Raw genomic sequence first — 122,617 nt, 5'->3', positions numbered from 1 at the left:
AATAAATGCAAAAATTGAAAATATAATTTGTAATGGCTTTTTTAAATGATTGCCATATGGTGTGATACTATATATTGCAGTGAATTAATACATTTTAAGTGGCCCTTAAGTGTCTAAATTCTAAGAGAAATGTTTCACAGTAGTTTTACATATACTGAGAATTTTATATCATTTTTACCCACAGAAATGCACAAACATTGCTACCTGATCTAACATGAAGCCATTTTGTCACCTCTTCACTGTAGCATGAGAGTATCATGGGGGAGCTGATGTACCTTTTGGTGGAGTGACAAAGGAAGTGCACTAAGGCAAACACATTTGAATTGCAAACTGTCCTAATGAGGGCGTTGAGGTGCTGTTGTGACGTCTGAGTCCCCTAAAAAGCCACTGGAGTTGTTGCTGTTTTCACCTCCAGATTAACTTTAGAGGAAAGACGATAAAGACAAACTCCTTTTGATATACAATGGGTGGAGCGTCTTTGACAGGAAACTGTTACAGAAGCTCTAGTTTGAGTTTTTGCAGGACACGTTCAGTTCTATGATTAAGAGTTTTTTTTATTGTTAAAGTTGGTTAAGGCATTGGTCTCTTGCTATGTTGTTACATATTACACTCATTTGATAAATGTTATTTCAGTGGTCAGCTGGCCTCTATATAGAGGTGTTTGCCAGACATGTGGCTGGTGATGAAGACATGGACTTTCCTTACAATGCCTCTGTTGTGTGAGTTATTGTGTAGTTCTGGGGTACGAATGTCCCCTCCTTATAAAGCTGAACTCCCAACCCCCTGCAAGACCCTCTGAGACAAAGAACCCACTCCAAACACATGCTTTTACTTTTAATGATGCGTGTCCCACATACCACTGCATTATGATGGCTTGGAGAACTTTCAGACAGATGGAGCCAGCAAATAATAAAATAAAAAAGTAAAAATAATTATATATATATATATACACACACACACACACACACACACACACACACACACACACACATATATATACATATATATATATATATATATATATATATATATATATATACACATACATATAGTATATATACATATATATATATACTGTATATACACACACACACACATATATACAGTGAGGAAAATAAGTATTTGAACACCCTGCTATTTTGCAAGTTCTCACACTTGGAAATCATGGAGGGGTCTGAAATTGTCATCGTAGGTGCATGTCCACTGTGAGAGACATAATCTAAAAAAAAAAAATCCAGAAATCACAATATATGATTTTTTAACTATTTATTTGTATGATACAGCTGCAAATAAGTATTTGAACACCTGTCTATCAGCTAGAATTCTGACCCTCAAAGACCTGTTAGTCTGCCTTTAAAATGTCCACCTCCACTCCATTTATTATCCTAAATTAGATGCACCTGTTTGAGGTCGTTAGCTGCATAAAGACACCTGTCCACCCCATACAATCAGTAAGAATCCAACTACTAACATGGCCAAGACCAAAGAGCTGTCCAAAGACACTAGAGACAAAATTGTACACCTCCACAAGGCTGGAAAGGGCTACGGGGAAATTGCCAAGCAGCTTGGTGAAAAAAGGTCCACTGTTGGAGCAATCGTTAGAAAATGGAAGAAGCTAAACATGACTGTCAATCTCCCTCGTGGGGTCTCAATGATCCTAAGAAAGGTGAGAAATCAGCCCAGAACTACACGGGAGGAGCTGGTCAATGACCTGATAAGAGCTGGGACCACCGTTTCCAAGGTTACTGTTGGTAATACACTAAGACGTCATGGTTTGAAATCATGCATGGCACGGAAGGTTCCCCTGCTTAAACCAGCATGTCAAGGCCCGTCTTAAGTTTTCCAATGACCATTTGGATGATCCAGAGGAGTCATGGGAGGAAGTCATGTGGTCAGATGAGACCAAAATAGAACTTTTTGGTCATAATTCCACTAAACGTGTTTGGAGGAAGAAGAATGATGAGTACCATCCCAAGAACATCATCCCTACTGTGAAGCATGGGGGTGGTAGCATCATGCTTTGGGGGTGTTTTTCTGCACATGGGACAGGGCGACTGCACTGTATTAAGGAGAGGATGACCGGGGCCATGTATTGCGAGATTTTGGGGAACAACCTCCTTCCCTCAGTTAGAGCATTGAAGATGGGTCGAGGCTGGGTCTTCCAACATGACAATGACCCGAAGCACACAGCCAGGATAACCAAGGAGTGGCTCTGTAAGAAGCATATCAAGGTTCTGGCGTGGCCTAGCCAGTCTCCAGACCTAAACCCAATAGAGAATCTTTGGAGGGAGCTCAAACTCCGTGTTTCTCAGCGACAGCCCAGAAACCTGACTGATCTAGAGAAGATCTGTGTGGAGGAGTGGGCCAAAATCCCTCCTGCAGTGTGTGCAAACCTGGTGAAAAACTACAGGAAACGTTTGACCTCTGTAATTGCAAACAAAGGCTACTGTACCAAATATTAACATTGATTTTCTCAGGTGTTCAAATACTTATTTGCAGCTGTATCATACAAATAAATAGTTAAAAAATCATACATTGTGATTTCTGGATTTTTTTTTTTTAGATTATGTCTCTCACAGTGGACATGCACCTACGATGACAATTTCAGACCCCTCCATGATTTCTAAGTGGAAGAACTTGCAAAATAGCAGGGTGTTCAAATACTTATTTTCCTCACTGTATATATATATATATATATATATATATATATATATATACAAGAAGAATTTTATGAAGATGGTGACTCAAAGTCACCTTTAAAAAAATATATATAAACTCAGCAAAAAAAGAAACATCCCTTTTTTCGCCAAATAAGCTTTACAGATACTGGAAAGGGTTTAAACGATGTTTTTCATACTAGTTCACTGAATCATAAACAATTATTGCATTGCAGCTATAATGGACCAGATCTTAAGAAGACACTACAGTACAGGCAATAGACACAGAAGGTCACAGATCCAAAAACTCAGGACATTAAAGAGACCTTTCCACTGACTCTGAAAAACACGAGATGAAAGATGCCCAGGATCCCGGATCACCTGTGTGAACATGCCATAGTCCTGCAGGACTGCAGATGGGACCAGAGCAATGAACACCTGAGACAGTGCTACAGGGAGAACAGCTGATCATCCTTGCAGTGCCAAACCATGTGTATATGTCCACCCAGACGTGTCCAAGAACGCGCAAGTGCCTTAGTGGAAGAGTGGAGAGACATCTTACAGAAGAGCTGCAAATCTGCTGCAGTCCACCAGGAGGAGATGCACTAAAGCAACTGCTGGCCACACCTGCTACTTTTGATATTCAGTTTGTGTCTCAGTTGTTAAATCTTTTTATGTTCATACAAATATTTACACTTGTTAAGAAATTTGCAAAAAGCAGTTTAAAGTGAGAGGACGCTTTTTTGCCTCATGACACCCAGTATAGTGACTGCCAGATATGCGGTTGGTCTTGCATTCTTCAAGACCCCTGAAAGTGTCCTGTGGGATCTGGCACCAAAACATTAGCAGCAGATCCTTCATGTTCACGGTGGAGCAGACCCAGGGTTTCCCTGGACTCATCGGACCAGACAACCTTCTTCCACTGCTCAAAGGTCCAGTTCAGACGCCCATGTGCCCATGTAGGTGCTTTTACCAGTGGACGGGTCATCATGGGCACTATGATTGGTCTGTGTCTACGCAGTCCAATGTGCAGCAGTGGTCTGACACATTCCTCCCATAACCATCATTCAAATTTTGTGTGACTTGTGCCACAGTAGACCTACTGTTGCCTCGGACCAGACGGGACACCTTTGTTGCCCTTGTGCAGCAATGAGCCTTGTCACTGGTGTGTGGTTTGTCCCTCTTTAGGATCACTGTTGGTAAATTCTCAGCACTGCTGATCGGGAGTAACACACAAGCCTTGTCGTTTCAGAGATATTTTGACCCAGTCGCCTTGCCATAACAGTTAGGCCTTTGTCTAAGTTGCTCAGGTGTTTACTCCTGCCCATTTTTCATGCAACATGTTTTCTACAAAAAAATGATTGTTCGCTTACCATCTAATCTACCCAGATCTTGACATGTGAAATTGTTAGGAGATAATCAATGAAATTTGCTTCAGCTATTGAGAGGCCATAATGTTTAGGCTCAAATATTCGTGACAAAGTGGGGAAATTATATTATTGTGCCACAGGGAGGAAAACTGTCAAGGAACATAGGTGAGAACAGGCAGAAATGAATAGAGATTACAAGGCAACTGCAAATAATAAAGTAAAACCAATCAGCCTGTTATTACTGTAAGTCACCACAGGGTGGCAGTACAACAACACAAGAATATCACTGACATTGAGGCGTGAAATGTTGGATGGGGAAACTACAAGAGAAAATAACCACTCTCTCACAGTGTCTCAAGGAAAACATTTCATTTATTAAAATTCATATACAAAAAGGAAAAAGTTAAGTCCCTAGAAAAAGTATTTCTGTATGTACAATATTTACATGGTACAATGAGCAGCACTGGTCTGTGATGGGCTGAAAGGAACTATAAGCCATTGTGGCAATGACCTCATGCTCTTGTTAGATGGTTTACAGGAGGCATGAAGCGACGTTGCCTTGGCCACTGCCCTTTTATTGTAAAGGATCATGTGTGAGATTCAACTCAATTTATGTCTCTGTATAGGTTTTGCTGAGCATTTATTATAGGGCTAACCTAACTGATAAACCAATCTTATGGCTCATTGTTCTTACAAAATGCAGCCTGCACATTTTAGCAGACTAATATTTGTGTTTTCACAACAACAAAAATAGAACTATACGGATCCTTTGTAAGTATATTGCAATTGAAAATATTTATAAGCTTTTAGTGATTGTATCTGCGCTGCGTCTGGCCACATTTGAACTATTAAAACAGACTTTGACACAGTGGAGTCTCGACTCGGCTACTCAGTACACGATACATTCATCTGGTGTTATGACACAGACGATAGTGTCGCCACGTTTCAGCACACCAGCATCAGAAATGATTGGCATCACACACTACGTCTCTCATATGAAAAAGACAAAGACAGATCAAACCTACACAATGAATATTCATGGCAGAAAGCAGATTTATACCGCCACTGACCGAAAGTAATGTAACTTATGCACTCTGCGCGTGAGTGGATTTGTGATTCATTGGCACATCAGTCACATATGAAGTCTTTCTGTGTCTTCATGACCCTCTTTTGGCAAATTTATGTTTCAGAGTTAAAATTCAGAAGTGGGCGTCCATCAAAAGTGCAGCTGTGTCCATTAAAACAAGAGTGTTTTGGTCAAGTGCAGATTTTTGAACCGTAACCGTAACCCTGATCAGTAAAACTGCTGGGAATAATGCTGCGCTCCATTCAAAGGCGGATGTGGGATATATTTGGTTTCTATGACTTCTGACCAAATTTCTCTTTCTATTACTTTTCTAGTACTTCATGATAACTTTATTTTTAATTACAGTTAATTATAACCTTTTACTTATTATTCTAACTTTTTATTTTATTTTCCAGACATGAAAATGTTTAAAATTCTCCAGTACCATGAACTCTGTTCAAGTGAAGGTTTTGGGTCAGTAAGATTTTTTTTTTTTGAAAGAAATTAATACTTTTATTCAGCGAGAATGCATTAAATTGATTAAAAATGAACAGTACAGACTTTTCTAAAAAATATATAAAAAATGAACTTTCTTTTCATTAAAAAATCATGAAAACTAATCTTTGCCATCACAGGAATAAATCACATATTAAAATACGTTAAAATGTTAAAACAGTTATTTTAAATTGTAATAAAATTTCACAGTATTACTGTATTTTTAATCGAAAAAATGCAACCTTGGTGAGACTTCATTCAAAACCATTAAAAAATCTTACCGACCCTTAACTTTGAGCGGTGGTGTGTATTCACATTTTGGCGAAATCAAAGTTCTTCACAACCTTCTAAAGATGGAAATCTGAACGCAGAAATGGAACGCAGCATTAGTCACGTGTGTTCGCTACAATTCATCTTAGTTGTGACACGCTGGATGTGACCGTATATCATGTTCATCATGGTGAAGTCCTGATGATTCACTGGCTTTGTTCCCTATCAGAGCAAAAAATAAATACGGTACATTTAATATTTCACTCAATAAATAAAACAAATCAGTCCTCCAACCTCAGATGCTCCTCACCCTTAAAGCTGTGTGACTGCATCACAAATGAACAGAAACCATTTCTTAGGACTAGGTTTTTGTAGCGTTCAAACTGGAACCATATAAAGGCTATAAAACACTAACACAGAAACAAACGCTGGGCTTGAAGTGTTCGGGTCGTCCGATTACTGTCACTGTTCCTGGCTTTGGCTTTGCACCGTGTCCATGTATGGGACGGCCAGCTCGGGTCTGCGATAAAGCTCGCTCAGGCCTTGGAACTTGGAGCCCCAGTGCTGCAGGGAGTCGTAGCTGAAGCCCTCCTCTGAGATGGCGGACCCCAGAGAGCTGAGGCTGCCCACGCAAGAGCCCGTTCCCTCGATGCAGTACACGTGGTAGGTGTCCATGGGGAACGCCAGGCTGTCATTGTCGGCCTCCCAGATGATGCGCGACACGTAGCTCTTGAAGTCCATGGCGCAGTGACCGCCGCAGCTGGCGTTGTGGTGGTAGGGAAGGGTGGATCCGTTGGTGATGTTTCCACACGGGTGGACCTCCTCCTGAGAGCCCTGGGACGACTTGATGAGGGGGGCGGTGGTGCAGGAGGAGGACTGGGACAAGCTGGAACACAGCGGCCTCTTCAGCTCGGTGATGTCATAGGCATTCTGTTGGGCACATAGGCGACAGTTTTAATTCTGGAAAAACGCAATAGAATGACATTTGGCCAAAATCGAAACATAAGATGGTAAGATGTTACCATAACATGGTAAGATGTTATGTTTTTGCTCAATCAAAAAATTGTGAAATATTATTAGAATTTCAAATAACCGTTTTCTATTTTAATATATTTTATAATGTAATTAATTCCTGTGATGGAAAAGCATCATATCTCCAGTCTTCAGTGTCACATGATCCTTCAGAAATCATTCTAATATGATGATTTGCTGCTCAAGAAATATTTCTCATTATAATCAATGTTGAAAATGGTTGTGCTGTGTAAGATTCCTTGATGAATAGAAAGTTAAAAAGAACAGCATTTATTTGAAATACAATTTTTTTTTAACAATGTAAAAACCTTTACAAAGGCTTTTGATCAATTGAATGTGTCCTTGCTAAATAAAAGTATTATTATTTTTTTTTTTAAAGGGACTATGTGTAGCTTTTTAGGTATTTTATTATCTAAAATCAATATTTTTATTAATAAATATGCCCTCAATGGTGTACAAATACCTATGCCAATGATCAGACTAATCCTCGTAAACGAAGAATTTATTATCTTTATATACATGGGACGGGTAGGTCCACGGAGGCTTCCATGTAGTTCCGCCATCTTGAAAAACTATAATAGCAGAGAGGGACAAAAAGTACTAGGCCAACGCGTTTTCGTTCAGAACCAGCGTCACGTGACTGAAGCCAGCAGAAGCGGAGGAGCAGAGCAGTGAGAGGCGTTTGTCACTGGCTGCCCCGGCAAGTTTAAAAGGCTGCACTGTAGGGTTATTTATACACCGTTCATTCATACATATGCTGAGTCACAGGATAAGGGGCCCTATTTTAACGATCTGAAACGCAAGTGTCAAAGCGCAAAGCGCAAGTAACTTTGTGGGCGGGTCTTGGCGCTGTTGCTATTTTCCCAGCGGGATAAATGACTCTTGCGCCAGGCGCAAATCTAAAATGGGTTGGTCTGAAGTAGCTTCATTATTCATAGGTGTGGTTTGGGCGTAACGTGAAATAAACCAATCAGAGCGTCATCTCACATTCCCTTTAAGAGCAGACGCGCTTTGTTCTAAAGCGGATTCCTATTATAACGGCGGATTTGCCAGACGCGCGCCAGGAGCGGTTCACAGCCAAGGAGAGCAACGTTCTCGTCAGGGACGTTGGGGATGGAGAAACCCACCCAAATTAACTTCGATTAAAAAGGCGTATGATAATTTGGGTAAATGTGTAAGCTAGATGTATGCTTTTATAATAAATTATCTATCTATTATCTAATCTATCTATTATCTAATTATCTATTATCTATCATAATAATGTATGATTTGCAAAAATGAAAACTGCTGCTTCTGTGTAGATGAGAGAATCAAAGTGTATGCGCGTTGTGCACACGCTACATTGATTATGGCCAAGCATGCGCCCTTAAAATAGCATATGAATAACATGCGCAACGCGCCACTGACTTTAAACTATTTTTTCCTGGTTAGTGGCGCAATTGTTTTCTAAACCTGCAAAATAGCATGAAGGAACGTTTGTGCCGGAACACGCCTCCTTTTTTGCGCTGAACCGCCCAGGGAGCGCAAGTTCATTCCCTAGTTTAGCGACGTGCTTCTGTGGAGGGAAAAGCGCGCTTTGCGCGGGTGCAAAATAGGAATGATACATGCGTCGGTGTACAAAGTCAATTGCGCTGGGTGCAAGATAGGGCCCAAGGAGTCCTCGTCGTCGAAAAAGTCCAAAATAGACCGTAAAAGGAAACGTCACCGGAGATTACAAAAACAAGGGCTAATGTCGGGATAGCTAATGCAGGAGAAAGCTTTCAGAAGAGACGCTGAAGTTGCCTGCTTTCTTCTCGACAGGTAAGTCAGTGTTACGGTCTTAATTACAAGCTTTTTTTTTTCATTGCTTGGTTGTGTACTTTATTATATAGACAGTAGAACATTTATAGTTAAAAGTTAAACAGGCTCTTTGATGAATAGCAGCTATTGAGTAAAGTAACGTTAGAGAAGGCGCTGCCGCTGATGATGATGATATCAAACAATGTACGTACTTCAAAAAATATAACGAGTAAAGAAGGCATGTCCAAGAGCAGAATGTGTCTAAATATTATACAGAAAACATAGAGAAGAATGTATATGTTTAGTATAGAGCTTAAAAATATGGCTTGTTGGAAAATGTATAAAAATTTAAATAATACATTTATAAACATGTAAATGAATTAAATAAATAAATAAAATTCGGGAGAAAATTCATTAATAAGAAATAAAAAAGTTATAAATATTAAAAAGAAAAATAATACATTATACAAATAACATTGTTAATACTACTAATTACCATGTTTTTCACAGTCAGTAATTCATACTGTAGCATTCTTTTTTTCGTTGTTTCAAGTTTCAGTTTGTTTTAAATAACAAACCTGTTCACCCGAAGAAAAACTCAAAGTGCTATTATAAGACATCCTGTCATAGCTTTTTGGTACATAATGGCTACCGTAGATGCAACGCGCATTTGAAAAAGTGAGGCGCTGGAGAGCATAGATATCATATATAAACGCTAGATGTCTTATGGCGCAGTCACTTCCGGCATCACCGTTCGGCCATCTTGTCACAGTGAAGCTGTGAATTAAGGTGAATGATCAGCATGCACACAAATCCTCTTATCTCGCTGAAATCTTGACGGATTTACAAACGGTTTGGTTTCTTACAAACGTTATTAACGTGGGTGTAATTCCGAATGCTTGAACATGTATGTTATAATTATTCATATGTATGCAGTGTATGTATGCAGTGTCATAACTACATCTCTGACGTTTATAACAAACCAAACCGTTTGAAAATCGGTAGAAAATTGAGCAAGTTATGGTTATTTTAAAGTACATGCACCATTAAACGAGTGAGCGAGAACACTGTGGCAAGATGGCCGCCACGTGCGGACGTTGACCTCTATTGGCCAGCAGCGCGCACGAGACATCTAGCCTTTATATATGATATCTATGCTGGAGAGCATTATTCGTTTGAATGCAAAATACAAGTTCACCACTAGATGGGAGAAATTCCTACACACAGTCCCTTTAAGTCTTACTGACCCAAAAATTTTAACGGTAGTGTATATAAACAGGTACCTTTTCTCATGCATCTCATTGTTCATTTCTAGAGCCACAACGCTCAATGTCATTTAAACAAGCAAGATAACATTTTATTGTAGAATACACACACACACATATATACATATATATATATATATATATATATATATATATATATATATATATATATAAATAAATAACAGTATGCAGTATGTATACTGTGTGAATTTTCTGTATGTAACAACATTTAACATCTCATTATTTAAATGGACTGTCAGTTAAGACTTGAAATGCAAAATAAGGGTATTTTATTTGGCAGATGGAACTGGATGCCACTCCCTAACTAAACCATTTTAAAGGATGCCATTGCAGTGTTGATGCTGATAGAGGTCATTCCCCTGACCTGAGTTTAACTGAAAGTAAATCAATACCTCCCCCCGGCTGGCCTGTGTTAATGGAATACCTGGTCCTGCTCTCCTCCTCCCTCCTCGTTGTAGTTGAGGATGTTCTCCCGGATGTCCTCCCAGCTCTCGTGCTCCGCTGGGATGTGGTACACACCTCGCTTGCGGAACTTATTCCGACTGCCCTTCTGATTCCATACGGTCACTGCCACGAGCACGGCTGCAGAGGGAAGAGAGAGAGATTAAAACAAGAATGATGTATACAGTTATTATATATTAAATATATATTATATATGATATTATTTAAAATACAGAATAACAGATATAACAGAAAACAGTATTTTTTCTGTTTTATATTGTAATATTATTTCATAATATAACTGTTTTACTGTACTTTTGATCAAATAAACACAGACATGGTGAGCAAAAGAGATGTCTTTCAAAAGCATTAAAAAAAGTACCGAACCCAAACTTTGGAATGATAGTGTAATTTAATATGAAACATTTCAAATCAATAAATTATATTTCAATGATGTCATTCACAGATTTAAATTAGAGGCAGAGCACGTTATCACATTTTGACGAAAGATTGTTTTCTTTTGAAAAATGTGCACCTAATTTAAATCAATCTCAATAAGACTAAAAATGTTTATTGAACTAAACAGGGTTAGTTTTGATTTCATGTTGACTTCTAAGTGCAAAAGTTTGACTGCAGGCTTCAGCTCTCACCAGCTCATGCCATCTAGCCAGTTCACGGAAGGTAAGACTCCTCTTTTCAATTAAAGGCAGATCAATCTGAAAATAACCCACCATTTTCTGCCAAATTTCTTTTAAGCCCAACCAATCCCATCACATTTTTGCCTCAGTTGATGAGTGATTTCTTCCTGCCTGCATGCGGTAATGCTTTAAAAAAAAAAAGGATTTGTGTGTGTGCTTGCGATTTGTCTGATGGGGTGTCAGAGCTGGCAGAGAGGCCTGGAGGGCACTGCCAGCCTGTCACGTCATTGTTGTACCTGTCTGAGGCGCACACACACACACACACACACACATGCCTGGCCTGCCTCATAATTTTTACCCCTGTTTGTTTGCTCTCTATTGTCAGCATTCTTAATATGCTGACACAAACTGAGTGGGTCGCATCATGGTTCCACAATGATAACGGACACTTCACCGCAACACATTATGACAATATATGGGTGTGTGTGAAGATATCCTGACAGTTACCGAAAAAGACGAGCAGACACATGCTGATGGCTAGGATGGAGCTCGGACTGAGCGGGGCAAGACGAAGGGCTTTGATTTGGCCGATCTCACACCACTGGCCCCTGAAGCCCTCTGGACAGCGGCACTGGTAGCTGTTGGTGGAGTGAGCCAGGCAGGAGCCACCGTTACGACATGTGGTGGGGCCGCAGGGGGAGGGGGCGCAATGCAAAAGACCTGTGACCTCATCCACCACTGCAACCTGATTGGCTGGACACCTGGAGAGAGAGAGTGGACGATGAAATAAAGAAAGAGGAGTTTGACAGTTTAAAGCGCGTGAGAGAGTGTTCACCTGCACTCGTGTTTCCTCCACAGGTCTGTGCAGAACAGTGGACTCAGGCAGGGTTTGGCACTGCAGGCGTCAGAGTGGCAGCCGGGCACGACTCCATGCCGCTCCAGTACAGTACTGAACTCTGTGCCCTGACCATCCAGTGGCAGAGAGTGACCGTTCAGCCTTACATCACGCATACAGCCTGTACGGTAAAAAACAAGGCGTAACTTAGTCACTGTAACTTGTTTTAACACAGCTACATTTTATATTTGTTACTATTAATTTTAAGTATTTATATATATAGGTGCACTTTTTTTTTTTAATAGGCAATATAACGGTTCTCTTGGACTATATAATGACTGTAATTTTGAATTGGGGTCCTGTTTGCCTTTAGATTGCAATTATGATTGCATGACTGAATTATCTCACTCATTACACAGTTACTGACCAAATAAATAGTTTAGACTACCTTTCGAAAGTGTGGGGTCAGTAAAATTTCTTTTATGAGTTTTAAGACTGACCAATCAGAATCAAGCATTCCAGAAAGTAGTCAAGTATAAAGCTTTAATTATAAAAAGCATGAATGATAAAAACATCTGAAGAAGGAAACAAGTTCATTCTCATCAGAGATAAACAAAGCAATATAGAGAAATGCATTGGTTTGAATTACAGCAATGAGGAAGAAAGGGAAGAGAAAACCCACCCTGAAAGTCTCCCTGTGTGTTTGGAGTGGCGCTGTTTCCCAGAAACACACTGGAGGGGTGAACTACTATTTCCTTCTTCTGACCCAGGACCCCCGTGACCTCTCGTGAACCCCCGCCCTGCTCCAGTCGCAGGGTAAATATGTTGTCATGGCGATGAAGGCTGACCAAGACCCACTGGCCGTGGTTCACACGCTGGCCTGTTAGTTTGAGATGGTGAGTGCCATCCCCAAGGTTAGCGCGAACAGTGAGGTACCCATCTACTATCTGAGAGACAAAAAGATGACACAGCGTAACAGTTTTAAGACACTCACCCCAAAAAGTATTCGGACACTTAAGGGATGCTTTTATTGCATTAGATGTTACTGCATTGGTGTGTATCACTCACCTCCAGGATAATGAACTCATTGGTGTCCCGTGAAGACATGCTGAGCAGACTGCCCATGGAGGAGCGTGTTCTCAGCAGGAGGTGAGCTTGGGTCCTGCGTGGACTTCCTAACCCTCTCATCTGGTACCTCAACACACTGTCCTTCTCAAATGACCACTCAGGAAGTGCTATAACGTACACAAACCATAGTAGAAATCAGAAAGATATTTGATGTTTAATATGGAGCTAATTTTGGGGTCAGTAAGATTTTTTTTATTCAACAAGGATTAATTAAAATGACATTAAAGACATTTATAATGTTACAAAATATTTATTTTTCAAATAAATTTCCAGTATCCTGGAAACAAAATGTATCATGGTTTCTACAAAAATATTAAGCAGCACAACTGTTTTTAACATTGATGATAATAATAATAAATGTTTCTTGAGAAGCAAATCAACATATTAAAATGATTTCTGAAGGATCATGTGACACTGAAGACTGGTGTAATGATGTTGAAAATTCAGCTTTGACATCACAGGAATAAATTAAATTTAAAATATATTAAAATAGAAAAGAGTTATTTTAAATTGTAATAATGTTTCACAATATTACTGTTTTTACTGTATTTTTGATCAAATAAATGCAGCCTTGGTGATTAATGGTGAGCACTAGGGACTTCTTTCAAAAACATAAAAAAACATAAAAGGATTTTAGGCCAATGAAATGTCTTGCTGCACATTACTTTATATGAGTGTGGTATTATTGTATTATTATTGTGGTATATGATAACAGTCACTGTCATCAAATATAGCCCATGAAGTGATACATATTGTGTTGGCTTGCCTTTGTCACACTTGTGCCCGCTGTATCCAGGCTGGCAATCACAGCTGAAGGAGCCCCATTCCCCCAAGCATTTCCCATGAACCCCACAGGAGGGTCCTCCAGCAGTCAGACACACACCATCCGTTAGGGCACATCCTGGTGCACTGTTCTCACTCTCTGCTGGACTGCTGAGGTCGTACACCTGAAAGAAATAAGACGCGCAAACACAGAAAGGCCTGAGTCAGCACAATGCTGAACCTCATTGATCCGTATCGACTCGCTGTCAGAAAGTGGCTCAGGTGAACGTCTGTTCCGACCAGACAAAAGATTGTGGATTGGAACCCGAAACACATTCTGTCAGAATTTCAGCCAAAATTTTTTTAACACTGACAGAATACAAATATACTCATGTTTTGTGAATGAAGCTTTATGTTTTAATGAGTATAATGAATTTCTGTGCTAATTTACATACAGTGGTGCATATGTGACAAAAAGTGCATTTTACAAATGATTTGCAGCAGAATTCATATTGTTTGTTTTATGAATGAAGGCCAACTGTCAATAATAGAGAAAACATTCCGGAATCATTTTTAAAATAGAAATATCTACACTGTTCTAATTTACAAATTATCCATCCAAATAGTATTGGTGCTAATAATATGCTGAAAATAGAAAGCCAAGCATGCCCAAATGTTTTTTTTGGAGTGTGCATTTCTGCGTGAGTTTTTGGGTAGTATTTCCCACAGTCACTTGATTAATGAAAGAAAAGGAGTTTGTAATAATTCATTTTTAACTTTTTCACTTGAGGAAAAATGCAGATGAATGTGAGGATGACCCTTCCACAGTAGTTAAGAAGGCAACTCATTTTAAATATGAATGTATTTTAAGGTAATGATTTTTCTTACAATGGCAATTGCAAACACTGCATAACTATGTACTTTCCCATTTCCAGTGAAGTACAAACATTTATTTAAAACATTTGCATAGTGCAAGTATGCAAACTAGGATGCAATCTTTTTTTTAGTTGTTTTGTTAATATTATATTAATGTTTTGTTATATTTTGCTTCAGCCAAGACTCCAGAAAGCTAAGCTATACATACTATACTGTACTATAAGCAAAGCGGCATCTAGAAAAATAATCACATTTACAGTAGTTTTACCTGACTGTCCACCACAAGGTTCCTCATACATCCCACAAATCCTTTGTAATTGGGGTGTAATTTACGGGGTGAGTGTGTCTCTTTAACCCCACCCAACTGGAGAGGCTGGTAGATGTCCAAAAGCCTGAAGAGAAAATGTGCATTTAGTTTACATCAAAACCAGGAACCATGATTTGGACCTTGCTATCGCTAGACAGAGGCAGCTGGTATTCTAGAGAGCATTTTATTTGACAAATATTTGTATATTCCTGAGTGAAAGATAAGTTAACATTATTTTTGGTCTGTTGTCCTGGAAAAGACACAAGCATGTAGACAAAGTTTAAAATATGAGGCCATGACACTCTGATCAAAAATTCACAAAACTTTAGTTCCTTTTCGAATGGAATTTGACTCTGCGTCAAGATGTGGATGCCATGGGATCGGTTCTGCGTGACCGGTGTCTGAAGCACGTGTGAAAACATGAAACTGACGTGAGATCAGGTGATGTAGCGTAGCAATTCCATAAAAGGGCACCTACATCCCAGAATCCCTTAGATTCTAATTGTCCAAAGGAAGCCACACAGGCATGCCAAAAGTGTGGCAACGTGACTCAATGTATCGTTCCCTTCTCAGGGAACTGGGTTACATACGTAACCTGTGACGTTTTTATTTCATGGGTTCTTTAATAAACTTGGCTTTTAACAAATTTAGCAATTATGAACCAGCATGCAAATAGTCTAAGTTGATCTTTTCACCAGGGTTTTTCCTTGAACTAATCAATATATTAAGATCAAATGTATTTATAGCAGCATGTTTTTACCTTTCACTGCCTGGTGTCTCTCCGGAGGCCTTGCACACCGACTGATCAGTCTCAGACATCTCTACTCCCAGGCCTTCCACCTCATTCACCATGGCACCAGAGCAGTAGTCCAGAATCATCTGTACAGTCTACACAAAAACACACACACATCCACACTCGAATGATTTTACTACAAGACAAAGTGTTACACAACATCTGAGTGCAAGAGAGGTCACGTTTTGTAATGGAATATTTTAGACCCAGATCCCAGATGGCGATAAAGCTCACAATATGCTTAACCCAATGAGAACCTCAGAGCTACGTGATGATCTGGACTCTCTGACAGCTTCACGTCTCAATGAAATTGAGGTGAGATTGAGAACATTATGAAGTTAAACAAAAATTCCTCTGGGAATGGCAACTGCCCAGTGTCTCATTCTGGTCATGTGCATTTTCAATCTATGCTTATACCTTGCCATCGCTGATGATGTCAAGGTGATGCCAGCGGCGGTCCATGACAGTTGCTCTAGCGGGCAGCTGGAGTGTCAGAGTCCCAGAGCCGTGATTCACACTCAGCATAGGAACTCCATTTTTCAGCTCTATTGAATGTAACAGAATAATGGAATTTCATTAGAAGACACACGGAATATTGACATGAGTATTACAGGGATGTAATGATTTTTATTCTCTCCAAATCTCTTGTGCTCACCAAGGCTGAATTTATTTAATCAAAAGGCAGTAAAAACAGCAATATTGTGAAATATTATTACAATTTGAAATAACTATTTTTCATTTTGATATATTTTAAAAAGTCATTTATCTCTGTGACGGCAAAGCTTACATTTTCAGCAGCCATTGCTTCGGTCTCCCGTGATCCTTAAGAAATCATTCTAATGTTGTAAAATACCTAATATTTTTTATGGAAACCATTGACACATTTATTTCAGAATTCATTGTTGAAAATAAAAGTTCAAAGATAGCATTTATCTGAAATAGATTTTTTTTTTGTAACAATGTAGAAATCTTTATTCTCACTTTTGATAAATTTAAGGCATCGTTGCTAAATAAAAGACTATAAAAGACAACAAAAAAAATCTTTACTGACCCCAAACTTTTGCTCAGTAGTGTATAATTACAGTAGATCACTGAAGAAGCATTTCCACTGACAGGGAAATCTGGAACCACACATTTACACCACAAAAGTGCAGTTCTGGGCCAGAAAACTTGGGTAACTCGTCTTTTTTGAGCAACGGACATGAATGACACCTCAAAAATGCAGCTTGTTACTTTTATAAGCATGATTTTTGGCCCATAAAATGGGCAGAACGATCCCATAGTTTTGACCCCAGGCTATTTAGTGCCACTAGTTGTGTAAAAATTACAAACTTTACCTTTAACAAGTTTTCAATCTCATCACAGGGAAGCATATAATGCACAGCACATGTCACAGCAAACGCATGTGACATGAAAATCTAATGCGGTTTTATGCCCCCTCAGATTAGTTTTGACCCCCAGCAGTAAAAAATGCTTATTCGTAATCAATTTGTGGTTAGTTTGAAATTGCTGTCACTGCAGTGGAGGGTTTTGGCCCCAGTTCAATAAAAACATGTACCAAACTGATGATGTAAGCTTATGCAAGGCCACGGGAGGGTCGTTTCCTGAAATCATACGACCAGTTGCATAATACAGTATTGGACAGGTGGCACAGAATCTGAATATGTGACCTTCACTGGTGACCTGGTGTCAAGATCAATGCTGACCCAAACCCCACTCTCACCACTGCTGACCACACACATTTACAAACATCTATCATCAATGGCTCACTTCAGATTGTGCTTGTTGCCATTAATCGATTTTAGTCACACAATTAATTGGTAGACGAAATTAATCTCAAGCAGTGGTAACAAGGGAATCTTAAATAATATTGGTACTATGAAGGCTGTTTTTCCATTATTGAGATTATTTTTGAATGCTTTGTTCAGTTTAAAAAAACAAAAAACATGAGATCTCATGTTTACATATGTGGTTTTAGTCTGAACAGATTTCGAGTAATTTTTTCAGTCATTCAGGTACATGATGTGTATGTTATTGTTAATGAATAAATTGTTAAAATAAATGATTTTAGTCTAGGAATTGAAATAAAGCTGAAATAAAATAAAATATAAATATTAGATGATAAAAAATGTTGGAGAAATGTTGCTCTGACAACTAAATTACTTAAAAACTGAAATAAAAATAAATTAAAGCTATCCAGAGATAATAAAAAAAACTCTTAAAATTCTAATAAAAGATCATTCAAAATAATAATAAATACTACAATAGTACATAAATAAATAACACTTTATATTCTAAACTAACACCTGTACAACAAACAGTGAAGCGTGACAATTTGCCTTACATACCCAGAGCAATAAAGTCCTCTTTTTCTCCGGACTGAGGTGTTCCTATTGGGCCATTGTAGAACAGCAGGCCATTGGCTGCCTCTGTAATGAACTCTAGAGAGATGTGGCTCTGGAAGCAAGGCCTTATGGGAGGGAACCAAGCATAGCCATTGCCGAGGAAACTGTGTTTGGTTTGCTGACATTCTGGCCCATCAAACATAGGGGGACATTTACACCTGTAACAGAGCAGTAGACCAAAATGTGAAACTGCCATGGGATTATATGATTAAACAATGTTTATTCTATCATAGTTATTAACAAGACTTGAGTGTTAGAATGCTAGACTGTTTTACCTGTAGCCTAGTTCACTATCCACACAGGTGCCTCCGTTCAGGCAAGGGTTTTGTGAGTACGAGGAGCAGTGCAGGTGAACGGCTTCTCGAGCGATGCAGCCACACTGAGCGCTCGCTTTGGCTGAGACAGACACCAAAGAGACGTTCCCATTGTTCAGTGTTTTAGGGGTGTCACTGAATGTCACCCTGCTAGAGCAGCCACCTGTCTGACCGCAGGCTGCATAGGCGCACTCGTCCACCCCCACCTGTAGAATGGACACACCCAGGGCGGACTCCAACTGAAAGAGAAGTACAAATCTTACTTGAATTCAATTACCCAATACCTAACTTTTATCTTTTGTTTCTCTTTATTCATTTTAGTTGTTTGAAAAAAAAAGAGCTTAGTCATTCTACTAAAAAAATTTTTTATAATAATAAATGTTCATCTTTGGTGACAAGTGATTTACCACAATTATTTTTTTCTTTTGTGGTTGTGCGCATTTGTTAGCATGAGTGTGTTTGTTCTGGAATGACGGGGGTCGGTCTCAAGGGCAGTCCATCACATCCCTCAGCAGCGGCTTTAAAAATGTCAGAGCAGCTTCCTGTGTAGTGCATCAACATCATCTCGGTGAGAGCATTAGCACCATGCTGGGGTGTGAAGAGTGGCCACTCTACACCTGATTTATAGACTGGTGGATGCTGCACAGAGAGCAACATGTTCTGTCTATCCCTCCATCCCTCCCTCCCAGCATCCTCGCTCGCCTCCCAGTCCCAAAGCGACAGTCCACCATCTCATACCTTACATGGAAATTAAATATTCATTGCCCCATTGCAAAGTGTGTCTCTGAGTGCAGGTGTTACACGTGTGTTAATGTGAACGGCTTCATAGACTCCATGTCTGTGCCTATGTGAAAAACACAGGAGACGTGGATTGGTGTGAAAGTGTGAGTTTTTGTGCGCTCGTCTTTGTCACCTTAGCTTTGTGCATGGACACGTAGCCGTGGAGCTTCTCCGGCTTGTAGTATGGGGAGCCATGGGCGGCAAACCACACGCTTAGGTGATGCTGAGCTGGCTGGCTGCCACTAGCCAGGCTGAAGACATCAACATTCTCCATATCAGTCTGGAAGAGCTCGGACAAGAGGCGGCGGAAACGCATGTATCGGCTCTCCTCATTGGTTGATGCTCGGAAAAACTCATTTGCAGTCAGGTCTGTGCATAACAAACACACACATACAAAGAACTTACCAACAATGTAAAACCCAAATACATTTATTAACGTGGGTTTAATATTTAGTTTTTTTTCCAAATTAAAATGTTTCCTGGAGCAAAAAATTTAGTTGCTTTGCTTAATTCGTGATTTAATTTTGCACGGACGTTTTCCACAATTTCTCTCACCCTATTTTGTAGGACTTTTTTTACCGTCCCTTTAAGATTTCGATGCAAAGGGCCTCTTTACATGTGAAATGAGTAAGAGCACTTACTCACAGGCTGCATATTGCATTATTCTCATTCATCAATATCAGCCTGCTTCACATTGTGACAGGTCTACAAAATCTTTAAAAAAAACAGCCACTTTTTCTAATGGGATACAGGGATTCAAAAGCATTTTATTGACGTATATTGATGTAACAATTGAAGAACATGCACTTTTTTTCTGCTTAGTTTATTTTACACTTGAGAAGTTACTGTAGAACTTTCAGTATGTTTACATAGCTGGTCTATATTAAGATTTCAGTTTCCTTGAAAGGAAGTGTCACTCACTGGCCAGTCTGATGGACCCAGCATTCCTCAGCGCCTCGTCCTCCAGCTCCATCACCGTGACCTCGGCCGATGAGGTGACGTCGGGCCAGCTCTTATCTGCCACCCTCACCTGCAGGCTGTAGAATCCAGCTGCTGTGCCCTCCCGGATGCTCAGCTGACCGCTGTTCTGGTTCAGGCTGAACTGCCTGTGTGGGGAAAAGGACAAGAATTAATGCATGGCTCAAGATTCAACTAGTGTGTTGATCATTTTGATTTACTACCTTTAAATATTTATTTAAAATTAAGATGTTTAGGAGAATTTCTGGTCTGTTCTTAACACAAAGCTATCTTTATGACTTTATAGGAGTTGAAATATAGTGCACAGGACATATTGACCACTGTTATGATACTTTGAGGATTTGGTGCATTTTTGTCATTTTAGAGCTTGGCAGCATTTGTCCTCCTTCACTTTATCTTAAGGAAAAGAGCAGCATTTGGGTTTGGAACAACATGAGGGTGAGAAAATGGTGTCATAATTTCCATTTTTTGGGTGAACTATCCCTTTAAGGCTTGACAAACCAGAATGAAAGTTACTGTACAGTAACTGGATATTTATTCCAAGGTTCATTTCTGGATCATCACACATGAGAGAGCAGCACCAAATGTTGTAAAGTGACTCAAGCTGTTTTATTAATGGCAGTGTGTATATCAGTGAAAGCACTTATGTCAACTCCTGTCTCCGTCTCCAGATGTGATGACCATGACAGGGACACTTCTGCTGCTCTGGATAAGAGATTCCAGGAACAGCTGGGCAGCACCAATCTCTCTTTCTTAGTATGGATATGCTTTTTCTCTGTCTAGGTCACAGTTGTGTTATCCCTGCTCTGCATTCTGAAGTGTTGTCCTGTGCATTTTTTCCCTGTTTTTTAAGCATAAACCATCACTAAATTGTGTTAGATTTATGCTTAAAAATATAATCAGCACCAAATCAGCATATTAGGATGATTTCTGGAAGACACTGAAGACTGGAGTAATGATGCTGAAAAATCAGCTTTGCATCCCAGGAATAAATTACATTTTAAAATACATTAAAATAGAAAACAGCTATTTTAAATTATAATAATATTTCACAATATTACTGTTTTACTGCATTTTGATACATGAACATGAACAGTTTTTTTTATGAACTTCTTTCAAAAACAAGCACAACCCCAAATGGTATTATAAAAGAAAAATCTTCTTAAAGCTTCTCAAATAAATGTATTTATTTTTTATTGAAAAACAAGACAAAAATACAGATTAAGAAAATATTTTTTTGCATTGCTGTCTTATGTTATCATGTTGCTGAAATTATATGTAAACTATTCAATTATAAAATCAAATGTCTTCGTGACCATATCTACTAACCCAAATTAGCATTTTCTTACAAAAACTTAACGCACAGAGCAATTTGTTTCAGGGAAACATTGAGGAAGGATTTGTGGTGCTTTTTGGTACTGTTTTGCTGAAATATATGGGAAATATATATTTTGATGATTGCAGACTTGCAATTCCATTGTCTGCTGCTCACTGCTATCTCATGGAACCAGATTTCAAACAAATGTTACATTTATTGTTGCATTTGCATCTACAGGCTTGTGTGAGTGATGAGCTTGTCTTGTAGTGTGCACTAGGAGGAAAAAGACACAAAATGAAAGTGACACATCTATTAAACAACACTGGTTTATGGCTCTTAATATGCTGTTTGCAGTGAAGCTCTGCTTGGTCTTGTAACTTCAGACATTGTGAAGCAAGGTCGCTAAACTCACAGTAGTCACTACTCAAATTAAATTCAATCATGTTCATATAACAGGAATAGAGTTCCACCTCGATGGTAACCTTCAGCTCCGGTGCCAAATTAGGTACTTAACTGTCAAGTAAGCACATGAAAAACTGCTTGGATTGAAGCTACGCTCTCGGTGCCAAGAGATGTGTCACACTAGCAAGCATCAAACTGCTAATGTATTAATGTGTTAATTATCCAAATTAATGAGAGCAGATCCGCCACAACACACCGTCAGGCACAGCTCTGGATGGAACTTGAAATAGACTGTGATTGAACTCAAGACTAAACTGATTGAGTTGGCATTGGTTGCTGGAGTGTTAGCATAATCACTTTGCTTGAAGGTGCCATTGCTGGCATGAGCCACAGAGTCTGGTTTGGACAAAGACCATCATATAGATGCAGATAATTAGAGAGAACCTCTAGCCAACGTAATCTTTCTTATCAGTTACTAGGAGAGAATCTGTGTATCACTTCGGAGTGAATTTTGAAATTAAAAAGGCGAGTGACAGGCGAGATGTCAGTAAGCTAATATGCCGTGCTCTGCGCGCTATCATCCTTTATCTTCCCTTACTTTTGTTCTTTTTTTCTTCTCCTGTAAGTGTCACTTGACACAGTAGAGTTTGAATCAAACTTCAATAGAAGATCAAAGCACCTGGGGGGTTTGCCTTCGAACTTGTAAACCTTCTCGCTCCAATCATCAAGGTCAGGGGATTGAACCTGTCCAAGTACCGTCGTGGGGAGTGTACCTGGGGAAAATACATAATGAGGTTAGAGACAAGCTACCTCCATCTAGGCTGTGTGATACCTGGGGCGATGTGCGCGTGTGTGGGTGGGTGGAGAACACATATCTTTAAAGAGATAAGCAAAAAGCAGAGCATCTCATTGGCACATATGGACCCACTTAAACAGCACAGTGGGGGGGATGCAATGCTATTAGCATGCAACATTGCCATTTCTCCAAAAGGCAAAACGAAATGCTGTAATCCTGTTAGTCATGAAATCAACATCCTTTAAAATGGCTTGTGTGTATGTGCCTCTTAAACCTGGGATTTAAGTAAATTGTTAGCATCATGCCATGTTTGAGCTACATGACAAATTCTTATTAGAAGGCCAATGCATTTCCATCAGAGAAAAATGCTAAAAATATATCAAGTAATACATTTAATATGGAATATTCTGAAGTACCCTGGAGTACCATGTAAATATCATGCTAAATTAACATTGTAACACTTACAAAACTTAAATGGCATTACCATGGTATTTTGGACTTGACCATGGTTCTACCATGGTATTTTAAACTTGTACTATGGTACTACCATGGTATTTTGGGCATGTAGCATGGCAATACAACACATTTACAATGCAGTACTATGGTATTTTTTGAAGTACCATGAAGTACCAAGTAAATATCATGCTGAATGAGTATGGTAACACTTACAAAAGTACCATGACACTACCATAGTATTTTTGGACATATTTAGCATGGTAGTATTAGCATTGTAGTATTTATTCTTTGGAACATACCCTGTAAGTTGTACACTATGAACTCGCTGTGTCCAGGTGCATGGGGATGGTCATTTTTATCTCCGATTATGACGGTAAGTGTACTGGTGGAGCTCATTGGTGGAGAGCCACTGTCAATCATCAGAATGGGGAGAAGATATCGCTTTTGCTGTTCCCGGTCAAAGCTGCGGAGAGCGGTTATCATGGCACTGCCATTCCGCAGATCAGTCAAGTTGAAATTAGTAACATCAGAGGTCAACATCAAAAGGCGGATGGAAAAAGGCCCTCCGTTGGATGACGTGTCTCTGTCAATAGCATGCAACAGAACAGATGTGTCATTCATGTGAACAACTTGTGGAGCAACAGTGTTCTCCCACACAATGGGCCGATAGGGAGCCTCAAACTCTGGTCCGTTGTCATTGACATCCTGTACGGTCACTAACACAATGGCAGAGCCGGTCAGAGCAGGGCTGCCCATGTCTGTGGCCAGGATTATAAGCCTATGTTGGGACACCTTTTCCCTGTCTAGAGAGTCAGCAACTACAACCCAACCACTCTTATCCACCAGGAATTGTTGAAAGGGGTCGGATTCTGGGGCGATGCTGTATGTAAACCTCCCATTTTGACCAGAGTCCAGATCCACGGCCGTCACCTGTGCCACGATGGTGCCCACTGGGACGTCTTCAAACATGGATCCTGCCTCATAGAACTGTGGGAAGAAGACTGGTGCGTGGTCATTGGAGTCTTCCACCTGAATGATGCAGTAAGCCAGGCTAAAGAAGTCAGCATCCTCCACTTTGACCGTCAGGTTGAATGTGCGCTCATGTGGCTTCTCAAAGTCAATCTTCTTCTTCAGTCTCACAATGCCACGGCGGTTTACCTTGTCTGTCTCGATGAAGAATTTACGGTCTTCATCTCCACCAATGATGCTGAACGTCATGACTGAATTTTCACCTTCATCCCCATCGGTGGCAGCCACTACCACTACCTCGCTGTTGATGTCCAAGTTTTCTGGCATAGAGGCCATGTAGACCCTCTGAGTGAACATTGGAGGATGGTCATTGACGTCGGAAACTATGATGGTGGCTGTTCCTGTTCCTGAAAGTCCTCCTCCATCACGAGCTTCCACCACAACGAGATATCGATCCATCACTTCCCTGTCCAAAGAGCGCAGAACAGTATAGATGGTGCCCGTGGCTGGGTTGATGGAGAAAAGGTTGAGATTGATTTCATTGCGCACATTCTGCACAATTCTATAGGTAAGGATAGCGTTCTTGCCAGCTTTTGGATCATCTAGGTCAGTGGCCCGCATCTCCATGATGGAAGTGTCTGCTGGGGAATTCTCAGGCACGTGCCCCAAAAAGCAGTTGTCCGTTGCACATAGGAAAACAGGTGCATTGTCATTGATATCCTGCACGTCGACTAGAACATCAGCAAACCCGGTAAGACCTGCCCCATTCTCATCAGTGGCAAGTACAAGGAATTGCCAGGCCGAGCGAACCTCACGATCTAAACGGCGTTGCACGAAGATCCTACCATTCATCTCATCTATGGTGAATTCGCTACCAGCTCCCTGCCCGTGTAGAGAATAGCGGACTGCACGCTGGTCTGCCTCTTGATCTGGATCTGTGGCTGAGACCTGTGAGTAGAGCAGATGGGAAAAAAGCAGGCATGCATTTAAGAATTCAACACACTAGTCACAGAACATACGAGGCAATTAAAAGTTAATAGTCACAGCAAAGGAATGCTGATAGTTCTCTCCGCCTCTTTTCCAGTATGTTTATGCAGAGTCTTTGAAGTCTATTTTTTACACTGACAGCACAGTAGACATCAATATTGAGACATGCTAGCAGAGAATGACAACCTTGGCAGGGTGTGTCAAAATATTCATTTCAAATAGGCCAACTTTTTCTTCCAAAGAACTACATGAGGACATTAATACCCATTACATATAATTTCAAAGAAACCGTAACAAAACTGAAACCAATTTGTAGCAAGACATTCACAAAATTATTTCATATTTCTGCAAAAGGCTGATTTTCCTCTCTACAACATTGCCATTTTCTTGCTACTACATGTGTCTTTGAGTGTTTTAACCCCTCACCTCTAGTACAAGGACAGGAAGCTCTGTAAGTTCCTCCATGACACTGCCGTGGAACTCACTCTGAGTGAAAAGGGGTGCCTCATCATTCTGGTTGATGACATTAATGACAACCATTGTCTGGTTTTCCCATTTTCCGTCCGACGCAACCAGCCGTAACTCGTAGCGCTGCACCTGCTCATAGTCTAGCCGCTGGGCAATGAAGATTGTGCCAACCTCTGGCTCCACATCGAACGTGCCCATGGTGTTCCCGGAGGTAATCTGGTACCGCAGTTTGGCATTGGCACCTGTTTGGGGGTGTTTGGGAAGCGTTAGCATTCTAGGAAGTGTTAAGCTTGGCTGAGCTGGATAAAAAGAGAATGTCAGCATTAATCTGTGCTCATTTGATGAGGATTACATAAAGGACAAGAAAGCTCTAATGCACACAGGCATGATATGATTGTGCTTAAATACTGAAATCAACATGCATACACATACAAAATGTCACAGACAAACTGTTTTGTACATATTTTTTACATAACATACAGACAATCATCTTTACTCAATATGTCATTAAACAAATCTCGTTAGATAATAATAATAATAATAATATATTTTTTAGAAACTCACCAAGTGCACAAAAATGACACACTTCATCTTTAAACGGCCCCTAAATTAACTTCTTTCTTTTTTTTTACAACGGCAAATGAATCAACGCTGAACTTACTTAAACTGGACATTGACTTTCTTCTAGAGTTGCTGTACAGCCAAAACTATCTTTGCTGCATTCATTTCCTGTTATCACTGTAAAGCTGATTTAAAACAATCTGGACTTAACGATGTAGATCAGTGGTTAAAAATGTATCTCAAATTAATTGATTTAAACAATCACCACAGTCTAGATTTAAGACTGAATAACGGTTGTCATGTGCTCTATGAAAACCAAATAATAATACTTATTATTAAAAATAATACAAAAATGATGCCCTTCCTTTTATATGTGTTTGAAAATGTATCTTATTTAAAACTATCACCATAGTTTATCTTTCCTACTTTCTGTTGCTCCGCAGCTTGACCCCAAACTGGCTTTATCCACCCATGGTACACTGCGGGGGGAAAAAGCTCTAGTTTCGCGCCAGCTCTATTTACCAGTCCGGATCAGATTCTATGAGACAAACACCATCTGGGCGTGATGTGTGAGGATTTCATTAGAACATGTCATGCTTATCCTGGCTACGGCCATCAAGGATGTGAAGTGTGATGTGCTGTGACGCTTGCTGAGGGGAGCTCAAGTGATTTTGCCAAAAGCAAGCTTCCTTAATGACCAGGCGGGCCATATGGCGGCCCCCCCCCACAGCACCACCACAGGCCAACCAGGTTAAACCTAACTACTGTGATCTATACGATGGTCACTGGCGATGAAAGACAGCTGAAAGTCTAGGAGACCTTGTGCTCATTCAGCTGTTGAAGAAAGTTGTGCGTGTTTTACATATTCCATCATTGAAATCAGTCTGGAGTTTAATGAACAGCTCAAAGAGGGCACTGCTAATCAGCTTTAGGAAACACTTAACAGGACCATAAAATTCCTCCTCTCCTGCAAATCAGCTCCTAATTATTCCTATTCCCCATTTTCATCCCCAGCGTAATAAGAAATATTGCATTTTAATGGCGATCTCGTTCATTGTGCCTTCCAAAGCAGGAAGGGGACAGAGGGACATCAAGGTTCGATTTGCATTTCCGTTCATGACAGTAGTGAGATATTAGCTTACGCTCTGCTCAGGACTGTCCATCCAGCCATGGCAGGTCATGTCACCCTTCACACCTCCACAGCAGCGTAGGAGTCTGATCATTAATGAGCTATCAGACACCTGCACGTCTCCATCCCGCTGCCCGTCTCCTTCACTCCAGCCTGCTTGTTGACACGGCTCCACGCCACACGTAATTTGTCATGCATATGTAACGGGTGAAGCCGTGTCGCCGTGAGAGACATTGCACTCCCGCCTGTTTGTTTATTTGACAGATGAGCTGAAGTCACTATGCCCTGATGGAAATCAGAGCGAGATCAGGTGGAAGAATCGTGCCACCGAGATGTGTGGAGGTGACAGCCTGGAATATTCTACAGGCAGAGGATGAGAAATGAGGGGGTTGGGCAGACAGGCAGGCTGCCGCGCTACGTTGGACAGATAGGTGATTTGTCCAAGCCTGTCGCGCTCAGATTAACAGGAGCAACTCTATGGCTGTCGGAGGAAACAAGCGATGGACCGAATGTTCCAACAGGAGTAACAAAATCAACAGTAGAAGTCGCTCAGTAAACCGGAATATGCAAATTTGACCGACCACTGAGAGTTTGCTAGACTAATTCATAGCTGCTCATGCATTTACGTGGTTTCAGCTGCTAAGGTGATGTTTTCAGGCAGTGCTGAGATTGTCTGAAGGATAGGCAGCTCTCTAAAGACATAAATAAAACATTTATTAAACAGCCAAGTTTCATTTCAGAGGTCAAACAATGCATAGCATTAAGGTAAAGTACGCTGTCAGCAATGCTCGTACACATGCTAATTTTGGCATCTTACATTACAGGAACAAAAAAATAAATAAAAAAATACAGACCATTTTCTGTAAAATGGTTTAATGGTGATAGTTACATCATTGCAAAGTGTGTGTGCTACTGAAATAAACATGAACTCCCTGCAGTTTCAGCTTGCCCTTGAGGGGTTCAGCATACTTTGGTAACAATACTAAAGGATGCTGCTGTGCGGAGCGGTTAGGACAACAAAAGTGCATGGTGTTCCTTTCTCTGCCTCTCTGTGTTATCTTAAAGAGATAGTTTGTCAAAAAATTGGAAATTCTGTCAGTATTTACTCATCTTCATGTTGTTGTGAACCAGGGTTATTATAGTTAACTAAAACTAAAACTATTTAAAAAATTGTTGCTTGAAGAAAAAAGTTAACTGAAATAAAATCTTTTTTTTTTCAGCTAGTTGCCAAGGAAATTTTTTCTCATTTTCATTTAGTTTAACTTGATTTATTAAAATAATTAAAACTGAAATAAAAAATAATAAAAACTATATAGAGCTTAAAAAAAACCAAATGACTAAAAGGTAAAATGGAAAATACAAAAATAAAAACTAATTAAAAACTATAATAGAATCTCAATGACACTAAAATAACAGTGTTGTGAACCTGTATCAAACAGTGCATCAATTTAAATTAAGCAAATAACATTTTTTTTTTTTTTACTTTTCCTCACACAAACTTTAAAAGTCAACTTTAAAAGTTATGGAATAAAATGGACCAGTATTATGGCACTATCATCTTCTGTGTTACACACAATAAAAAAAGAAAGTTATACAAATGACATGTACAAATGTAGTTTGACTAACAGATAATCAATGAATGAATCTGTGCAGCTTGTTTAATACACTTGTTTTTTCCCCACATTTAATCTCTGGTTAAGCCACCTAGTAAAGCCTCTCGGGAATTTTGTCAAAAATGTACCATTACACACTCCTTTTTTCATTTTAGCATATTTCATATATTAGGCAGAGCTGCCTATTTCGTTCCATTTAAAATCTCAATGGTTATTTGCCAGGGCCCTCAGATGTCACACAGCTCATGTAAATTTCGACGCAAAATCTTTCACACGAGAGTTTACTTCTATCATTAAAGAAGGCCTGCTACTTATTTATTTCTTTTTCTTGTAGACAACAAAGAAAAACAAATCAAAGAGACAAACATCAAATGGGCTGCTGAAATTGTTACTCCCACATTCACCACAGAGATTTGCTAACAAGCTCAGCACAAAAAGAACGAATTTTCCACCTAGATTTATTTCGCTCAATTTCTTTTTGCAACCCCTCCTCTTCCATCTCTGTCAAAAATATCAGTGGGCTGTCAGAAAGAAGTCAATGCACAAACAAACAAAACTAAAACAACAAAAACCACAAACTAAAGACAAGTGACAGGACCACCTGAATAAGATATTTGACATGCCTACATACAACAAAAAAATTACCTTCATCTTCATCGTTAGCTGTAACGGTAATGACCACGAACCCCACTTCCTTGTCTTCCTCCACGCTGATCTCATATACAGGCTGAGAGAAAGCTGGAGCATTGTCATTTACATCTGTGACAAAAACCCTCACGTAGGCTGTGTCTACAGGGTAAAAGAGGTGTGTATTACTTTCAGATCACGTCAATACATCAAATATCTCAAGACAAAAGCTCTTCTTTAATTAATTAATAATTCATTTATAAATCAAACAAGATGGGCCAACAGAAAAAACAACAAAGTCATTGGCATAAATTGTATAATGAAATTTAATTATTAAAATTCAAGTGAATGTGAATATGTGTATATATTATACATTTACATGACCGTTCAAAAGTTGCGGTTAGTATGATTTTTTTATGTTCACCAAGGCTGCATTTATTTGATCAAAACTACTAAACAGTAATATTGTAAAATGTTTGTATAATTTAAAATAGCTGTTTTAAAATGTAATTTATTCCTGTGATTTTTTGTGAATTTTCAGCATCCAGAAATCATTGTAATGTGCTATTTCTTATTATTATCAATGTTGAACATTTTTGTGCCGCTTAATGTTGTTGTGGAAACAGGAAGCAATTTTTTTCAGGATTCTTTGAAGAGTAGAAATTTCAAAAGAACAGCATTTATTTGATTATATATCTTTTTATGTAACAATGTAAAAGCATTTACTGTCCCTTTTGATCAGTTTAATGCATTCTTGCTATTTCTTAAATACATTTTTTATTTGTATTTATTATAATATTTGCAAGAACACAGACTCTATAGAAAGTGTTAATAAAAAATATTGAAAAATATAAAAAATATTAAAAACTTGTAGTAATGATTTATTCTATAAATTGTATTAAACATCCTAATCACTGTTTAATATTAAAACTGAGGTCTAATTATATTATACGTGGCCTAAATTACACACAAATCCCTGGGTTGGCATTAGTTCTTCATTAGGCGTGACTCATTGAAGTCTTAATGAATGGAGTTCATTCTGGAGGCTGGTGAAGGGGGAAACAGAGTGACCGAGGGGTTAAGAAGACATGGTTGATGGATCACACCTGTGTTGGGTTGGCCCTGCTGACCGGGTCGGGCCGACTCGGAGCTGTCCTGAGACTGGACCTCGATCAAGTAGGAGCCTTTCTGCTCACGGTCAAAGGTGGCCCGGGTGTGGATGATGCCTGTGTAGGAATTAATGCTGAAGAACTGCGAGTCGCCACTTTGATCCTTCAGAATGATGTAGTTAATCTAGGTAGGAAAGAGTGTCAAACGAGATTAAAAGAGAACTATGCATCAAATAATTTAAGAATCACATACAGTATTAGACAAATATTAAGTCATGTGATCTGTTAGTTCTAGAGTTTTAGAAAGAACCAAGAAGGATCATACTCAGAAGATTCTCACCATGCCATGAAGACCAGAGTCCAAGTCAGAGGCTGAGACCTGAGCCACTGACGTGCCAATCTCTGCACCCTCTGGAACCGTTGCCTCATACGTGGATGACATGAAGAAGGGAACGTTGTCGTTCACATCTAGAAGAAAAAACAATGAGAGCAATCAGTTACAAATGAAACACTACTGAAACAAATCTTCCAATGGATTCATATGGACATGATAGATTAGAGGTAAACATTAATAAATACAGTGGCTCCAAAAAGTATTTAATGTGAGGTTTTAATGTGTGGATTCAAATAATGCAGGTTTATTGTCTGGATTCTTTGCTCTTAGTGGATTACAGCTCCTCTGAACTAGTTGTTCCGTGGGCTTTTTGTCTCCTTTTCCCTCTGTTTCAATCTCCATTTGCCTCTTAATTAATGCTGATGTGGTCTCAAGTGTTGTGCTTTGATGCCAAAGCTCTTCACTGTTCCTATTACACACACACACACACACACCGTCACTCTGCGCCCCCCACCCGCCGCCTGTCATGCACTCATCAGCACACTAGATTTCCACATACACTCAATGACAGAAGAGAACACTTTTTGTGTACAAATGCACAGCACAGGCTAAATGAGCTATGAAGAAAGGGAAGAAAAAAAACATTAGCGTCAGCGCCTCAAACACAATCAGTGGATCAGATCAGACACTGCTGTGCTTCTGAGAAACCGCGCTGGCATGAAATGCTGATTGCTAAACTACCGCAAATGTGTTTACCTCTCCGAGGGCACACAGGCAGCGTGGAACCAGTTGTCGAGGCGTATTTGTAGCGTGCTAGTGAGAGGTGTCAACATGGACTATTATCATTGTGTCAGATTTTTACATTTTTGTTCTCCTTTCTTTTTGTCTTGCACAAAGGAAGAAGTACCATGGTGTTACCATGATTTTTAGACATGGAACCATGGTGATACATTTATAATGTTACAAAAGATTTATAATTCAGATAAATGCGGTGCTTTTGAACTTTCTATTCATCAAAGAATCAAACAAAATGCATTGCAGTTTCCATAAAAATATTAGGCAAATTTTTTAACATTGATAATAATAATAAGAAATGTTTTTGAGCACCAAATCAGCATATTCGAATGATTTCTGAAGGATCATGAGTAAAGATACTGAAAATTCAGCTTTGCCATAATAAATTACATTTATTTCATGATAAATATATCAAAATAGAAAACAGTTCAAGTTGTAATGAAATTTCATAATATTACTATTTTTTACTGTATTTTTTATTAAATAAATGCAGTCTTGGTGAGTATAAGAGACAAAAACTAAAAAATAATTTGCATGGCAATGTATATACATTCTGAAAAGCATCCATAAATCAGTTTAAAATAATCTAAAATAATAATAAAATAAACAAATAAATACATAATTAAAATGTATAAAAAATAAAAAAAAAACACTGACCCCAAATTTGCAGCACTTATATTCATGCTTAAATATAATGCAGCTGTAATTTCCAGAAGATCAGGGTATCGCTCACCTGTGATGTTGACATAGACAGTGGTGAAGGAAGCTAGCGGTACGGCCGCCACGTTCTGCACACGCACTCGGAGCGTAAAGAAACGCGTGGTCTCATAGTCCAGATTCTCTGCCACCAAGATAGAAGCAGAACCGTCCCTCCGGTTAGGCTTGATGTAGAAGCGCACAGGCATGTTGGTTTCGGGAACCTGACCTTCCTCCAGGTTATAAGTCACCCTGGGGTCACCAAGAGGGGACGTTGCCTTGATGGTCTGTTGGGAGGGGAAAATGAGCTTGAGGTGGGTGATATAAAATTAAACATGGCCTGCATGGTGAAATATTATGTTATGAAAAGGGCATTGGAAAATGTGTCTGTTACATCTGAAACTTTTGATGTGCATTACCAATATGGGTTTGTGTGTGCTTGGATGTGCTATAATACTTTAAACACATATTCATGTAAGATGTAAACACCTATTCCTAAAGCTCAAACAAGATAATTAGCATAATTTGTGAGAAGGCATTTGAAATCAGCAGAATTGTCGGGCAAGCACCCATTGACTGAAGTGTGTGAATACATTAGACACGCTTCATCTATAATCCATTCAATTGCTTATTGAACTAATATTGACAGTTTTGGAGTAAATTTCTGCAGTAGTAGTTTCCAAAAGTCCTCCTCACAGAGCTATGTGTATATCATATTTAATTACAAAACCAATGATTACACATATCCTCTTAAGAAAGAATACACTTTAGTGAGTGGAAATAAACAGAAGAATATTCAGCCATCACATAAACACCAATCAATGACAACATAAACAGAAATGCTAAACTGTAGCATTCTTAGCTAAGCTACTCATGATTTATAGTTAGGAGGATTCATAGTTAGTACATAGTATTTCTCTGGCTCAAAAACAATGAGGTATTTAAATCTCGATGAAGGTGACAGCAATAAACATGACAAAGAGATTAATTTACTTTCAGATACTAATATACTTAATAAACTACAAAATAACAGTGATGAAAAACTTTTCATATTTTCATAGTTTTACTATAAAAAGTACTGTAGATTGTTACTGTAGATTGTAGTTATTGTCACTGCTGAAAAATGCAGTTGAATAAGGAGTATTGCTACTTTTACTTGGCTGTTAAACTGTAGACATGGATACTTTTTATTGTTCTCATGGCATGTGCTGTGCAACAATCCTAGAAATGTAATGCCACAACATGAAAGTCAAAGCCATTGTTTAATTAGTGTTCAGACACTTGGATGACACTTGACATTAGTGTTCAGTACTTGGATACAAGACATATAGCCGGTTTTGGCTTGGAAAATCCAATATTACAGCTGGAACTTGTCTGCGAGGGGAGCTCAAAGTCTTTTAGATGACTAAAACACATTTAACCCAAAACACCATCAACCAAATGACACCGTAAAGCAAACAAAACATTCCGATGACAATACGGCCAATGGCACAGCAAAGCCAACAGTCAAAACTCAAAGAGAAAGACCGAAACCATTTATGGTCATCCAGAGTGAGGAACACTTGGCATCTAGCGCAGGTTATAAAACTTAGTCGACAGAGGAAAAAGGGCGAAAAGGTAGAGCAAAATAAAAGTGGATGGAGAGAGAGAGAGATGTTATAGAGGGAGAACTCTGTGTGTCAGAGAACATGGGTCCAGTCAGCCATTAAATCAACCCTGGCCATGATTTTGAGAGCATCCGCCCACTGCAACACAGAAAACAAGTACCTTAAAAGCTCTGTGGCTTTTGCTTTCTGCTTTTAAGTGTTGGCTTTGCCATTCGGTACGCGTCTCCCAACAGAAATGACCTATTCAGTGAACTTATTTGCAGTCACTTTGACAGAGCTCTACTAACTTCTCTGACCAATACTTCTCTCACAGTTCCAGTGCATCTCAATACTGATGCAGATCTCAGAATGTGTGTGTTTAAGTAGTAACTGTTTTTGAGAAAATTTCATTAAGATTTGTCATGGTCTATTCTATCCGTCCAACAATATAATACAACTGTAAAGGCAAAACAAATATTTATTGTGGTAACACTTTTAAGGTGACGTAGTTATATGTTACTACATGTAATTACTATAGTAATAACAGTAAATTATGCATAATTACAAGTAACTAACCCTAAACCAAACCCTAACCCTAACTCTATAGTAAGTACATGTAGTTAATTAATATTACTTAGTACTCATCTGAGGAAGTACAATGTAACTATGTCACCTAAAAATTAAGAGTAACCTTTATTGTTATTCAAATGAATTACATTAATAAGAATTTGGGAGGAACCATTTCAAAATTACCATGAACATATTTGTTTTATTATGCCATTACTTTCATGACTATTTTCCACCCAAACAATGATGATTATTTTTGATTAACAGTTTGCTATTGGAAATTAAGAGAAGGGTTCATGCATGAAAATATCACAATGTAAAACAAAACCTTAAAATAGGCCGCATTTTCTTAATGTTTCACTGTGAAATATTATTTTATATAGTATTTATTTTGATTTACACAACAAATTTAATAATTTAATTGTAAAATGAACATGATAAAATAGTGTAAAATGGCATTTGTACATAAAGAACTTGTGGGGCCTGAAACATTAAAGTGGTTACTCGCACACTCTTAGCACACCTCAAAAAAGCCCTCAGAAGTTACCTAGACAGGTGCTCCTGTCCAATGGGACATCTTGCATTTACTTCAAAGCTTCAGGTTCAACTAATTCATCATGTAGTTGACATTCTTATCCAAAGTGACTTACAGTGCGGTTTCTACAGGGACAATACACCAGGAGTAATCCAAGGTTAAGTGTTTTGATCAAGAGTACAATGGTGATATTTCACAGATCAACTGTTGTGGGATTTAAACCTACAGCCTTTCATTTACCAGCCCACCAGCCCATTCTTTTGGTTAACCACTCGTGGGATTAAACTATTCATGCTACCAAAAGTTCCTCTATTGAACTAAACAGAAATTTGGTCAACTTTCAAATCCCAACCTGTCTAATCTTCCCTCCAAGTGTTTATTAGCGGACGTCTCTCAGGCTTGATGAGAACGGCATTCTCATTATCCATACACACGAACAAGGCCCTTTAAATTACATCCTCAAGGTTGCAATTACTGCTTTTGAAAATGTGTTAATTAGCATTCCTTGAGATAATACCACAATGAGCTGACTGATATTTAAATTTTTAATTAGTTAGACAGAGAGACAGATAGACAGATGAAGGAGAAAAGCGAGGGGGGAGGAAGCGAGAGCGAGAAATGAATAGGAGCACTCGACGCACAACAAGGCTACTCAGTGTTGCTAATGAATGCATTATACTGTTTAACAAGCATAATTTGTATTTAGAGTTCTGAGGATGAATTAGCATGAAGGCTCCCAATGCACAGAACAGATTTGAACAGCCAGTTGCTACAGTTATTCTACATCAGGGAGTTCATGCTGTATTCAGAGGGTTGAAGAGAAAGAGAGCTCGACTGTAATTGTGGTAAAGCACTTTGTTTTTCAAGTCATATTACGGGTAACACCTCGGTGTTAGAGTTCGGGTGCGGTGTGGGCGTTAAAGGGAGGGAAATAGAGACACGAAAATTAGGTTATTTGTCCAATTGCCAAGGTGCGTTCCATTAACAAAGTCAGTGATTGGATCTGAATACTTGTGCAACCTGTGTTTTGAAACCCCTCGACTGCAATTATAATCAAAAGAAGTTTGGAGGGGTGATGAAGTAGTTTGAAAATAGAGTGGTAGAATATGATATTGAAACTCAACGGAGAGCAGGAAGGTAGGTGATAAAAAGCTCTAAGTAACAACACTTATCTGGTTTTCTGACTGAAGAGACACTGAAGGTGACCTCCAGGTACATCCTCCATTAGCAGAGCTATGTGAGTGGGCAGGGATGCACAGATCTGCTCTGACACACACTGCCCCAAGGACCATCACCTTCATGTACACACGGTGGCGAGCTTAGTGCTAACACACACACACACACATATCCAGACATGAAGAAATGCAACTTCAAACACTAAAGCTGAGACTACAGATAAAAGAAATACAGATTATATGATTCATGCCCTTCTGAATTTCCACACTAGTCAAGGCTGATTAGGCTAGATAGTGCTGGTTTGGGACTGGTTTAGCTTGTTGATCAGCCATGCAAAATGACATATACATTTATTAATTTAGCAGATGCTTTTATACAAAAACACAGTTGATGGGACCCATTGACTTCCATAGTATTTTATATTATATTTTGTTCGCTTCTGTCATACTCATTTTGCGATCTAGCTAGTTTTCAGTCAGCTGATGAAATGGTGAGGTTGCATGACGTCTTTCTATGAAAGAGTGTGTAGGGCGGGTTTTAGGGTAGCATTGCGGGGCTACTGGAAGTGGAAACACAACTTAATTTTGGGCTCGGTGCTTGAGGTCCGAGGTTATTTGCCCCACCCGGCATGTTGTTAGCCCTGGCTTGCACTGGCCCGACAGTGGAAAATCAGCTAATGTTGCCTATCAACTGTTTGGTTACCAATATTCTTCAGAATATCTTCTTATGTGTTCAGCAGAAGAAAGAAATTCATACAGGTTTGGAACAACTTGAGGGTGAGTAAATTATGACAGAAAAACTTCATTTTTGGGTGAACCATCCCATCTTAAAGAGGCAACAATGCAAGAAAGTGGTATCAGTATAAAGTTTCCAACATTGTCTAGAATAGTACAAGCTAGAACACATTGGGATTTAGAAGTAGTGAAAGCATAAGAAATTTTTTCTTTTTATAAATGAAAGAGAAGATGAATTCTATAAATGAAGAGTCAGCAGGATGTAGTTATGTGCTCACGGAAGAGATGAGTTTTCAGCTGTTTTTTGAATATGGATTCGGCTGTATGTATAGACTAATGAAGAATCCTCCACCAGCAAGGAACAGTGAATGAGAAGGTTCTGTAAAGTGATTTTGTGCCAATCTGTGATGGAACCATGAGGCACTATTCGCTCACCAATTGCAGGCTTCTGGGTGGAAAATGTAGCTAGTCAGAGGTTTAGCTAGTAATTTAGCATAGTTAAACTTGTTGAGCAAAGAAATCTTCCTGGTTATATTAGTTAAAGGAATAGTGCACTCAAGAATAAACTCAGGCCATTTTTATCTGTTACCATTTGTTATCTTGTCCGTGTTACAGTGTAATAATAATTAATTACATGTACTTACTATAGGGTTATGGTTAGGATTAGGGTGTGGTTTAGGGTTAGTAGCATGTAATTATGCACAATTTATAGTAATTACTATAGTAACTACATAGTTAACTTGCAACAAGGACACTAAATTAAAGTGTTACCTCTATGCACAAATGCAACGATTAAATCTGACGGTTAAACTATTTCTTTTGAACACCAGAATAAAACATCCAAAACATATTCTAGTGACCATGCTAGGTTTTTTTTAATCAGGGTAGCCCTTTACACCAACACTAAATACTTATATAAAAGACCAAAACTAAAACTGAGAAACTCTTGGCCCTGAATTTGCAGCAGGTACAAACAAAGCCATAAATGGAAAGATGGCAGAACAAAAGATAATCTGAGAGCTGTGGTCTCATGTCCTGTATTAAACAAAGCAAAACTAGAAATAACAGCAAAAAAGGACTGAAAGAGACAAAGAGTAGCTGGTGAGATCCAGTGCAAAGGGCTGTTCAAAAAAACGTATCTGGATGATAAGATGGGTAATGGCACTGCCAACAAAATGAGAACAGCCTGAGGTGCCATGAAATTAGCAATAATTAGAAATCATCTCATTATACAGCTATGGCATCAGAAAGAAAAAGCTGATCAGAGATGCCTTACAGTGGCTCTTATTCGGTGCCCATTAAAAAGTACACTTCAATGCGGTCACATTATATTGTGTCCTAGAAAGTGACAGTTTTACTTAAAACAAGCCCTACTACATATAATCTAATCATTTATACTACAGTATATAGAGGTCAGAGTTGCAAATATTTAGAGCCAAGCCATGAAAGTAGTACCGGTTAGAATGCCATTAGTATAAGTGAGGAGAGTTCCATAGGAGATGATTAGAGAGGTAAAGAAACATCTGTACTAAAATATGTAACATGCAGCGTGTGGAAGACCGATATTAATTTTCTTAGACAGTGATGTTAACAGAAGCCCTCAGAGGAGAGCGGGCTGTCATGAGATTAATGCAGTTAACTGAGCTTCACGCTGCTAGTAAAGTCCCGGCCAATTAGAAACTACTTTGCAACATGACGTTTAAGCTCTATCTATCTATCTATCTATCTATCTATCTATCTATCTATCTATCTATCTATCTATCTATCCATATATCTCTCTGTCTGTCCGTCGGGCTGTCTATCAACAATATTTCTCTTGACTTGGCTGGCCATCTTGGAGTACATTCTGGGATTGCCTTATCCACAAATAATACATGAATTATTTCCCTAGAATTTGGACAAGTTATCTTATAACGCAACATATTTTTGCAGCTTTATGTGGAAGTGCTGTTTAAAATGCTGTCTAGGTAGCCAACTCAGTAGGTTTTGGAACATAACTTCTATGAGTGTGTCTATGTATTTCCCCTTCAGTGCAAGCCCTGTAGCTCTTAACAAACAGGTTAACAAAAATGACTAGCGAAGCAGTCCGCTCACTAAAACCCATGCCGATGCAACCACCCTTTGCAAGCCAGCGGGGATAAAAGGTATTTTAAGATCAAACATCCCACCTAAGCCTATTTTACATCCTGTGGCAACGTGAAGAGGAGAACATCCCCGTCACAGTTTGAGCCACTGAGGACTGCTAAGACAGATGCGGAGGTTCATACAGATTGCAGAATAGCTGGCAGCAGCCAGAGGAAGCCGCTGATGTCAGGGAAACAGTGACTCCAGCAGAACTCCTCCTGGCGCTCTTCACTGATAAATCTGCTGTATGTGAGGAAAACAGACTCAGTGGACTGGCCTTTTTGCCCCTTTTGAATGAATTAGAATGGAATGTCAAGACAAGCAGTCTGCTTGAGTTTGCTGGACAGATGAGGTTGTTTGTGGATGCTGATCTCTCTGTGGGTACAAGCTCCCAGACGAATGTAAAATGTGACAGCGAATGAAACGGGCTGAAATAGCAAACAAGATGAAGGCTGGATAAGATGTGACAAGCCTCAGCGGTAAGAAAGTTACAACACTCTACCTCTGCTTATCAACAGCACAACCAAAGCAAAAAGCAATGTGAGTGAAAACCACTCTTCTGTTAAAAACAACAACAGTGAATGTGAAAACCTAGTGAACTGCATTTGAAGACATCATAGAAGTGGACCTGACGCAAAGGCTGTTACAAAAAGTAGGTATCTTAATTATGATGGCTTCTTAAATATCTAATTTTCTTTTTGTGGAGAAGACAATCCCAGAATGCACTATGACAAGCTCAGTGAAAATGAATGCAACATGGCAGATGAAGTGAGAGATTTTAATTATAATTCATTCAATACTCAGAAGTATTGATAAACATATAAATAGAATATAAAAAGAACAGACCCAAAATTGTCCATTTATGCTTATTGTGTCAATTCTCTAGCTTCGTCTGTAATAAAATAAATTAGGTTGTGCGCAGAGTGCACTGTATGCATGACACACATGAGTTGCTGCTACTGTATGTAGAGCATTCCAAGTGGTTACGTCAACAGGGCAAAGAAAAAACAATAAATATATCCAGAAAAAAATTATATCATGGTTTCCAGAAAAATATTAAGCAGAAGAACTGTTTTCAGCATTGATAATAATAAGAAATGTTTCTTGAGCACCAAATCAGGATATTTGAATGATTTCTGAAGGATCATGTGACACTGAAGACTGGAGTAATAATGCAGAAAATTCAGCTTTACCATCACAGGAATAAATTATATATAATAAATTAAATCAGTTATTTTAAAATGTAATCATATTTTTACAGTATTAATATTTTAACTGTATTTTTGAATATCTTACCGACCCCAAACATTTAAATAGTAGTGTATACAGTTATACTCTATATTAATTTATACAATGGTCTGTCTGAATAATTGATTCTGATTGGCTGGAAGGTGTGCAATAAAACCATTTAATTCACAGGTAGTTTCCAGGTCAGTTTAATCACCGTTCTAGATTAATGCGCTGCTTTCATTGAAGACATCATTCGAACACAGAGATCGGAGATTGCGATGCGCACACACAGAGGATTCAGGAGCACAGAAACCTGTTGCCAGCAATGCCCTATGACTTTGATCGATAAAATAGCTTCACTCCTGAATTGCTACATTTGATTTATCAGCAACAATAATGCTGTTTTTGAAGTTTATAAAACCCGTGGCTTCACTATTAGTAGACACTGCACAGACACAGGTAATTCACACACGCATCTTTCATCTCTCTCTCTATAATTCAAATAAAAGTAATCTTACCGCAGTACTTTATCTCTGTGTCTGATTTCAAAGAGGCAGAATGCTAGATCTAATGAGCCATAACTGAAGAAAAAAAACATAATTTTAACTCTTCCGGTCAATTTTTACACTGCAAACATCCATAACATCTTTAACCTGTCAATTTTGGCAAATGACCATGGTATAAGTGTGATAATCCACTGCTAGCTGTGCATCAAACGATTTGAATGCACCTACGCTTTGCGTCGGGTGGTTCTTTGCCTCCACGTTGTGCATTAAAATCGATTATTGCACAGCTAGCTGTGGATTCCCCCTTACTTAACAGTTAGGTCCAGCCGCACAATTTGATTAGCTGAAAAGTTTTAATTATGCAATTTAGTAGTTGTACTTTGTGTTTGCCATATTTGATGATGTTTTATTAACAAAGTTTAGGAGGAGCACGTTCAGATAATCAACCCAATGAGCACGAGAGGATATACTGTATATATAGCCAACTTACCTTTGTCCCAGAACAGAACAACACCTCCACCACCCCAACTCCTTACTCTCAATTATTTCCATCCCAGCCAGGGATGGGGGGAGTACTCCGAATTCGGGCAAAATTCCGAGCTCAGAGCCCTCCCCTCGGACAGCACGCCAAATATGCATACTCTTTACTATATCTGATTATATGTAAGTGCGGACTCATGAAACACTCTTTTAAAAAGCAGAGAGGAACTTGTGGTTGAGTATATGAATGTCTCACCACTATTTTGCTGTCGCGTGGAGTGTTCTCCGGGATTGTGACCCAATATTCCGCCTGTTCCCACTGTGGGGGCTGGTTGTGTACATTGGTGATGATAACAGTGAGGTCGACCGAGCTGCTCCGACTCCCTCCGTCTGTAGCGATGATCTGCTGGCTGATCCGTGATGTCTGTCAGGATGAGAGACAGCTGATATAATACAGCCTAGGGGCTTTCAACATACACAGAAATAATACAGGTAAATACACTGAGACCGTAAAGACAGGTGATGTTTTTTGTCAACGGGAATTCAGAGATGAGAAATCCCTGATACTTCCACCTGAAGAATTGGTCACCATTATCCATTGGATGTTTCACATCCAGAAAATCAACTACAGCTGCTAAGACTCTAGATATTTGTTTTTTTAATTTGACTTTCAAGACCGAGGGCTGGTGAAATAAAATGTGTTTCATTCAAATGACTCCTAATAATCGAAAAGCACTTCAAAGATTGAGTCAGCAGTAAACTTTGCTTAACTGGCTCCAAAATTTAGCATTTTTCAGGTCAGTAAAAAGGAAAGGAAGAGACAGACGGAGAATGCGAGGAGGCAAGAATAACAGCAGGAGGGCAGTTTAAGTTGTCAATTTGAAGACAGATGAGTTTAGTGTGGGTGACATCGTCTGCCGTTCTAAAACGGATCCACTCGGACATAAGTGATGCAAGGCAGTCAGCCAGGCTAATGAAAAACATGGACCAGACTTACATTATACAGTCTTAATGACCTGCTCTGAAGAAATTGCATCCACATTAATTTCTGTTAAGAGCAACGACATGTTAAAAGTAGTGTTGTTCTGGACGTAAACTGTGCATTAAGTCCTTGAATGCTTTACCAGAAGACTGCCATCACTTATGACGCTATAAACAGGATGCAAGATGTCACCGAAGTACGACCTGTCTTTCTGGCCGCACTTCTTTATGTGCATACAGCATTTTTTATGTCTAATTAACTTCCAACGTCTCAGAGCTTCTATATCCAGTATAGAAATGACACACACAGCCATTTGTGGGCAGAAAAGTGAAGACTTTTTTATACTCTCACTAGATTAATCTAATAATATCTATGGGGTAAAATTGTTGGTCATGCTGGAAAGGACACCATAACATTCTCTTTGTTTCACTCTTTGTTTAGATCACCATAAGGTTTACATGTAAATTTTTAGATTGCTTATTTATGATTATGACTGGGGTCTCAGACAAGAGTTACACAGGCATTAAGGAATGATAATAAGTTTCCATATAACGAAAAGGATAAAAAAGGTTGACAACATTTGTTAGTTTAATACAAATCAATTTCTGGGTCATAAAAGTGCCCAAAGACATTTGAAGAAACACCCAAAAATGATGCACAAAGTATAAATGCCATTATGCAAGATGAAAAAAAAAGAAGATGTTTAATGACGATAAAAAAGTAGGCAAGGTTCGTTTTTTTAAATTAACTACACTCTCTGAATAAAGGAAACCATACATGTGTTTATGCTTATGATAACAGAATGCTATCCCTCCAGACAAGGTTTGTACGGATATATATAGGATCCAGTGGCGGCTGCTGGTCTTTCAAAGAGGGGAAGCTCATTTTCGGCCTACATCATAAAAATTGTCCATTTATTTATACGTAAATTCTGCCCAACGTTCCTTTTCAAGAAAATGCTCTGTGACCCTATATCGTTCCAACTAGGCGTTCTTTCCAGTGACTTGACCAGTGTCTTCTCAATGGCCAGCAGAGTTAGGTATAATTGTATAAATGTAATAATATAATAAAGGTATAAATAATAATATAATAAAGTATAATGATAATACTACTAATAATATATAGGCTATTTTTAATTATTTTAATAATTATTGTTTTAATTATTACTAATAATATTATAAAAAATATAATAGGATAAGTAATAATATAATAAAGGTATAAATGTATAATTGTGTGAAATGTATTATGAAAAATGGCTAGCAATTTCGACAAGGAAATACCAAGAAAGGTTGCAGCAGTTTGTCTTTTGACTATCACTTGAAAAATCCGCGATGGGACTGAGCTCCAATAGCTTCAGCGGCAGCGACTTTTTACTGTATGAAATCGCTGTCAATCAAAAGGAGATGCAGCCCCTCCAATCATCACGCGGAAGCCCGGAGTCCGGGCCAGCCCACTCCTCATTCACCCCCAGAGACGCTGAGCGTCCGTGGGCGGGACATAATCGCAGCATTTATCCAATGATCGTCTAGTTTCGAAGCGCTGAAAAAAACTGTTCAGAGCAGCCCCATTGAAGTCAATAGACGCTGGGCTTCAACAGGGAAATGCACTGTCTGTGACGCTACGGGAATGTATGAGAAGGAAATCGAGTCAGCCGACCTGCTGTATGTAGCTGATTCTGAACGAACTAACGTTTTCTAACGCATTTTTAGTCAATAAAATGTTAACACAATAGTACATATTTGACCATTAATTTTTTAGACATTATAGGGGAAGCCGAGCTTCCCTTGCAGTCTTAAAGAAATCCCCACTGATAGGATCTTTCTTGATCCCAACCAAGTTTAATATGCAAAACTCTGAGGATCTGAACAAAGAATAAAATAAGATCTGGAGGCATGATGAGTGAGAATATGTGTTCTATTCCAGCATTTAAAACACACACATGCAAGTACCTGTACTACACTAAGTAAGTTTTCTCAGTGTGTGTTTATGTGCACATGTACTTGTATCTTTAAACACAAGTTTGTTCATACATTTGTTCATTCATTATTTATATTGTTTATTTGTAACAATAGAAGTCTATGGCATGTCCCCATTTTGAAAGCTAGTTAAAGGTGTGTGTATGTGAGTAATGTGCACCTGTGAGATAGGCTGGTTGACGTAGATCCATCCTGTGCTCGGGTTGATGTGAAAGTAAGCTGGGCTCTGCTGGGACAGAGAGTAGGTGATGGCCGCATTGGTGCCCTGATCGTCATCATGAGCCGCTGCCCTCAGGAAGCTAGTCCCAACCGGTGTGTCCTCTCGCAGGAAGTCTGGCATGGGAAGGGTTAACACAGGCATCAACAAAAACAAATAACAACAGTCTTCAAACAAGAAATGCATGCTGCTATTAAAATCCATGTGCAGCGAAAAGGGGGGAAAAAAGAATGCGCGTCCCAGAAACATTTCAATCTTTCCCTTTAACTGTTAATGAGCTTTCTCACTAACGCTTTTAATGTGATGAAAAGGAATTCTGACATCAAACTTACTGAACTTATATTTGCAATTATAAGCAAAATCCTTCAGAAGAGCCAAACAGATTTCTCACACTTTGAGCAAGCTTTCCAGGATTGCATTCGATTTCATCTAAAATGATTAGTGATGTGTTTATACTGTTTTCAGCGCATTAAAACTCACCTTGCTCAGACTGTTATGCATCTTTAATATTGAGGTTAATGTGTATTGACTACACTCTGGAATCCTGGACTTGAGAATTTGTTAAGCTTGCAAAATCCTTACTGCCCTTAAGTGCAATGTTAAAGGTCCGTTTATAAATGTTTAAAGAGTCTACAGCTAAAACTTGAGTTGCGACTGCCATGAATGCCTTCTTGCTCTCCTTTCACTCCTTTATATAATGCAAATGAGCAGAGGAACAGATCTTAAGTACTGGTAAAAGATCCTATCACTGCAGACCGTTTGGAAGATTTCATACCATAGTATGATTATGTAACAAATATAAAAAAGTGACACTGTAAAAAACTTTTACTTATTGCATACTCTCTTGCACACTGTAGATAACATCAGCATCAATTTGACCTGGTCTTCAATAAGAGTGATGAACATTTTTCAGTGGTTCTTACATTGGTAGCGGCTGTTCTCGAACTTGGGGTCGTTGTCGTTCTGGTCAGCAATGAGGACAGTGATCTGACAGATGCCGATGAGGGGCTCCTGTGCTTGGTCCGTAGCCGTGACTGACAGCGAATACTCTCGCTGCCTCTCTCGGTCAAAACTTACCGCTGTACTGATCACACCTATGCAACACATGCAATGCACATAGTGGCATCTCACTGGTGAATTGCTATTTTATTGATGTGACAACAAGTTTAATGCTAATAAACAGCATGAATTTGTAAACCAACAGCTCTTCGGTTCAACTGTGTGTAATCAATGATCTGGTAAAGGAGGAAGTATGCACCTGTGTCAGGGTTTATAGTGAAGCCTGGTGAGGCTCCGTCCCTCTGCATTATCCCATACTTGACCTCCCCGTTGACCCCTGTGTCGGCATCGTGGGCGCGCACGCTCAGGACGGAAGTGCCTGGGGGTTGATTCTCCAGGACCAGTGCATTCACGCTGTAGTTGTGGCACTTTGAAGAAACAAAACCAGTTTCAGACATGGATACTGCAGAATATGTACAGGTTCTTAGCAAATGCCTTGGCAATGACCAATACCAAGGTCTCAAACAAAAACTAAATAGTACTAGATTGATGCTGGACATTTGGTTCCTCATAACAACAGAGAAAGAGCAAGGAAAAAGCAAGAATGGGAGAGCAAGCCATGACGACAGAGAGAATACGAGTTGTACTTAGGATAAAGTGTTTCTAAATTCCTCTTGTGAAGTCCTGTCACTCCATAATAGGAGTAAACACTTATAATGAGCCCTCAACCTCCCTCTTCCTCATCCTCCTCTTGCTTTCTCATCATGCTCCCATTACAGAACGGGCATCTGGCAGGGCCTCCTGGTGAGCGGTGCCCACGAGGGAGCGGCATGTCAACTTAAGGCGATTAATCAAGTGACTAGATCGATACTGGGGCTAAAAGCTGGAATTAGCTTCCCTCCCATCCTCTGAAGAGAATTCTCACTGCGCTTTGCACTTCACACCTCTCTCATTGTCTTTCGACACACACTCACCCTTCTGAGAGGGCTTAGGGAGGATTTCTCAGTTTAGCAAGGGAAAAGACTCAAACAGATAGTCTATTGCCGTAATCTGCTGTGCTATAAGGAGCGCCGGCAACCAGCGACTACAAAGCAGGGTGAAGGTTTGAATTCGTCTGAATGTCGAAAAGCGCGTGGAGCCAAAATGAGGGAGTGCTATTGGCTGAACCTCAAAAAGCTTTTCAAGAACATGATTGGGTCATATTGCACTTTAAAATCAAAAGAAAATGAAGAAATTATTTGTTGCACAATGGGACCATTCATTTTTTTTTTTGTATTTTGACATGTTTCATAACATTTCTATCTCTGAATTGTAATTACTGCAATGAGAAATAAATCTTATTATCATGCTGTTTTGCAAAAAACATCATAGTAATATTTGTTGTATCGCTTTTAACTAATGCTAATTTTAATAAAACACTAGATTTGCAAACAGATGTAAGAGTTCAATGTAAATATAATGTTGATGATATTGCATCAAATTACATTTTGAATGCTGAACTTTATATTGACTTGTATAACAGTATATATCATTGAGTCAATGAGAATTAAAATTTTGTCTTAAAAAATGGCAATATGAAAATGTGGGGAAAGGGATCTCATTTGTCATGAAAATAATCAATCACAATACAAAAAAAGTACAAAATTGGCTTCATTTTCTTTGTACATAATATTCTAATTTATTTTATTTTGGAGTGTCGCAAATGCGTTTTGTGCAATTAATTATTAGCTATGCAGAGCATATAACCATCTAAATTCAAGAGACATTTAAAAACCAAACAATGAAGACTGCTGAGGTGTTCTCATGTTAATACTAAAAAAGTACCTCTAACAAATACATAGGTTAAATAACTATCAATGTTTGAATTTAAGCACGTTTTTGAACAATAAAGAAGTTTGGTATTGTGTTGAGCCACTGCTTGATGTAAAATCAGAGTCATTGAAGCCAGTTGAGAACCAGTGAAAGAGAAGGAAAAGACTATGGTCAGCAGGGCAGGCACAGAGAGAAAGAGAGAGACAGTGAGAAGAAGGAACAGGGCCAGATGTTGCCCCTGGGGCTCACTTAGTGCTTCTATTTCATATGCATCCCCTGTGCCGGTGAGTAATTCCCCCTTGAAATATTCATGGGCAGCAGCAGAGGAGGTGGCGGCGGCGGCGGCAGCAGAAATAGGGCCTGTGGGGCTCACGGAGAGTGTACAGGGACACAGCTCTGCCTCCTACGCACTCACACACAGCCCTCCTGCACCACCGGCCTGCGCTGAGAAGCTCTCCCACCGGAGACCTCCAAGAGCCTTTAGATCTCCTACTGCCAGCTGTCTGCTCTTCCCACAGCTCTGCTTTCACCTGTCTCTTTCTCGCTGTGTTTCCTTTTCCACATGCTCTTTAATATTTGCTCTCTTTTACTTGCTCATTTTGGGGCGAATTCACAAAATAGCTTTTTTTTAGCCAGATGAGCAACGTATTCAGGAAGAGCATTTTGAAAAGCCAATTCAGGTATCTGGTTTGTACTCTGAGTAAAGTATGTCAGATCATGTCAGTCTGCTACATCCTCAAGTCAAATCAAGTCAATACACCTTTAATTATATAGCACTTTATATAATACAGATCGATTCAAAGCAGGAATATAACACAAAAGCAGCTCTAAAAAAATCAATAGTGTCCTCATTCAGCTAAAGTCAGTTCAGAGTTTGGTTCAGTTCAATAACTATGTAAAGTTGATCAATTATGAAATAAGTTCAATTAAGCTATAAGCAGCTGTTGATTCAATTCAGTTGCCTCACACAATTCAGTGCCTTCACAATCTAGCATTCATAAACAACTGAAAATTAAGAATAGCTGGATGAAAATTGCATTCAGATATGATTTTGTGGGTGTGCTTGTGCAGTTAGTTGATTTCCATAGTGTCTTTAGTGATTGGGTGATAAAACGAGCCTGAGCATGTCATCAGTAGGCGTATTTCATTGTTTATCCTTTATCTTACAGCCTGTCTTCCGCTCTATCATTTCTGTATATCAACTCCTATCCATCATTCTTTACTTCTTGTCCCCGTTGACTTAATCTCTGTCTCTAAACACTGCTATTAGTGAAGTGTTCACAGTGTCACTGGTATTAAAAGCCTAAGGCACTTGATGCGAGGCAGATTTAATGATGAATATATTTGAATTCTTTACTCATATCAACACCGGTTAAGTCAGACTCTTCTCCTGCACACACTTTTGTGGTCTTTCAACTTATATATCTCTCCTCTTGTTAAAATTAGATTTTGACAAAGTTTTAAAAACATTTTTTCACCTCACCTCATCAAATACTGGCTTGTTGTTGTTGATGTCATTGATGCCAACGATGACTTGGGCGGAGCTGCTGAGGAGGAGTGGCCCGCCTGCTGCGTTGTCATCGGTCGCCGTGACGCTGAGGACATACTGAGGCCCGCGCAGTTTAGGAGGAGGACTACGGCGCAGTTTGATGATGCCTGTAAATAATTCAATAAAACACTTTAGCTCATCTCACTGCCCCTGTGAAAAATATGTGCTCAACCGATTGTGTTAAATGTGCACTTGTAGTGTACTTCAAATTTGAAAAGTATATATTTAAAAAAAACTGTACTTGTAAATATTAATGAAATAAAAAGGACACTTAAGTGTACTTAAAGAGAGTACACTTCCATAAGTACGTTCCTTAACACACTAAAGTACACTTAAAAACTGCACTTTGTAATGAAAAATTAACGGTTTTACTTTAAAGTACATTTTAAATCATTAAACTTTTGTCAAAGTATACCTATTTATTTTGTGTTGACTAACATACTAAAGCCCATGTAAAAAACTTGATTATAATTTTAACCATAGTGTCTTCAATATTAAATTTAAAGTAAATATATTTTAAATGTACTAAATAGCAACTTCATTACAAATGAGTAATTACAAATATCAATAGAAATTACATAAAAATATATTTTAGTTTATAATGAAGGCTTGTCGGTGCATTCAGCAGTACACTTTAACTATATTTCATAAGACAATAGAAGTAATTGTGAAATTATAAGATGTAATTAAGTCCTATTTTAGTGGCTCAAAAAGCACTTTAAAATTCAGCTAATTGCATTTAATATGAATTTAAACAATAATGCATTTTAATCTAAAACAATTAAATAATTAATTACAGTTAATAAAAGTTGACAAAAAGTGCCAAAAAACATTACATTCAGTTCACACTGAAGTATAGTATTTTAAAGTGTATTATTTCCAAAATATAGAAATCAAGCGTAGCGTTAGTTCTGGCAGGTCACGTTAGTCAAGCTCGCATCAGCTGACCCTCAGCTGATCCACATCTACCTATAGGAATACGACACCTATCACCGTATACATATATAAGCTCCTTCAGTATTATCAGCAGTTTCGGAGCTAATTACCCTCCTCCATCCCCAGCTCCTCCTCTCGCCCAGTCAGGATTTGACATTCTGATTCCCCTTGAATCAGAATAATTATCGAATAATGTTGTACTTTAAAATCTTGAATTAAATATATTTGCAAATTTTCATGTTGGTTCTGTTCTGTTTACCCCAAGGGGGATTATTGCTGCTCTCCCTGCTCTTATCCATGCTAGGCTGAGTTCTCGCCCAGAACGGAACCATACCGCCAATCCAAACTGTATGCTAATTGTCAATCATATTTGACGGTAGTGGTCCTGACAGAACTCTTTTTAAAAGTATGTGCACTTGTTTTACACAAGGGTGTACAACCAAATAAGTCATTGTTAGGCCCGTTTATGAATACAGGCACGTATCACACAAGGTGACAACCTCTCGAATCGAAAACATTAATATCTGAAAAGAATGAAAGATAACTGCTTTTGTGAATCATGCTTTACAATATTGCAAAACTGACCCGTAATGGCTGCACATTCACAAAACTGAAAAGCAGGGGGTTGTGTGCAAAAAAACTTTGAAGTGACAACTCCACGCAGCTTTCTGAGTGCTAAAGCCACGGGCCATCTCTCTGCTCTGGCCTGTAATGGGTTGGGTGGTGGAACAGCCGTGCCGAGAGGCTGATAAGACAGGAGAGAGCTTTAGCATACTCCTGTTTTTCAGCTCTCAGGCATAAAATGTGCTGGTAAACAAATGAAAAGAAAACACTGCAGACAAATGTAACCTTGAAACTGAAAGCACACAGGCAGGCAGGCAGGCAGGCAGGCAGGCTTGAAAACAGACAAACATTACATTCACACACAAGTGCACACACACACACAAAACAAAAGCTGTAGACCAAAAACAACACAAGGGGTGTTTGTTTTTTCCCACAAATACCACAAACGTGAGCTGAATGATGGATGAAAAGAGAGTGTTGAGCAGACAGGAAGAGGAAATACATTTTTTGATGGCTTTGGATGTCCTTGTTAAAGACACCATCCCCAAGGCCACAGCAACTAGTTTTGAGTTTGCATCCCACTTGACTGTACTCACCCTTCTGGTTGTCCAGCTCAAAATTGCTGTCTTCGTTACCCCCGGTGATGGCATACGTTACGCCATCACCGTCTGGGTCTTTGGCATGCACAATGGCTACTAACGTCTCAGGGCCGGCATCTTCAGAAAGGAAGGTTTTATATCTGCAGAAAGAGGGAGACAGAGAGAGAAAGACAGACAGATCAGGCTAAGAACATCACAGACCCACCATCTGCTTCCCCAACACGGCCTCTGAAGTGTATCCCAGGGCGCACACAAACAACCATGCGGTCCCTGCACTGAGAAGAACCAGAGCAAATCCTAACATAAACACACACACACACACACACACACACACACACACACACACACACACACACACACACACACACACACACACACACACACACACACACACACACACACACAAACACACAAACTGCAGCTCTAATGATGATACACCACCACCAGCTCCTTTATGTGTCTCCCAAACTCTTACCAAGGGAGACGATGTACTGAAATAGAGCCTGTGTGTGTGTGTGTGTGTGTGTGTGTGTGTGTGTGTATGGACGGCTCGCTTGCTACACTGTGATTGTTGTCTTTCTGCTTAATCGGACCAAATGTCTACCTCTCCTTCTGGCTACATTCAAAAAATGCCAGAGCCGTATAGCATGACGCCCAGCTTTCATGGGACCCTCTGCTAGCTTCTGCTCTAATGAAATCCCATTGTGGAGGAGAAACAGTGTAAAACTCATATCTGTATATTCTTAGACAATCCAGGACAGTTGGAAGAGATACAGGGGAAAAAACAAGGGAGAGAAATAAATAGAAAAGTAAAACTAAAATAGAACAGAGAGAAGTAGTGAAATATGTCAATATTTAATGTCCAATTATTCATTTATTTTATATATATTATATTTTATATCTAATTATTTGTAAAGTAGATGTGAAAAAAGTGGGATAATGTACAGTCATCCGGTCATTGCAACAAAAAAAAAGTTAGTTTGAGTTTAAATGAACTTACTATGTGAAAATAAAGAGGCTGTTGAGTGAATTGAGAGGTCAACGGTCAATTATATAAGATATATAGAATAAAGCATTCCAGAAAGCTTTGCAATAATGAGGTAGCAAACAAAAAGAAAAGGAAAACAGAAAGAGGAAAAGATTCATACATAGTTTGTGAAAAGACAGGGGCTTCATCGTTGACATTGGCCATGCGGATCCGGATGGAGGCTGTGCCTGTGCGAGGGGGCGTTCCCTTGTCCACGGCCACCACCGTGCACTCGTACATGTGGTTGGGTCTCTCATAGTCCAGCCTCTGACTGGGGCTCACCACTCCCTGAGATGAGATGTCAAAGTCCACGCTCTGTATGAAGTAGGAAAGTTCTGCATTCAGGCCCGTATCACAGTCCCGTGCCAGAACTAGAGAGAGAGGGATGAAAGAGCCATGTTATACATCAGGTCACGTTGACTAAAAGCAACAGCTAGCAATAACACAGCAGTAAATTGTGGTGAAGGCAACCTTGGCGGGGATCTGTTCTGGGTCAGGCACTGAAAACAAATGTCAGTTCTCAATCATCTCTATGCTTTTCTCAGACAGTTGTGTTCTCATTAGGCCTGGAATGTTCCGGTATGGGGCTATTCACAATCAATTACAAGGTTTAATGTCACTATGACCAATGCTTGTGTGGTTTTTTGGAAGATTTTGTGTGTCCTAAACATGCAATTAAAAGCAACAAAATCAGCCAGTTGGAAAATACTTTTTAATTAAATCTATTAAAACCTATCTATCTATCTATCTTGGAGGGTTTCGTGAGATTTACCTAGTTAGGACACAGTATAACCCTGAAAATCATCTTGTTTGAAGTTGTTGGACTTCTTGTGCTAAGTGCTTTTTAAATTACGTACGGTGTCATATTAATAGAGCCAATATTAATTAAAACTATGTAGCGGAGGCCAATTCTATATTTGATCAATTTAAGTGCCCATCTGTCAGTGGCACGGTGAAAAGCTGCTGTTGACCGAAGCAGATCAAAAGTAAAAGTGGAGGAAGGCTTTGCTGTCATTAGGCCCACAGCCAAAGTCAGACGTCCTGTATCATTATACTGCAGGCAAGCTGTCATCACACCCAGCCAGCCAGCACACTCATTTACTACAGCCACATGACGGACTTCTAATCTCCAAGGCAAATAGCTAGCACCCACAAATGTAGCAACGTACAGCAGAAAAAAGCCGAGGACTTGTTGCGGCGGTAGGAAGCAGGTGGGTAAGGGTGGGTGTCAGCGCCTCGCACGCGTAAAAACAAGAGTCGGAGCAGTCGAGCAAGCATATAAAGTCAAAGTCATACAGCCAGGATTCAAACAGAAGCTTCATTAAAAATACAAGCCCTAATACACTGTCTCTTAGGGCTACCTATTACCATATTTAATGCATGCGAACGAGAGACCAGGGCTAAATTAAACATACCAGTTAGGTGGCTTGGGAAAGAGAGAGAGCGAAAGAGAGAGGAAGGCTGGAAGGAAGGTGGGCTAAGGTTGGGCAAGTTTTAAGTGCGTTGCTTCGCCGTGCGCTAAATCCTCTCCGAGAAGTTTTCCATGCGATAATTGGAGCGCGTTCTGCACTTCTCTTCCTGCTAGGCCCTATTAAAAGCCGGCACCCAATTTACAGTCTAATCCCATTTTAAGGTAAACAACAATAATAATCTTCTCTCCCTTCTGCCAGGCTTTGCACAGTCGACGATTGCTCCGTGTTTTCCTTTTTTTCCCCGCTCACAACAGAACACATTTGATAAGCAAATAACAGCCCCAGCTGGTGTTTGTGTGAACCTGCTGCTTTTACATGTTGAGAGCGAGAGAAAGAGAGCGAGGGAGACGAAACAAGAAGAGAAAGAAGACAGAGACAGAAAAAGAAAGTTGTTTTGCGTTACCACCCTAAAACAGAAGAGCCAACTGGAATCAGAGGCAGGAATCATTCTGTTTGCATACGGCAGAAAGCGAACAGTGCATGTTTTCACTCGGCGCAGCGATATGTAAACATAATTGAATTGCATAAATGCAGTTGGCATTCTAGATTTGTGCATCTGCCTCACAAAGCTTGCTGTCTGCCAGATCTGACTCACTTCGGTTCCTTGTTGCTTTGCTTTTCTCTCTTTTCTGCTTCTTTTCATCAGAGTCGCAGGATTGTGGACAACAAAGTCTAAATTTAGGGTCGTTAATCACTGAAGATTCTGCGGAGAAGGTGAGGAGCTCTTTGAAATGGGGGCATCTCTGGGCTTCAGATCTCAGATGAGCACTGTCTGGGTGAGAAGAATCTCCCAGCCTCTGAGCACAAAGCTCATTAGCTTCTGTTCAATACTAAGATAACCAGTAGATTGGAGATGGTTAATACAACTGGATCAGAGATGAAAAGGACACATGCATGTATTCACACATATAGTCCAACATGTACAGATCATGTTTAGTTTTACTTTTTGTACTGTGTGATAATTTGGCTTGTTTAAAAAAAAAAATCACATATTTTTAATGTTGTTAACTGCTTTTGCTTGTAAGTGTTTTTTAACATGTTGCTATGTGGTTGCTAAGGTGCCCATGTCAAATAAGCTCACCCAGAGGTCTCTCTGATTTTCTGGTCTCTAGATATGGCTCGAGTCCATCCTTTTACTGGAGACACTCAATGTTGCCCATATTGTTGTATCCAAATTGGTCCAATAGCCAAAGTTTTTTTTTTATTATTAGCATCAGTCAATACTGGATATACCTGTATATAGTATTGGATATTTAACAAATGTTAAGACTATCTATGTCATCATATAATGCTTTAAGTGTAAAGTTAATCTTTAGAAAAAAAAATTAACACTTCAATATAATCTTCAGCAAATCTCAAAATTAATATTCATTTATCATACTGAATATTAAAATATTTCCTGCCTAAATTCACTTGTAGCATTTCAAATAAATGATTTTTGTTTTATTTTAAATTTACTTATACAAAACAGTACAGAATTTTGGCTAACATGAAAATAATTATGGCATAATTGGGCAGATTTATAACCCAATTGATGCATCCCTAATTTTTCTGCACGTATTATAAAACCTAGTTGCTCAGAAAAGTAGCACACCTCTCTTTAAGAAAATTTGAGCTATCATTTAACCTGTTAAGCTGCAACCCCACTTTTGAAAAATCCCAAGAAATGACATACCCAAACTGAAACAGATACAGTTCATGAACCCTTTGTACTAAAAGCACAAGTATGATCTCATTTGAAAGCTGACACCTGGCAGTTTATTGTAAATGTAGAATTAATTATTGTCATAATGACAAAAATTGTTTTAAATAGCTTCAAAGTTTTGTAAAGTTATTAGAAATTATTTTTTATGAAACATCCTCATGAAAAAAAAATTGAAGTTGGCACTGGAGCAATCTAGAAATGCACTACAGCTAATGCCACATGTCTAAACATTTTATGTTTAAAATCTTAAGATAATAAGTCCAAAACTCTGTATTTAGTGAAATGTTTTTCAAGACCATGTCATGTGACTTTATTTTGATTTGACGCTAAAATGCTACTGATGTTTATTGTCATCTTCTAACCATCTATCCAGTATATTGTCTTTATTGTTTTGTGGTGCAAACGAGCCCCATTCAGTCTCAATCTCCCCCTGCACACATTCACACCTCTCCAGCCCGGTTATGGCTCTAAATATGCATTTCTTTTGTCTGCATTATAGTTACTAACGACTGGCTATTCACAGGCTATTCATATGGTTTCAGTCACTAATTTATTTTCTTAAAGTTCACCCTTACATTTTAAACTGTATCAAATGCATTTCTTGAATAAAGAAACATTTCAGTAAGCATTCAAAAAAATAATAAAAATATAACTTCTAGGTGGCAGGTGCACCTAGGGCTAGCTAGCATGTTAGCTTAGCACACCATCAATACACGACAATTTATGAGATTAAAACCATGTTTGTGCTTATAAACTTACTTTATAAAGCAAATCGAGTATTTTAAATAATTTTTTTGTGATCTAATTTGGCTTCAGATAAAAAATCAGACAGAAAATATACTATTGGATAGTGTTCTGCACAACGATTCTATATAGATTAGCATTACATTATAAATATAATCTATTATTATGGAAATACCTGGCATGGATTGAAAAACACAGGTAACTCAAATATCATAGCAAACATGTTTATTGTCTTCAAAACTGCATGTTACAGCCATAGTTACAGCGCGATCTCGTTAGCTTTGTGTGTGTTCGAGGCTTCCTGGAATGTCACATGATCATGGCTCTTCTTCATGTTCTATATATGGACTAATACTGTGCACAGGGCGGCGAGGGCGCCCTCAGGCTATTGGTATGAATTGAAAACACAGTATCAGAGTTATGCAAACGCTCATAGTGATTACATCGACGCATTTGGGTATAAATTCAATAAATATTATTCCTGTCTATAGAAATCTGATGTAAACCTATGAGAATATATCAATATTTCTCCAAATCTGCACATTTTTTCATCTTCAGTGCGTCCGCGCTCTGGCAACGGTTAACAGGTTAAGCGTGTAGCAAAAATAGTGTTTAAAATGTTTAAATCCCAAACGTTAAATATAAGCAATAGTACTAGTAATGTCTGCCTTAACATTGGCAATTAGGGCTACTGAACATTTATTCAAACTAATGCACTTAAGCCTCTTTCTGAAACACAACACCACGACTCATTCATGTTTTTTAAGCCACTAAAACACCTTCAATTACAGCGATATGATCGCAGATAGGGCTGGCACAGAGAGATAAACAGGTCCCATCTTATTAATAATTGTGTTTTAGAGGAGGAGGTCATGAATGCCTCTTCTTCAGAGCTGCCTGTCTCTATCAGAAATGATTATCTGGAGAATATGGAGGGGGTCGTACCCCCCCACCTCATCGTACCCACCCACCTCACCTATTGCTGGGTCACAGTCTCTGACCTGTGGTTATAGAGCCAACAACGTCAGCAAAGCACAAAATGGAGGATTGATGGCCTGACTAGATTGACAGAGGTAGTCAGGATGATGAGAGATTGAAGAGGAGAGGAAGACGGGGGCAGAAAAGCTCCTCTGCCTGGGAGCCACCAAGCTGGCTTTGATTACAATCCATTTACCACCCAGAAAGTGCTGCCATAATGAATTATTTCATAATTACAGGACTGAGCTGAAGAGACAGTTGCCCCCGCAGAGCAATCGGCAACAGCACCTGCCTCAAGAGCAGGACCGCCGGGGGAAAAACATGGACAGAGAGACAGAAAGTGAGACGGTAACAGAGATGGGAAGAGAGACAAATCGAGAAACAGACACTCACCCTGCAGTAATGATGTACCAGTTGGGGTGGTCTCAGGGACGTTGTCTCGACTGTAAATGGAGTGCATAAACTCTGGTGTGCAGTCATTCTCATCTGTGATGTGAACCACCACCTGCATAAGTAAGAAAATGAGACAGAGAGAGAGAGAGAGAGACGTTATTTATGTGGACAAGTATGGAAACATGAATGGTTAGCCCCCCGCCAAAAAAAAGCCTCCTTCCAAACATTCAAATAGCTTCCTCAAGTTATATTAGTCAGTATTTTAGTCAGGGTTTTAAAGCATCAAAATGACTTGAATAGAGTTATTGATGGGTGAGTGCAGAGGCATTAACCATCAATTGTATGTCTTTTACCAAATTCTAAGAACATTAATGGGTGATTTAAAATGCTTTACATTAAGTTGACATAGAAATCTGTTATCTGTTCTATTGCATTATATGCCTCAAGACTAAAATAGCTCTTGCCACAGAATCTTGTGATGACGCGTTAAAAATACCAAACATTACAATACTTTACTGACAGATTAAAACAGAACAAGACAGAACATTAGCAAACCAGCTCATCCACAATGGTAGATAATGATTATAACACAACCTCTGCAAACATACTCAAGAGTCCTTACTGACCTTCCATGCAAAATTCATACTGTATGGCTATACAAAATGATTAAAAACATGCCAATATTTGCATTATTATGAGAGTAAGTGAGCTACAAATTATCACTTGATGGATTGGGTTGTACATTTTCTTTCTATTTTTATCCATCAGTAAAATATTTTCTTGTCATTGTAACCAAATGCATTTTTTAAATACAATTTTTCATTACAATTCAGTATATGACAGACAATTTAACTTCCAGAAATATGGCTGAGCTTAATATCTGTATAGGAGGCTATCTTTTCTACAGGGACTAAAACCCTGCATGAGTATAGACTCATTTAATGTCCTGAGCCACTTGTCTTTCTGAAGGCTTTCGGTTAAGAACAGCATTAAACACGGGATAACATTAAAAGAAGAGACAGAGGCAGAACAGAACAGCTGTGGCAGAAGCCACTGAATGCAAATGGTTCAACCACCCCACAAACACACACATAAACCGCAGTCAAACTCAGTGTGTAGACTTTAATGTAGCAGATCTCAACTGAAGCTCAGATAATAGCTTATGGAGGCCCTGTATCTACATTCAGGCTTCTCTCTGTGCAGCGATTTTGTGAGCATTCAAACTGAATACTGGCACAGGATTTGACTTTGACCGAACAGAGGCAGAGGGAAAGCGAGGTACGTGTTCTCAGTGGGAGCGTTAGTCATGGTGAGGGAGAGTCCCGCGAAACTGCTTATCTCAGAGGAGCAGAACTGCCAAGAGGGAAAAGTTCCTTACACATAACACACACAGCACCATAGCTGACCATACAGCTCTGAAGCCGTCAGGACAGCATCTTAAAGCCCATGTAGCGCTGCATTACAGGTTCCTTTTTCACTGGTGTCGTCCCTCGGGAATCTGCCCAACAGAGGGGAACGTTCTGTTTGTTTCATGGCTGCTAGAGGTTGAATATGGCAGTAATGAATCTGATGTCTGCTGCTGGAGGAGCATTACTGCTAATAACAACAACAACAGGGGTCTAAAAGGAATGAAGAGTCTTAGAGCAGAGCTTCATCATTATTTATGAAATTATTTTTCACATGCTAAGAGGACAGACGCTCACTCTTCTCTTCATTTCTTTTCTTGTCTCATCTAATCTCCTCCCCTCTCATCTCATTTTCTCTTCTCCTCTTGCGTCATCTCACCTTTGTCTTTAGTCTCTTCTGTTGTCGTCAACTCATTTGGTCTTTTTATCTCCATCTCTCTGGTCTCATTTCATTTGTTTGTGTTGTGTCTTCTTTTCTAATCTTGCCTCGTCTCTTTTCTTCTCACCTTGTCTTGTTTTACCTCTTCTCTGTTGTCTAATCATTGAGACACTCTTTTCTTCTCACCGTAGTCATCTCCGTTCTCTCTTTTTTTCTGATATTGTTTTGTCTATTATCTTTTCTGCTCTCTTCTCCTCTCCTCTTCACTCATTTTGTTTCATCTCATTTCAGTTCTAGCTTGTCCTACTCATGGAGTCGTCTTCACAGATGGTGTAATGATTTGGCAGGGGGCAGTGACTCTGACAATTATCTAAAATGTGTTTGTGTGTGTGTGTGTGTGACTGGCGCTGGCACAGACGCAGTTACACATCACTGTGTCTCAGCCAAGTCCACCAAGAGGACTCAATTATTCTGGAGGAACTTCTGCCAAACAAAGAAGATCAACATGGAACAACAACAGTGTGAACAACACGCACACACGGATGGATACATTTGCGCCTCTAATAACGGCAACAACAACATGATGGGTAAAATAGATCAAACATCTGTTATATTTCTTTGCCTCTGTCACATCACTTTATCTTACATATAAAGACACATGCACCACCAAGTCTCATAAGTGGCCACAGCTGTGGCGTGTTTGATGGCCTCAGTGCCACACAATCTCTCATTACTGCTTTTCTGCTGATATGTGTATGTTTGTTCCTGTTTGTGCTTATGTGTACCTTTATGCACGTGTGTTATTGTGTTTATCAAAGCATATGTAACTTTCTCTTCTGAAAGAACCAGATGTGTCATGAAATTGTACAAGGCCTTGATGTGAATGACTGACAGCCACACATACAGAATCATAATGTCAAGCCTAAAGGCCCTTTCACACCAAGAACGATAACTATAAAGATAACTATATTAGCATACACACCAGCGGATGATATCATTCAGTTTATTCTAAGTGCGTGCTCGTCTGCCGCTTCGAGCTTGTTACAGCAGGATGGATTCTGATTGACTGTCAATGTTTTCAGCTGGATAAAATCAGTCTGAAAGTGATTCCAATGATATAGTTTCTCTGTGCCATTATCGTTATAGCTGTGTTGTGAACTCTGCTATTTAATGTTGAGAACAATTTTTAGAACTGTATCTTTATCGTTATCTTTATAGTTATCATCCTTGGTGTGAACAGGCCTTAAGACGTTTAATCTAATTAGGTGTGTTGTTAAATACAATTTATAAGTTGGAAAAAAAAAGCAACAAAAGAACTAGTTGTGTACTTCTGACCTAAATGTACATTTGGAGATACATTTTTTTGAAAAATGCTTTTAAATCTGAAGAAATTATAATTAGTTTAAGAGCAATAAATATCAAAGGAAAAACCATGTTTAGATAGCTAGGTAAAGGTGTGCTAACCTCTGCCATGTTGCTCAGTCCTGTATCTGGTTCAGAAGCTCTGACTTGCAGGTGATGGAGATGTTGTCCACTCTCATAGTCCACAGTACGTGTCAGGCTGAGCGCGCCACTCTCCTGGTTTATGCTGAACAGGTTGCCTGGGTTTACTAGAAGCATATAGGACAGACTCTTCCTTTGGAAAGAGATAGCCTGGACCACCGCCACCCTACAGACACATACAGGAAACAGATTTAGTGTACAGGCCAGCATTTAATTCATGTACATGTACTATGAATTGTGAGGAATTTCTCCTCTGAGAAGATAGAATTTCCAACTCTGTTCCAAACACATTGTGAGCTACCAAGCAAGACAGTATTTATTTTTATAATGATATATTTATGTATTTTATCAAAATACAAAAAAGTACTACATATTACTATATTACAATTTATAATAATGTTACATAAATATATAAATTACATTTTTTATATTTTAATATATTTTAAAATGTAATTTATTTCTGTGATAGTAAAGCTGAATTTTCTGCAGCCATTACTCCAGTCTTCAGTGTCACATGATCCTTCAGAGATAATATGCTGATTTGGTGCTCAAGAAACATTTCTTATTATTTCATTTCTTATTATTATGTTACAAAAAGTTGCTAAATATTTTTAAATAAACCATGATATTTCTTGGATTATTTGATGTATAGAAAATTTTAAAGAACATCATTTATTTGAGACAGAAATCTTTTGTAACATTATAAATGTCATTACCGTCACTTTTGGTCAATTTAATGCATCCTTACTGAATAAAAGATAAAAAAACATAAAAAATGTGAAACTATCAACATGAAACTATTGGATTTAATTCAAGTTGCATGTGCTTCACATGAGAAGTTCTTTTTGTGTGACACACAGAGATGTTGCCTTGATGTAAAACATTCCCTATTTTTAAGAAATAGCCGTTTAAGTTCAAATGCTCCCTGAAGCCCCATTCACATTTTAGCCTGCACAATGTTCATTTTAAGCAGCAAGAAAACATACAAATTATTTTCAAAAGCTATGGCCATTTGCCAGTATGGCACCAAAAAAAAATTGCCCATTAGCGGCCAAAATATATATAATAAAATATATAATAATATATAATAAAAACACTGTCTGTGTGAACGGGGCTTTAGAATGCAGCTGCTTTTGTAGGCAGCAGACGGCAAGGCAACTCACAAGATTTTGGAAAATGGGAAATAATGCAAGTCTGAGATATGGTGATACATTTTATTGGCTCTCTTCCCATGTCATCTCCCCTCCACACTCTTTAATACGTCTCTCTTTTCCTCTCTTTTTAATATGTTTCTCTTTCCACGATTAGTTGTCCTCTCCTCCTCCACACAGATCATTATGCTCTGGTCTGTGCCAGTGCCCGAAGGGGGAAATTCAGACACTGCTCTTCATGTTTATCCAGAAGTTTCTTTTAATAAATATTTGAATTTGAACACGCTTTCAAATTCAGAGCCTGGGGACAAAATGATGCATCTGTGTTCCTCCTCTCCGCCACAACCCCTCCATTCACTCTGTCCCCCCTCTCTCAACCTCCGCTATCCCTCCAGGCGAATTGTTTCATGCAACAGATGACACATAAAGCTTCAGAGTTGGTCACGTTCACACAATCCTTCTCTTACCCTCTAATGAGCAGCAAATTTTGAATCTTCTTACTTGCAGATGCACACAAACACACCCACTAACACATAATTTCCTGTACTCACGCTTGGCCCACCCCAGTGCTCTCTGGGATGTAGATGGTGTAGGTGGTGTTGGTGAACTGAGGGGGCCGGAAGCCGGCCAGTATGAACACAGAGGCGAGCGGGCCCCTCCTGCCCTGCGGGTCCACGGCCTGGACGGTCAGTGTGTACTCCTTACTGGGGGTCAGAGGTCGCCCTGTGGTCTTCACTCCTCCTGTTGTTCGGTCCACTTCAAATGAATCTTCCCCACCTGTCACAACAAAACACACCCATTTAATGGGTCTATTTAAATATCTATTTAAATAAAATAAAATAAAACACAATTGTAAGTTAAGTCTAAGGGCAAAATATTTTAATAATATACTATACAGTATAAAAAAAAAAAAAAAAAAATATTAGATGAAAAAAACTTAAACATAAAAAGCTAAGAAACTACTAAAGTACTAAAATTACTAAAAATAATAATAATAATAATAATAATAAATATTATTATCATTATAAAATAAAAGGTAATTCAAAATATTAATATATACTATAGTAGTAAATAAATCATAATAAAATAACACTGATTGTGGTCAACAGAAAATATATTTTAGATATATTTTATATATATTAATTTAATTTACCAGTATATTAAGTATATTACGACATATAGGCCTATTATCGGGACATGAAAATGTATTGCATAGTAGGAACAACCTGCCTAATTTTAAAATCATGACTTGTGAGCATGTAGAAAAAAATCTGCATAAATCGCCTAAAAAACTGTGATATGGCACTTGTTTATAATCACATATTAAAAAGAGCAACTCTTGTAAAGTTCAGCTCAAAGTGCAAGAGGATTACAAAGTCATAAAAGCCTTGAAGTCTTTTTACACACATTAGGAGTAAGGGACCCTTCTGCCAGCTGTGGTTCAGTGCATCTGTGTGTGTATGTGTGTGAGGAGCATTATGCTCCCCTCTGTTCCTCCTTCAGGACAATAGCAAGACAAGAGCTCATTTTAACCGCTGTCCCCTTGAGCGTGTCATTATTTGGGATTGGAGGAAGAGGAAGTGGATGAAGAACACAGCTGCTGAGGCGGAGCAGATCTCCCAGCTGTTCCCGCTCTGCCTTGCCCTTCTTGCAGCTGCTTGAAGACTCATCTGCAAAGGTTCTGATTCAGAATCATGCTTGATTCTGTCTTTACAAGCTCTCTTCGAATAATGATGATGAGAAACGTATGATCTATACCCATTATCTCCACTTTGCATCTTATTCAGGCTAATAACTGCCCACTTAGACAGGAACAGGATAGTTTCTTGTTTTACGTTTTAAGTCAAATTGATGTAACAATTGACTATTCAGGTATACACAATTACATGCTACTAAACAAAAGGAAACATTTTTTTATCTACCTGACATCAATGATTTTATTGTTATTTTTGCATACAAACTGTTCAAAGGTTTGGGCTTGGTCAGATTTTTTAATGTTTCTGAAAGTCTTTTATGCTCACCAAGGCTGCATTTATTTGATTGAAAATAGAATATATTTTAATAGAAAATATTCAATATTGAAAATATATAAATATAAAAAAATTGATTTATTCTTTTGATAGCAAAGTTGAATTTTCAGCAGCCATTAATAATCCAATCTTCAATGTCACACGATCCTTCAGAAATCTAAAGAAACTAACCTCAAACTTTTGAACAATAGTGTCTGCATTTATTGCATAATGAAATATGATCAGTGTGCTGTAACTATTTTAGCTGCCTTTACACTACTATATGAATATAGTCAAGGCTAAAGGATATTGTAAGGCACAACATACAGTAAAATGCCTGCAACCCTTTATCTGTGAAAATATTCATAAAATAACACACCCTTGATTTTGTTAAGGACACAATTTTTCATTAAAATGTTATTAAGCAAACTTATTGTGAAACATAACATGGCTGAAATGCTGTAATGACCCATCAGCATCCAAGACCCGAACTGTCCGTTTTATATTTTCCATCTATTTTCTATTTCTATTGTCTATAATCTATGTTTACCTGAAACATTAAGACCATTTTTCTTGCAAGTAAATCTTTCTGTAAGTCCAAATTGTAAATTGCCTACTTGATAATGAATGACATTCAACTAAAAGACTGATCAAAAACTTGGAGAAAGAGCGCTATAGGCAACGACACCTAAAGCCAGATTTTATAAACATCTGAGTGTAATATCACCAGAGACAGAATATTTATAGCAGAGTATAAATCCTTATGGACCAGAGAAGTAATTTTGTAATGTCACAACATATCAGATGATGAATGACTAGCCATTGTGAGAGGTTATGATTTTCTGAAGATGTCCTAGAGGTACAATAAAACCAGTACAACACACCTGTCCTAACACACACACACACACACACACACATAGATCAGAATGCACACATATATGTTTAAAGAACATTTGGTCAATTTGCTTTTGATTAATTACTGTAGATTGAATTCCACAGTGTGTCAAATTCATTTAACCTTTGTTGGTCTCTGTGCACTAAATAAAATCATGTACATTAAACAGGAACGAATAACTATGGAAACGGCATGGATTACATTAGTGACTTAGTGCTTTATGCTATTTCGATTACAGCAGTAACCAACTGGCTAATGAAAAAGGCATGTCATTGCCATTGTTTCAAAATAAAAGCGTATCTATGGTGTTTCATTATGATTTCATGGCAACTCCATCCCATGAAAAGAAAATTTAACAAAAAACTTTAAACAACCTGTCAGTACATTCCTAAGTCTGTGAATTTCTCTCGCAAACCTAAGCTGAGTGTGTTAGCTAAACCATTTGAGTTTCAAGCATAAACAATGCATGGGGTTAAAATTATTGATCATGTAATGCATGTCTGCATGTGAGACATCAATCTAATTCCCTTTCTATCTAAAGTGGGGCAGCGTTATTACTGGCAGCATGATTGTATTGACAGTTTTCCGATGATTAAAGCGTCTGCCCATCCAACCCACCATCAACCAATAGGAAGTGAGCTGTTCCCACTGAGCCATCGCCAGTTCGGGCCACAAGCTTGTAGACCACAGAGCCAGCACCAGTGTCAGGGCCCACAGCTGCCAGGTAGGGATAGGGGAACATGGCCCACTGCAGATCTGACAGGTTGAAGAGGGTCAGAGTCAGCCGGCACAGGTACCATTCATCCCCTAGAGAGAGAGAGAGAGAGAGAGAAAAAGACAAACATGTTTTGAATTATTAAATAAATGCATCACATACTAAAAACTCCTATATAGCTCTTTTGCACATTCTTTTGCATATATGGTATATATACCATTGATTCACTATATATGCTGTTTTCATAGCATTCAGTTGGCAGAACTTGGCACGTTTGTTTGAAGGACAGCATTGAGCAGGATGTGGAATTGTGTATTTTGTCAATAAAATAAATAAATAAATTTGATCCAACTAATCGATTATCAAATAATTGTTAGTTGCAGCCCTAGATATTGTAGAAGTCTGCAATTTATTGTACGGATTTTTTGGGTTTTTTTGATAAAATCTTTTATCAAGATGATAAATCAAACTCTTAAATAAAATAAATAAAAATATTTAAATTATTTGAAAATAATAATAATAATTTGGGGTGTAACGATACATTGTTATATCGAGATATAAAAATACGACGATATGTATCGTTGATGTAAACGATATGATTCGCGATATAAAGTTAATTTAGTTCAATATTGCAGGTGATGGAGATGTTTAGTCCAATATCAAAAATCTTAATTGTAAAAATAATAAATTGAGTGGTCTAATCCAAGAGACACAATGGCTTTATATGATGAACAGATTTGCAATGACGCATATACTGTACTAAACATGGATGTATCAAATGCTTGCGTGACGTGCGAAGACAACATGAGAGTGAGTAAATGCATCATTTTAATTTTTGGATGAACTAACCATTTACAGTTTGGGAAAAGTCATTTTGACATGCGATCCACTTATTGCGATTAGAACTGTGATTTATTGCATTGATCATCTGAAGCACATATGCGCTGCTAGAATGGCATTATTGTGGTTGTAGATCTTTGACGAAAACAGGTACAAAACGAAAACAGGCACAAAGCACCGCATATATTCAACTGAGATGAGCAAGAACATGAGCAACCGATCCATCCAACCATAGGCCCTAATGAGAGAAATTCAAGGTCTGTCATCTTCCCTCTCATGATACTCTTCTTGTTTTATCACTTTCATTGTTTTATTTTTGGAGGATGCTCATAACGCTGTTCATAATCTCTGTAATCTCAGCAAAAAATCCAAAACACATCTACCAGGCCAGAGTGTTGTGTTTACAGCCCCTGAAAGCACATCTTCTAATCTCAATACTAGCGAAAAGAGCAGGAGGGATAGAGAAAGCCTTCAGCCACCCTGAGTTCAGTGACGCCTCTCGGCTTCAGACTCATTCAGCCCGAGGACGCTCGGCTAAAAGAGAGAAATGACATTTCTGTAGAACACGTCATCTCTGACTTCGCCTGTATGTCCTGAGGAAGATTGCTGTCAGAGACACGATCCGCTCCCTCAGACGGCCTCGGAAGATCAGACAGAGAAAGAAAAGACTTAACAGAACAGAAATATCTTTTTTGGGGTGTTTTTGTGTTCTCTTCTCTCTGTTGTTTGCTAGTTTCCAGACTTGCACCGTGTTGTTTTTGGCATTTCACGCAAAAGTGAGACAACAGTGAGAATAAGAAGAAACTTCACTTCTAAGGATCTTGTCAAGAGGGAACAGACTACCGTTACCCTCACTTCCTGTCTTTTCATAGCCACGCTTTGGAGTATGTCATAAGAGAGTGATCGAGGGAGATGCAAGGAAAAGACGAAAGACACAACGAGAGCAAAAGAGATACAAGGGTCGGGGGTTTGGGTGTCTTGCCACTATGTTTCCCTTGTCTCTTGTGTTGTCAGGATGTGAGGCGATTGTGGAGACCTTGTGCAAACGGATGGACTGGAGGTCACGTTGAACAGACAGTCAAATAGATAAAACCACATCAATGCCAGCAGAGCAAAAACACAAACCAACAAAACCCCACAGATCACTGCACATGTTAAAGTCAACAAAAAGTGACATTCTCTATGCAAATACATGTAAATCCTGTTAATGTTGCTGCTGGTGTAATCAAATTCTGTGTCTGTCGTGTCTGTCTGCCGCTGTGATTCACTGACGTTTGAGGATAATACAGATAAATTATCAGTGGTCTACATGACTGAACCTAGCAAGATGTATGCTAAATACATTCATAAACAGAAACAGAATCATAATGTCTTACTGAATATTTTATTATGTTTTTATATTCCGGAAACTTTCGAAAGCTGACATAAACTCATGGGCATCAATCACTTTACTGAATACTTGCTGGCTAACGCAGTGTCTAAACTGAACGCGGCAGTTGTCGTGTCGCGTCGCAACAGCCTGCAGTTGTCTACACTAGACGAGACAAAGCGACCATTGCAAATCCATTTGTTCTTTGTATCAGAAGTAGCGTGAGTGCTTGAAGTACGTCAGAAACAGAATGGGGCATCAGTTTACAGTTGGGAATTCGCGCCGCATCCAGTATTTCTAATTATAATGGATCAATTCCTGCTTGTCGCATCACGTTGCACTGCACATGGTGTAAGAATAAAATAATTATTACCTTACGATCCATCTGTTTTCAAATGCACATCATTTAAATATCCCAACATTGATGTCTGTGCACAATACACAGCGGTATTTATGAGAAGCAGAGGTCCAGGGAGTGCAAGCATTTCCTGGAAAACCCACACTACCGAAAGTTTTGAATGCGTCATAGCTTCCCAAGAAGAGGGTGAAACTGGCGGCCTGAGTGGCTTCAACATGCTGTCTGTCAGAAATGATAACGTACACATAACGCACGCAAATATAAATTTGTTCTTCACTCGCTTAAATTGAATCAGAATGATCAGGGAACTGAGTGAAATACACTGCATGTTAAAGAGAATAAACACCAATCCAATTGAAAAACTTCACCAGGTTAGTCAACATCGCTCAACATAATTGGTTTTGACGGACATTTTTTATGCACGAACTAAGCATTCTGATTTTGACATTCTTGATTTGAAAAAATTTCTATTCTTGACTGATTTTTTTCATAATTTTAGCAATAGATGAACTGTTAAATGAGTGAGCCTGAGATGAGTCCCTGTAGTCGTCCAATTTGACTCCCATATGCTGATGTATATAGGCTATATATTATTAACTTGACAGGTGATTTTTACAAAATGTACTTTGATCACTATCTTCTAAGTGGTTTAAAAGGTTATGGCAATAATCAAAGTTTGATAAAATGTTGTTTAATTTTCAAATAAAAGTTACATTTGTTACATTTAATTAACATTTAATTACCCCTTAGCAGATAGCAGATATATATGTGTGTGTGTGTGTGTGTGTGTGTGTGTGTGTGTGTGTGTGTGTGTGTGTGTGAGATAAATGTTGTATGTAATGTAAAATGAGAAGACACTGTTTGTGTACATTAGAGGCTCTACATCTTTAAGTCTTTAAAGATCCACATTCTCCACGTAGACACAGACCTTAGAAGCGACCCTTCCTACCTCACACTGTGCTCTGTGTGCAGCCCAACACTGCAGTGGCCTAAAGGTCCAACAGATGTGGATCAAAACCCAGCGGCCAACACCCACACCTGAGAGGCTAATGGGCCACAGGCTTAATCAACAAAACCTCCAGCAGAGAGAGGGCAGTCCAAGGGACACCCGAGGAACTCTGGCCAGGCTTTCAACAGAGGGATCTCTACTCTCTAACTCCTCCAAAACAGCTGTCACAGTATCACCACATCCTGAAGAAAGATAAACACCCCTTGGACAGGGAGAATGAGAGAGGGATGAAAGTGAAGGGTAAAAAAAAAAAGCCTTTTAACTAGGATGGAAATAACGAGGCCAAATGGTAACGAAAGGAGGAGTTTTTTTTATTTTTTTTATTTCATGACTGGGCATTTTGCTCTTTGTTTCAAAATAACACTATGGAATCCAAACTGGGATCTCTTTCTCGCTCTGTGCATGAAACACAATGAAACAATTGCTTGATCGTTTCGGCATCGCAGTTTGCTAGTTTAGATAACGTGAGAAACAATTCTGAGGAGAAAGCGCAAAGGCCTTTGTGCATTTGTTTACGGCTCACTAATCCAAGCTAAGCCTGGATGGCGGTGAAGCAAAGCATTGGATATAATATGCTCCATGTATAAATAGCTGGTGAATTTCATCTAAGTCCACCCAAAGCTCTGTACTAATTTGAATATCAATACAGAAGATGTCACGGATTGTTGTGTTAAAAAAAAGAAAAAAGAAAAAAGAAATGGTGCGTGCAGTGTTTGTGTTGTGTTTTCGGCCTAATTTGGTGTACGGTAATTTGACGACAGTATGTAACATAAGCTGATGCTGAAAATTAGATACCATTCAAAAAGACTTAAAATGGTCATCAGCTGCATTGAACATGTGCCACTTTTCTTTTTTTAGCATGTTTGTCTGCATCTAAAAAAGCAACTCAAAGGCACTAGATTATCAGAAGAATGCAATATATTGCCTTTGAGTGGATACGGACTGCTGAATCAATGTTGATTTACCATGAGCGCAAGACACAAACGACAGAGGAAAATTGCATTGCTTTGAGTTTGCTCTTCCATAATTAATAACAGATCAAATTTATGCTTCATTTATGTATCTGCTTTTAGTCTCAAATCTTTGGATAATAAAGCTCAGATAATTTGGTTTTGGAAGAATTTGGAAGAATGACAAAAAAAATTCTGGAGAAGCAGAAGCAAAAGAAATTATGAAAAAACACCATCAAATTATTATATAATATTATCAAATTATCTGAAGACTGGAATTAAAGTAATATATTAAATATTAATTTGAATTAATGAAAAAAGTAGTGGCGCATGAATTAAATGATTGAATGAGTTGTTCCTTTGAATCAGTTGATTCAGTCAGCAAAACCTGTTTGAATGATTCATTCACAAAATGGACTGATCCAGTTCTTGAGTTCTTTTTTGACGTATCTGATTGAAATGTAGGTCGGGACTTGATTTTGTCCATGAGAAATTGATTCGTTGTGGATAATGTTGCTCATGTGAAATACTGTCTAGCCCTCGCACTGAAAGACATGTAATCAGAGAAGAGAACAGATGTTGGATAAACAACAAGAATTGGCCATTTTGATTTCATGGTGACTTTAAAATTTGTGCCATTGTTGGTCTGTTTGGGAAGGACTACATCAGGACCAAACCAAAGAATCCGAGAAGGCAGAAAACACCTCTCAGAAACAACCTAAAACAGATGATCTGGAATTACACCCACACACAGGATAGGGAAAGACTTGTAGGTGTCTTGGTGAATGACAGTGTAGGCCAAGTTGTCATGGTGACTGAGATGGTGCAGGTGTCCCCCTGAGTCAAGTCTCCATTTTACAGGGTTAAGTCTTTGTGACTTCCAAACAGCATGCCGGTGAGCTCGCATAATTGCCTTGCCCTTGCTGGCCTGGCAGAAGCAGTTTTTGCGTTACGATCTAAAAAGAGAGTTCTTTTCATGCTCAATTAAACAGTCAACGATGTATATCTCATTGTTGTTCTGATGACATGCTTTTTCAGGGATGTAATTAAGTTTTCAAATCAGGGCCTTTGTCTTCCTCTCTCTCTTTCTCTCTTTCTTCCTGTCACCCTCACTCATGAACCCCACACTGAAATTCCTCCGACTCAGAGTGAGAGAAATGCAAAAATAAAACAGATTTTTTAAAACTGAGTTCATATTGAGATTGCTGACTTTGGTACCTTGGAAAACATGAAGTTCAAACTTAGGTTTGGGAGGTTCCAAACGTAAGTTCATTCACTCCAGTCAATCATCAATTTGAGCATGTATAAACAGCAGTTATTGAGCCATCTCAGCGACAATTCTTCCAGCATCCCTCCACCTCCATATCTCCTCCTCTATTCCATTATTTCTCTTTCTATGCAATGTTAGGAGGATCGAGCCTCCTTTGAGGACAGCAAGCCAAGTTCGTTTACTATTAACTAATAAGACTTGATGGTCAGGCGAACTCGTGTACTGAGCACAATTGGAGATGATGAGATCTCTTCTAAGACTCAAAGGCTGCGTTTACACTTGGCGTGCGATCACGTGATCCGATCAAGCAGATCGGATCATAAGCCAATCAGGACACGGTGCGTTTACACCTGTCCACAAGTGGCTTCTGTATCTGGATAACAGATCAGATCTCGCATTCCCGAAAAAAAAAGAAAAAAAGAATGGCTCCGGAGCAAAGTCGACCTGAAGTGGTGGGTTTTATTTTAAAAACAGTTTTCATTTGGGGGATGAAGAGGCTGCAATTACTAATAATGTGGATAGATGCCGCAATGGAAACGGTACAGAGAAACGTATGGGTCCGAGAACGTTGCCCGCTGTGGTGGGAAAAATGTGCGTTCTTTACAGAAAATGAATGGCTCTGCAACTTTCGGGTGCTAAGGCAAACATTTCAGTATATTTGCGATGTACTTCGCACTCGACTGTATCGCAAAACCACACAGCTACATTAGCTGTTTACGCTTGTCTTTTCAATGTGTATGTGGACAACATCTGGATTAAGGTCGCATGTCAATGCCAAGTGTAAACGCAGCCAAAGAGAAACATGATATTAGTGAGGACATTTGATCAGTGAAAAAACTCTAAGAAGCACATAAATGTCTCATTTGATCTAATCTCTAAGTTGTCTAAAACTCTTGAGATATTAAAGAGGCCTCATTCAAGATGAGTAAGAGAGTGCTATCTCACACTGAGCAGGGTGAAAGGACTCTAAGCTTGATGAACCAAACACCAAAATGCGCGAACACACACACACAAAGGGAAAGAGAGCATGGTCGTTAGTGTAGGTGTGTAAGTGTGCATACTAATCTGTAGGCAGTAATAGAGGGCAGTGTGTGACAGATAGGGCCTCATTATTGAAGTACTGTGTGTGTGTTTGTAGACTGTGGGGGCTGTTCTGACCCAGCCAAAGCGCGAAAGCACAGCGCATCCTAATTAATGATCTCGCATTGTGGCCCACTTTTATTCATATCATCACCCTGATACTGTTCATAAATGCACATCACTGTATAACACACCTTCATTGATAAGAAACCATAAATTTGTTCATTTTACACTACTGTTCAAAAGTTTGGGGTCAGTTTTCTGATTAATTGGTTTAACAAAGCAGAATTGAAATCTTTCCAAGCACCCTCTTGGGTACATATCTGTTTGGGAGTCACTGACTTATAATGTCAAAAGCATAGTAATACAAGTAATATTTTATCCACTTCTCTCTGAAACATGTTTTACAGGGACAAATCTACCACAAAGCAACTTTTAACATTCTGCTTCTCTCCTCCGCTCTCATTTAGACACAGTTGTTGAAAAAGAAACACAATTCAGACACACGCTTCCACACATCATACACATTCACAAAGTTTCCTGCAGGTTAATTAAGCCCATTTTTCACCGCTGATGAGAGCATGTAGAGAGAGAGATGAGGGGAGGAACTAAACACATATAATTATGTTTCCTCTGTTCTGTTGATTTCAAACCGACATCTGTGTGGGATGTTCTTACACACACACACACACACACACACACACACACACACACACACACACACACACAGTCCTTGTCTCTCACTGACGAATGCAACTGTTCTATTCTCTTCTATGTTATATCAAAGCTTGGGCATGTTATATATTTCATACACTGTCATCTGAAATACAAGCAATACTACACCAGGGGGGAAAAGGAAAACAGACTTTCAAATAAAAGAGAGAGCGCAGTGGAACTCTTACACAGAGGAGAGAAACCACTCATATAAATGCAACAACACGACTAAGAGATAGATCCTCCATCTTAGTGATGTGTTTTCTCTTTCTCTCTCGCTACCCTTTTTTCCACTTGCTGTTTATTTCCTTTTCATTTCAGCGACTGAGATCTGATTGAAAGCCCCGAGGCTGTTTGTGGACACACATTCTCACTCCACAGTGAAATACAGCAGGAGTCGCCATTCAGGACAGCACAACGCTGATCTAAACCACAAATACATTCACAAACACACATGCGCTCCCCTAAACTGGTCACTCACAAACCGTTCCTTCTTTCAATGGCAACTGAAACTATATCCTAAAAATAAAGTCAAGTCACCTTTATTTATATAGCGCTTTATACAATACAGGTGGTATCAAAGCAGCTTTACATGGATAAACAGAAAAATAATGATGCCAAAAAGCGGTAAAGCAGTTCTAAAAAGAAAATAGTGTCATTGTTTAGCTGAGGTCAGTTCAGCGTTGATTCAGTTCCGTTCAATAACTGTGTAAAGATCATCAAATATGAAATGAACTCATTCAGCTATGAAGCAGTGCAGTAGAAAACAGTGATGTCATTGTCCAGCTCAGTTCCGTTCTCATTCATTAGTGTCAGTACAGTCAAATCAATAATATTACTGAATATGATGTGCCCCCAACTAAATGAGCCAGTGGAACCCAAACTCATTCGGTAACACAAATGGAGGGAAAAAAGCCTTTAGAAAACAGGCTCAGTCGGGGTGCCAGTTTTCCTCTGGCCAAACGAACGAAAATGGTGTGGTTATGATTCCAGGCTGCATCACAAGTCAGATTTTGGATTAGTATCATTAAGAGAATGTCATCCAGTTCCTTCAGCTTGAAGATTGAGAAATCATTCAGCAATGAAACATTTTTATTCATTTTCTCTGTATCAAGGTTCTTCAGTTGGTTAAATGGCTCATTGGAGACAAATGGTTGACCGACTAAACTACACGCAGGTGGAGACCTAACTGAGCTGGTAGACACTTGATCTTAGTCAAGGACCCTGACTGAAAAACTAGATCATACAAAATCACTGCCCATACGGAAATGTAATATATGTAAATATATGTCCCTAGATCCCGAGTAGTGTTGTCTATATATATATATTTCCATATGGGTGTAGTTATAGTTGGGGTTTGACATGTTGGCAGGTTTGTTGCTGGTGTAGCTGTGCCCATTACCGTAATCAGCCAACTAAACTATGTGTCCATATCAGACCAGCTTGGACCAGCTACCATAAGCACAGCTTTCAAAAAACAGACCCGGTTTTCCAACAGAGGGTCAAAGTGAAGTAATGTCTAATTTCATAATCTTGTTCTGTCGATGAATAAGTGTGTCAGTAAATCAGCTGGGATTAAGACACTGTCTGACCACAGAGAAAGGGAAATAAAGAGAGATATATAGTAAAAGGCTTAGAAACATGGAAGGCAAGCACCTTTCTCTGACCACTCGTGGGCGAATCAAAGGCCAGTCAGCACAACACAGAAACTCAATTAGAGGCTCTGCATGTGTGTGCAACGGTTACGGCTGCTGAGTCCTAAGGTGAGATAATGATGACCACGATCAGCACCAGCACACACCTCTGAAAGGAAGCCTGCCAGTGGGCACACACTCACTCTCTCACTCTCCTGGAGCTGTTATATCAAAGGACGTCTCATTACCTCTGATGTGCTCCAACTCAGACCTGGAGTCATTAAAGGGCGCTCGCACACACTCTGTGGTAAGTCTGGGCAGTGTAAAACCAAAAAGAGGAGGTGGCTCTTGTTGCGCCAACTGATCAGAACAGTCAAGTCTGCACTGTCCAACCTTCACTGCACTGTCTGATATGTTCTTATGTGACACCTGCCATTCCATTTCCATTCGTTTCACTGTAGGTTAAAATAGTAGTCCTCAATTGTTTTTGGTGATGCCCTCCTTTGAAAAAAGAAAACATTAGTGCTCATCACATCTTAAAAACATTGAATAATTGAAAAAAATAATAATCATTTTTTACAATATATCATTTTGGTAACACTTTAGTTTAGGGTCCAATTCTCACTATTAACTAGTTGCTTATTAGCATGCATATTACTAGGATATTAGTACCTATAAAGCACATATTAATGTCTTATTCTGCATGACCATATTTTACATCCCTTAATCCTACCCAATTCCTAAACTTAACAACTACCTTACAAACTATTAATAAGCAGTAATTATGAGTTTAAAAATTAAAAGGGTTATAACTGCATTAAAAAAAAATGTTTGGGATTTCATGTTTATATGACAAAATATAAATAGGCTAATGTTCATCAAGGCTGCATTTATTTGATCAAAAGTACAGTAAAACAAAGGAACAGAAAAACACTTATTGCAATTTAAAGGGGAACTTGGCAACTATTTCAACTTAATAAATCCGTTTAGAAATCATTTGGATGGTTAAATAACCTGTTCTGGTGAGAATGGTGACTTTCCCCGCACCCCCCAGCGTTCTCCGGCGGAAAACCAACCTTGCTACATGGGGACTAACGTCCCGGTAAGTTGGAAATAGGAAGTCTCGTGAGAAGCGAGAACGAGCGAGAAACACAAACTGCTTTACGGCAATTCAACATAAACACACACGCCATATGATACTGTGTATGATGTATTACTCACCTCGGTAGACATAGCTCCACGTGATAAAGTTGGCCGGCTCCCATAATAACAAATGCACATGAGCAGCGGTAGAAAGGGGGAGGAGGGTGCCGCAAGTGAGATTTTTTTACTACAGTGTTGTGAAATATACGGCCCACAGCTGTAGGGGGAGCTCGCTGAGAAAACGCGACAACAAAATGGAAAATCAGTGAAGAAATGGCTAGAGTTGCCATGTTCCCCTTTAAAATAACCATTTCCTATTTTAATACATTTTATAATGTAATTTAGTCCTGTGATGACAAATCACTCCAGTCTTTAGTGTCACAAGATCCTTCAAAAATAATTTTAACATTTTGATTTGGTGCTTAAGAAATATTTCTTATTATCAATTTAGCAAAAAAATTGTGCTGCTTAATATTTTTCTGGAAACCGTGAAACATTTTTTTCTGGGTTCTTTGATGAATAGAAAGTTCAAAAGAACAGCATTCATTTGGAAATATGAATATATATATATATTTTTTAAAAACTATAAAAACTGCCTGTTCTTCAAGTTTTCACTGTTTTGTTATACTTTGTGTCATTAGGCTTACATTGCTCAATTATTTTCAGTGAATTTGCTGTGTTGCCAAAATACACAAAAACATTTAATTATTAAAAAAATTGTATACCATGGTATACAATACATTAAAAATATATAAACAAGCAGTGACACTGCTTTAGGGGGTTCACCCCACACTGGCTTACACCCCACAAAACCACTGGGTTAAAGCGCTAACGCAAGGGCATCTGTTTACCACAACGCACCATCAATATGTGATCAAAGGCCTGTGCCCTCCAACGAGAGACTGTTTTCGTCTCAGGTTGTTCACACACATCATCTCACACATCAATGTGTTTTATTTCCCACATGGCATAGATGTGCTCTGCAGAACTCGGCTGGATCTATGAGATACCTGATCCTGGATCCATCTTTCCACTCTCCCCTTTACTACGAGGAATTAAATCGATCGCTTGGGTTGTGAGGAATGGACAAACCCCAAGCAGCGTCTTTCCCTTTGATGCTGCCGCTGAAACTTCGGTTTCATTTCGCCTCTGCAGAAACTCAATTACTTTGGTGGAGTCTGACAGGCTTTACTGAAGAGAGGACCATGGGAAACATTTTCAAATTGATGTCAGGAGAACTGCAGGCACCCTTCCACAGTTGAGATCTGCTTGGTCTCTCCCACTCAATTAATCTGAAGTGACTTTACAGACTACGGCCTGCAAGTCCTCTGCTCCATTTGCTTTTTCTGCCCCTTCATCAGAATGGGCCGCACTGTGTTCAGTGGTGACCATGTGGGAAAAGTCATATTAAATGAGTCAATCTGTTCATTACAAAAGCTGACTCTATCCTGTCACTAATGGGGTTTAGCAAGACACATCTCTTTCCATATGTTCTCAAAGCAAGCAAGATTCCTCTGACAAGATATCCTATTGGAAAGAAAACTCTTAATAAGATCTTGTTAACATCTCAATTGTTTCTCTTAGACAGTGAGAAGATTAAATAAAGAGCAAATTGAGACTTCTGCTTTTCAGATATTTCTTTAAAAGAAGAAAAGACTCTAGCAATCTGACATTTCGCATGTAGAGGTTCAATAATGTCTCAAACTGTGCTCAGATTTGCCCAGACACCAAAAGTCTGCAATCAAAAGTCTGAGATCTCAATTGAACTCAAATATTTCACATTAAATGATTTCATGGTCAAATAATCCATACTAATCCATTCTAATTGTCAAGGAAACATCTGAGACAAAGTTGACTGAAACTAACAGTTTTAGAAGTAACAGAGACCATAAGATCTCCTGAGTTGTGAAAGAGCGAGGTCTGAGCAGTAAACAGTACCTATCGGATATATATATGTGTGTGTGTGTGTGTGTGTGTGTTTACAGTGTATTTAATCAAAAAGCACCACACTAGCAATAAGAAATGTGACTCAGTAAGCTCCATGTGCGATAGTGAAATAGTCTCATCGGATGCTTTTAAATGCTCCAGTGGGTACGACAGTCAGTACCTACAGCTTATTCAGACAAATAAATCTGTCTGTTCTTCAGGGAGTTTAATTTCTTCGTAATGTAAGACAGGTGTGATGGAAGGAAAGGCTCAGTCCATGTGGAGTACTTAATTGTGAATGGCAAAGATAAAATGAGCGGAAAAACGAGGGAAAAAAAAGATGTTCTCGTCGAGCTTAATATTCTAAACTGCATGTAATAATACAGCTGTTTTTAAGCCCTATAAACCACCTCAAAGAAAGACATAAGAAAAATGGAGACAGAGAGTGTGTAGACTCAAGAAGTTAGCATATAGTACTTCCCATTTTCCACATTACACCCTCAGGACACACTCAATAATTCACCAGTCCTCACATTTACAATAACGGGTCCCTGAATAAGACTATTTTCAATGTGGTTTTCATCATCAAGCAAATGTCTCAGATCCACATTTCATAAGCTCTGTGGAAATCGACCAATCTAAAACATGGAAACTGTCAGTTAAATAATGAATATCTGAGAACTTTTGTTCAGCATTAAAAAATAAAGCCCTAAAAAATTGATGCGAGGGCTCATATCATATTTATGATTTATGGCAGGAAATTTCTTTAAAAAAGCCACAATCAGAGGTTCTGTGCTGCAGCGTGTGTGTGGTTTCATTACGCCAATATCACGAAGCTTGAAGAAGAAAGGGAAGCTTTTGTACAGGATGGGAACTGGATCTTCTCAGGCTTGGACTAAATGGACAATGAGGAACTCTCTGAACATCCCGTGGATTATGGTCTTTATTGCTCAACTACTGACACATTTCTAAATGCAACAACTGGATATGCATAAATATTAAAATACTGGCTGATACCAATAAGTTATTTACACTTTTCATTTTATGTTCAATAACCGATAAATGTAAGATATTACAATTTTATCTAAATAAAAAATTAAACACTAAAATAAATGGTTTAAAGTGACTTTAGCCATCAAAAATGATAATGTACAGTGTTAAAAATGGATATTCATTTTGAAATTTGCTTAGGATTACATTTAATACTGTTATTAAATTAGTGTTTTTTAAGATGAACTTTAAGTGAGCAAGAAATTTATTTTGAATAAAAAATTCAATATAATTTTTTATGTATTGAATTTAAAAAAACAATATTAATGATGGATAAAAAAACCCTCTAATATCGGCCGATAATAATTAATATGGTACTGATATATTATGCATCCTTGGCAACCACATGGAAAGCATCTGTAGTTAGAAGCGGTTGCATTTACATTACTTGTGTAGAGAATGCAAGTCTTCAAAGTAACGTCTCTGTCTGTCTCTCCATCTGTCCGTTAACCTCTCACTATATTTGTGAGCAAACATTCATTAAACTTCCAGCAGGGCTGTCGACCATTAGGCTCGGTCTCAGGATAAAGCTTGTTAACGGCTCCACGTTCTGCTGTGTTAAACACAGGCCACGCACAAAGCATTCTGCGCAAGCACATGCAAATGCATGTTAAGTCATGCAAATGAGGAGCATAATTGCTGTTCTTTGTTTGAAATGTGCATTTCAGGGCTCAACGTTTCCACAGAAAACAACAGAAGAGAGAGAGAGAGAGACTGAATAAGAGAGTGAGAAAGAGATTTGCTCTTCATTATTCATTAGCGAATCATATGTCTGGCTAGATTTATGATGCTGCAACATGAGAACAAACAAAGTGGATCCTTTCGTCACTCATGCACAGCGCACTACAAAAAAAAAAAAAAATGATGGAAAACATGTAAAGTGCAGGATTTGTGCCAAAACATCATTCCAATTTAACGATAGCAATTATACACACAGATAATGACCCAAAACCCTCAGAAACCCAAGGAGGGCTTGTATGCTCTTAAGAAAGCTCATTTCCTCAAGGCTGAATGTGCTTGTATTTGTCTTTAACCCCTGTTGAGGCTACACTCTCTCTTTTGAATGGAGAAGTGCCATGCTGGAATGAGTCAGCGTACGTTGGTCTGGTTGAGCTTAGTGGCAAATCTTAACAAAACTTCCAGCCATTCATTCAGCCCCCGGAGTCCCCACAGGGAAATCGCGGAGCTCCACCGCCAACATTCCCATGTCCCATTCAGGTGAAATACTCCCCTCTGTGTCTAGATTTTCCACTCAAGTGATTCTGTGAAGAAGTGGCACACCGAGCTGGATGGGACCTTGGCACACCCGCTGGGATAGTCTACAAAAAGCAGACGCACACATGGGCACATGAATGCCAATGTTTTCAAACACTGGAAGATGAAGAGAAAGCAGATCTGCTCGCATTTGGAAGAGATGAAAGGTACCTACAGCTGCGCCGCAAATTAGGTTCGGGGTTGCCCCTTCTGACTGTCTGATGGAGGATTTGCCCATGTACCAAAACAAACACATGTAACCCAACCAGTGCTGTTATTGTTAATTAAAACTATTAAAATTATTTTCGATAATTAGGAAGCTAAAATAAAATAAAATATGAATATTAGATGAAAAACTTGTACTTCAATTTTTTTTACAAAAACTAGAAGTGTTGCCTTGGCAGCTAACTGAAATTTTAAATACTAAAATGACTAACCTAAAACTGAAATAAAAATGATAATTTCGATATTTGAAATAAAGCTGAAACAAATTAAGATAAAATATAAATATAAGATGAAAAACTTAAACATTACATTTCTAGTTTTTGTTTAAGTTTAAAAATAGAGTTAAAGTACTAAACTTCTAAATAAAAATAAATTAGCTATACAGAAATATTAAAATTGACAAAAGCGCATAAGAATACAAAAATTAAAAATAAAACTGAAAATATAAAAAAAATTGAATTCAAAATATTAATAAACATTGATAATACTAAAATTAGACAGTGCCCCCCCACCCCCACCCCCCCCCCCCCCCACCCCCCCCCCCCACCCCCACCTTAACTAAACACACACAATGCGGCTCAATCTGCATCCCTGAAGAGCAAAGACATGGCTCGGTGATCAAAGCAGAAGATTTGTCTTTTTGTTTGCATAAATGGCTACCAAAATCGGCTAAATAAAGAACGCTAAGCCGGCCGTGGATTTAGGAAGGTTTGCGATTTCAAAAAGCGGACAACTTGCGAAGAGAAGCCAAACAATGACTGCGAGAATCGATAAATCTGGCCTAATCTCACTGAGCAGCCACAATGGCTTCCTTTCCTACTGGAGAACAGAATCATGGGAAAGTCGTCCAAGTCTACCTCAAATTTCTGAGTTGGTTTTTATTCTCTCTCCCTTGTTTCATTCTTTTATAAGTGCATGAAGTGTGACTTCAAGACTTCAAGGCCTGTGGAGACCGAGGATTAGATTCTGGTGTTGAGTTCTCACACTGGGATCTGAGGTATGATTAAGGAAGCCTCCATCTCTGCCCCCGTCACCTCTTCTCTGTTCCCTATGAATCCCTTTCTTCTCTCTCTCTCTCTCTCTCCCATGGTCCTTTCAGCACTCACTACTTTTTTACATTCCTCACACTTTGGCTCCGAGATATCTGACAAAGACTGCAGAGGTTTATGAAATTTAAGTCGTTGTGAGGCTCTAATCGAAAGCCTGAGTCTCCCTCCGCTTGTTTAAAGGATCTCACTGCTGGAAGGCAGCTAGATAAGAAGCAACCACTCAAACCAGCTCTCAATCGGATTTCCAGTGATAAAGTTGTTTACTTCACTCCTCTGCTCTTTTCTCCTCTCACGCTCTGACTGAAGCTGTCTAGCTTCTGAGATGCTACGGGGAAACAGAGGCAGACGAAGTTTCGCTTAAAACAAAGACTTCATAAAGTTGTCCACAGGCTAGACGTCTGAAATGATAGATGGTGCAGAAAAGTTTCTCTCGAGAGGACAGTTTGATACTGGAGGTCCTCGTGTGGATGTGTAGAAGAGAAGGGGAGGAAAGGAAAGATGTACCAGCGTTGGTCTCACACGTTTTCATCAGCTCTCCCTCATTTTCAAACCTGTCCATTTCTACTCAGTGACAAGACCAAAAAGACAACATGATATCAAATTTGACTCTATTTACTGGACTATCCTTATAAACATCTTTGTTTGTCTTTTCTGATGTAACTAAGCCTGTCATTTCACACTTAGTATTCTGTTTTAACATGAAGTATGAAACATAACAGAAGTTTAATGCATTACAAATGCAGTTTCTGATCAGTAAAATGATTTTTCGCATTTTGTCTGTTTATTTTTAAGCACCTAACTACATAAAATATGCCAATACACACTCTGACTAACGTAAGTTGTAATTAAACCTTTGTATTATATGCAATGTTCCAACACCTAGAGTAATTTGCAGTGTGTCGGTTACATAAACGTGGGTGATGAGCCAAATTACAGTGTGTAATCTAACCAGAACCTGCTGCCATGTCGTGAGCTCTATCTCATCCAGCTCATAAGCTCATGACTGTGACTCAGCGTGCGCACATACACACACTTTCATGCACACATACACACAAAAAACAGCACAGAATACAATGTCAGGTCTTGAAATGAAACATGATCATCCTCAACTCTGGGCACTTTTGGTCCTCTCTTTAATATAATATAATATAATATAATATAATATAATATAATATAATATAATATAATATAATATAATATAATATAATATAATATAATATAATTAAAATGCACTTTTCAAGCTAACAAATTTGTCCAACATCAAAAGTGGACATAGTACAGGAGAATACTGTCATTTTTGTCGAAAGTCATGGACATTTTCATCATATCTAAAATATTGTGTTTGATAGTGGAAAAAAAGATGATGAGGATGATGATGGAAATTACATTTTGAACATTTTTGTAATAAGGTAGGGCTAATTTCATTCTAGTATTTTATGTGTCCTATACACGCAATTAAATAATATGTTGAATGTTTTGTATAATATAATAAAAGTTTGTGTATATCTAAGATCAATTAAATGCAATTAGCCTTAGCAAGACAAAAGTTGGCCATTTTATTCCAAAAAGTTTAAAATCTAAACAATGTGCATCTGAAAAGTATGGCCTGGTAAAAACTTTCCAAGACAGTTGCAATGTGACCTTCAAATAAACTAAGAAGAAAAAAAGAATTCTATAAGCTTAAATAAAAATCAATCCATGGGACATAAAAGTGCCCGGAGTTGAAGAAACACCCATTTAAAAAATATTTATGAATCTTTCCAGAAGCAAGGATAGAGCGTTTTGCTATGCACTATTTGAGCAGGACATCAATGAGAGGAAGTAGATGAAGAAAGAGAGGAAGAGACTGAGGAAGTGATGTGTTTGTGTCAATAATGAGAAGCAGAGAGACAGCAATTATGCTAATGAAGCTTCCTCCTGGAACTGACCACTTGCTGCATTAACGACAACATTACTAATGGGCAGCATTAATAAGATTCTATCCTACTGGGATCCAGGGTAAATATCTCAATCCCTGTGTGAATGGACATAAATAGGGACAAAGTCACACATTCGTGTGGAGCTCAATGAATCATGTAGAGGAGTGCTATAGCTCCACAGCATCTTTTTTTTAAAGTCCGTGTGCTTGCAGGCAAGTCGCCTTGAATAATGTCTCTACCTATAGTCAACCATATACCCATTTGTCTATATTTGAATCTCATTCCCTCTTCTCTTTTCCTCAAGGCACTGTTGTACAGTCCATTCAATGGTTACAATTAAAACTTATGCTTTCCAGAATGTATTCTCATAAACATTTGTAAAAATACTTTCTTTTTTTTCACTGACCTAATGGTCTGCTTCCAAGTACACTATAATACCAGATGTTGAGCGAACATCGATCTCTCATGGCCTTGTCTTCATTCACATCAAATCAAATGGTGTCTACTCTGAAAAAGGTCTATTATCTCAAATATTGATGTCTAAATGTGCTTGATTAAATGAATCTACTAACGTATTCAACAGAAGCTGACGGCTTTCAAAAGCATTCTAGTAACAATGAGGAAATAAAAAAAGAGAAAAGGATGGGAGAGAGAAACAGAGACTAATGCTCTAGAAGAGGTCTCCAGGTCCCTGCAATGAGACCATTAAAAGCTCTCTAAAGTTTTATAATTTGTCCTATTAATATTAAACACCTCCATCAAGGACGTAAGAAACTTAACAAAAAGCAACGTGAAGATTAAATGAACCTTCCCTCACAACCTCTAAATTATCCTTGCAAAACTTCACCATAAAATCCCTTTAAATTTAGGCCTGCCAATTGATTAAAAAATATAAATCAAATAATTTCATGATGTTTTTATTCAAATTAAATCACAATTAATTAAATATAATACCAGGGAATGAATGAATGAATGAATGAATGAATGAATGAATGAATGAATGACAAGACGTGTTAAACACCTGCACTACATCCTCCTGCAAAGAGAATATATTTGCATAAAAAATACATACATAGACATCCTTGCAAAATCCTCATTAAAAGCATGTGAATATTAACATATGTCTGGTTCTCCTTCATGGCTAAATTGTTTGCTCACAAAAAAATTCAAAAGCTAATAGCAAATTGAACTGCTCAGTATTGCACACCTGCTCTATTCCTCCAGAATGGTGAATATATTTGCCTATCGTTTTAAGAATAAATGTATTAGGCCTTTAACTTTTGCCAGAAAAAACTTGCAGACGGCACACTTCATTTAACATGTATTAAAGGGGGGAGAGAGAGCAGCGTGTTATTTATCTTCATTCTACAGAGAGCGGGATTAGTCAGGATTGATGTGCGTTTGCCTTCGGGAGCACTGGCAGCACAACAAGCTTTGAATAATAGCAAAAACCAGCAGGAAGAGCGAGTGATTCACCAGCGAGTGGAGACCATGTGCTGAGGAGGGAGGGGGGGATGTTTCTTTACGGAGCGGGATGCATCAAACTAAGGGGGAAGCTTCCACTTCAGCCCAGGGTCTGGGCCTGGGCCTGAGGAGGATTTCAGAAGGAGCCACTGGGCTTGCATCAGCCTCTTCGCCCCACGGACCAGCTCTGAAGAGCTAATTCTCCTCGACTCTGTCTCTTCCTTGCTCTGCTTATTTGTCACACAGTATGGTGATTGGCAAGTGTGCTCTGCACCCCATCTGCTTTTGTTTCCTTTCATTAAACACACTCATCCTGCTTTTGCAGAGGCTAGTGGATTCAATAATGAATACGCCAAGTGTTTCTCTAGCATGATTGCAGGAGGGATCAATAGCGCTTCAGACATATAAAGTGGAGGGAAATTACAACCTTCTATCCAGTCCCAAGTAACATCACCAATCAAGCTCCACAAACCTCACCATTTCCATCAAGGATATTTACCTGATTATGCTATGCTAACACGTATCATCATACTTTTAATCTGCCACTGTCAAACTCTAGTGCTAACTTCTTCTAAGTTCTCCAAAGCCATCTCACTCACTTTTTACACATTACACGCAACCACTTTGTAAATACCTTCTTTAAAAATATATACTACCATTCAAAAGTTTGGGGTCTGAAAGATTTTTTAAACAAAACTTTAAAAAATTATACATGTTCATATATATATAAAATCCCTGACATGAAAGGCAGGTTTAGCATGCTAAAAAACGTTCTATATCATTTTGCTGGCTTACCACAATCCTGTAATAGACCTCTCTGATGACTACAATTGCTTTTGTTTCCTCTAATGCAGCTATCTGTCTCATTCTATGTTCTACCAATTAAAGCAGAGGCCCTTTGATCCGGCCATTACCGTGTGAAACAATTAGTCAGCACCTAGAAACAATTCAGGTGAGGATTGATCTGCCAGGCACAGCTACAATGTAGAAACAAGGTCTTTAATTCTTTTAATTAAACCGAGGGCAAAACCTTTTTGGTGTTCTCATTATCGATATTGTGAAGAGTGCTGGTACTGGAACAGGGCTAAGTGAGGTTGACTCTAAACACCATCAGCATATTCCCTCACTGACACTGAGGTTATATACAGGTAATGACCCGGAGGAGACACCAGAAATTAACCAAGGAGGAGAGATAGAGCTGGAGACAGGATACATCTTACAACTCACTCACTGATAGCAGCATGCCCTGCTACCAAGCATGAGTGCCTCCTGAAAAACAAACAAGCTTAGCGGATTCAGCTGATAATGAGCTTAAATATCCTGTTAAACCATCTTTTTATCAGTATAATGCGTAAAGTTTTAGACACTTTCATGCTTCTTTTGGCAGGTCACCTCACAGCTGACCTACCTGCAACATTAACACAACATGATTAGGTAGCTGTGCCAATCTAGTTAAGAGTTTAAGCTGGTCCATAAGCATTATTTGTCAGCATGGACATAACCTTGACAACCAACAGAGGTCAATGCAAATACTTTAAACCATGCTAAACCCCTGGTTATTCGCAATTTTCAGTATCAAACTAATGAAAGTTTTTCATTTTCAATGAGAGTTTGAAGCAGCATGAGGGATTGAAGCAGCAAACAGGATGCAAAACTGCAATTTGGATTTGAATGTATGGAAGCAGAATTAAAATTGAACAAAATTCAGGGACGGACGGATGGACAGATATAGAAATCTTTGAATTGCAATTCAGTAACTTCCTCTTCCTGTTGATATAATTCAAATTCCAATTCAGAATCCAGTGAAATCCAGTCATTTCAATAGAAATCCAGGTGATCGCAAAAGATTTCCACACACAGATTTCACAAAGGCTTCAAGCCTGTCACACGAATTTGCTGCATTGACCAACAGAAAGTTTTCTGGTTTGAAAAAGGTGACTTTTTCTTGGTTTGAAGGTGACTTCTGTGTGGGCTGTGCTTAACACATCTCTACACTACTGACAATGGACCTTTTTTGTTCATAAAATTTTGCTAACGTGACCACACCTTTACAGTAATACACTGCAACTGCAAACACCCTCGATGTCACAAATTTTGACATGACTGCATTGGGATCCAACTGTGGGATTCCCATGGTACCACAATCATCCCCTCGTCTTGTCTTCAGCCTCACAGGGCATCAAGGGGCAGCAATGGACACAGAGGATTGTCATGGTGCATTAGCATTCGTCTACTGGCCTCCTGGCCTGGATTCGCCCCACTTCAGGAAGGTGAGGAGCTTTTATGCTGCTCCTGTCAGTCAGTGGAGCCTCTCTGTCCTGTTCAGCCACAGCAGATCTCTCATCTCCTAGTCATGGATATTAACCTCCAGCTTCACGCCTGTTTCTCACCCTAAAGAGTGAGTGACGTCCTGGGGCCAGAGGCTTTCAGTGCCTGGGCTCAGACAGTCAGAACAATGATGCAGTGCAGAAAGAAGAAAAAAGAAAAGAGGAAGCATAATGGAAGTGCCTGAGAAGTTATGAGCAGTTTGACAGATATGAGATGGACAGAAAGAGCTTAAGTCTGTTGCATCTGAAAACAGACATCATCTGCTTTATTTAATTTATCGAAAGCAGAACAGGAAAGCGTGTTTTCAAATGACCCTACATGTTATTGGCATGTGTGTAATCCTGAAAGAAAAACACTTTCGGTCCATCTGCTATGAATCCAGACCAGCTGTGTGGCACACTGATGGGCAAGAGATTTTAAAGCAAATCCCAGAGGTGCCAGCCTCACCCTGGCAAACCGGATTACAGAGATTTGATTGGATTTGCCCTCATCCTGTTGAAACACCATTAATGCAACTCCAAATTTAATTCACCCCCTCTCAAATTAGACAAGGTTTTCATCTAAAGCCTTCCTGCTTCCTAAAAAGCCAAAACTGGATATCCAAGCAGCATTTCTTGCGAGAATATATTAAAATGATTATCTCACTATGTGCTTTTCTCCTACTTTGACAGTTTGTTTACAGATATTCCACTGCTCGATATTATTTGGTTCCACACGCATCAATGTCTGAAGCAGACAAGAATAGATTGGAATCGTCTGTCCCGAATACATTTTGCAATAACAGCTCTCACTGACGGCTTTTTTTCCTTCTCTCGGCTGAGTGTTAGCTAAAAAAATCAATTTAACAGTCACTTGAAAGAATATTTTATCTAATTTAAAGCAGATTGCAGGCCCAAGCTTGTCTGTGCTTATTGATCTGAGGAAAAAGATAGCGGCGAGGTGGGAAGGGCAACAAAGATGCTCGGCTACACAGAACATGACGTCTGCTGTGCTAATGCATTCACACGGCTTTCCTTTTAAGTATACTTCACAAAGTGTGTTTACATTACCTTGAAGGTGGTGCTGCATTTATTCATAGTGACTAATTTAAATACCGCTATTCGTTTTAAAAATGAGTGTAATGAATGGTGAAATTAAGCTATTTAGTCTGAAGATTCTATAAAATGTCAATAAATAAAAAAAGTCACTTTAGCAACTTTACAACAGTGCTGCTATGAATGATGTTATTTTTTAACATCCCAATAGGAAATGGTCATCAGCATTCACACATTATGTATAGACACAACATCAAGTGTTTAAGGAGAGAGAGAAGGATGGAAGTAAGGAGGGACAATAGGAGAGCGAATACCAGGACCGGAGCCCATAATGAGACATGGCCGTTAACCTGATTACTGTTATCTGCAATAAGACTAATTATTTCCTCTACCTCTTAAAACATACTGAGTTAATCCTGTTACAAGGCCTGGTATTTTGGGTCTCTGCTTAATTGGCACTGGAAGGGGGTTGTATGTGTCACCAAACAGCAGCTGTAATTATTTGGGACAGTATTTATTTATTTATTTTCCCCCCTGGAGCAGATAGCGGAAGAGCGTAAGCTGCTTTCCTCCCTAATTTTCTGTATTAAATCAATTAAACATGCAATCATAAATCCTTGTGTTTCAATGACACATGCTGCTGTGGATAACAGGGGCTGCTGACTCGTGCTGGACATGTTTTTAGAGAAGAGAGAGACTAGATTCTGTTTGCTTGGGGGTTTTGGATTTTTTTTGGCACTATTATTGAATTCAAGCTTATAGATGGTTTACCAAATAGACTGGCTCTCTCTCTCTCTCTCAGTCGCAAGGTTTGCCACAAAGATGTTGTGAGGAGTGAACAAAAGAAAGACAAGAAGCTCCACATAGACAACATCCTAACTGAAACAGAACCTCAATCTAATTTGAAAGTCTTCATAAGCAGCAACCTCATGTGCAAAACATAGCAAGACTTGACTCTCAATTGCTTTTCTATAAGCATATTGCTAAAACAACGATGTTATCGTATCATAAGCTTAAAACTACACTGCACTGATCAATATTGAATAGAATAGTAAGATTTAGATGTTTTAAAAATATCTTAACTAAAAGCTTTCAGTATTGAATTGAAATGTAAGTATACTTTTATATATTTTTCATATTATAAATATATTCATGTATTATACATTTCTCATGACACGGCATATTGAATTTCTCGCTGAGTTTGTCACAATGAATTCTGGGATTGTGTGAAGAATACAGAGGAGATGACAAGAAACACTTAGGAAATTTGACATGACCTCCAGTGTGACATGATATACATAACCTAAAACTATTTTAGAAATATTTTTTTACAACACTTCAATGAGATAATAAAATGGAATACTGTGTCACACTGCAGGAAAAAGGTAAAAAGTGATTAAAAATTGTGAAATACTGACCACTTACCCATATATACTTTCCCTAATACATTCAAATACATTTGTACCTAAAATATCAATGTTGATGTTAATGGACACATAATGTGTCAATTACAGTGTGTTTGCAATCAAATTCAGCCAAACCAGGTTTCTTAAAAGGCACAATAATGTGGAATAGCTTACTTTATGATGCTTTAAAATGCTGTCTAGGTATGTAGCTTGCCAGGTTTTGGAACAGACCCAGATAGAGTGATTTGGAAGGCTTGGTTGTTTTCCCAACTCTCTCTACTGACAGCAGTGGCAGTCGCATATCATTTTAATGAACCCCTCTGTTCTTCTCAGAGGGTCAGTCAACTACACTACTGCACCTCACACTACAGCACACCTGGCTTTAACTTCCGGGCACACACACACAAATTCATTTTACCCAACTGACTGCCTTTTACCCCAAGGGCATGAACACGGCTTGATCTCGTACCCTTTCTTCTCTGGCTGGGCTCAAATAACAAACACGGATTTGAATGGCTTTTGATAATTAAAGCGGGGCTCTCTAATAAAGTTCACATGGCAGTTAATGTCCCCTCAGCGGGATGCAGGCGACGACCGTCTGTCCGCTCTTCTGATGTGTGCACGTGTGTATGTGTAAGAGGATTGTATCACACACTCTGTGGCCTTTGCTCACATTAGTTTGACTCTCAGATGTTAAAACAGAAGCCCAGCTGCATATCAGAGACAAGAGCTAGAGAGGAAGGTCAGCAAAACAAGTGAGAGCTGTGCAACTTCAGATGGATCAGTTTCAAGTTTTATTTCACATATTTACTGTGCTTCTGTTGCGTGTTATGGGGATTTTTGATTGACTTGTGTCCTAAATCTGTCTGGTGAAGATAGATGGCTGATCCTCCTGTATATCAGGATTCTAAACACATGTTTGCATTGTCTTTCTCTCTCTGTCTCCTTCTCTTCTCCATGCTCTGGTTTAAGCATAATGCTGCAGGGTTTTGTGTGTGTTCTGTGTTCAAACTGAGGTTTCAGCTTAAGTAAACCTCTCTAACAGGCCAGATCAGTCTGAAGGAACGGGGTTGAATGCTGAAGTGTGTAATCTTTTCGAAGTTAAAAATACTTTCTTATATCCTAGCTTAATTCACAAAGACAACTATAAAGTAAGTATCTGAAGGGTTACACTGTGGCTCTTTATCAAAAAATGTATCTGAGCAACCCAACCAGACTGACACAGCTACAGTGGCATGGGTCTACATTGGCATGATTTTCTAAAAAAATAAATACATTCATTCAGCAAAAATCATTAAGTTGAATTGATTTATATTTTAAAATATATAAATTGAAAACAGTTATTTTCACAATATTACTATTTTGATCAAATAAATGCAGTCTTGTTGAGCATAAAAACATTTTAAAAACGTTTACAGACCCTACATTTAAAATAAACAAAAAAACATTCATTTTCTCCATTGGGCAATATATTAGCAATACGAATGTGAATGTCTACAACTTTGGAAGAATGTAAACTATTTATTAATTAATTAACAATTTGTTTATGTAGGGTAAATATAAAAAATAAAAATAAAAAAGAATGATATAACATAAAACTCACCCCAAAAAAATGTGTATGTGTGTGTGTGTGTTAATTCTCTCATGTTTTCATTGTCAAAACAGCAAAAAAAATCGATTCTGAGAATCTGATTGGGTGAGACAGGAGCCACATCATAGCCAGAGGACATTTGACCTCTATCACTCTCTGTCTCTTTCTTTCTTTTTCATTTCATGCTCCAGCATGTGTCCAAGCCCTGCAGTGCATCATGGGAAGTGGCAGAAACAGCACAGAATCCGAAAGAGCCTGTTAGGCCTTTACGTGTGTGTGTGTAAATAGGAGAGCTGAAAGTGTGTTTCTTCAAGGTCTGCATCAGTGTGTGCAAGTCTCTTTGGGCATCACGACAGCCACGCCAGTTGGCCTCAAGTTCAGAGCGGATGGAAGGCTCTAGACGCCTCTACACTGAGAGATAAGCCACAGCTCGAAGAAAAGAGAGAACGGGACCGCCATCACCCCCTAAAGCCACAAACACATACTTCAACCATGCATTTTGCTTTCCTGCCTTAAGACATCAACCAAACATACACACACTAAAAACTTGGCCAAGAAGAGCCATGTGAGGGATCAATGGGATTGAATTTAAGTAACTCTTTATGATCAAAGCCTGTTCCTGTGTCCACTGACACAGTCTTCGATTTACCCTCACAGACATTTCAGATATCTGCTACATACTTCCAACAACATGTGTATGTCATATATATTTTATTTAGTCAAGCCAAGGCAGAAATGTCTACGATGGAAAAAGTGGAGAACTTTCCTACCACTGTGAATTGGACGTCACATGCTCAGAACATCCTGCTCACTTTGATCTTTCAGCATCCTGTCATGTGTCCCACTTCACACACATTTCAACACCAACAAACACAATACCTCGCTCGAAACCACCTAACCTAGATGCTGAGAGACACAAAGTAACCATACACACCTGTACAGAACACCTGTTAATAATATACAAAAGAATCTGGACTGTTAAGGCATGGACTGACCTTCACTGACCCATTAAACCATGTAAAATTGAATTTTGCATTTTCTGTAGAAAAGTAATAGCATTTCTCTTCTCAACAAGTCACATTACTTGTGGTATCACATGCTGAATTTTACACTCACTAGATTTAAAATCTGATCCCATTCACACAGAATTTAGATCCCCATTCACAAACAACGCATTTCAACTTCCAGCTGGAACTGTTTCAGACTGGAGATGAGACACATCACGATTTTATTTCTCTGGAAAAGGAGGCTTTGATTTTTCCAGACTGTTCTGATGACAGCTCCGATCTCTGTTTGTTTAGCCCTTTGAACAAAGCGTCCTTCATCCTGGCTGCCAGCACCTGCGGTTTCTATGCTGCCTCTGTTTACTCATCCTGAGAAATGGACTTCTCTGAATACCACACAAATTCCTATGATGCGTGTTCCCGATGACTGGCTTTCCGTAGTCGATTGCCAAGGCTGGATGGGTTAGTGAAATACTCGGTTGAGAAGTTTAAGGTGGAGAGAAAAAAAGATATCATTCATATTAAATTTCAAAAGAAAGGAATGCATTTTATGGTATTTACAATAGATGTCATTTTACAGTGATCATACCAGACAATTAATGGGTTGTTAATACTTTTTTAGCATATTAGAATGATTTTTGAAGGATCAATGTAATGATGCTAAAAAATCAGCTTTGCCATCACAGAAATAAATAACATATTAAACTTTATTTTAAAAAAAAGAAATTATTTGACTTATCAAAACTATATGACTATCACTGACAAAAATGAATCCTTCAGCTTTAAAGCAATTTTTTTTCTTTTGCAGTGTAGGCAATATTGTTACAGAGCTTATTACCTATAGGAAGTGACAGAATAAAACAATAGATCAATACACAGTCATGTCTGGCTGAGTTGTACAAACATGGGCTGAGAAAAGGCTATTACTATCAACCATCGGCAAGGACAGAACAGGCTGATTCTTTTTTTCCTTTGTTCACCCTCTTTGTTCTCCTCATTTTAACAATACATTCATATTTTAAGAGACAAGGTATGCAATGACATTAATAAATAAGCAGCTTGCCACTTTTGATGCCTGTTCACAGCCAACGTTTCTGTGTCCTTGCACCCTTGGAACAAATACCCACTTGGTCATAGCTTCTTTCCATTTCCGTTTCGATCTTGTCCCTACTTCTCTTTACAATTTTTTTTCTTTTTTTTTTTTAAATAGCTGACATGCCAGGTCGGCGTAGCTGTCGCACTGCCTCAGTGCAACCCAGGTGATAACGCTACCGCTGCTAGAGTCAGCAGGGCTAAAGCGCATTAACTCCAACGCTAGGTCACTGACTTGAAGGGATACCCCCCTGAGGGGTGGCAGGTCAGGTGGAAGGAGGGCCGACGCTGGGTACCGATCACCTGACAGCGGGGGCACAATGCATCTCCCCCGTCTCACCCCTCGGGGGGTTTTCTTGTCTACCTGTCAGCAAAGATTTGGGCCTGTCACCTGCCATCTCACACCCAGTTTCATACATGACCACTGTTGCACCATGGGGGACATCAACACTTGTGAGTGCACCATGTAGTACCAAATAAAGGCCAAAACTTAATCAGAACGGGCAGTGATTTTCAGACATTAAGGGAAATCCTCCAAAATCACCTAGATCTACATTATGGGGGAAAAACAGGAGGTGAATTTGCTTGTAAAGCACAGACCTGCAGGAAATAGCTGACAGAGGGGAAAATACACAATTTAAATCTTTTGAGAGAAAAGGAACGGATAGGACGAAAGGATGCAACCGAATGTCAGAGTGAAATATGACATCAATTAGCACAGCGTGGCGCGTAATAGGAGTTGAAATGGCAAGCTCTGAGAACAAGAGCGGCTTCGAAGAAGGACGATTATGATAAATGCTATGGTCTTTAAAGTGCTGACGACATCAACGGTCAGGTTGAGAGGCTTGGGGAAGTTTGGTCCCAAAACCAGGGATGCGCCCTAAAACGCATGCTCTCTGAGAAGGTAGCCTACTTCTTTTGAATAAGTACTATGAATGTGTATGAACATTATCTGGATGTTCTACATTCATCATTTTGTCATTGTCATGTGACCTGCCAGTTTCAGTTGCATCATTTCACTGCCATTCACAAATCCTCTCCTGTGGCCTCATGGGATAGCAAAGTATCCATTGGATATGCACCTCAGAATCTCATTGGAAATATTTTTGCCTACTATTTTACATACCATTTTTCGCCTACAATATAGTGATTTCTAGGGCTGTAATCTCCCAGTCGATTAGTTGATTATTTGGTCGATACGTTCTTGCTCGACCAAAATTCTGATTGCTTGCCGCGTTCATTTCATTAGTTTTGCCGCGTTCATTTCATCAGTTTTTACCGATTTTTTGCCGCGTTCATTTCATCAGGTGGAAAGCACTAATTAATAATGGGGGTGTTTTCAGAGCACCCCTGTTTCACAGGTAACAGTCTGTCTTCAGAACACCCCCCTTGTTTTCACTTCTTTTGGATTAGCCCAACCCACTGGAGAAGAGAGACAGACAGATTGAAGAAAGTAGGCTACTAGAAGGTTTGCTGAATATTATTACTTGATCTGGTTTGTTTAATAAACATTCTTTTTTTATTATAGTGGACGTGCCTTTTGTGTTTAAGAGTAAAAGCTTTAAGTTAATAGTCTATTCGTGTCTCAGCCGCGAAGCTGAGCTCCTATGTTCAGCCTCGCTCTGTGCGAGCTGCAATGAAATGATAGTGTCTATCAGTTATTATAATACATATGACAAAAACAATTGTCTAAATTATGTTGCATATTCCTCAAAAGTTCTTGTGATGATATCACTAGTTGACAACATAGTACTATTTTCGGAAATCATAGGCTATGATATTGCGCGCAGATGCACGTGATGCAACGCTGCAGAGCCGACAGACTCGTGTGTCAGACTCATTTCAGTGCAAAATAATTAGGTCAAAAACGATTTAATATACTGCAAATAGCCTACTAGTTTTTTATGTATATTTATAATTCATTTAGGCGGACAACAAGGCTACCAAGTACTGCGCACATTGCGCAGCTAATTAATTTAAGGTTTTTTTTCCCTAACATCATTTTTACAAAATTTCAGGACTTTAGTCGACCAAGATTTTCTTTGGTTGATTACAGCCCTAGTGATTTCAGATGCAGACCAAGCCTTTAAAACAACTTGTTTGGTATGGGATGTGCTGAAAGCGGATTCGTATCACTCAGCGGCAGAGAGAATAGAGCTCATTCACACATACTCAGCCTGCCTCTAAAGTGCTTTGCTTTACAAGCAGGCGGGTGACCCTGTTGACCTTTGGCTCGGGTGCTGATATGGGGCCCTCTTTGAAGAACAAGCACACGTCCCATCCCTCCTTTTTTCATTATCCTCCCGGTTTCAGCTCAGTCAAGTGCGGTACAGCGTGTAAAAAAACAACAACAAGAGCGGGAGAAGCGGGGTGGAATGAGAGTGGCTGGCAACTCTGTGTAATTTAATGAAGCTGAGAGAGAATGTTTACTCCACTCGCTCTGAAAGTCCTTTCACTGTTCTTTATAATTACAGATGAAATAAGCTGCCTCAAATAAGGAATTTTTTACTTCAGGGTTATTTTGCTATGCATTAAAAAGGCGTTCTGTCGTATTATCTTGCAGAACAAAGAACAGAGAGAGAATGATAATTGAGGGGGACTCAGGGTTAGAGGGACAAGAGGCAAAAGCAAATGAAAAATAGTGATTGAATGAATAAGTAAATAAATGAGATGCTATTCTATGTCAATACAGGCATGTGCTTCTTTTGTATGAACTGTATATATGTGCATATTTGTGTGTATTTATGACACTGTTGGCACATGAAGTCACTGAAATGTGATCACTGTGTTCAGCAGTGAGAGGGGCTCTGTATTTGGTCAGAGCGTGTCTTTCTCTCATCAAAGGAACACAACCACCCAACAAACATGCTCAAAGCACCTGGACCAATGCTTCCTTACTTCCTTTAAGACAGGGCTATAGCTTACACTCATACAACCCTACCAAATACCCAAAATTCAATAGTACATTGAGTTGAATCTATCGACATAGAACTCCTGTTTAATGTGATAGTTTCATCCTTACATCTACTATAATACAATATATTATTAGGCCCGAGATTCTTTACATCAGTAAATAAATACATAGATCCTCAAATAATGCTTGTGTATCTTAATGGTCTGGTGACAAAATTTTGCTAAGCGTGTCAGAGGTTCTGGGTTCTAACCCGCCCTCGTATAGTTTATTCATTAAAACCAGCTTATTATGTTCATTAGTAATTGTATATCAAGAGCATATATCAAGATTGTATATCAGAGATAAAATAGAGATATAAAGTTTGTGCATATCTTAATATAAAATAAAAGTTAATTGAGCTTAGCGCTGTGTATTTGTTTGCCAATTAATTATGTACACCTAAGGCCTGGTTTCACAGACAGGGTTTAGATTAACCCCCTGAGGTCGGCTATCGCGCCGGCGCGATAGGCTCGTTTTTTTCCTTATCAGTGAAAAATAAAAAAATAAAAAAAAATAATCTTATATGCTTGTGTTATACATCAATCGATCCTGTTAAGTGTGTATTATTTTTGTGTATACTCACAATAAAAACAAAGTGTTGTGCTTTTCGCCAAATAAAGAAAAATAAACATGATGCGAGTTCTGCCTCCTCTCTGTCAGTGAAGTCCATTCTGAAACGCGTCCGAAAATGAACCATAACTCAGTGAATACTCAGTCAAACAGACATACAGACACACAGGCATGAAGCTTGAATTCTCTTCTTTTAAATGAAGTAATTTTTATAAAAAACAAATATTCTCTGTTTATGTAATCTTTATGAAAAGAGAGAGATGTCAGTCGTTCTCATCTCAGTTAATTATTTTTAATGTGACCCCGCCCACGGAGAGCGTGCGCTATTCAAACGCAAATGACTGAGGCGATCCGTGCAAACTGTGAACGCCCCCATATCAGCTCGAGAAAACACATCAAGCTTATACAGATCATTGTACTTGTTTACACCGTCTCGCAGCGCTGTGAGGAATAATAATAATAATGGAAAATGTACCTCAGAAGTGCGGGTATTTCGAGGAGCAGATGCAGCTGAGCTGAGGAATACCGTAGTAAGTTTTTTTCATTCTCAAGTGAATGGCGTTTCTGTGTGAATGAATGAACGGCAGAGATGCGCTGTTTACCACAGCTCGCAAAAAGACAGTTTAAATTTGAATCGCGTTTCTGTGTGTGAATGAATGATCTGCTTTTAGCAAACTGTATTGCTAACTGAGATGAGTAAAAATCGACTGAAATATGTTGAAATAAAATGTATTTGTATAAGCAACGTATTAAACTGCAAATTAACATTTATATTCCTTATAATAAAAACGAAAGACCTATGTTACAGACATATGAAAGACAACATTTCATTGACTAGTTTTGGATAGATTATATATTTTTACTGTAAAATATCTGCCACCTCAAATAAGTTTTTGTTTGCCAATTATTGCTAATATGTTAAATATAGTATGTTTTGTCAATGTAGGCTATATTCAAAGTAATGAATCCTTAACTTTGAAATATGTATGATAAAATGTATACTTTAGTTTTTACAAAGAAAGATTACACTTGAATTGTTGTTGTAATTGTAACCTTTTTAATAAAAAAATATATATTTACAAGGTAGATGTAAACAAATGTTAAAAGGTAAATATAAGCCTTTTATTTAAATAATTTTTATTGTGTTTTATTATTGACAAATTTGGGCAGAGGATACATATTCCAAAACTGAAAATACAGTATGAGAATTAACTGCACAATTACTAGACATGTTTTCCTTGGATATTATACAATTTGCAAGCACAATTTGTGGAAAAATAAAATAAAATTTAGATGCTTCCAACTGTGAACCAATGCTCTTACATTCTTTCTTGTGGCTATAGGTGACACACCTGAATGAATGGCTCATTAAGTATGTGGGCCCCATTGTCTCCTCAGGTGTGAACCACTAAATATGCATGATGGTGTTGAATCGTTGACGCCCTTTGCGCATATTGCCTTTCCAAACAAAAAGTGTTTTACAAGACTTAAATCAATGTATTGTGTTATGTGAATGATTAGGCAGGATGATTTTCACATCATTTTGAAGAAAAAACTCGACGTCCATTAGTCAAAAGTCTTATTGACACATATTTAGTATGTGTTTTGTGGCCTTATTTCAGAAACTTTAGTTTTTAGTTTTTTCAATAACCATGCATAAACATTATTCTCTCAAAAATACAAACATGTACATGCACGTTGCTCACATATTATGGTAGCCCTGTTTGTGCTAAATATAGTGTAATTACACCTTTGCCATTAATATGTTTATAAGCAACTGAAAAAAGCACAAATGTCAGGGCATGTCAGAACATCTCAAGGACCCCAAAAACCCCTTAGACCCCAGAGGGTTAACCCCCTGAGGTCGGCGGTATCGCCGGCGATACCAGCTCGCTTTTTTTCAGTTCAGTTCAAAAGAAATTAATTTTGCTCTGTGGACTTTGATATTACAAGCAAGTTTCATACATCAATCGATTCTGTTAAATGTGTATTATTTTTGTGTATACTCACAATAAAAACAAAGTGTTGTGCTTTTTGCCAAATAAAGAAAAATAAACGTGATGCGAGTTCTGCCTTCTATCTGCCAGTGTAGTCCATTCTGAAACGCGTCCGAAAATGAACAATAACTCAGCGAATACTCAGTCAAACAGGCATTCAGACACACAGGCATGAACCTTGAATTCTCTTCTTTTTAATGAAGTAATTTATATAAAAAACAAATATTCTCATCTTGTGAAATCTGTATTAAAAGAGAGCGATTCCAGTCGACCTCATTAGAGCTAATTCAAATGTAATGTGACTCCGCCCACGGAGAGCGCGTGCTATTCAAACGCAAATGGCTGAGGTAATCCGCGCAATCCTGTGAACGCCCCCTGTATCAGCTCGAGAAAACCAAAACACAAGTTTATTCAGAACATTACTTGTTTACAACACAGCGCTGTGAGGAATAATGAGGAATACGAGGAATACGAGCTGAGGAATACTAGTAAGTTTTTCCTTCTCGGGTTTCTGTTTATGTATGAATGAATGAATGGCATAGATGCGCGCTGTTTACCACAGCTGGCAAAAAAACAATATTACGTGACAGTTCTCCATTATGGACGCGAGCGCTCTAAAACTTTCACAGAGACCTCAAAACAGAAAGTACAAATTCTTTCTTTAAAACGAATTTCGTTTTGTATCAATTGTATCTTAATTTTAATAATTTTTTCATTAACAAATTTCCTGGATTTAAAGTAAACATGGGCTAGCAATCACAACATAAGGTGCTTGAACTGGAGATCATCATGAATCATGAGCCTACTCGCCTCACATGTCTAAAAAATGTGAAATATATTTACAGAAAGCTGTTTCTAAACAAAACCATCCCAAAAAAAAAAACTATAGCCTAATAAATGTGCATTTATCCGGTGCGTTCACTAGCCTACTGCAAAGATCGCGAGTCAAAAGCCTATCGTCAACGAATGATGATTTTTTTAGCAAACCGTATTGCTATACTGAGATGGGTAAAAATCAACTGAAATATGTTGAAATAAAATGTAGGCTATTTGTATAAGCAACGTAAACTGCAAATTAACATTTATATGCCCTAATATTTCATGAAAACAACGTTACAGTCAGGCGAAATATGAAAGACAACATTTTGTTTAGTATATTTGGGTACAGTTTTTACTGTAGAATATACTGCCTCGTCAAATAAGCTTTTGTTTAGCAATTTCTATATATAAAATAGCCTAATATTTTTGTCAAAAATAAAGTCATCAACTAAGATGTTAGCTGTTCCAATGTTGGCTATATTCAAAGTAATGAATACATAGATAAAATGTTAATTTACAAAGAAAGAGTACACTTGAAATATTGTTGAAATTGTAATTATTGTTGTAATTGTAACCTTTTTAATAAAATAGCAAAACATATGTACAAGATAGATGTAAGCAAAATCTTAAATGGTCAATATAAGTCTTCTAAATATCTTTTGTCCTTGCATTGTGGCTCAGCCAGTTTCACACCTGTGTGAATGGCTCATTATGCAGAGTGGGTGGTAATTCAGGTGTAAACCACTCCTCGTTCACGCCCCCTCGCATATTGGCTTTCCAAGCAAAACCTGTTTTACATCAATTTAAATCAATGTATGGTTTTATTTGAACGATAAAGCAAGACTATTTTCACATAATTTTGAAGAAAAAACACTGGGCGAGGACATCCATTGGTCAAAAGTCTTATTGACACATATTTACTATGTGTTTTGTGGCCTTATTTCAGAAATTTTAGTTTTTAGTTTTTTCAATATCCACGCATAAACATTATTCTCTCAAAAATGAAAACATGTAGATACACGTGGCTCACATATTATGGTAGCCCTGTTTGTGCTTTATAGAGTGAATTTACACCTTTGCCATTAATATGTTTATAAGCAACTGAAAAAAGCACAAATGTCAGGGCATGTCAGAATATCTCAAGGGCCCAGAAAACCGCTCAGACTCCAGAGGGTTAAGCCAGGATTAGGCCTTAAAATGTCACTAACCTGTTTTAAGATATGTCAGTGCAAGTTGCTTGCAGTTAAGACAGCTCAAACATGCATTTTAATCGGGGACTAGTCTTGAGCCTTGTCTGTGAAACAGGGCATAAAAGGCTACAAATGAAGGAAGCAAGAAATCCCAAACTCAAGATATGCTGGCCTTTTCAGAAAGGTGCTTATTCATTTTGAAGTAAAACTTTAGAATGAAACTCTGCGTTTTAGCGCATGTCTCAATGTTCAACACCAAACCCAAAGGAAATGAGACAGGAAGCTGGCATGAAGTCAACCGTGAGGCCTGACACTACACTGAATGGAAGCATTAGGAGCCTCCCTGGCCTGAACCTGTCTGAGTCGACTCACTCGCAGAAGAGCAGATGAGAGATGGGAGCTGTCACGGGCTGACATGGGCAGCGTGTTGTTCAGCGTGTTTTTGGGCAGGGGGGCGCTCCAGGGCTTTCACTCTCTCTGCTGTGACGGGAATTTTTCAGCGCTTTTTAGAAGTGTGGAGAAGGGTTTTGATCTGCCAGATCTTTGGGCCCTACACAAGTACCGTCTGTCGAGTCGTCCTGTGAAATGGAGATGTACGAGCGAGTGTCCCTCACTCTGTTATTGCTGGGTTCTGTCAGAACAAGAGAAAAGCCTCTACAAGTATTTATAGCATGGAATATTGAGATGAGTGAAAGCAACACACACCCAACTTTCAACAATATGCATAATGCACTGTACACCGCATGGGTCATGAACACAAAACCTGAGAACTGTTGCTCACTCAGGGACATTACAAACAGGCAGAGTCCCACGTTCACTAAAATAACCATCTCATGAGAGTTGGTAACCGCTCTGACCAATTCATTCAGTGAAGGATTTGTTAAACTGATTATCTTCTGAGTTTGTAAATCTTTTTGAATAATTCAATAAAAGAACCTGTACATAAGGCTCATGTGGAAGGACAATCAAATTCAGTTTCAAGCAAACCTACAAAGTCTGAATGTGAAAACAGCTTACAATAATAACTAAAGTCATGGTGTTGTGGAAAGGTGGCAGTCTGAAGGGTTTAAGAAGGTGAGCACAGTGGGAGTACAGGACTTCTTGGCCTGGTAGTCTCTGGACGAACTCCATATAGCCCAGATGAAGGCAGCTGGATGCCCGGGCTGAGGCCCAGGGAGAGCTCGCTCCAGCTTCATCCTCCACCCATCACAGGGCTAGAGAATCCAGATGGACTCCGGCAAGGGAAATCAGTGCTTCATCTGCTTTGGACGCAACTAGAAAAACCTCTGTCGTAAACAGCGCCCCACGGGAAGTCAGACCATTGCAGAATCCAACAGTCCGTCCAAACTCTGGGTGCATTTCACTAGGACATTGAGGACATGCATTCTCTATTAAGTTGGACATAAAATGCTCTAAATTTATTGAAAAAGCAAGGACGTGTTCACTTTTTCAACCGGAGTGACATATTTACTAGAGTTTATGAGCAAGACAAGGTGACTCTGACTCAAAAGATAACTTGAGTCAGAGCCACTCTGGAATCAGTACTGAAAAGCTGTAAAGAACAGACAGACTGCTAGACAAAGGGAGTGAGAACACGTAAGTGGAACATCATGAGATTATAAGGACTTCTCAATACAGAAGATATGCTTTACAAAACAAACTTGAAGTTGTATTTCTGACATTCTTTTATGCAGGTGGAGAGCCAGTAAGAAGACAAAACACTGTGCTGAGGGTCCCTTACAACCCATGATGGCCCACACTTTTACACTTTATGTTTAGCCTGCTGTGACAGACAGCTGCTAGATGAACTTATTTTTTTCCAGAACGCTATGTTTAATGAGCAAATAACTGACTGGTAATGACTTATTGTGAAATCAGGGTCTAAAATTCAACTCTGCCAACCATAGATTTTTCAATATTTCATTAATCAATTAGCAAACGCCATCGCACACTTGCAGGTGATAGGTGCATGGGAAAAAAAGACCAAATAAGTAGGTCAAAAAATCTACAAAAAACACGGAACTCCCGCACACTGTCAGTACTTGCAAATGAGTATCAACATTTTATTAGCAATGTTTCGGTATATGCCTGATGAAGGTCGTGAGACCGAAACGTTGCTTAGTAAAATTTTGATACTCATTTGCAAGTACTGATAGTGTGCGGGAGTTCCTTGTTTTTTTGTCAATATTTCATTAAGAAATATAGTTTTGTGTGTGACAAATTAATTGTTTGGGGGTTTTTTTTCATATAGAGCATCGTACAAGTCTCCCAGAGAAGTAGTCACATCCCAAAAAACTATGAATGCACAATATTAAAATTCTAGCCAATATGATAAGCCAATAATTGTTTTAATGATAGGGCCAATCTTATAAATCTAATCTATAAAACTTGTCCCTAAGAGGTACAAACCGTGACTTAACCACTTGGTTGGAAATGGAAAATTGTCTTTTTGTCTACTTTATTAAAATACGACAATTAAAACACAAAATAAAAAACACAAAGTGCTAGTAAAGGGTTAAATCTTTGACAATCTATCCCTTCAAGTTTGTACTATATGATCGAAATCAAAAAATTGTCATGGCCAATGTAATCCTATCTTGTTTATTCAAGCATAATGGCTGAGCAAACCTCATGCTAACTGTAATACATCCGCACCTTAGCACACCTCTGACCACGAGGAGATTGGACTATTAAAACAGTTTCAAAATAGAGACAGGGAGTATCTGAGAAGAGAAAAAACATCTGATCTTTAGAGCTTTCTCACCCAACAAAGTGAAGAGTTGGCGTAGCATTCTCCAGTTCAAGAGTTCAACTGTGTAAAATTCAGTCCTGGGAACCTCCATCTCATGCTACAGTGGGCACAGTTGCAAAGTTCCCTAGCAATTTAATCCTGTACAGGAGGGTTTCGAAGATCAGCAAAGGGTCGGGGAAACACGTCAAATGTCATTCAAGTTAAATTTATGACCAAGAGGGACAAACCGTGACAATCACTTGGAGTCATGGGGAAATCAGAGAATGGAAAATTGTCTTTTTGCCACCCTACTTGCTCACCCTGCTACTAATTTGTATAGTCCTTAACTAAGTGAGGCATTTGCTAACTGTGTAAGATGACACAGTCTTTTATGTGAGCCCTCGGAGGCCAGGTAGTATCTGCAGATTCTTCATTTCTCTCTCTCTCTTCCTCTGTCAGGACTCTCCCAGCAGAAACACACGAGGCAGAAAACTTCAAAGGAGTCCCTCACACTCGCTAGGAGCACAACTTCAAAGCTTGGACTTGTTACTCACTGCAAATATGTGTGTTCAGCTAAAGCTCACCCAAGATAACAGCCCCAAATACACTGTGGCAATTTCATACTGGATTCAGGCACCACTGCAACCTGAGAATTGACTTCTGCGGCATAATTAAAAGCGAGTGTTTGGGACGGGGGAGGAAATTGTTTCAAATATACAGTCTCCTCTGAGCTGCATCCTCATTGAAATGCACCTGGAGAACTTTGTGTTACTGCTGAATGCTCCTAGAGAACTTTTGATTCAAGGGAGTCTTTGGCTCTGTGTGCAAAAACACCCGGTATTAACATTCATACAGGGATTGAACTGAATTGGACAGCTCTAAAGTATTCAAGTGAGACAGACCACCTGAAACACATTCATCCCATCACATTCAAGTTCAATTAATACAATTAATTTGATTAAAATTACCATTCTGCTCAAAACATCATGTTTGCATTTATATTAAAATCTGTTTATATTATTTAACTGTTTTCATAAAGTGAATCATAACATGAAAAAAATAAAAAATAAATCCAAGGATGATTGATATTTAAATTGGCTGATACTGATAAGCCCATAATTTTTTTCAAGTAACGGCTGGTATTATAAATCTATTCTACTTTGTTTAAAAAAATTATTTTTAAAGAAAATAAGAAATGTTTCAGCTACCCAAAACACTCTTAAAGGGTAAAATATTTGCTACTAATCTATCATTATCCTATATCTAGTTCTTGATGATCGAAATCTTAACATTTGTAAAAACAATTAAATAGTAATTATTGGACGCTAAATATTCAATGACTGATTTTAAGTTGAATAATATTATATATAAAAATAGTGTGCCGACTTATTTTATCAGCATTCAGTAACACACACTGACATAGCAATGTGTGAAGTCAAAAAATTCGACTCTCCCCTCTAAATTTCATCATAAGTGGTCACTGGAGACGTATTTAAAAAGCATGTTAAAGTCAACATGGAAGAGCTTTCAGAGCATATTTCTCTATATAAAACAGAATATTCAATGAGAAAAAATACATGGTGGGTCTTGATTGTATCCAGCGGGAGTTAACCGAATTGTGAAGTATGACAATGGAGCCCAAAAAGGAAGGTCTCAGAAACATAAATCATTCACAACATGACCAGGATTACATATCAAAATAAATACTGTTGGGTGAATTATGATTTCATGTTGGCTTATACCAGGTGTAAAAAGTGCCAAACGGACACAAAAAAGGACGTGCCGACTTTTCTCCTTGTCATGTCTTGGTAACAGAGCAGTGTGAAAAGGTGTTTTGGCATGAAAATAAGCATTCAGCACGCCAGCACCTCTTTGTTCCCATTTCTCTCCCTGATCCCAGAAAAAAAAACAACACAGACGTGCGACGCACAGCACAATTTACACATCCACATCAGTGCACACAACAGGGGCAAACACAGGCACACTGCTTAAACAGGCAGCGCTTTTAACCCCTCTGGGTGTGTGTGTGTGTGTGGGTTGGAAGGGTGTGGGGTAGAAGACATACACACATGATTACACAGATGTTCATCACATCACATACAAACATCACATTTATACAGAGCAAGTGTGCGTGTGTGTGCTTAACAGAGGAAGGTTTCTCAAGTAGAGCGCTTTAACACCTTGCTGTGCTGAGTTTACAGTCTACCACCTCATTACAAAAACAATCTCAGCCTCGACACACACTCTGCACCACGATCGACACACTGTGTGAAATTTTTAGCTCTTTCATCACCTTCTTAAAATACTTAAAACATTTCATTCTCAAACCATCCACACCTTTTAATGGCAGCTGACGTACTGCACCCCAGAGAATAGAGACGCATCCAAAAAACTCACATTCTCAGGTTCTTAGGACCCATTTTCTTCACTGTTTCTGTCATCACAGATAATAAATAGATTACAGAAATAATGCATTTTCTCAAATAAATGTGAGGGGTTCTAGACCAGCATTGCTATGAAGATTGATAAGGTGCTCTGACTTTTTCATAGTGTGCTGCTAAGTGACACTAGGGTCCTCTAGGTGGTTGCTAGTTCAAAAGTGCAATTTTACTTCTACAAATGTATAATGTATTTTTTTTTTTTTTTTTTTTTAAATGACCATGCAGTTAAAATCTTTAATTTTGCATAAAACTTTTACTGTAATATTAAAAACATTAATAAACATCATGCAAGCCTGCTCATCACGCTCTTATAAATGATATACAGGATCTTGAATTATTCATCATTGTTTATAAGAGTAATGAAAGATTCTGCGGCAAAAGCACTTACGGGGGGAAAAAAGTGTGAAATGAATGGCAATGGCAAATGTTATCTCTTTCTTGGCTTGCTACTGTCACGATCTTTTTGCCAGTAAACTACATTTGTCTCCTTGCAAAGTAAGTCAATAGATGAGAGGAAAGGTAATAGACCGAGAAATAAATGAGAAAAGAAAGATGCATCTTGAAAATAAGATTGACTGATCCAGATTCATAGCTAATGTACAATGGTAAACTATGCATGTATATAAAATAGAGTAAAGTACAGTAAAAAAAATATGCTAATATGAATTGGTTATCAATATCACAGCCTAGAGTGGCTTATTGCTTTAATGTACCATACCTACCTATAAAATAAAAAACTGCAGAATAAGGCTGCATGATATATCGTTTTAGCATTGTTATCGCGATGTGCATATCAGCGATAGTCACATTTGAAGATGTGCAATGTCAAGCATAGGGATCGCAGGCCCCATGGTTTGAAGCACATGTGACTCTCAAATTAATTGCAAAGTTTAACCATCGTTGAGCATGTTTTAGGTCCTGTCAGTTTAAACATTAAAGCGAACCATACGAGCACTATAAGATGCAAAACAGAACTCAATTCGGATTTCGTGCGTTGTTTTCTGTGTGCATAAACAGAGCAGCACAGACAGCACGCGAACACCGAATTCAGTTCACTTCCGTGTCTATTTGTTCTTGAACTGACACACAAAATTATGTCAAAATGCCCGTCTCGGCATGTATCCTCGTAAACACAGTCGCTTATGGCTTACGCGAACAAACAATTGAGAAAGGAAACGGATACATATCATTATATTCGTACATTCTGTCTTAAAAGTGACAGCAGCCTAATACCCCTGCTCCTGTCTGTCATTAATGTTAATCAAAAAACAAAATACAAAGAAAAAATCTCTTATTTGCACTCCCTATGAAATCACGGGAAAATATTATGTAATCATAATTCTTTCTATTCAAGTTGCCTGGTTAAATTGTTTTCATGTCACAATATATTTAGCAGAAAAACTAAATATCGCAACAGTTTTTTCAAATATTGTGCAGCCAACTGCAGAACTACTAAATGACATACAGATAAGGAAATGACCCCACAGCTTCTAAAAGAGACATGTGTTTCAGATTTCCCCTGCAGGAAGGGTGACCCATTGCATCTCTGACACCCACAGTCCCCTATACCCTCCAGAAGCTCGGAGCCAGAGGTCAGTGACGGGTGGCCTCCAAACAGTCAGTGAACATGTGGAGAGCAACCAGTAACTTTCCAGATACTGCACTCTCTGCCCATCATGGAATACAAAGACCTACTTCTATAAGTCTTGCATTTAATGCACTCCTCTAACTCAACAAAAATAAATAAATAAATAAATAAAGGCAATAAAAAGTGAGCCCATGTGACGGACGACTCAAAGGAGAATCCCTGACACAATACTGAATTAAAATTTCATTTAAACACTGTATTTACTGAGTGACAAGAAACACTCAGATAATGATAAAAACGCTAATGCAAGGCTCAACAATAGAAAGGTTTTACGAAGTTATTAAATGGCTATATCATTTCTAGCTTGTTTAAAGTTTTAATGAAAAATATGAATATTTTTAGCATATATGAAACTAAAACAATAAAAAAGATTTTTTTAAATGTGATGGGGCAATGAAAATATTGCCAGACCAAGTAAAAATTTCAGAATACTTACTTGACTGGGCATTTCTATCTTCAATTTGGACTAGTGCTAAAAAACGCTCTGTATGACAAAGATTACAACAAAATGAATGCAAAATTATTGGAAGTGTTAAGTAAAAGTGAAACGCCAAAAATTCACATGCTCATAGTCTCTGCTGATCGACTGTGAATGTTATCTCCTGTGACTGCTTTCCTTCTCTCTCCCTCTCACTTTATCAGGGCTACGAAAGAAAACCTGCTGGTCCAGTCACAGGGTTAAAGGCTTTAGAGAAGCCGTGCTACGCTATTTAGCCTCTAGCTTGGGCAACACAAAAGGTAGATAGGTCACGGGCAACTCCTGTGAAGCTCAAGTGAGGACAGAACCTTTCCTGATAATCTAAGCAAGGGAGGAAAACAGTTAAAACTTCACACAGTCTGCTCATTAACGGGACCTTCTGTTTAACTGAGTTTCCTCTGCCTGTTCATAAATCAACAAACACTCCACAAGCTGCAGCTGAAGCCTTAATACCCTGTGTGGTGAACAGGCATCTTAAATAGCCTATAAGACTCACACAAAACAGACCCCTGTAGTCACATCCATTAATCTTTGAAATCGCATCTGCTCAGTGCAAAATATGTGCATACATGTTTCCAACGACAGGGTGGTGCTGCCCGACCTAGAACCAAGTTTTCAAAGCAACAATTCAGTCTAGCAAGACCGATGCAATTTTATTCGCTATAATTTCTGACCAGGATGTGGTATCAAAGATTGCAATTAATTACTTTGGATTAGGGCTGGGTAAAAAATATCGATTTCTCGATTTTAATCGATTCTCATTTTTACAAACCGATATCGATTCTTAAATCCCAAGAATCGATTAGTCATCCTGTTTTCAGCTGATGAATGAATGTAACATTGATGCGCGCATCCCATCCAATAAATCGCAATAATCTTTGTGCTTTGTTACTATTGATATGAAACAAAGTCTCAGATTTCAAATTACGTCCATTTTCTTACGAAATTCAAAAATATAAATACCGTTTTGGCGCTGTGGCGTGAGATCGCTCAAGAGAAGCACATGATCTTCTCTTCCGCCTGAATAATACCAGTTACCGCACGAAATAAACATGAACGAGCATCTGAAAGTGTGTTAAAAGGTAGAGCACAACTTATCGAAGTCCGTATCATGTGACATGGAATCGCTCAATCAGTGTTTCAACCGTGGAAAGACGTCAGTAAAACTGGCAGGTTTTTATGACAGCCACCATTTAAATGTTTATATTTCATATAACTTTATTATTATAAAAATAAATAAAAGTGTAATTTAAGTGTTTGTATACAAATCAGTTCATTTTTACATTCAATATTATAGTTGGCTAATGAAGCCTATAGGCTACAACTGACTCCCATAGTTTACAGCATTAGTTAAGAGATTTGTTTTCCTTGAGAAAATTTGCCATGTATTGTCCCTGATATCTAAAGTAATCAATATTGAATCGAATCGAATTGCAAGCTTGTGAATCGAAATCGAATCGAATTGTGAAATTTGTGTCAATACCCAGCCCTACTTGGATGTTAAATATGTTTTCAGAACTTATAAAGAATCAGCACCTTTTTATTGGAAAAAAGAGCCACAGAATCTGCTGACATAAAGCCACTTAAATTGAGACTGTTGGTCTTCAGTGCTTTGTTTTAACCAGTAAGCTGGAGCATGTTGTTTAAGATAATAAAAAATACATGAGATCAAACATTTAATAATTCATTCGTTCTGCTAAGGTGCTGGATTGTAAAATGATGTAACAACAGCATCAAATAGAGAAATTAGGCAGCCAAAAGTAGCAAGATGGCATGATATAGTTAGGAAGAGCCTTTGGTTACGTTTCTGTTGCGCGATATTTGCCTGTGGATACGGAAATGCCTTGTGGACGTGTTGCCCTCGTTTCTGGACGAGCTTTTGGTTCTGACTGTCGTTTGGATTTGGCATTAAATCTGACATGGCTCAGGGCAACACAATGCAGCTTTCATGTTTCCAATCACATCCCGGTTATGCAATCTGGCTCCGCGGGACGTGCCGGAGAATGGGTGCACATAAAATGTTAGCATGCTGACCAGACTGGCATAATGTTCTGGTTAGGGCACCTCTTCCTGTCTGTGCTGGGCAGATTTCATGAGCTGATGGTAGCGGGATGCTGTTGTTAGCACTCCATTATGGAGAGATGATGGGAGAAACATCTGTTTTGTGAAAGAGACAGAGACTTCTTCCAAAGTGGCTTTAAAGATTTAAGTTGTGTGGTTTTGTAAAAGCACACAACCCCACTTAAAGGGAAAGTTCACCCAAAAATGAATACTCTTTTGGCGTAAGTCGACTTGCGTACAGCCGTCTGCCGGAAGCTAGTTATTTTAGTCGATAAAGTTTTAAATCTGGATATTTTTCTTACACGAACGCATCGATTCACTTCAGAAGACCTTTATTAACCCCTCTGAGCCGTTTCGAGCACTTTTATCACGGATAGATGCGCTTTGATGGACTTCCAAAAAAATATACCCATTGACACCCATTATAACGCTTGGAAGAGCTAGGACATTTTTTTAATATAACTCTGATTGTATTCGTCTGAAAGAAGAATGTCATATACACCTGGCTTCAGGGTGAGTAAATCATGGGCTAATTTTCATTTTTGGGTGAACTATCCCTTTAAGAAGTAAAAATATGATCAGCCAAATCACATAAATAATCAGGCTTCACGGACATATGGAGAGAGAACAAAGGCACTAAGTCAGTGCACTAAAGTCAGACACTAAAAATTAAATGAAATTTTTTAAAACTAGAGGGAAAAAAAGGTTTACAAGAAAGAGTATTATAAATTGACTATCAACATCCTAAACGGAAACTAAAATTAAATTTAAAGTAGGTTCAATTTAAATTCTGTTACAAGAAGCTCAATTATGAGTAAAGAAAAGAGTACCATCAAAAATCAATCATCACATGACCCCATTCGTGACCAGGATCTGCAGTTACACACATCAAATCGAACTACTCAACATTTGGGATCTGAATCTCTCTTACTTTGCAGTTCAAGACCAGTTTCAAAGCAAAATGCCAGGATCTATCCTCCAATGAAGCCAACAGACAAGATGTTCTTTAAAACGGGGCCATGGGGTTAAGTTTTCACCTGACGGGAATGTCAAGTGGTAAATTACCCAAACCTGTCTTCCCAGGCAGTGAAGATGGTTTCAGCTTCTGTAACCGGTCCTACTCGACCCGCTCCCATTTGAACAGGGGTCTCCCGCGTGGAAGGCGAGCACGCTAATTAAGACGCTAAAGACCATAGCCGTTAGCGTCAGTCGCTGACACGCCTCTTGAGGCCAGAGGAATTAGGTTTACACGCACAGCTCTTACTGGCTTACGTCCGTTACACTTCTAAAAGCACTGACCTACCAGGCCTCAGGGCTTGAAATGTGATGAAACAGAGTAAGGTAGTCTCCCAAAGCTTTACCCTGAGAAAACATTCATTGTTCAAGCACATTCATTGTTTTAATTGAAGCTTGAAATAAAATGCTTTGCCTCCTAAAATCGCTCCTTTGGGTGCTACTTATGTTTTATGCTAAGAAATTAAACCAGATATTAAACATTTCTGTTTATTTATCTTCTTCTCAATCTGCTATAATGACAAGGAAAAAACCCCAACAACAAACGAATCCCAGGAATACAAAAAAACTGTATGCAATCAATAGGTCGCCCCTTAAATCCTGCATGAGCCTTTATTTTCCCACACAAACGTTTTTTTTTACTAAGATTCATGTAGTCAAATCAATATCCATTTCACAAACTTGTCATGTAAATTGAATAAATTATGCCTTTTGAGTCATACCTTACCAAGTGAGCAATAATTCTAGATAACTATACCCATGGGGCCGAGCATCAGTGCTGTAGGGTATGTGTTTATTTCACAAGACTAGTCAATTTGCAGACATCTCCAGGACAGACTCCAATTGAATGCAAAATCTTAAACTGTGTTTGTTTGTTGATTTTCTGCCGTGTACAGACCTAATAAATCACTGCGTATTTGCTTAATTGAGTTCTGCATCTTTTAAATCTTTAAACGAGTCCCTCTTTCTGTAAGTTTATTTTCGCTCTTTGAAGTTGGCATTTCAAAAGAGGGAGCTGCAAAGCAATATGCAAATGATGATCTAGGACTGAACCACAGCCCCGTATGAAATTGACAGTAACACGAGAGCTTTTCGACTCCGTGATTGCTTACATAATATTGATTTCCCATCATAGTTCATTGGCTCATGAACGTTCCAGCACATGTTGATGTGTTCGCCTCATCAAAATGATCCGTCTCCTCTGACAACCAGCACGGCACCTACAGCTACACGCTCCCACTAGCTTTGCTCCAAGAGCACAAGCCAGGAACAGCTGGTGTCGGACTCCTGGAGACTGGAGTGTGCACGCGTGTGGCGCAGGTGTTCCTCCAGTTGTGGGCTAAAAGCCTCGCAGGCCCAGGTGTTCATTCACAACCTGCTGCATATTTGGGTCACAGTACTGGGACTAAAAGAAAGAGAGGAATACAGATCGGGATAATTCTTTGCCACCAGGTCTCAAGACCAAATGCAACCCAAGCTTGAACATATTTAATGATCTAATTAAGTCTCCATGTACTTAAAGTGACAGTTCATCCAAAAATGTACATTCTGTCATTATTATCCATCCATTTGTTCTCCAAACCGCTTGTCCTCTGTAAGGCTGCGGGTCTCATTAGTTACTCACCCGTATTTCTGTCCAGTCTGAGAGGAACATTTTAAATGAATAACAAATTGAGAAAATAATGACAGAATTTTCATTTTTGTGTGAACTATGCCTTTAACAATGTATGCAATGGGTCCTTTTTCCTTGGGTTGCATTCAGCTTGTGTTCTAGCGGTGACATCAGACAGTTGCCAAGATTCAGCAGACGCAGGCAAACTGTAGAAAGAAGAGAGAGAGGGGGGGAGAGAGAGAGAGACAGATGCTCGCCGCAAACAGAGTTCACATAATTACTGTGTGTCAGGGCTTTGGAGAGCTCTCATTTTCCACCGTACAAAGGAAGAGAATACAGGAAGAAAACATGCTGATCCCACAAACTGTATCGAAATGCTTGGCACACAAACTGGTCGGCAGATACAATTTTCATGTTAATGGCTCTAACTGTCAAATTACTTTAACAAAGTATCTGCACACTTTTGAAATCAACTTTATGCCATGGAATAACGAAGATTGTTTCTAGACTGAGTGCAGGACTCATTGAGTCACCAACATTTCTCTCGGCTGAACCCCTCTGACTTAAAATGTTATAAATACCCCCTAAAGCTCTAAAAATGAACATCATAAATGTCACAAGTCCTTCACATTGTTATTGCAAATCATTAAAGCCAATTTAATCATTTCAATAAGATCAGACAAATTATCTTTTATAAAATGTTTTAATAATTTTATTAAAATGTAATTTAATTTAATTTACGTTTTTATTGACTTCGGATTTTATTTCACTTCTTTTTTTATTTATATTATTTTATATTACGATCTCACAAACCACCAGTTGAGAAACGTCTCGGTTACTAATGTAACCCTCGTTCCCTGACGTTACGACTGATAGGGAACCATGGTCTAAAGTGGTAAAAAACAAAAAAGCTGCACTACTCTCAGGTGGACAATCACAATGGCAAACATCTCACCTTATATTTCCAAGGGCTATTACACAATGATAAGCACTGTGCAATTCTTTCCAGTGGCTGCACTTTCCACACAAAAGGGAACAGTTCGTCCTCATTGATCTCTTAATGGAAGAGTGTTCAGCTAGATTGAAAGACGAATCAAAATCTCACATTGGCAGAAGCCCCCAGCTTACTGATATCAGTTCAATCAGCCGAAACTCTGATCGTCAGCTTTGATAAATAAATTTGTGACTGAAATCCCACAGTGGAAGGTTTAAATTGAATGCACTTGAAAAGCAATTTCTTTTGCCGTGAAAGTGAGGGATTTCCGAAAGGGAGGGAGGGAAGAGGAGTGACAGCGTTCTACTCCAGGAATTAAAATAAATCCAAGTCAGCGTGACCAATTTAACAATTAAGATCAAAAACTGAGGCTGAAACAGGAGCCCCGTGTGGCTGAGGCTTGGTGCAGTTTAGGACGGGGGTTTCTGACGACCTTGCCCTAATTCATCATTAAAAAACACCATAGCTCTGGGCCACTCTACATATCCTGTCAATAAACTATTATAGCACAATGGACAGGCGGCCTGCCATGCTGGCATGAAGCTCAATTAACTCTGAGGACAGGGTACAGACAGAGAGATCAAAACAGAAACAAACAACAAGCAGAGAAACTGAGCAATAGAATACAGTATAGACAGAGAACAGCTGTATTTGTATTAACTAACATTAACAAAGATTAATAAATACTGTAGCATATGCATTGCTCATTGTTAGTTAATGTTAGTTAATACATTAACTTCTAATGTTAACAAATGAATCTTTATTATAAATTGTTATCAAACTAACTTATAAATAAAATGGATGTGAAAGTTGAATTGAAGTGAAAGTATTTGATAAACATATGCTATGTGCGGAGAGCATTCGATCATTATCATAAAATTTTTGACGGAGGTGGCATTTAGCGGCTTTTTTATGAAGTCTTCATGTACAGTAGGCTATATTTACTTATTTAATTTGTATTTATTCTACTAATATATATACATTTAATAAAAAATACAAATATATGTAAATGTATACATAAAAAATTATATAATAAATTAATAAATGATTTTCATACTTATGTCCAGTAAATATTATTGTATCATGAATATCCTGTTACCATGATGTAAAGCTACTTGTAGCATGCATACCACCCATCCTTAACAAAAAATACTGTTTTGTCCTTCAGTAGCAGACTTGACAATAACTGACAGTTTTGACTTTATAACGGGTGATCTCACACGCCAAAAACCACATAAACATATGTGTGCAACAGCACTCAAAATACACACAAATCCTCCTTTCTCACCCGCCCTGTTCAGCCCTCAGTAACACTGATTCAAACTGACCCCGACAGCTCTCCAGGGCTTCATTTACAACCAAAAAAGATCATTCTGTAAAGCTTTGGCTTCGTCACAATAGTATATCCTGCAGCGGTCTCTGAACTTCTTACATACACACACTCGCAACAGCATGAATTTAAAGGCACAATTAAAATCGCTTTGTTTCAAACAACCGCCCATCAACCGGCGCAATGTGTGATCTTCAGAATAACTCAGCGCAGGGTGAAATCTCCTGTGCACATTGCTATAATAGTCCCTCTCTCTAGAGCAGGGGATCATGGTCAGGTCCTTAGGCTAACCACAGCAGATGGGGAAAGGACTAATTGTACAAACCAAACTAACGGGTGAGAAACGGGTGGTCTGAGATGCCTCTGAGCATTTGAATTCCTTCTGCCAGTTGAATGCGTCACTGAAGGGCACAGGGGACAAGAAGATACCAAAAAGAAAACTTTCCCCAGAATTATGATCTGATGACAGGTGATTGATGAAATATTTAAACAGTTATATTTAGTTAAAAGGTGTCTGGCAGGAGAGGAGAGTGGGTCATTGTTCTCTTATGGATTTATTGTCAGTGCATAAGTGATGTAGAAGTAATTAATGGACCACTACAGATAAACAAACCTCCTCAAACTGACAGCATGCCTAAGTGAGCATCTCTTCAGATGACTAATGAGTGACATCTCTAATCACCTGCCCAGGGCGGCCATCACAACCATCTGCAACGTTCATATTTCTCATTCTAAACATCACATATAAAAACAACAACACCATTTCATGTTGTTTATTGTTCCAATACTTTGTCATGGGCTTATTACAGGAACAATCCCACTGGAGTAACCTGGGGTTAAGTGCTTTTCAAGGGTGATGGTTCATGGCTCAATTCTTGTGAGGACCAAATTAACAACCTGCCATTTACCAGCCCTCTCTGGTTCACACACTACTCTGCAAGGTTCACACTAAAGTGTATCCCAACTTGCTGCTTTAATATAGGATTCCTCTGTTATTTGTGGTGCATATATTCACTATTTAACTATATATTATATACACACTACCATTCAAAAGTCTGGGGTAAGTAAGGTTTGTTCTCTTTTTTAAAAATAAATTAATACTTTTATTCATCAAGGTTGCATTAAATTGATCAAAATTTTTCATTGATCACAGAAAATTAAAATGTTGTAAAAGATTTCTATTTCAAAGTAAATGCTGTTCTTCAACTTTATTATTCATTAATCCTGAAAAATAAATTTAACGGTTTCCACAAAAATATTAAGCAGAAATATTTAATAAGAAATGTTTTTGGTCACCAATTCAGCATATTATAATCATTTCAGAAGGATTATGTAACACTGAAGACTGGAAGCTGAAAATTCTGCTTTGCTATTTAAATGAGGTCCACACAATTGTAAGGCATTTGCATACTTGCATAGAATATTTTTTCTTTCCTGAATAGCAAAGAATAGACTATGTGTTTATTTTTTCAGACTTTGCACCTGACCTGGGTGTCCACAGCTTGAGCTAGGCTAGCGTGTGATAGAAGAGGCAATACTCAGAACAAATCAAGTGCACGTAGGAGACAAAAGGGCAAGCTGCCCCTAATTACAACTTAAGTACACTCAACATTTCTGAGCTCGGAGGGAGAAGGACGATTGGAATATAATGGGTCTTGAGCCAAAGGGAACTCCACAACACCGCCTCAAGCTGTGAATATCACTGTGAATGCAAGGTCACCGATCTATGCCCTTGCACTTTACTGGGCCCTTTTTGATTTGCTTTTATTGACATGCATGACGTGACCGAGGGTGAAAATGTCTAATGGAAGCCGGATGGAAACTCCATGTACTGATGGTTGAGGTTCATTAATAATGCAGTCATTAGACACCAGCATTCACAATAACTTGCAATGGCAAAGTGGCTGAACGTCATTCATTTTCAATTGAGAGTTGCTGATTTCTGGCAACATAAGAGAAACAACAGTAGTAGTAGTGACCTGACAACATAGTTTGCCATCCATAACATATATGTTATACCATGAAAATATGCTCTTCCAGAGTTTATAAGTTTATCTACACACAAATCACAATCATCAATCGTCATATTTTTTAAATTAAAAAATGAGGGAAACTTGAACCCTTCCCATTATAAATTGACCCTATAAATGGAAATTAAGTGGAAATTTGGACTTAAGTTTAAAGAACAAGAACGTGCAAAATGTTCATACTGTACCTTGTAGTGGGCCATGACACAAAGATGGCCACCGTGGTTAAACCAAGTAAAATAATAATTAAAAAAAGGTGGTGGTTTTGCAATATTAATACAGAGAGGTAATTACTCAAAATGGTAATTATATGGTCAACCAACCAATTTTACAATTGTTGGACCACTTGCGATAGAATGACCCAGATGCTATGGTGTATTTGTAATAACTTACTTGAGAAAAGTTATCTAATTACATACACGTACATGCAATAAAAAGTGTATCTGCACTTCTGCAGTGCACTCAAAGTAAACACCAGCTGACTTCCGACTGTCACTTGTCATTTTTTTCAAACATGCACCCAATCATTCACCCTTGCTTCCTCTTTTTGACCCACCACTGCTCCAGACAAGCTCCTCAAGCAGACTATACAGTGTTCAGATACAGATAAAGTTGTTCTTCGTGAGGCTTTTTTAAACTTTCATGAGCGTATGGATTCTTTAAGGCTGGAAAAGAGAAGAAAGCGTACAGCACGCAAACCATTATCAGTGTTTACCAAGCCAATGAAGGCACCACAGGGATGGTCTTTATGAGGATTAGAAAGCTGCCCGCGGTCCCGACTGTGTGCGCTGCATAGTAATGCTAATGCTAATTGTGCAGGACAAACTGTTAAGCCTCTCTGCTCTATGAGTGACTTCTTGATTAAATGGCAAGTGACATTGGGGTGAGTCAACCATACTGGTGTCTCTCATCCAGTACTGCCGTTATACAAATGTGACAGGCCAATAATATAACAGATATTCTGAGGGCATATAGTGTTCCTGGTAGAGTATGAAACTAGCAGTGCCAAAGTCATGGGTTTGATTCCAAGGGAACTGGATAGACAGATAAAATGTTTATTGCAACCATACAACAACAAAAAAATCACAAATATATTGATACAGGACAGCCCTCATTTTTATGTGCGTGCTAAAATCTTGTATTGCAAAGACGCTGGCAACAAGAACAAATAAACTGCTATTTACAATTCAATCCAAATTTCAACAAAAGGAAAATCTCAATTGAAAAATGTCTGGCATAAATCAGGTCTGCATCTATCCAACTGTGCAGTTGTTACCAAGAGAAGCAACATTTTGAATCAGATATCAAAGACTACAGGGATTATGAGTGAGTATGTCTTCACTCTGTTAACACAGATGGGACTTTCTCATCCAAACTTTGCACATAAACGGGACAAAACAAACAGCGACGTCCCAAAAGCACTCAAACGGACTGTGTTAGCAAGCATGAGGCTACACAATGGATTCAAAAATAATTGTCTCCCAGAAGACCCTGCATTGGCTTGACTTCTCCATACAAGTGCTTGGAGAGAGAAAGTCCTTCAAACTGCCTCCGAAAATGAGACACAAACCTCTTCTACTGCCAACAGGACTGTGTTTCCATTGTGCTGAATTCTCACAGAAGAGTGGAGAGGACACTTCAGAGAGGGCAGTGTTGAAATGACAGAGGATAAAACAAAACCTGTTCTGGTCTTTGTAGACTAGATGACGATATTAGAAAATGCAGCCCAGACAGTATTTTTGTTGGTGAAATGACAAAAATGGACAGAGCATGCCAGTGTAGTCCCACAATTTTTTTAGTGAATCAAAAATATGCAAATAGCTCTAAAAGACAAATTACCAGTTTAAATCAGTCTGAAAGACTGCGAAATGGACCGTATAACTAAAAGATTCCTAAATAAATTATATTTTAATCCAATGGAATCGAAATCTACTAAATAGCTTATCGGAATCAAATCAAATCTGTGAATTACAGGACAGGACTGCTAGAATGAAGAAATAAGTGAAAATAATCAAGTGAGATGAAGTAGCCTATCTTTCACTAAATTATGTTAAGAAAAACAAACCATGCAACATGTTTATTTAATATATAGCCTACACAATTTACAAAAATAAAGTTCTATATCATCGCTGTGAAACCCCCATTTTGAAACCTTTATTTTTTTTTCCAGCAAAAATATTCATATCCTCATATATACAAGAAATAAAATAACTCTTATAAATAAAACTTTGGTCATACTGCCCACCCATAGTCTAGACATATGTTAGGCAGATGATACATAGATTCTTATGTAGAAAAAAACTCTTGTTTAATTTTTAAAAAGCCACATGTGTTCACTGTTGATGATAGAGCTACAAGCTCTCATCACAACTTAAATTATCCTGTAACTAATTCTCCAATCAGTAGATGCGAGATCATTACAAAAGACATTCCTCAAAGGATTTGGAAAACTTTACAGAAATGTACATACTATATATTTTCTCTTTTCAAGGGAACACGTGACACCATTTTTTTCAGAGGAGCAATTTCAGTAAACATGTCAAGAGGTATATTCATCCGATCTCTGAATTCACTTTGTCAAACAATCACAGAGATGACCTCAATCAGAATCACAAACAACCCCAATGGTGTACTCAGGTGATGGACTGGGACCTTTGCTTGCAAAAACAAACATTTATATCCCCCAAAGTCAACTACACATCTGCCCCAGCAAAGGTATTTGAGACCACATGTGCTGTCTGGTGACTTCCAGGTGAATAAATATCACTAATTACCCCAAACAAACATTGAATAAAGGTTTGCTTTTAGAGCTCTGATTAGTGAAATCAGACCTGCATGACCTCAACCACTTAAGCTAAGCTCTTAGTCATAATTAGAAGACTTTCTCCATAACATTTATGTTCACTTGAACCCAGTTACTTGATGATACAAAGTGATCTCATTTGAGTTCAGCCAACATATCTGTTTCACAATAATTCAAGCTGAGCTATGAGATGTAGGCCTACCATACCATTACAATAAACACCACATATGCAGCATCCCATCAACTAAAAACTCATTATGACGCATTCCTTTGAATATTGTATTACGTAAGCCTATTGTATGTGGATTTTCTTCCGTGAAGCTGTGAGGCGCAGTGAAAAAAAACAAATAACCCCCTTAAAGATAGAAATATCGATGGTCCAAGACGATGCGCTCTCCTTTATGGACATGGTCGTGGTCAGTTTTCAAATCGAATGCAAACTTAAAGGAACAGTTCACCTAAAATGCAAATTCTGTCATTAGGCTACTAAAATGACACGTTAGGCAGAAAGACAATCTCAGTCACCATTCACTTTCATTGTATGAAAAAGGTGCAATGAAAGTGAATGGTGACTGGAGTCTCACATGCCATTTTGTGTGAAAAGAAAGTCAGGTTTTGAACAGCATTGTGCTAAGTGAATGATGACATAATTTGCATTTTTGGGTGCGCTATCCCTTTAAATAACACAAATTAACGCATAAACTGTGAATTTAAAAAGGCTATGAACATACCTCTCATGTTGTGGATTTTAACCATGACCTCGGCTGTTGACATCAAACGATGCGCTAAGTACACGCGTCCCAAGTCTCTTTCTATCTGAATCGGCGAGTGTCCGTCCGAAACCACCTCGAACCACTTCTTCTCGAACTTCTGGTCCGGTACCGTAAAGATCAAGTCTCCGACTTTCACATCTTCGGAAACTGTAACGGTGTAGGATACTGCTTCAGAAACGGCTCTTGGCTTCCTAACTCGGCTTTTAACATCGGTAAGAATATCTATTATTGTTACGTTAAATAGTCGTGTATTGTCGTTTTTATCAAGTATCTCGATTTTAACCGCCACTTCTTCTGCTATGCAGCGCGGCAAGCGCGCGATCAACGTATAGCTAGATTTGTACTTCACGTCAAAAGTTTTGGTGGTTTTTAACACGAATCCTGTGTTGTCCAGATATTCAAGAGAGAAATCCGACGAGTTCTCCCCTGTCAGAACTGTTTCAAGTCCAGGCAAGTTTGATATTTTGCATTTGTCTTCCAGAGGAAAAAGAAACCCAGCGACAACAGTTCCAGGCGGTGCGTTTTCCTCAGTTTGTCCATAAAAAACAGTCGAATGCACAAACGGAATGGCAATCAAAATAATTAGAAAACATGCAGTAGGAAATCTGAAAAAAGTCGGATTCCGTAAGTGCGCCCTCATTATTCCATCAATTCTGCCACTCTGTCCTTAAAATCTGACTTTTATCCCTTATGCATCAATAACATGCTACAAATGTAGCCCAAGCCACCAATAAATAAGATAAATTAGCTTTTTGCACACTATCTACGGTTGAAGTTTTCAATACAATATGTCAGTGTTTTGTGTGTTGCTCCTCGACCGGCATCATTCAACCACGCTCTCACTCATTCCCACATCCACAGATACACAGCATCTCCATGTGGTACCCAGGGCCCCGCCTTCAAAATGTGAGCCAATCACAGTGACGGAGGGGTCGGCCTGGAGGAATAGACCCTCCCACTAAATTTAAATAGATATGTAGCTTTCAATAGTCAAAAGTAAGTAAAGTTTTCAAGGATGCAGATTGTTTTTACAGCGACATTACTCAGAAGTCTGGGGTCAGTAATATATTTATTTTTAAAGAAATTAATACTTTTATTCAGCAACACATTAAATAGATCAAAAGTGAAGACTTTTACATTGTTAGAATTTTTTTTTTTTTTCAAATAGGACTAAATACAGTACTTTCTATTCATCAAAGAATCCTGAAAAAAATTATCACGGTTTCCACAAAAATACTAAATGGCACAAACGTTTTTGACTTTGATAATAATAAGAAAAGTTTCTTTAGCACCAAATCAGCAGAAGGATCATGTGACACCCGAGGACTGGAGTAATGATGCTGAAAATTCAGCTTTGACATTACAGCAATAAATAACATTATACAATGTTATTTTCAATTGAAATAAAATTTCACAATATTACTGTTTAACTGTATTTTTGATTAAACCACTGCAGCCTTGTTTAGCATAGGAGACATCCTTAAAAACAAAACAAAAAAAACATCCCAACTAGTCATTTATATAAGATGTCACAGATAAAAAAAAAAGAAAAAAAGAAGCAATTTAACAAACTAAATGAAAAAATATACGTATAAAAACAAAAGCCAAAATTTCTTCTCACTAGATGGAGAATCTAAACCATCGTTCGATCATCAGCAAAGGACCACCAAGGTAAGTAACCTGCCATTCAACTACAGACTAACAACAAGGATTTTAAATGTGCCAGTTACATGGGGGTTACATTATTTTAAAAGTGTGCATATCAGATCTTTCCAGTCTTTTGAGATACAGCAGAAACACAATTAAGTGTCTGGATTGTGACAGAATAATGCTAATTCATAGCCTAGAAATCTAGACGCACCCTAGCGGCAGCAAAATGTATTTTGCAGCCAGGGTAGTCTAGCAACTCTCCATTGACTTTCGAGCTGCAAAAACCTAAATTGGGTCAGGCCAATCACGTCGTGTATAGAGTAGGCGGGGCGGGCTTTACATAATGGCGATAGAGTTGTGATCTGCTACTTGAAAACAAAGAATGGCGGCTGCTGC

The 122,617-nt window shown here is 38.6% G+C and overlaps 1 protein-coding gene across 1 annotated transcript; it reads right to left on the bottom strand.

Annotated features, from left to right (window-relative positions):
* Positions 1–4,381: 4,381 nt before the first annotated feature.
* LOC311067782 (neural-cadherin) lies at positions 4,382–121,410 on the bottom strand. The gene is made up of 33 exons (XM_084089857.1): positions 120,530–121,410; positions 65,325–65,513; positions 62,354–62,579; positions 60,613–60,817; positions 57,364–57,475; positions 52,193–52,442; positions 51,042–51,184; positions 48,880–49,052; positions 45,844–46,012; positions 45,509–45,679; positions 44,529–44,701; positions 41,667–41,834; positions 32,510–32,759; positions 30,988–31,115; positions 30,645–30,831; positions 29,557–29,700; positions 25,567–25,850; positions 23,484–25,101; positions 22,612–22,705; positions 20,156–20,340; positions 19,368–19,603; positions 18,416–18,693; positions 18,084–18,298; positions 16,153–16,280; positions 15,703–15,830; positions 14,904–15,027; positions 13,764–13,944; positions 12,938–13,104; positions 12,552–12,816; positions 11,870–12,050; positions 11,542–11,795; positions 10,380–10,537; positions 4,382–6,788 (listed from the first exon to the last, which is right to left on the bottom strand). Exons 1-33 carry the CDS (start codon positions 121,209–121,211, stop codon positions 6,321–6,323), a joined length of 8,334 nt encoding a protein of 2,777 aa, XP_083945983.1. The 5' UTR covers positions 121,212–121,410; the 3' UTR covers positions 4,382–6,320.
* Between the last annotated feature and the right edge of the window lie 1,207 nt (positions 121,411–122,617).

The sequence above is a fragment of the Abramis brama genome (genome assembly GCF_963993115.1).
Source record: "Abramis brama genome assembly, chromosome: 17".
NCBI classification, from domain to species: domain Eukaryota; kingdom Metazoa; phylum Chordata; class Actinopteri; order Cypriniformes; family Leuciscidae; genus Abramis; species Abramis brama.
This window is presented reverse-complemented; position numbering and strand designations above follow the sequence as displayed.

Bases quoted from the DNA above. Each gene is read 5' to 3' on its own strand.
- LOC311067782 (XM_084089857.1), bottom strand. From the start codon at position 121,211: ATGAGGGCGCACTTACGGAATCCGACTTTTTTCAGATTTCCTACTGCA. The intron at 62,580-65,324 runs GTGGGTTGGATG...TTGTTGTGACAG, and splicing joins TCACTTCCTATTGGTTGATG to GTGGGGAAGATTCATTTGAA. The intron at 29,701-30,644 runs GTGTGATCCATC...TTTACCCTGTAG, and splicing joins GCAGGGCCAACCCAACACAG to ACACAGCCTACGTGAGGGTT.